This window comes from Petromyzon marinus, chromosome 65, assembly GCF_048934315.1.
Source record: "Petromyzon marinus isolate PM22_M1 ecotype Great Lakes invasive population chromosome 65, UKy_Petmar_22M1.pri1.0, whole genome shotgun sequence".
NCBI lineage: Eukaryota > Metazoa > Chordata > Hyperoartia > Petromyzontiformes > Petromyzontidae > Petromyzon > Petromyzon marinus.
Genome location: NC_133731.1, coordinates 889,854 through 1,034,032, shown reverse-complemented (window position 1 = coordinate 1,034,032; position 144,179 = coordinate 889,854). Strand labels below are relative to the sequence as shown.

The window sequence follows — 144,179 nt, the reverse complement described above, 5'->3', positions numbered from 1 at the left end:
GTATAATAGTGTATAGTAGTGTATAGTAGTGTATAGCGTAGTGTATAGTAGTGTATAGTAGTGTATAGCGTAGTGTGTTGTGTAGTGTATAGTGTATTGAAAAGTGTAGTGTATAGTAATGTAGTGTTGAGTAGTGTAATAGTAGTGTAGTGTGTAATGTATAGTGTATTGCATAATGTAGTGTATAGTAGTGTATTGTAGTGTAGTGTATAGGGTAGTGTATAGTGTAGTGCATAATGTAGTGTATAGTAGTGTAGTGTATAGTAGTGTATAGTAGTGTATTGTATAGTGTAGTGTATAGTGTAGTGTATAGTGTAGTGCATAATGTAGTGTATAGTGTAGTGTATAGTGTAGTGTATAGTGTAGTGTATCGTGTAGTGAATAGTAGTGTATAGTGTAGTGTATAGTGTAGTGTATAGTGTAGTGTATGGTCGTGTATATTGTAGTGTATAGAAGTGTATAGTGTAGTGTATAGTAGTGTATCGTGTAGTGTATGGTAGTGTATAGTGTAGTGTATAGTGTAGTGTATAGTAGTGTATAGTGTAGTGTACAGTGTAGTGTATGTTAGTGTATAGTGTAGTGTATCGTGTAGTGTATAGTAGTGTATAGTGTAGTGTATAGTGTAGTGAAAAGTGTAGTCCAGTGGTTCTTAACCTGGCGTGCACGCTGTACTGGTGTAGTGTATAGTGTAGTGTATGGTCGTGTATATTGTAGTGTATAGAAGTCTACAGTGTAGTGTATAATAGTGTATAGTAGTGTATAGTAGTGTATAGTGTAGTGTGTTGTGTAGTGTATAGTCTTTTGAAAAGTGTAGTGTATAGTAGTGTAGTGTTGAGTAGTGTATAGTAGTGTAGTGTGTAATGTATAGTGTATAGTGTATTGCATAATGTAGTGTATAGTAGTGTATAGTAGTGTAGTGTATAGTGTAGTGTATAGTGTAGTGCATAATGTAGTGTATAGTAGTGTAGTGTATAGTAGTGTATTGTATAGTTTAGTGTGTAGTGTATAATGTAGTGTATAGTGTAGTGCATAATGTAGTGTATAGTGTAGTGTATAGTGTAGCGTATAGTGTAGTGTATCGTGTAGTGTATCGTGTAGTGAATAGTAGTGTATAGTGTAGTGTATAGTGTAGTGTATAGTGTAGTGTATCGTGTAGTGAATAGTAGTGTATAGTGTAGTGTATAGTGTAGTGTATAGTGTAGTGCATAATGTAGTGTATAGTAGTGTAGTGTATAGTAGTGTATAGTAGTGTATTGTATAGTGTAGTGTGTAGTGTATAGTGTAGTGTATAGTGTAGTGCATAATGTAGTGTATAGTGTAGTGTATAGTGTAGTGCATAGTGTAGTGTGTAGTAGTGTATAGTGTAGTGTATAGTGTAGTGTTTGGTATTGTATAGTGTAGTGTATGGTCGTGTATATTGTAGTGTATAGTGTAGTGTATAGTGTAGTGTATAGTGTAGTGTATCGTGTAGTGAATAGTAGTGTATAGTGTAGTGTATAGTGTAGTGTATAGTGTAGTGTATGGTCGTGTATATTGTAGTGTATAGAAGTGTATAGTGTAGTGTATAGTAGTGTATCGTGTAGTGTATGGTAGTGTATAGTGTAGTGTATAGTGTAGTGTATAGTAGTGTATAGTGTAGTGTACAGTGTAGTGTATGTTAGTGTATAGTGTAGTGTATCGTGTAGTGTATAGTAGTGTATAGTGTAGTGTATAGTGTAGTGAAAAGTGTAGTCCAGTGGTTCTTAACCTGGCGTGCACGCTGTACTGGTGTAGTGTATAGTGTAGTGTATGGTCGTGTATATTGTAGTGTATAGAAGTCTACAGTGTAGTGTATAATAGTGTATAGTAGTGTATAGTAGTGTATAGTGTAGTGTGTTGTGTAGTGTATAGTCTTTTGAAAAGTGTAGTGTATAGTAGTGTAGTGTTGAGTAGTGTATAGTAGTGTAGTGTGTAATGTATAGTGTATAGTGTATTGCATAATGTAGTGTATAGTAGTGTAGTGTATAGTGTAGTGTATAGTGTAGTGCATAATGTAGTGTATAGTAGTGTAGTGTATAGTAGTGTATTGTATAGTTTAGTGTGTAGTGTATAATGTAGTGTATAGTGTAGTGCATAATGTAGTGTATAGTGTAGTGTATAGTGTAGCGTATAGTGTAGTGTATCGTGTAGTGTATCGTGTAGTGAATAGTAGTGTATAGTGTAGTGTATAGTGTAGTGTATAGTGTAGTGTATCGTGTAGTGAATAGTAGTGTATAGTGTAGTGTATAGTGTAGTGTATAGTGTAGTGCATAATGTAGTGTATAGTAGTGTAGTGTATAGTAGTGTATAGTAGTGTATTGTATAGTGTAGTGTGTAGTGTATAGTGTAGTGTATAGTGTAGTGCATAATGTAGTGTATAGTGTAGTGTATAGTGTAGTGCATAGTGTAGTGTGTAGTAGTGTATAGTGTAGTGTATAGTGTAGTGTATAGTGTAGTGTATCGTGTAGTGAATAGTAGTGTATAGTGTAGTGTATAGTGTAGTGTATAGTGTAGTGCATAATGTAGTGTATAGTAGTGTAGTGTATAGTAGTGTATAGTAGTGTATTGTATAGTGTAGTGTGTAGTGTATAGTGTAGTGTATAGTGTAGTGCATAATGTAGTGTATAGTGTAGTGTATAGTGTAGTGCATAGTGTAGTGTGTAGTAGTGTATAGTGTAGTGTATAGTGTAGTGTTTGGTATTGTATAGTGTAGTGTATGGTAGTGTATAGTGTAGTGTATAGTATAGTGTATAGTAGTGTATAGTAGTGTATAGTGTAGTGTATGGTAGTGTATAGTGTAGTGTATAGTGTAGTGTATAGTGTAGTATATGGTGTAGTGTATGGTAGTGTATAGTGTAGTGTATAGTGTAGTGTATAGTAGTGTATAGTGTAGTGTATAGTGTAGTGTATAGTAGTGTTTAGTGTAGTGTATAGTAGTGTATAGTAGTGTATAGTGTAGTGTACGGTCGTGTATATTGTAGTGTATAGAAGTGTATAGTGTAGTGTATAGTAGTGTATCGTGTAGTGAATGGTAGTGTATAGTGTAGTGTATAGTAGTGTATAGTGTAGTGTATGGTAGTGTATAGTGTAGTGTATAGTGTAGTGTATAGTAGTGTATAGTGTAGTGCATAGTGTAGTGAAAAGTGTAGTGCAGTGGTTCTTAACCTGGCGTGCACGCTGTGCTGGTGTAGTCTATAGTGTAGTGTATGGTCGTGTATATTGTAGTGTATAGAAGTCTACAGTGTAGTATATAATAGTGTATAGTAGTGTATAGCGTAGTGTATAGTAGTGTATAGTAGTGTATAGTGTAGTGTGTTGTGTAGTGTATAGTGTATTGAAAAGTGTAGTGTATAGTAATGTAGTGTTGAGTAGTGTAATAGTAGTGTAGTGTGTAATGTATAGTGTATTGCATAATGTAGTGTATAGTAGTGTATAGTAGTGTAGTGTATAGGGTAGTGTATAGTGTAGTGCATAATGTAGTGTATAGTAGTGTAGTGTATAGATTTGTATAGTAGTGTATTGTATAGTGTAGTGTGTAGTGTATAGTGTAGTGTATAGTGTAGTGCATAATGTAGTGTATAGTGTAGTGTATAGTGTAGTGTATAGTGTAGTGTATCGTGTAGTGAATAGTAGTGTATAGTGTAGTGTATAGTGTAGTGTATAGTGTAGTGTATGGTCGTGTATATTGTAGTGTAAAGAAGTGTATAGTGTAGTGTATAGTAGTGTATCGTGTAGTGTATAGTGTAGTGTATAGTAGTGTATAGTAGTGTATAGTGTAGTGTAAAGTGTAGTGTATGTTAGTGTATAGTGTAGTGTATCGTGTAGTGTATAGTAGTGTATAGTGTAGTGTATAGTGTAGTGAAAAGTGTAGTGCAGTGGTTCTTAACCTGGCGTGCACGCTGTACTGGTGTAGTGTATAGTGTAGTGTATGGTCGTATATATTGTAGTGGATAGAAGTGTATAGTGTAGTGTATAATAGTGTATAGTAGTGTATAGTAGTGTATAGCGTAGTGTATAGTAGTGTATAGTAGTGTATAGTGTAGTGTGTTGTGTAGTGTATAGTAGTTTATAGTGTAGTGTATAGTAGTGTATAGTGTAGTGTATTGTGTTGTGTATAATAATGTATAGTATAGTGTGTCGTGTATTATATAGTGGAATGTATAGTATAGTGTATCGTGTAGTGTATGGTGTAGTGTATAGTGTAGTGTATAGTGTAGTGTATAGTAGTGTCTGGTGCAGTGTATAGTGTATAGTATAGTGTATAGTGTAGTGTATAGTAGTGTATAGTGTAGTGTATAGTCGTTTATAGTGTAGTGTATAGTAATGTAGTGTATTATCTATGCTGACTATCACCATCACCATTCTCTATGATGACCACCATCATCATCTATGGTGGCTATCACCATCACCATCATCTATGGTGGCTATCACCATCATCATCATCTATGCTGACTATCACCATCACCATTCTCTATGATGACCACCATCATCATCTATGGTGGCTATCACCATCACCATCATCTATGGTGGCTATCATCATCATCATCTATGCTGGCTATCACCATCATCTATGTTGACTATCACCACCATCATCATCTACGCTGGCTATCACCACCATCATCATCTATGATGACCACCATCATCATCTATAATGACCACCATCACCATCATCTATGATGACCACTATCATCATCTATGCTGACTATTACCATCACCATCATCTATGGTGGCTATCACCACCATCATCATCTATGATGACCACCATCACCAGTATCTATGCTGGCTATCACCATCATCATCTATGCTATCACCACCATCATCATCTATGATGCCCACCATCACCATTATCTATGCTGGCTATCACCATCATCATCATCTATGATGCCCACCATCACCATTATCTATGCTGGCTATCACCATCATCATCTATGCTATCACCACCATCATCATCTATGATGACCACCATCACCCTTATCTATGCTGGCTATCACCACCATCATCATCTATGCTATCACCACCATCATCATCTATGATGACCACCATCACCATTATCTATGCTGGCTATCACCACCATCATCATCTATGATGACCACCATCACCATTATCTATGCTGGCTATCACCACCATCATCATCTGTGCTATCACCACCATCATCATCTATGATGACCACCATCACCATTATCTATGCTGGCTATCACCACCATCATCATCTGTGCTATCACCACCATCATCATCTATGATGACCACCATCACCATTATCTATGCTGGCTATCACCACCATCATCATCTATGCTATCACCACCATCATCATCTATGATGACCACCATCACCATTATCTATGCTGGCTATCACCACCATCATCATCTATGATGACCACCATCACCATTATCTATGCTGGCTATCACCACCATCATCATCTGTGCTATCACCACCATCATCATCTATGATGACCACCATCACCATTATCTATGCTGGCTATCACCACCATCATCATCTATGCTATCACCACCATCATCATCTATGATGACCACCATCACCATTATCTATGCTGGCTATCACCACCATCATCATCTATGATGACCACCATCACCATTATCTATGCTGGCTATCACCACCATCATCATCTGTGCTATCACCACCATCATCATCTATGATGACCACCATCACCATTATCTATGCTGGCTATCACCACCATCATCATCTATGCTATCACCACCATCATCATCTATGATGACCACCATCACCATTATCTATGCTGGCTATCACCACCATCATCATCTATGATGACCACCATCACCATTATCTATGCTGGCTATCACCACCATCATCATCTGTGCTATCACCACCATCATCATCTATGATGACCACCATCACCATTATCTATGCTGGCTATCACCACCATCATCATCTATGCTATCACCACCATCATCATCTATGATGACCACCATCACCATTATCTATGCTGGCTATCACCACCATCATCATCTATGATGACCACCATCACCATTATCTATGCTGGCTATCACCACCATCATCATCTGTGCTATCACCACCATCATCATCTATGATGACCACCATCACCATTATCTATGCTGGCTATCACCACCATCATCATCTATGCTATCACCACCATCATCATCTATGATGACCACCATCACCATTATCTATGCTGGCTATCACCACCATCATCATCTATGATGACCACCATCACCATTATCTATTCTGGCTATCACCACCATCATCATCTGTGCTATCACCACCATCATCATCTATGATGACCACCATCACCATTATCTATGCTGGCTATCACCACCATCATCTATGATGACCACCATCACCATCATCTATGTTGACTATCACCACCACTATCACCCCCCCCCCCCCCACTTACACTCCCGCACCATCCCCACTTGCGTGCACTTGTGGAGTCTGCAGGCCTGGCACCTGCGGCGCCTGTACAGATCCATCTCGCACCGTCCGCCAGACGTGCACGCGGACGCGGCTCTCGTCGTCACACTCCGTCTGAAGAACCCTGGGAGTGGAGATGCTGGTGGTGGTTGGCTGAGCGGTAGTGAGAGTGGTGATTGTTTCTGTGGTGGTGGTTGGCTGAGCGGTAGTGAGAGTGGTGATTGTTTCTGTGGTGGTGGTTGGCTGAGCGGTAGTGAGAGTGGTGATTGTCTCAGATGTTAAAGACTCCACACTTCACTCTGCCACGTCTACAGAACTCTGGGAGTGGAGATGCTGGTGGTGGTTGGCTGAGCGGTAGTGAGAGTGGTGATTGTTGCTGTGGTGGTGGTTGGCTGAGCGGTGATGAGAGTGGTGATTGTTTCTGTGGTGGTGGTTGGCTGAGCGGTAGTGAGAGTGGTGATTGTTTCTGTGGTGGTGGTTGGCTGAGCGGTAGTGAGAGTGGTGATTGTTTCTGTGGTGGTGGTGGTTGGCTGAGCGGTAGTGAGAGTGGTGATTGTTTCTGTGGTGGTGGTTGGCTGAGCGGTAGTGAGAGTGGTGATTGTCTCAGATGTTAAATACTCCACACTTCACTCTGCCACGTCTACAGAACTCTGGGAGTGGAGATGCTGGTGGTGGTTGGCTGAGCGGTAGTGAGAGTGGTGATTGTCTCAGATGTTAAATACTCTACACTGCACTCTGCCACGTCTACAGAACTCTGGGAGTGGAGGTGGTGGTGGTGGTTGGCTGAGCGGTAGTGAGAGTGGTGATTGTCTCAGATGTTAAAGACTCCACACTTCACTCTGCCACGTCTACAGAACTCTGGGAGTGGAGGTGGTGGTTGGCTGAGCGGTAGTGAGAGTGGTGATTGTTTCTGTGGTGGTGGTTGGCTGAGCGGTAGTGAGAGTGGTGATTGTTTCTGTGGTGGTGGTTGGCTGAGCGGTAGTGAGAGTGGTGATTGTCTCAGATGTTAAAGACTCCACACTGCACTCTGCCACGTCTACAGAACTCTGGGAGTGGAGATGCTGGTGGTGGTTGGCTGAGCGGTAGTGAGAGTGGTGATTGTCTCAGATGTTAAATACTCCACACTTCACTCTGCCACGTCTACAGAACTCTGGGAGTGGAGGTGGTGGTTGGCTGAGCGGTAGTGAGAGTGGTGATTGTCTCAGATGTTAAAGACTCCACACTTCACTCTGCCACGTCTACAGAACTCTGGGAGTGGAGGTGGTGGTTGGCTGAGCGGTAGTGAGAGTGGTGATTGTTTCTGTGGTGGTGGTTGGCTGAGCGGTAGTGAGAGTGGTGATTGTTTCTGTGGTGGTGGTTGGCTGAGCGGTAGTGAGAGTGGTGATTGTCTCAGATGTTAAAGACTCCACACTGCACTCTGCCACGTCTACAGAACTCTGGGAGTGGAGATGCTGGTGGTGGTTGGCTGAGCGGTAGTGAGAGTGGTGATTGTCTCAGATGTTAAATACTCCACACTTCACTCTGCCACGTCTACAGAACTCTGGGAGTGGAGGTGGTGGTTGGCTGAGCGGTAGTGAGAGTGGTGATTGTCTCAGATGTTAAATACTCCGCACTGCACTCTGTCACGTCTACAGAATCCTGGGAGTGGTGGTGGTGCTGGTTGGCTGAGCGGTAGTGAGAGTGGTGATTGTCTCAGATGTTAAATACTCTACACTGCACTCTGCCACGTCTACAGAACTCTGGGAGTGGTGGTGGTGGTGGTTGGCTGAGCGGTAGTGAGAGTGGTGATTGTTTCTGTGGTGGTGGTTGGCTGAGCGGTAGTGAGAGTGGTGATTGTCTCAGATGTTAAATACTCCACACTTCACTCTGCCACGTCTACAGAACTCTGGGAGTGGAGGTGGTGGTTGGCTGAGCGGTAGTGAGAGTGGTGATTGTTTCTGTGGTGGTGGTTGGCTGAGCGGTAGTGAGAGTGGTGATTGTCTCAGATGTTAAATACTCCGCACTGCACTCTGCCACGTCTACAGAACTCTGGGAGTGAAGGTGGTGGTGGTTGGCTGAGCGGTAGTGAGAGTGGTGATTGTCTCAGATGTTAAATACTCCACACTTCACTCTGCCACGTCTACAGAACTCTGGGAGTGAAGGTGGTGGTGGTTGGCTGAGCGGTAGTGAGAGTGGTGATTGTCTCAGATGTTAAATACTCCACACTTCACTCTGCCACGTCTACAGAACTCTGGGAGTGAAGGTGGTGGTGGTTGGCTGAGCGGTAGTGAGAGTGGTGATTGTCTCAGATGTTAAATACTCCACACTTCACTCTGCCACGTCTACAGAACTCTGGGAGTGAAGGTGGTGGTGGTTGGCTGAGCGGTAGTGAGAGTGGTGATTGTCTCAGATGTTAAATACTCCACACTTCACTCTGCCACGTCTACAGAACTCTGGGAGTGAAGGTGGTGGTGGTTGGCTGAGCGGTAGTGAGAGTGGTGATTGTCTCAGATGTTAAATACTCCACACTTCACTCTGCCACGTCTACAGAACTCTGGGAGTGAAGGTGGTGGTGGTTGGCTGAGCGGTAGTGAGAGTGGTGATTGTCTCAGATGTTAAATACTCCACACTTCACTCTGCCACGTCTACAGAACTCTGGGAGTGAAGGTGGTGGTGGTTGGCTGAGCGGTAGTGAGAGTGGTGATTGTCTCAGATGTTAAATACTCCACACTTCACTCTGCCACGTCTACAGAACTCTGGGAGTGAAGGTGGTGGTGGTTGGCTGAGCGGTAGTGAGAGTGGTGATTGTCTCAGATGTTAAATACTCCACACTTCACTCTGCCACGTCTACAGAACTCTGGGAGTGAAGGTGGTGGTGGTTGGCTGAGCGGTAGTGAGAGTGGTGATTGTCTCAGATGTTAAATACTCCACACTTCACTCTGCCACGTCTACAGAACTCTGGGAGTGAAGGTGGTGGTGGTTGGCTGAGCGGTAGTGAGAGTGGTGATTGTCTCAGATGTTAAATACTCCACACTTCACTCTGCCACGTCTACAGAACTCTGGGAGTGGGAGTGGAGGTGGTGGTGGTGGTGGTTGGTTGGCTGAGCGGTAATGAGAGTGGTGATTGTTTCTGTGGTGGTTGTTGGCTGAGCTGTAGTGAGAGTGGTGATTGTTTCTGTGGTGGTGGTTGGCTGAGCGGTAGTGAGAGTGGTGATTGTCTCAGATGTTAAATACTCCACACTTCACTCTGCCACGTCTACAGAACTCTGGGAGTGAAGGTGGTGGTGGTTGGCTGAGCGGTAGTGAGAGTGGTGATTGTCTCAGATGTTAAATACTCCACACTTCACTCTGCCACGTCTACAGAACTCTGGGAGTGAAGGTGGTGGTGGTTGGCTGAGCGGTAGTGAGAGTGGTGATTGTCTCAGATGTTAAATACTCCACACTTCACTCTGCCACGTCTACAGAACTCTGGGAGTGGAGGTGGTGGTGGTGGTGGTTGGTTGGCTGAGCGGTAATGAGAGTGGTGATTGTTTCTGTGGTGGTGGTGGTTGGCTGAGCGGTAGTGAGAGTGGTGATTGTTTCTGTGGTGGTGGTTGGCTGAGCGGTAGTGAGAGTGGTGATTGTTTCTGTGGTGGTGGTTGGCTGAGCGGTAGTGAGAGTGGTGATTGTCTCAGATGTTAAAGACTCCACACTTCACTCTGCCACGTCTACAGAACTCTGGGAGTGGAGGTGGTGGTGGTGGTGGTTGGTTGGCTGAGCGGTAATGAGAGTGGTGATTGTTTCTGTGGTGGTTGTTGGCTGAGCGGTAGTGAGAGTGGTGATTGTTTCTGTGGTGGTGGTTGGCTGAGCGGTAGTGAGAGTGGTGATTGTTTCTGTGGTGGTGGTGGTTGGCTGAGCGGTAGTGAGAGTGGTGATTGTTTCTGTGGTGGTGGTTGGCTGAGCGGTAGTGAGAGTGGTGATTGTCTCAGATGTTAAAGACTCCACACTTCACTCTGCCACGTCTACAGAACTCTGGGAGTGGAGGTGGTGGTGGTGGTGGTTGGTTGGCTGAGCGGTAATGAGAGTGGTGATTGTTTCTGTGGTGGTTGTTGGCTGAGCGGTAGTGAGAGTGGTGATTGTTTCTGTGGTGGTGGTTGGCTGAGCGGTAGTGAGAGTGGTGATTGTTTCTGTGGTGGTGGTGGTTGGCTGAGCGGTAGTGAGAGTGGTGATTGTTTCTGTGGTGGTGGTTGGCTGAGCGGTAGTGAGAGTGGTGATTGTTTCTGTGGTGGTGGTTGGCTGAGCGGTAGTGAGAGTGGTGATTGTTTCTGTGGTGGTGGTTGGCTGAGCGGTAGTGAGAGTGGTGATTGTTTCTGTGGTGGTGGTTGGCTGAGCGGTAGTGAGAGTGGTGATTGTTTCTGATGTTAAAGACTCCACACTTCACTCTGCCACGTCTACAGAACTCTGGGAGTGGAGATGCTGGTGGTGGTTGGCTGAGCGGTAGTGAGAGTGGTGATTGTTTCTGTGGTGGTGGTTGGCTGAGCGGTAGTGAGAGTGGTAATTGTTTCTGTGGTGGTGGTGGTTGGCTGAGCGGTAGTGAGAGTGGTGATTGTTTCTGTGGTGGTGGTTGGCTGAGCGGTAGTGAGAGTGGTGATTGTCTCTGTTGTTAAAGACTCCACACTTCACTCTGCCACGTCTACAGAACTCTGGGAGTGGAGATGCTGGTGGTGGTTGGCTGAGCGGTAGTGAGAGTGGTGATTGTTTCTGTGGTGGTGGTTGGCTGAGCGGTAGTGAGAGTGGTGATTGTCTCAGATGTTAAAGACTCCACACTTCACTCTGCCACGTCTACAGAACTCTGGGAGTGGAGGTGGTGGTGGTGGTTGGTTGGCTGAGCGGTAATGAGAGTGGTGATTGTTTCTGTGGTGGTTGTTGGCTGAGCGGTAGTGAGAGTGGTGATTGTTTCTGTGGTGGTGGTTGGCTGAGCGGTAGTGAGAGTGGTGATTGTTTCTGTGGTGGTGGTGGTTGGCTGAGCGGTAGTGAGAGTGGTGATTGTTTCTGTGGTGGTGGTTGGCTGAGCGGTAGTGAGAGTGGTGATTGTTTCTGTGGTGGTGGTTGGCTGAGCGGTAGTGAGAGTGGTGATTGTTTCTGTGGTGGTGGTTGGCTGAGCGGTAGTGAGAGTGGTGATTGTTTCTGTGGTGGTGGTTGGCTGAGCGGTAGTGAGAGTGGTGATTGTTTCTGTGGTGGTGGTTGGCTGAGTGGTAGTGAGAGTGGTGATTGTCTCTGATGTTAAAGACTCCACACTTCACTCTGCCACGTCTACAGAATCCTGGGAGTGGTGGTGGTGGTGGTTGGCTGAGCGGTAGTGAGAGTGGTAATTGTTTCTGTGGTGATGATGGTTGGCTGAGCGGTAGTGAGAGTGGTGATTGTTTCTGTGGTGGTGGTTGGCTGAGCGGTAGTGAGAGTGGTGATTGTCTCAGATGTTAAAGACTCCACACTTCACTCTGCCACGTCTACAGAACTCTGGGAGTGGAGGTGGTGGTGGTGGTTGGCTGAGCGGTAGTGAGAGTGGTGATTGTTTCTGTGGTGGTGGTTGGCTGAGCGGTAGTGAGAGTGGTGATTGTTTCTGTGGTGGTGGTGGTTGGCTGAGCGGTAGTGAGAGTGGTGATTGTCTCAGATGTTAAAGACTCCACACTGCACTCTGTCACGTCTACAGAATCCTGGGAGTGGTGGTGGTGGTGGTGGTTGGCTGAGCGGTAGTGAGAGTGGTGATTGTTTCTGTTGTTAAAGACTCTACACTGCACTCTGTCACGTCTACAGAATCCTGGGAGTGGAGGTGGTGGTGGTGGTGGTTGGCTGAGCGGTAGTGAGAGTAGTGATTGTTTCTGTGGTGGTTGGCTGAGCGGTAGTGAGAGTGGTGATTGTTTCTGTGGTGGTGGTTGGCTGAGCGGTAGTGAGAGTGGTGATTGTTTCTGCGGTGGTGGTGGTTGGTTGAGCGGTAGTGAGAGTGGTGATTGTTTCTGTGGTGGTGGTGGTTGGCTGAGCGGTAGTGAGAGTGGTGATTGTTTCTGTGGTGGTGGTTGGCTGAGCGGTAGTGAGAGTGGTGATTGTCTCTGTTGTTAAAGACTCCACACTTCACTCTGCCACGTCTACAGAACTCTGGGAGTGGAGGTGGTGGTGGTGGTGGTTGGTTGGCTGAGCGGTAATGAGAGTGGTGATTGTTTCTGTGGTGGTTGGCTGAGCGGTAGTGAGAGTGGTGATTGTTTCTGTGGTGGTGGTTGGCTGAGCGGTAGTAAGAGTGGTGATTGTTTCTGTGGTGGTGGTTGGCTGAGCGGTAGTGAGAGTGGTGATTGTTTCTGTGGTGGTGGTTGGCTGAGCGGTAGTGAGAGTGGTGATTGTTGCTGTGGTGGTGGTTGGCTGAGCGGTAGTGAGAGTGGTGATTGTTTCTGTGGTGGTGGTTGGCTGAGCGGTAGTGAGAGTGGTGATTGTTTCTGTGGTGGTGGTTGGCTGAGCGGTAGTGAGAGTGGTGATTGTTTCTGTGGTGGTGGTTGGCTGAGCAGTAGTGAGAGTGGTGATTGTTTCTGTGGTGATGGTTGGCTGAGCGGTAGTTAGAGTGGTGATTGTTTCTGTTGTTAAAGACTCCACACATCACTCTGTCACGTCTACAGAACTCTGGGAGTGATGGTGGTGGTGGTTGGCTGAGCGGTAGTGAGAGTGGTGATTGTTTCTGTTCATCTTCTTTGGTTCTTTCGGTAAAGTCACGTAGAATGAGAATAAAATAATAAATTGATAAAATAACACAATAAAATTCTCACGACGTTTCGGCCACAACATAGGTGGCCTTCATCAGGTGAAGGGACGAGACTGTCTGGAGGACAGCGCTGGAGCGAACAAAGCCAAACTCAGACCGCGACCTTTAAGCTGTGTGAGAAGAAACAGAGCGCCTTGACAAAGGAATTAGCATAGAATTTAGCATTGAAATAGCTGAGTGATTAGCTTGTGACTGGTCACAGAAATGGCTATGTTAAAGTCAGAGCATATACATTCACAGAGGCACCTAGTTCAAATCAAACAGGATAATTTAGCATTGAAATAGCTGAGTGATTAGCTTGTGACTGGTCACAGAAATGGCTATGTTAAAGTCAAAACCTACACATCTGAGCTATTAACAGTAACTGGGTATACACTACACTATATAATGAATACTACATAGTAAACCAATAAAAAACTAAAATATAAATTACCTCAATGTTATCAATAAACTTTATATATTCTCCAATCAGCTAAGCTACCAACAATAAATCGTTATTTATCACAATGCTATATGGCGAAAAAATGGGTGGATTCTTACCCTCAGCTTTAGCACCACGGATAGCTACAGGCCCCGTTCAGATGGACGAGTTCGTCCATGGTCGGAACAGAGGAGGAGGAGAGAGACAGCTGCGAGGCGCTGTTATACTCCATGTTGCAAACCATACCATTAACCGTGGTGTGAGAGGTATTTAGAGTCAATGCCAGCGAAAGAGCTGCGGTCTGAAGGTCATCGTAAAATACAATTAATTAAGAACGGAAATGGTTTAAAACATCTTTCCAATGGTTACTAAGCTAAAATCCATCTTCTCGGTTGAAATTGTCTCTGTGCTTGTATATGTGAATGGCCTCATGAACGAATCTCTCATGGTAACCGGTTGGTTTGCAAAGAACCTCTGTCTTGGAGAAGTCAATGTCATGTGAGCCCACTGAATTATAACAGTGATCTGCCACGGCAGAGGAGTTCGTTCTACCGTGTTTCAAGTCTGCTTTATGTTCGCGGATGCGGTCCGAGATATGTCGTTTGGTTTCTCCAATGTAGCTACTACCACAGAGGCACTTTAGTTTGTAAACGCCCGGGTACTGTATGTCTGGAACAGCATCTTTTACAGATGGAACCAGATCACGGATTTTACGTACTGTGTTGAATCAGACCTGGATCTTGTGCTTATTCAGGATTTTGGAGATCTTATTGTTGGTAGCTTAGCTGATTGGAGAATATATAGAGTTTATTGATAACATTGAGGTAATTTATATTTTAGTTTTTTATTGGTTTACTATATAGTATTCATTTTATAGTGTAGTGTATATCCAGTTACTGTTAATAGCTCAGATGTGTAGGCTTTGACTTTAACATAGCCATTTCTGTGACCAGTCACAAGCTAATCCCTCAGTTATTTCAATGCTAAATTATCCTGTTTGATTTGTACTAGGTGCCTCTGTAGATGTGTAGGCTTTGACTTTAACATAACTATTTCTATGACCAGTCACAAGCTAATCCCTCAGTTATTTCAATGCTAAATTATCCTGTTAGATTTGTACTAGGTGCCTCTGTGGATGTGTATGCTTTGACTTTAACATAACTATTTCTGTGACCAGTCACAAGTAAATCACTCAGCTATTTCAATGCTAAATTCTATGCTAATTCCTTTGTCAAGGGGTGCCTCTGTGGATGTGTAGGCTTTGACTTTAACATAGCTATTTGTGTGACCAGTCACAAGCTAATCCCTCAGTTATTTCAATGCTAAATTCTCCTGTTTGATGTGTACTAGGTGCCTCTGTGGATGTGTAGGCTTTGACTTTAACAATTAAATGCTAATTTTTATGCTAATTCCTTTGTCAAGGCGCTCTGTTTCTTCTCACACAGCTTAAAGGTAGCGGTCTGAGCTTGGCTGTGTTCGCTCCAGCGCTGTCCTCCAGACAGTCTCGTCCCTTCACCTGATGAAGGCCGCTTGTGTTCTGGCCGAAACGTCGTGAGAATTTTATTGTGTTATTTTATTTTATCAATTTATTATTTTATTCTCATTCTACGTGGTGGTGACTTTACCGAAATAACCAAAGAAGATTAATCCTTGCAGTCACGAAAGCTTTAAATCGAAATTGTTTCTGTTGTTAAAGACTCCGCACTGCACACTGCCACGTCTACAGAACACTGGGGGCGGTGGCGATGGTGGCGGGGGAGCGGTGGCGCAGCGGTTAGCGTCGCTCCACTTTCCCTACCCTTGCAACCTTCGCAGGTGAGGGCGTTGTAGTGGTGCCCGGAGGCCCGGTCACCGCACACGAGGCCAAGACCTCCCTCGTGGGGACCCACAGCTCGCTGCTGGGTCGCACTGCGTGAGCCCCGTGGCCAATCCCCTGCTGACCCAGACACGTGTCCCTCCGTGGGGCACGTGCTTGATCCCTGCCCCCAGGGCACGTGCTTGATCCCTGCCCCCAGGGCACGGTGCTTGATCCCTGCCCCCAGGGCACGGTGCTTGATCCCTGCCCCCAGGGCACGGTGGTTGATTCCTGCCCCCAGGGCACGGTGGTTGATTCCTGCCCCCAGGGCACGTGCTTGATTCCTGCCCCCAGGGCACGTGCTTGATCCCTGCCCCCAGGGCACGTGCTTGATCCCTGCCCCCAGGGCACGGTGCTTGATCCCTGCCCCCAGGGCACGGTGCTTGATCCCTGCCCCCAGGGCACGGTGCTTGATCCCTGCCCCCAGGGCACGGTGCTTGATCCCTGCCCCCAGGGCACGGTGCTTGATCCCTGCCCCCAGGGCACGGTGCTTGATCCCTGCCCCCAGGGCACGGTGGTTGATTCCTGCCCCCAGGGCACGGTGGTTGATTCCTGCCCCCAGGGCACGGTGCTTGATTCCTGCCCCCAGGGCACGGTGCTTGATCCCTGCCCCCAGGGCACGGTGGTTGATCCCTGCCCCCAGGGCACGGTGCTTGATCCCTGCCCCCAGGGCACGGTGCTTGATCCCTGCCCCCGGTGCTGATGATCCTGTTGGTGATTGTCTTGTTGATGTTGGTGCTGCTGCTGATGATGATGATGGAAATTGAGAAGATGATGATGATGATGAAGCTGATGTGTATAATGGTGTGGCTCTTTCAGCTCCTGCTGCTGCTGATGACGATGCTGACGATGCTGATGAATAAACTGGTGTGGATGATAGTGCGGGTGATTTATAATTGTGCCCATGCTGCTGTTGATGGTACGGCTGATGATGATGATGACGGCGATGATGATGATTGCGTTGCTGATACTGCTGCTGCTGCGGCTGCTGATGATGATGATGTGAGGATGGTGGCGGAGAGAGAGATGTATTGAGGGAAAGGTCATGCATGTCGTGGTGTTTTTGAAGAATTAAGACATTCTCCGATACTGCCTCTGTAAGACAAGTGGACAAAGGTCCCCCGTGTAGCCTCAACAGACTGTTGGGGCAAGTGCTGTTAAGCGAGCAGCACCACCTATGAAGGCCGGCACCACGCCCAACCGCCTTTGTCTCCCCAGTGGCGATGTTCACTACACACCGCACCAGGTACTCACTTGAGGCGGAGTCGACCTAGGGGAGGCCCAGGACCGGTTCAGATAATCGCCACTGGCATCGGTGGCCGTGAGCGGGAATCGAACTGGGGTCGCCGGGTTCGTAGCGAGGCGTAGCGCTAACCGCGGCACCACCGCTCCCCAAACAAGTCAACACGACGCCAGACGCGCACGTAATTGAGTCTCGCGGTGGCTGAGATGTTAACTACCTCGCCTGGTATACAGGAGGTCGTGGGTTCGATCCCAGACCCTGACGATGCCTGCTGCTGTATATTTGGAGTCTGTGTGTCTCTCTCTCTCTCATCATCATCACGGTGGTTTGGAGATGTTAACTACCTCGCCTGGTATACAGGAGGTCGTGGGTTCGATCCCGACGCTGACGATGCCTGCTGCTGTATATTTGGAGATTTGCGTGTCTCTCTCTCATCATCACGGTGGCTAGGAGATGTTAACTACCTCGCCTGGTATACAGGAGGTCGTGGGTTCGATCCCAGACCCTGACGATGTCTGCTGCTGTATATGTAGAGTCTGCTTGTGTATCTCTCTCTCATCATCACGGTGGCTAGGAGATGTTAACTACCTCGCCTGGTATGCAGGAGCCGTGGGTTCGATCCCAGACCTTGACGATGTCTGCTGCTGTTGCTGTATATTTGGAGTTTGCTTGTGTGTGTGTGTCTCTCTCTCTCTCATCATAATCACAGTAGCTATGAGATGTTAACTACCTCACCTGGTATACAGGAGGTCGTGGGTTGGATCCCGACCCTGACGATGCCTGCGGCTGTATATTTGGAGTCTGTGTCTCTCTCTCTCTCTCCTCGTGGTCGCGTGGATTTTGTCTTTGGGTCCTCCGGGTTATTTCCCCCTCCACATTTAGAACCAACAACACCACGCGTTTACAGTTATTTGGCTACCACTATGAATGTCTCACACGACGACGACGATGATGACCCCACTTGGTTGAGCTGTCATTTGTGATGTAGCCAGGTCGCTTCTGAAAACGAGCGACGTGGCTCCATAGCGGACATGCAGCTGTGTGAAATAAAACGTCGCGTTTCATACTCTGTGGTTCTTTCGGTAAAGTAACGTAGATTAGAAAAAAATAAAATAAAACAAAAAATAATACATCGCCACGTTTCGTATCGCAACACGAGCGGTAGTCACCAGGCGGAATTCTTTTTTGTTTGTGTTGCGATATCGAAACGTCGTGATTTTATTTGTTTTATTTTTCTAATCTACGTGATGACTTTACCTAAAGAACCACAGGGTGCGGATCCCTGCAGTCACTAAAGCTTCAAATCAAGAGCGTCTAGTAAAGTCACGTGGTAGGAAAATAAATTAAATAACTGGTTAATCATCATGATTGATGATGATTATAATCATGATGATGATAATTGTAATGATGATACCAATAATGATTGATGATGATGATGACAATAAATGATGAGTGATGAATTTTGATTTAAAGCTTTCGCGGCTGCAGTAATTCATATTCTTAACTCTTTCGGTAAAGTCACGTTGAAGAAAAACAATAAAATAATAAAAAATATATATTATTGTTTTATATATCTTTTATTCTTTTATTGTCTCCCCTCAACGTGACTTTACCGAAACAGCTAAGAATATGATGCGCGGTGATTATGATGATGATGATGACGAGTGATGCTCATGGCAAGGAGAAGCGACCACGTGTTGTAACAACGAGGATTGTAAACTCCGACCTACCAGCTGCAGACCGACGCAGCGAGCCAGCGAGGAGTCAAAGTGCGAACAAACGCAGCAGGAGTGCTGATACCACACGGATGCGCCCACTCAAATCGGAGAACTTCGCTGCCATTCACTCCCACGTACAGCCAATATATTGGTATCAAATAGATTTGTAAAGAATTAAAGCTTTCGTGACTGCTTAAAATTACTCATTTGTTTTTTTCGGTAAAGTCACGTAAAGTCCCTGTCCGTCTTTCCTCCCTCCATGCCTCTTGGTGGACTTGTATATGTATTTCTACTGACCGTGTACCTCGTATTTGTCATTCTATCTATGCTGGTATGTGCAATCCAAAGGTTGAACACGAAACTTAACACTCTTCTGAAATTCGTGGTCCGCCAGGAAGTGTCTAACTGTGTTGTTGGCCTGACTGGATGTGCTTCACATAATGTTTTTCAGGTTTGTTCAATTCTCGTCTCTCATCTTGTTGTTGTATTTACCTTCGTGATTTGTTCTTGACACCTGATGAAGGTCGCTTGCGTTGTGATCGAAACGTCGTGATTGTTTTTTGTATTAATATAATTTTATTGTATTTCTACATACGTGACTTAACCGAAAAAAAACAATGAGGAAATAGATTTCTGTGTATTTGATTGTGGTTATGGTTGTACTTTATAAATTTCTGCCATTGCATACACTGAAACAATAAAAGGCTAAAATAAACCAAAACAGAGCAATGTTAATACAATAACACTATTAGTGATTTTTTATATTTTAGGCAGTAAAATTAGTTTTCAAATTTAGATTTTTTTCTGGGGGGGGGGGGGGGGGGGGTGGGACCCCCACAACCCCTGGAAGATTTGGTCCCCCCCAATGTTCACTCCATCATGGCTACGGCCTTGCCTTGAACAGACTGTTGGGGCAAGTACTGTTAGCGATCATCTATAAAGGCCGGCCACGGCCTTTGCTGCGCACTGCTGCGCACTCCGCCGCCGTTTGTGTATTTGCGAACCTCGCGACTTTTTATTTTTACACGATTTACTTTTACATAGAACCGGGAGAGTTTCTGCAGAAACCGACGAGACCCACACGCGTGCGGGGTGTGTGGGCGACGCCTCCTCGGGGTCAAACACGGGGTCAAACACGGGGTCAAACACGGGGTCAAACACGGGGTCAAACACGGGGTCAAACACGGGGTCAAGCCACGTCCGGCAGGGTCTTCTGGAGAAGCCGGTTCTTGTTGTTGCCACCCCCCACACACAACCAGCGGCAACGTGAACGAGTCGCGGGCGTGGGGGGCGACTTCACCCGCGGCTCTCTCCGGCCTAGAGACGGGACGGGCGGGGTCGTTGGGCTGTAGAGGGGACGGTGGGCTGGAGGCCGAGAGGTCATTGCCCCGCCCTCTGCGGGTGTGGCCACTGTAGCGGCACGGTGGCTTGTAGATGTTGACTACCTCGCCCGGTATGCAGGAGGTCCTGCAGTCCAAGCTAAATAGACCCTGACGATGCCTGCCGCTCTTTATTTGGAACGTGCGCGTCTCTCCTTCTCTCTCAATCATCACGGTGGCTAGGAGATGTTAACTACCTCGCCTGGTACGCAGGCGGTCGTGGGTTCGATCCCAACACAGACGATGCCTGCTGCTGTATATTTGGAGTGAGCGTGCCTCTCATCTCTCCCCGTGGATTTTCCTCCGGGTCCTCCGGTTTTTCACCCCATCCACATGACGATGATGATGATTAGCCCACTTGGTTGAGCTATCATTTGAGAAAGCCAGGTCGCTTTTGCAAAAAAGCTGTATAGCTTAGTGGAGCCTTACTTCGTTGTTATTTTTGTTTAATTGTGGATCATACAAACTCCACTCACTGTGTAGAACAGAGGGAGATCATACAAACTTCACTCACTCGCTCTGTAGAACAGGGGGAGATCATACAAACTCCACTCACTCACTCTGTAGAACAGGGGGAGATCATACAAACTCCACTCACTCACTAGAACAGGGGGATATCATACAAACTCCACTCACTCAGTAGAACAGGGGGATATCATACAAACTCCACTCACTCAGTAGAACAGGGGGATATCATACAAACTCCACTCACTCATTAGAACAGGGGGATATCATACAAACTCCACTCACTCAGTAGAACAGGGGGATATCATACAAACTCCACTCACTCAGTAGAACAGGGGGAGATCTTACAAACTCCACTCACTCAGTAGAACAGGGGGAGATCATACAAACTCCACTCACTAGAACAGGGGGAGATCATACAAACTCCACCTCACTCTCACCATAGAACAGGGGGAGATCATACAAACTCCACCTCACTCACTGTAGAACAGGGGGAGATCATACAAACTCCACTCATATTCTTAGCTCTTTCGGTAAAGCCACGTTGAAGGGAAACAATAAATATATAAAACAATAAAAATTCACGACGTTTCGACCATAACACAAATGGTCGTCATCATCAGGTGTGTCAGTTTGCATAAATTTATTTATTTTTAAACGGTGTATTTATTTAAAAAACGTTAGCGCCACGCGCAGCGATTTGGCAGTTTATTTAGAAGGACGAGTCCATCTATGTTCTGAAAAGAGGAGGGGGGGGGGGGAGACAAAATTTAATGTATGCTGTCTGAAAGCCACTGTAAGCGTGAACAATCAATTAAGACCTGAAATGGTTTATCAAATCTTTCCAATGATTGCTAAGCCAGAATCCATCTTCTCGGTTGAAATTGTCTCTGTGCTTGTATATGTGGATAGCCTCATGAACGAATCTCTCATGGTAGCCAGATGGCTTACAAAGAACCTGTCTTGGAAAAGTCAATGTCATGTGAGTCTACTGAATTATAACAATGATCTGCCACGGCCGAGGTGTTGGTCCTACCGTGTTTAAGGTCTGCTTTGTGTTCACGAATGCGGTCCGAGACATGGCATTTGGTTTCTCCAATGTAACTACTACCCCAGATTTAAAGCTTTCGTGACTGCTAGGATCCATACTCTTTGGTTCTATTGGGTAAAGTCACGTAGGTGAAAATAAAATAACAAAAAAACAAAAAACACTGTAGAACCTACGTGACTTTACCCAATAGAACCAAAGAGTATACTACCACAGAGGCAACTTAGTTTGTGGACATTGTTGCCGTCAATGATAAGTGTGATTTGTAGAGTGTCTTGTCTAACTGATCTAGTTCGGTGCATATTAGTCTGATTTTCTCTGAGATAAGAGCTAAGCTAGTTTTGAAAATAATTCGTTTCGCATTAGAAGAAGTTACAGCAGCAGAGGTCAGTGTAAATGTGATTGGTATTACCCCAGTCGCGGCATCTCTTCAGAAAAGGTGAGAGACTCGATCAGCTGAGCCTTCTTATCCCGGAGTTTGTTGAAGGATCTTAAAGTTATGTGGAAACGCTCCCCGTAGGGAATATGTAGACAATATGACTGCCTCTTCAGCTGCTGCTATGTCGACCAAATGTAAGGACAACCTGATTTCCAAATTTAACCTCCTCAACAAAAGACCGGACCCACACACCAAAAAGTTAGACGTTAACAAAGTCCTAATTAATCGCAGTAACAGTTCTATTTCCGATGGTCTGAAATCCGTTTTAGCTAAAGGTCTAAACTTTGCAGTCACACCTAAACACATACCAGTTAATGATATAATTGCCCAAGTAGACGTTGCTCTCAGGGGCCTGGGTCACATCGCTGCAGACGTAGCAAGATCTGAAATCGCTGCAACCCTCAAAAACGCTAAGATGCCAGTTAGCAACCTCAGCAAAGATGAGCGTTTTGAATTATATAAATTAAAAAAGAGGGATGATATTGTAGTCCTCTCAGCTGACAAGGGCAATGCTACTGTCATCATGGATAAAATAGAATACAACAATAAAATTAAAGAATTACTCGACGATGGTAGTTATACAAAAATAAAAAGAGATCCCACCAACAGCCTCATCACACAAACCTACAAAATAATTTCTGATTCAACCGCATTAATTGATCAATCTAAACAGTTTTCGTTGAAACCTTCTGCTGCCAGGCCACCAAGATTATACGGCTTATCAAAAATATATAAAGTAGATACACCTCTTCGTCCCATCGTCTCTACTATCAGCTCCCCCACCTACAAACTGGCTCGTTTTTTGTCTGAAATCCTGCGTCCTTTCACTGGAAAAACCACCTGCGGTACAAAATTCTACTCACCTGGTATCGACAATCAATCAAGGGTATTTCCCTGTCCCCAGACGACCTGCTTGTCAGTTTTGACGTAGTTTCCTTATTCACCAAGGTTCCTGTACCTGACACCATCGCAATCATTGAAGACTTGGTTCATCAAGGACTAAACACTGCGGTACCTCTCCTAGTGAGACACTGTTTAACCAACACATACTTCACTTGGAATGGAACTTTCTACAAACAAACTGAGGGCACCCCAATGGGCTCCCCCCTATCTCCGGTTATAGCTAACATTTTCATGGAGAAATTTGAGACCGACGCTATCCAGACTGCCACTCTGCGCCCAACCTTATGGAAGAGGTACGTGGATGACACTTTTGTCATCTGGCCACATGGCCGGCCAGCTCGAGACCAATTCTTCGACCACATCAATTCCATACACCCAGCCATCAGATTTACCATGGAAGTCGAAAAAGATGGCACGGTACCTTTTTTGGATGTCCCAATTAAAAAGAGACCTGATGGTTCAATGAGCCACTCTGTCTATAGGAAAGCTACCAATACACATAGGCAGTGAAGTCAAGCACGTACACCAAGCTCTTAAGGCTAATGGTTACTCCGACTATACAATCCGCAAAGCTATCACTCAAACCATGAAGAAGGACCCTCTTGAGGAGCCTTTCAAAACCACCACTTTACCCTACATTGCGGGGATCACAAAAAAGATCTCCAAAATCTTAAATAAACACAAGATCCAGGTCCGTTTCAACACATTACATAAAATTCGTGATCTGGTTCCGTCTGCAAAAGATGTGATTCCGGACACAGTACTCTGGTGTCTACAAAATAAGTTGCCTCTGTGGTAGTAGTTACATTGGAGAAACCAAACGCCATGTCTCGGACCGCATCCGTGAACATAAAGCAGACCTTAAACACGGTAGGACCAACACCTCGGCCGTGGCAGATCATTGTTATAATTCAGTAGGCACACATGACATTGACTTTTCCAAGACAGAGGTTCTTTGTAAGCCATCTGGCTACCATGAGAGATTCGTTGATGAGGCTATCCACATATACAAGCACAGAGACAATTTCAACCGAGAAGATGGATTCTGGCTTAGCAATCATTGGAAAGATTTGATAAACCATTTCAGGTCTTAATTGATTGTTCACGCTTACAGTGGCTTTCAGACAGTATACATTAATTTTTCGTCTCCCCCTCCTCTTTTCAGAACATAGATGGACTAGTCCTTGTAAATAAACTGCCAAATCGCTGCGCGTGGCGCTGACGTTTAAATAAATACACCGTTGAAAAATACATTTATGCAAACCGACACACCTGATGACGACCGTTTATGTTATGGTCGAAACGTCGTGAGAATTTTTATTGTTTTATATTTTATTATTTTATTGTTTCCCTTAAACGTGACTACCGAAAGAGCTAAGACTATGAATTACTGCAGTCACGAAAGCTTTAAATCAAAATTTAAACTCCACTCACTCAGTCGAACAGGGGGAGATCAAACAAACTCCACTCACTCACTCTGTAGAACAGGGGGAGATCATACAAACTCCACTCACTCACTCTGTAGGACAGTGGGAGATCATACAAACTCCACTCACTCACTCTGTAGAACAGGGGGAGATCATACAAACTCCACTCACTCACTCTGTAGGACAGGGGGAGATCATACAAACTCCACTCACTCACTCTGTAGGACAGGGGGAGATCATACAAACTCCACTCACTCACTCTGTAGGACAGGGGGAGATCATACAAACTCCACTCACTCACTCTGTAGGACAGGGGGAGATCATACAAACTCCACTCACTCACTCTGTAGGACAGGGGGAGATCATACAAACTCCACTCACTCACTCTGTAGGACAGGGGGAGATCATACAAACTCCACTCACTCTCACTCAGTAGAACAGGGGGAGATCATACAAACTCCCCTCACTCATTCTGTAGGACAGGGGAAGATCATACAAACTCCACTCACTCAATAGAACAGGGGAAGATCATACAAACTCCACTCACTCACTCTGTAGAACAGGGGGAGATCACACAAACTCCACTCACTCGCTCTGTAGAACAGGGGGCGATCATACAAACTCCACTCACTCAGTAGAACATAGGGAGATCACACAAACTCCACTCACTCACTCTGTAGAACGTAGGGAGATCATACAAACTCCACTCACTCTGTAGAACAGGGGGAGATCATACAAACTCCATGCAGAAAGTGTGCCCTAGTCAGGGTATCGAACCCTGGCCGGAAATTATGGACGCACATTATATTTTAAATTGGAGCAAAATACTTGTTTTAATTATTATTACTACATCATTAGTATTTAGAACTTTTTTTCTCTCAATGTATACACGACACAAAGGTTTTTCAAAACGTGTCCCCAATACTCAGCAGTGGCTGCAGAGATTCAAAAAAGGTGCTCTCCGTTACAAGGCCGGCATCTGTCCGTCCCTGGCATCTGTACGCCATCCCAGTCGTGAAATGCGTCCGTGAACAAGACAATCCCCACTTGGGCACCAAGAAATTCAGTCGCTTGGGAGCTGGACACTTCACCATATACAATCGTGGACAACAACAACAACAACCGCCGTTCGTCACCAAGTGGCGGTGACGTCACCACGACGCTCGTGCCAGGCTAGGTGCACGTTGAGGCCACGCGAAGTGACGAACGACGCCCGCTGGCAGGAGGTCACGGGGCAGACCCAGCAGGTGGCACGGGTCGACTAACCGAGATGACAGACGACTGGCCGATGCACCACCTGTGCCCCCCTACGGTAACAACTTGCCGTGCATTAGCAACCCGGACAATAACAAACACACGCACACATTGATAATGTACATCGGAGCACCTGCGGGCATTACAAATGTCCACGTGCAGAGCTGAACACACCACATACGGTGACAAAATCTTCTCCTCCCCCACGTAGCCAACGCAGCCACTGTCGGGGCCAAGTTGCCGTGAGCGAGCACCGCTCACCTCCACAGGCCGCTGGGGGTAAGTGCTGTTGGTGAGCAGCGCCGATCAAGGCCAGATCCGCTCGCTCGCTCGTGCATGGCTATCACCACCACCACCACCACACCTGGGTCTCGCCGGTGCAGGTGTTTCATTGACGCTGCAGCCGGGGGAGGAAGAGGGGGGGAAATGATTTTATGGCTGAGCCGACCTACGGGAGGGCCGGACCTGGGGGATAAGATTTTTCCTTCCACGGGTTTGGCAGTGCCTTTGCAGCGCCCGGGGGTGAAAAAAAAAAGTTTAATATTTTTTTAAAAACCCTTTTGTGCACCAGCTACTCAAACCATTTCACCAGGTAAGGCCCCACTCTGCGACCAGCTGCCATCACAAATGAAGCGGGATTATCATCATCATCATCACGTGGAAATGTATAGCAGCGGCCAAATATTCTTAAACGCGTGGCGATGTTGATGCTGAATGTGGGAGGGGGAAAAAAACCGGAGAGCCCGAAGGGAACAAAAAAACAAATCCACGTGACCAAGGGGAGAGGGAGACAAACTCCAAAGACACACACACAAACTCCAAAGACACACACAAACTCCAAAGACACACACACAAACTCCAAAGACACACACACAAACTCCAAAGACACACACACAAACTCCAAAGACACGCGCACACTCCAAATACACGCGCACACTCCAAATACACACGCACACTCCAAAGACACACACACAAACTCCAAAGACACACACACACAAACTCCAAAGACACACACACAAACTCCAAAGACACACACACAAACTCCAAAGACACACACACAAACTCCAAAGACACACGCACACTCCAAATACACACACACACAAACTCCAAATACACACACACAAACTCCAAAGACACAGCGGGTGTCAGGGTCGGGATCGAACCCACGCGCACCTGCATCATGGTCAGGCGAAGTCGTCAACGTCGCCTCGCCACCCTGATGGCCCCCCCCCCCCCCTCCCCCCACACACACACAGAGAGCCCCCCTTATGTTTAAACTTAGCCCCCCGCCCCCCCCCCCCACGTAGGGGAAAGTCCAGCGATCGTGAACACGGAGGCAGCAGCGACTGCTGGCGCCGTGCACACGTCAGAGACAAAGATCCCCCGTGTAGCCTTAACAAGAGCGGGGGGCAAGTGCCTGTCGTGGCGAGCTAGCGGCGCCTACGGAGGCCGGCGCCGTGGAACACGCCCGGCCGCCTCCGTCACCCCCGGTGGCGACGCTTACACGTCGCGCCACGGGACTCATTCGAGGCCGAGCCGACCCAGGGGAGGCACAGCACCGGACCGGGTAACCGTCGCCGGCGTTGGCCGGGAGCGGGAATGGAACTCGGGGCCGCCGGGTTGGTGGCACAGCGGCACCGACCTCTCGACTCGTCAGAGGCGACTGGCACGACGCACCACCACCACCACGTTGCTCCTGCCTACGACGCACCACCAACACCTCGCCATCGCGCAAACACAACGCACAACTCAGACGCCACTTACACACACCACTGACGAATCACAATCTCATCCCACCAGCAGAGATGGTGGGGGGGGGGGTGTGGGGGGCACCACGACCCCCCCCCCCCGATCGTCATTATTATTTGTTGATGAGTAGAGGGGTACGCTCACCCACACCGCCACGCTCCCTGCCCAGCCGCCCGTCGTAGTCATCACCACCATCACCACCACCACCACCACCACAACCAAAACCACCACCACCACCACCACAACCACCACCGCCACCACCACAACCACCACCACCACCGCCACCACCGCCACCTTCACCGTCGTCATCCCGCCGCTTGCCGGGCCGGCGCATCGCGGCGCAGGCGGACGCCAGCGCCCGGCAGGCCCGGCCGCGGGCGCTGGGCCGGTGGTGGCTGGGGTCCAGCACGTTGGTGGAGCGCCGCTCCGCGTTGTAGAGCCACTCCTCGTACGGGCACGGCGGGAAGGTCGGCAGGCCCCAGCCGCGGCGCGCCTGGAACAGCGTGCCGGCCAGGGCCAGGGAGGCCCACACGCTCACCAGCACGTAGTCTGGGGGGGGCGGCAGGCACGGAGCCGGCCAGCTCGTCACGGGAGACCCGGGTCCTTCCACAACACGGAGCGCGGCGACAACCGCGCGGGAGCCAACGTGGCGTCCGGCCGGCCCGAGTCCCCCCCTGGCCGGCGGCGGCGGCGTTGGCCTCACCGTTGGTCTGGAAGGGCGCCGCGTTGTAGACCCGCGTGTAGTCTTTGAGGGCCGCGCGCCGCACCGTGTTGAGCAGCAGGTAGGGCAGCGAGGAGCGCACGAACACGGCGCAGGCCAGCACCACGGCGTAGCCGCCCAGCACGGCGCACGCCACCACGCTCAGCTACGCACGGGCGCCGGCAGGGGGGGGTAGAGGGGCACAAACACCGTGGCACATGGTGGCTCGTGAATCCGGCGTACAGGCAGAGGAGAGGGAGCCCAGAGAGAGAGAGCCCAGATCCCAAAAACACAGAGCCTCCAGACTTTAACCTTTAAAATATATACACTTTTTTTTTAATGGCTTATAAGAAGCGTCAATGGCAACAAGCGGTGGCAGTAGACACGTCCACGACAACACAAAGGTGTTCACGTCACGTGTGACCGGGCATCATCTGAGAGATGGGGGGTGTGGGAGCGCGAATTAAAAACCCGCGCAGCCAAGCGAATTATTGACAATTGGGCACAGGGCGTCCTGGGCACCCCCACCCCCCACCGGTATGACGGAGTACACAGCACTGTCCTCTGGACAGCCTGGTCCCTTCACCTGATGAAGGCCGCTTGTGTTGTGGCCGAAACGTCGTGAGATTTTTTTTTACTTTTTTTTTTTTTTAACGTGACTTTTACCGAATAGAACCGAAAGAGTTGGGATCCTTGCAGTCACGAAAGCTTCAAAATCTAGAAGAGTACGCGTGCCCAAGCCTTTAGCCGTGCTTTCACGAGGACCTTCAAAAAGCACTGCCAGTGCCCCACGGCCAAGCCCATCGCCTTCCAATCTCCGCTGCCTCGCTTTGTACACCGCCATCGCTGCCCTTGGGCACAGCCACGCCACGGGTATTGCCGTTGTGATCGATGCTGCAGACGCCGCACATCCAACAAGGCCCATCCTCCTCATGACCGAGCCGACTCCAGGTGGAGTTTCGCGGTGTTTCTGTCTTGGCTTGGGGTGCAGTTAAAACGTCCCCCTGCCTGCGGTTGTTCGTGCGTTGAGCGCACTAGAACATGCCAAAGTGTCGTTGTCAAGAAAAGTTTCCTGGTCGGGCTTTTGCTTCGGTGCCTACACCATTAAAACAAACTCGGAATTTGGTGTTCTTCATCTAAAAAAAAAAAAATCAACCGAAGCTAGGAGACCCCCTTCACAATCTCCATAATAAAAAAGCATTACTAAATACATTTTTTAAAAAAACACGCTTTAATTAAAACGTACCGTGCTAGTAATGGAAGGACTCCACGACTCGAGGAAGTGGGCCCCGAAGCTTGCCACAACGCAAGGGGACCGTGGCGATTTACAGCCAACGCGAATTGATCGTGGACAATTAGACCCAAGCAGAAACATAACATTTACAAAATAATGTTTAAAAATATAGATTTTTTTTATATTTAACGATAGAATATAGTATTGTCATCAGTATGACACAAGTATACCAAGTTTGCAGTCGATATCACATTGGGAAGTGGGTTAAAATCGAGTTACAAGATTTGAGGATACAACAACAACAACAGACAGCGAGTTAAATAAAAGCGTAAAAAAAGGGAACTCTAGCATGCACCGTGCTCCGAACAGGATTACCTCTCCGGCAGTGCGATCGTCAGGGTGGCCGCCGAGAGAGTCTACCTCACTTGGCACCTAGGGGAGTCCCTGAGAGAGAGTCTACCCCACTTGGCACCTAGGGGAGTCCCTGAGAGAGAGTCTACCCCACTTGGCACCTAGGGGAGTCCCTGTGAGAGAGTCTACCCCACTTGGCACCTAGGGGAGTCCCTGAGAGAGAGTCTACCCCACTTGGCACCTAGGGGAGTCCCTGAGAGAGAGTCTACCCCACTTGGCACCTAGGGGAGTCCCTGAGAGAGAGTCTACCCCACTTGGCACCTAGGGGAGTCCCTGAGAGAGAGTCTACCCCACTTGGCACCTAGGGGAGTCCCTGAGAGAGAGTCTACCCCACTTGGCACCTAGGGGAGTCCCTGAGAGAGAGTCTACCCCACTTGGCACCTAGGGGAGTCCCTGAGAGAGAGTCTACCCCACTTGGCACCTAGGGGAGTCCCTGAGAGAGAGTCTACCTCACTTGGCACCTAGGGGAGTGCCTGAGAGAGAGTCTACCTCACTTGGCACCTAGGGGAGTCCCTGAGAGAGAGTCTACCCCACTTGGCACCTAGGGGAGTCCCTGAGAGAGAGTCTACCCCACTTGGCACCTAGGGGAGTCCCTGAGAGAGAGTCTACCTCACTTGGCACCTAGGGGAGTGCCTGAGAGAGAGTCTACCTCACTTGGCACCTAGGGGAGTCCCTGTGAGAGAGTCTACCCCACTTGGCACCTAGGGGAGTCCCTGAGAGAGAGTCTACCCCACTTGGCACCTAGGGGAGTCCCTGAGAGAGAGTCTACCCCACTTGGCACCTAGGGGAGTCAGCTGAGAGAGAGTCGACCCCACTTGGCACCTAGGGGAGTCCCTGAGAGAGAGTCTACCCCACTTGGCACCTAGGGGAGTCACCTGAGAGAGAGTCTACCCCACTTGGCACCTAGGGGAGTCCCTGAGAGAGAGTCTACCCCACTTGGCACCTAGGGGAGTCCCTGAGAGAGAGTCTACCACACTTGGCACCTAGGGGAGTCCCTGAGAGAGAGTCTACCCCACTTGGCACCTAGGGGAGTCCCTGAGAGAGAGTCTACCCCACTTGGCACCTAGGGGAGTCCGCCGAGATTCGTTTCTTGGGTTGCAGCACAAAATCCGCTTTGTCCTTTCCAAGAGAACAAAGAGCTTGCATCTGTGCCTTTGGCTACTTGGGTGCCCCATTACTCTGGCAAGGCCAGCAGTCAGTCCATATAGCTGGGTAGGGTATTTAAGCACCACTAATTAGTTTTACTGCAGGGTTCAACACCTCTTGTTACAGCTTCTGTGCCGTAGCCTTCAAAACGGGAGCACTCCTTCCCTGTCGAAGCGAGACCTCAATGAACCCCATTTGAGCGGGGAAGGTTTCCTCAACTCTAACCTTGTGCTTCCCTAAGGTAGGGCTTGAGGAAGCCTTCGATTTTGTGGGGAAGGGGGGGGGGGAGGAGGCACTGCTCATGGGCATCTTTCGCGAGTGAGAAACTCCTCATCTCGCGCACTGCATCCTCCACTGTCAGTCCTCCACATCCGAGTGATAGGAGCTGTTTGTGATTTCCAGGAGCTCCAGGATTGTCAGCCGAGGAATCTTCCTCGTCCACCCTCGGCGCACCGACACGTTCGGATTTCCCCTCGTCGACATTTCCCTTGCCACGTGTGGCTCCTTCTATCGCCACGCCCTGCTGTTGCTGCTGAGCGGCAGCAGGGTGCTTAGGGGCAGCGGCAGCGGCGTCGTGCCCCTTGGCAGCGCGACCACCACCACCACCACCACCACGGTGAAAGCGTCGTGTGTCGGCAGCGTGTTGTTGCCGGCTGCCGGGCCCTTTCTGCGGCCTCGGCGGCTCTTCCCCTTTCATGCTTCGGGGCAGTTCCGCCGGGTGTGGCCGACACCGCCACAAGCAAAGCAGCGATTCAAGGTCGGCCGCCACGTGCACCGCGTCGCCGTGTCCGTCCGCGGCGTATTGGAGGTCTAAATTAGCGTCTCCGTCGCCGAGTATATAACGAAGGCTTGGCGCCGAAAAGAGAGGATATGCTGCAGCGTCTAGCCGTCGCCCCCTCAACGGTAGCACGATCATCATTCCAGGAGAGACTACCGCGTACCACAACGTTTCAGATCACGTTCTAGATCAGAGTTGTTGAGGAAAGGGTGGGGGGGCATTGGAGAGGACGATCTTGACTGCAGGGGAGGTCGAAAGGTGTGCACGGCACAAAGTTCCCCCCCTTGATGTCAATCCCCGCCTCGACAATGTGCACCACCATATCCCTCTTTAGCCACCAACACGACCCACTCCGCGGTTCACGCTCGCCAGCCCCACCGCGCTCGCCAGCGGCGGTAGCAAACACCCCCCCCCCCCTCCACCCCGCACCGATCTCCGCTGGAGGAAAAGCAAGCGAAGCCGTTCCTCCGAGCGAGAGACTCGTAATGTGCAATCATGAACAGTACGGACAAGTGGTCAGAAAAGTAAAAAAAAGTTTCACTTGAAAAGGAGAGACGAGGAAAGAAAGAAGCATCAAGAGAACAGAAAGAATTAAGGAGGTGCTGTGAGAGAAGGAGTGGAAACGAGAGGACCCAGCCTGCCAAACCAAGGAGGCCTGCAGCGTGGTGGCGAGTGCCGTTGGGACAAAGCAAACACCAGAAAAGCAGAAATAGAAAACGCCACGTGCAGTAACAAAATACTTACCCCTCCTCCTCTTTGGTTCTTTCGGTAAAGTCACACGACCTTCCCGAAAGAACCAAAGATTATAAAACACTCACGGTTTTGGGAAGGAGACTTTTGACACAATACGATTCCGAGGATGAAGGAAAGGAGAGAAAATAGTCCACCACCACAGGCGAGTTTACTCTCGCTCTTAGGCGAGGTTTAGGATGTGGAAAAACGCAGGCCCCTGTGCATAGAGAGAGAGAGAGAGGAAGAGAGAGAGAGCCGAGGAGAGAACGACAGAGAGAGAGAGCGCGCTCGGGCACGGCAGCAAGCTAACACGAGGGAGCGACAGACACCGGGAGAGGCCACTCAACTATGGGGGTGGGAAGACACGGATAGGGGGCGGTGCGGAACGACGACGACAACGGCGGGGAGTTTCACGGCTTGTGTGCCACGTTCTCGCCACGCTCACGGGGGGAGGGGGGAGTGCGTGGCTCTCACCACGAAGGGACACAGCAGCAGCATGATGGGGACAAAGAGCGTGCCACAGGTGAAGCACATCCAGAAGTTGACGTCACTTTGGAAGAGTCGGAGATCACCTGCAAGGAGAGAGAGAGGGAGAGAGGGTCAGGGGGGGAATGTGCTCCAGGGTTTACCCCCCCTCCCCCTCCCCACATTCTCTTGGAAGGGGTCTTCAGTGGAGACCGCAGGCCCAAGATCCAGTCTTCTAGGAGCAGAGTAAACCCCCTACCACCACCACCACTATATCCTCATGATAAACACCACCATATTCACAGCGACCACCATTTGCCATATCATAACCATCGACCCACAATTACCATATCCTCACATCACCGCAACCAACATTGGCACCATCATTAAATGGCACCACCACCTATTCCACCACCACAATAAATTACACATTCCTAACAACAAGTGGTTGGTCGGGGGGAGGGGGGTGGTTGGTGGTGGCGGTGTCGGTGTGAGGTCGACGAGGTTGGTGGTGGTGTCGGTGTGAGGTCGATGAGGTTGGTGGTGGCGTCGGTGTGAGGTCGACGAGGTTGGTGGCGATTCAAGATTTGAAGCTTTCGTGACTGCAAGGATCCACACTCTTTGGTTCTAGTCGGTAAAGTCACGTAGTAGGTAAAAAAACAAAAATCACGACGTTTCACGATATAATTTACTCCGATACCAAGGTTCTTTGCAAACCCACGGGTTTTTAGCAGAGATTTGTTCACGAGGCAATTCAGATCTACAAACACAGACACAATTTCAACCGAGAAGAGGGTTTCAAATTAAGCAACTATTGGAAAGATGTTCTAAATGGAACCAAACATTAAACTAATTTCAATGGTACAGTATATTTTTCAAGTAGTGGTACCCCAAACTTTCGCAGCTCTTAAATACCCTTTTCACACCATCAATAGGTAAACTCCCCCTCCCCCCCGTGCCAACCGGCAAGTCCACCCGCATGTACACCACCTCTATGCTAAGTCGGCCAATCAAATGCTAATTTTTATGCTAATTCCTTTGTCAAGGCACCTTGTTTCCTCGCACACAGCTTAAAGGTCGCGGTCTGAGCGTGGCCGTGCTTCACTCCAGCGCTGTCCTCGAGACAGCCTGGTCCCTTCACCTGATGAAGGCCGCTTGTGTTGTAGCCGAAACGTCGTGATTTTTGTTGTTTCATTTTTTACCTACGTGACTTTACCCAATAGAACCAAAGAGTTGGTGGTGGTGTCGGTGTGAGGTCGATGAGGTTGGTGGTGTCGGTGAAGGTCGATGTGGTTGGTGGTGGTGTCAGTGTGATGTCAATGTGGATGGTGGTGGTGTGTGGTCGATGAGGTTGGTGGTGGTGTCGGCGTGAGGTCGATGAGGTTGGTGGTGGTGTCGGCGTGTGGTCGATGAGGTTGGTGGTGGTGGTGGTGTGAGGTCGATGAGGTTGGTGGTGGTGTCGGCGTGAGGTCGATGAGGTTGGTGGTGGTATCGGTGCGTGGTTGATGAGGTTGGTGGTGGTGTCGGCGTGTGGTCGATGAGGTTGGTGGTGGTGGTGGTGTGAGGTCGATGAGGTTGGTGGTGGTGTCGGCGTGAGGTCGATGAGGTTGGTGGTGGTATCGGTGCGTGGTCGATGAGGTTGGTGGTGGTGTCGGCGGTGTCCTCACCGAGTGGGGAGAAGAAGGCGGCGGAGGCGAGTAGGAATCCGAGGAGAGTGCCGCTGGCGAGCACGCACACCGTGCACAAGCCCAGACGCCACCACAGCGCCAGCAGCAGCAGCCCGGCCACCACTCCCGCAGAGCACGAGATGGCCACACGCGCTGGGGACGGGGGAAGCCAGCGGCGCCGTCACCGTCACGGGTCGCCAGCGCACGGCCACACAAAACGGCGTCCACGCGCGCCCGTCCACGCGTCTCACCGGCGTCGCCGAGGTCTGCCGTGGTGTGGACGCTCGTGTGGATGGCCGTGTGCACGGTGACGCGCGTCACCACCACGTACACCGCAAGGCAGCCCAGCGAGAAACCGTCCAGGAACACCTCTGCAGCAGCAGCAGCAGCAGCAGCAACAACCGGCTACATTATTGCAACTCGCTGCTCTAACGGGACGTCTGGCAAATACAAACAAAAAACATCAGCAAGCTGCAGCGTGTGCACAACATTCTGTGGCCACGCGTCGGGGATCAAACCCACGACCTCCTGCATACCAGGCAAGGGAGATAACATCGCCTAGCCACAGCAGCGACTCGCTACCGGTCGGCGAACGACTTCGTTGCGAGGTCGTCGCACTCAACATCACGCGCACAGAGTGGGGCTTGGCCACAAATGAACCACGCGAGACCTCGCTGCCGATCTCATCGTCAGCACGGAGCGTTAAAAACCATCGTGACGTGGGACTCCGGCCATCCCCGCGGCAGCGGCAGCGGCTGGCCATCAAAAAGAAATGGTGGTCACCGCATCGCGCGCTTTCGGATGCACTCCTGCAGCCGTGTGCAGCGCTCTTCCTTCCGAAATCAAAAAGCCACTGGGAGAGCTGCGATGCACCTTTAAAAAAAAAAATCTACATTTTTGTTTAAACTCGTAACTTCAGGAAATGCTTTTTGTGTTTCGCTCCTCTTCCTTTCTCCCCGCACCTCCGATTGGCACGGTCGGCTACGTACGGTGCGAAAGAAGTTCAACGTACGTACACGCGCAACACCACCATCGTCAATCGGCCTACTAATACCACGAGGATGCCGTTTAAAAAATCGCAACTCAAAGTTCCCCCCCCCACCAAACTCACCTTTGCCAGGCACGAGCACCTGGGCCCAACGGGAGGAGGAAGGGGACTTACGCGTTTTGAAGAACCGATGTCCGAAAAAGCTCATGAAGAGTCCCACGAGGCCGGCCAGTACCATGAGGACCTTGTAATAAGTCTTGCCTGCAACACAGAGACAAAGATCCCCCGTGTAGCCTTTAACACACTGTTGGGGCAAGTGCTGTCAGCGAGTAGCAGCGCCTACGAAGGCCGGAACGGCGCACGAGGGGGCGGTGTGGCCCAGCACCACGCCCGGCCGCCTTTGTCTCCCCCAGTGGCGACGTTTTTAAACACCGAATCATTTGAAGCCGAGTCGACCCTGGGGGAGGTCCCCCAGGACCAAAATTGATCCTCGGGAGTCCGCCGGGTTGGTAGCGCTGCTCCCGCGACCGCTACATCGCAGCCCAGTGGGGGAGAAAAACGCACTTCACTTTCTCTTCGATTTATTTCTCTTCTTCTTCTCCTTGCACACGTCTTTGCCCATGCGGTCCTCGTACTTGCAAAGAAGTTCAAACGCAAACACACCGAGGCCAAGCCAGCCGAGAGGGCTGCAGGCGGCGAGCACGCGGGGAGCGAGAGACTCCAGCAGCGGCGACGGCGAGCGGGCGGGCGACAGTGCAGATGACGGTTCACGAGGACGACGACGACAATGATGATGTCTGCGGGAATCACGAGGACGATGACGACGACAATGATGATGTCTACGGGAATCACGGCGACGACAATGATGATGTCTGCAGGAATCACGAGGACGATGACGACGACAATGATGATGTCTGCAGGAATCACGAGGACGATGACGACGACAATGATGATGTCTACGGGAATCACGGCGACGACAATGGCGGTGACAATGACTGCGACGACAATGGCGATGACAATGGCGGCGACAATGGCGACGACAATGACTGCGGCGACAATGGCGACGACAATGACTGCGGCGACAATGGCGACGACAATGACTGCGGCGACAATGGCGACGACAATGACTGCGGCGACAATGGCGACGACAATGACTGCGGCGACAATGGCGACGACAATGACTGCGGCGACAATGGCGACGACGACAATGGCGGAGACGCACCGAGGTGGTAGCAGCCGTCGCTGTGCGCCGAGAAGCTGCAGGCATAGGTGGCGGCCGGCACGTAGGCGGCGCTGGTGTTGCGCCGGGGGTCGCGCACCACCACACAGTACACCACACCCTGGCCCGGGTACGACGTCTGCACCAGGCGCGGCTTCTCCGACGAGCTCAGCGTCCGCATCTGGGGGGGGAGGGAACGAGGGACGGGTCGTGGAAGCGTTTTCGGAACCTCCTCTCGGGAGGTCGGAGTCAAGGTGGGGTTGGGTGGATTAAAATAAATAAAAAATAAAACTTCCATCATCTCGGGAGAACAGCCCACAGACAGAAGTGGACATTCACAGAACCGCTTCTGGGGAAGATCCTTTTACAAAGGTGACGTCCTGGGTCCAAACAAAACACACAACGTTGGGGAGGGGGGGGGGGAGGGGCGGAGGTTCTCATGCCTAGCCATGCCAGTGGGTCTTGGCCTAGCGAGCGGTGACCTAGCGTCCCGTGGACTCACAAGAGGGGAGGCGATGTTGAATAATCCTTGCCAGGACCTTTCCTGGCACACCGAGGGATGAGATGCCCCTGTAGTTGTTACAGTCTGTGCGGTCCCCCTTCTTAAAGAGGGGGACCACCAGGGCATCCTTCCAAACCTGCGAGACCCGTCCAGTGGTCCAGACTCTTGTTACGATGTCATATAGGGCAGTCTGTGCACAAGCGCCACCCTCCCTCGGCATTTCGCTTGGGGGTTAATCTCTGCCCGGTGGCTTTCCTGGTCTCAAACTATGGATCGCCTTCGGTGTAGAGCTTCTTTCGCACAGTACGTAGCCAGCCGTGTTAAATCGGAAGGCGCGGGGGAAGGACATAAAACACAAAAAAAGCCGTCAAATATTTGAGTTTGCCGATCAGAAGGGAAGAGCGTTCCAGACGGCCGCCAGAAGCATCGGGATTAAACTCTGCCATGCCCTGCCACCCGTGGATTAATATTTTTTCTTAAAAGACGAACGTCGCATGCTGGGTTAAAATAAAAAGTATAATTATATCGTGCAGGGTGCCAACCACTGTGCCACACACACCCCCATCAAAATAAAACTTGTACGCGTTCCCTGGAGGGAGGGGAGGGTGTGGCGAATGAGGGGCAAATTCCAGTTGCTTAAAATATAAAAACCATTTCAATGGGCTTCTCGAACAAAAACAACAAATGGGATACGTGTCCATCGGCGTGTGCAAGGGGGAGCGGAGCTGAAGCGGTTAGCACGCCACGCCACGAACCTGCAGGGGCAGAGTTCGATTCCCGCTCACGGACAACACCAGTGACGATTATCCGAACCGGTCCTTGGGGCCTCCGCTAGGTCGACTCGGCCTCAAATGACTACCTGGTGCGGTGCATAAAAACATCGCCACTGGGGAGACAAAGGCGCCCGGGGGGCCTGTTGCTGGCCACCCACCCCCTCGTGCGCAATCCCGGCCTTCATTTAGGCGCTCGCCAACAGCGCTTGCCACCAGCAGTCCGGTAAGGCTACACGGGGGATCTTCGTCCGTGTTGTTGGAGCGCGCTCGTAGGGGTTTCAGCAAGCGGCACGCAAAGTGCTCGCCGCAACTCGGCAACTGGGACGGACCACCACAAAAGGAAAGCCATTCATCACCACGAATAGACCTCCTCCCGCCTCGGCGAATCACCACGGCGCCCCGGGGGAAGAGGCGCCGACACGAGGCGGCGGCGGCGGCGGCATCTTCAAGGCCCTCCAGGCCAGCTGGACCGGCACCAAGAGAGCGGAGCTCCCAAGGACCCGGAATGGGCACGGCAAGGTGGTGGGAACGTAGCGAGGGAGAACTGGGCAGACGCAACCGACTAGTGCGAGAGAGAGAGACACCGAGAGTGAGGGAGAGAGACACCGAGAGTCAAGAGAGAGACCGAGAGTCAAGAGAGAGAAGTAGAGAGACACCGAGTGATTCAGAGACTGAGACTGATAGAGACACCAAGAGACAAAAGAGAGAGAGACACCGAGAGATCCAGAGAGCGAGGGAGAGAGACACCGACAGTCAAGAGAGAGAGACCGAGACACCGAGTGATCCAGAGATCGAGGGAGACCGAGACACCGAGAGATCCAGAGAGCGAGGGAGAGAGACACCGAGAGTCAGAGAGAGAGACACCGAGTGATTCAGAGCAAGGGAGAGAGACACCGAGAGTCAAGAGAGAGACACCAAGACACCAAGTGATTCAGAGAGCGAGGGAGAGAGACATCGAGAGTCAAGAGAGAGAGAGACCGAGACACCGAGTGATCCAGAGAGCAAGGGAGAGAGACACCGAGAGTCAAGAGAGAGAGAGAGAGACCCAGAGACCGAGACTGATAGAGACACCGAGAGTCAAGAGAGAGAGCGAGACTGATAGAGACGGAGAGAGGGTCGAGGGGTCCAGAGATCTAGAGATCGACGACTCGCACTTCCCCAAAGGGGAAAAGGTCGAAATGAGTTCCCAGTCAAAGCTGGAGGAGTAGGGGATATCCACAGCCATTCAATTGAAAAAAAAGGCTTTACCATATCTTCTTCCAGCAATAATACAGAAGGATGTTAACCCCTTTCCTGTTCCGATGACGTACGTACACACACACGTACGTCATGACGTTTTTATTCCGGTTCCGTTCCGATGACGCACACACACGTCATCGGAACGAAACCGCCAGGAAAAAAAAAAACTCAAAACAAAGCAACTTCTATAAATCGGTATCAATTCTCCCACAAGGCCTTGCGTGCGTGCGGTGCCGTTCGCGTGGCAGTTTTTGGCGACGGCTATCGCAGACTGGCGGCGGTCGTGCCGCTAACGTCCTCTGCGGTGTGCGGGTGCACGTCTTAAATTAAACAGCGGCGCCAATACTACCACCACCACGGCTCTCGCGCACGCGTTCCGAGATTCAGCAGCACCTACGAAGGCCGCCTTTGTCTCCCCCAGTAGCAATGTTCACTACACACCGCACCAGGTACTCATTTGGAGGCCGAGTCGACCTACACCAGGCCCATGACCGGTTCGTGATAAAAATCGTCACTGGTGTTGGCCACGAGCGGGAATTGAACACGTGTCGTTCGGCTCATAGCGCAGCTACACTACCGCTCCCCACTACACACACACACCCCTCGGTAAGTGCTCAACTAGTAACTAAATCGTCACATTTTGCTTACGTGACAAACTTTTGTTTAAAATCGGCTGCGTGTTGGGTGGTGGTGGCGGCGGGCTTGGCGACAAACCGGTTCATATTTACGCGATCTCTAACCCACAAACAAACCCTCTTATTCATGGACGATATTATTAATCTCAACGTTCATCCTACAAAGTCCCATCACAAGGGAGAAACACAAGCAGAATTTACATTACGAGACCTCATTTGCCTGTAGCAAGATACTGCAAACATGATCCCTTGTTTAAAGGTGTCAGTTTTGGTGCCAGATAAAAAGGGTAAAAACCTATTACTATATCTTGCTACTGGCAAAGGAGGTCTCATAATGTAAATGCTTACCGAGCACTAAATACTCTGATAGTGCGCTGTTTTTGAGTTGTACGCCTTTTGGCGTCATCTGGTCCAACACCAGTGGAGACTAAGGGCTCTAAGAAAAGCCGTCTCGGGTGTGGACCAATCAATTTCAAGGACAGTGCCAATATCATTATCAGAGTTGTATCTTCATGTTTGCATTTTAACTGCTTGTGTTGTGGTTATTGCAAACATGATCCCTTGTATAAAAGGTGTCAGTTTTGGTGGCAGATAAAAGGGTAAAAACCTATTACTACAAGCAGAATTTGTTGTTGTTGCCCGTATTGAAACGGCTGTATGCCGTATGGACCTAAAAACTCAATTTCCCTGCACAAGAATAAGGGGCAAATCGTATGGCTCGACCGGTATGGATATACAACTACTACTACTACCGGCGCATTACAAAATACACAAATCCCACCCCCCGTGTAGCCTTAACAGACTGTTGGGGCAAGTGCCGATAGCGAGTAGCAGCACCTGAACTAGCGCACGCATATTCATTCGTACACGCACCGATACAATCCGTCGGACTCGTTCAACGCAAAGACAAAGGTCCCCCATATAGCCTTTAAAAACACACTGTTGGGGCAAGCGCTGTTCGCGAGCAACACCTATGAAGGCGAGAACGGCACACGAGGGGGTGGGTGGCCAGCACCATGCCCAGCCGTCTTTCTCCCCAGTGGCGATGTTTATTACACACCGCACCAGGTGCTCATTTGAGTAGGCCGAATCGAACTAGGGGAGGGCCCAGGACCGGTTCAGCTAATCGTCACCGATGTTGGCCGCGAGCGGGAATCGAACTCGGGCGGTCAGGTTCGTGGCGCGGCGCGCCAACTGCTACACCGCCGCTCCCCCCTTACACACACACACGCGCACACACACACACACACACACGTGCACATGTACGTACCTTGGAGCCGAACGCCTCGCAGCCGCTGGCACTGGACAAGCGACGCAGGGCGCTCAGAAGGGAGTCCACCCCCAGGTCGCCCTCGTCGAGGAAGGTCTGGTAGACGTCGTACTCCAGGCGCCAGCGAGACTCGGGGCCCTTGTCCTGGTCGCAGGCTGGTGGCACAGAACCCCTGCGGACGACGGAAAGAAGCAGGCACACGCCGGCAGGCTATTCCGGCGTGCGTACACACGCGTAAGTACACGCGCGTACGTACAACCACCGCCATTCGCCGCGAAGTGGCGGTGACGTCACCTGTGCCAGGCCACGTGAAGTGTTGAACGCCCGCTGGCAGGAGGTCACAGGCCAGACCCAGGTGCCTTGGGTCGAATCATTGAGATGAGTTGCCGATGCACCATCTGTGCCCCCTACTGTGCCAACTTGCTTTGCTTTAGCCACCCGGCGCTCCGCTCGTTGGTGCGAGTGTCGCTCCTCCACCCTCAAGTCTTGTTGGAGGGAGACTGCCTCCAACTGCCCAGTAGCAGCGTCCTTCACAAGCCTCCTCCACAGAGGCCGATCTTGACACCGGTGGTACCAGTCATCGGCAAGTCCACTCAGCTCCACATCCTCTTGTACCACATCACTCCATCTCTTCTCTAGCCCGTGCCATGCCCGTTTAGCCCCCTCTATCCGGCCAAACAAAAGCTATTTAGGCATGCGGTGGCTGGGCATGTGGGCGACATGACCCAGCCAACGCAGGAGGAGCTCACCGATGGGACCTTGCCCAGATCTTTCAAGGATGTGAGCTCCTCACACAATTCAGCCTGGTTAAACCCAGGATGGATCGTAGGCAGGCCAGCCTACATGTTTCTAACTGGCGAAGATGTTCTATTGAGGGGGGGGGGGGTCCACTTTTTGCAAGCGTAGAGAAGGGAGGGCATCACTGTGGCTGATAAGACCTGAAGATTCGTGTGGAGCGACAGACTAGGTAGCTTCTACAGTGTTACGAAACCGATGAAAAGATAATGCCGCTCGACTGATACAGAGCGAGACCTCTGCTGTCAAACCGGAGCCAGTCATGAGCACACTGCCCAGGAATGGAAAACTCAATAACTGCCCCATCACCAATTGGGAGTTGTGAGGGTGGAGTGTCCGATGGTACAAAATACCCAGGCAGGTGCTTAGTTTTGGTGGGGTCTATGGTAAGGCCCCACCTCTTAGTGGCATGCTCCAGGTTCAGCAGCAGCGCCTCCAACTCCTCCTGAGTGAGCAGCAATCACCAGGTCATCGGCATACGTAAGATGGTTGAACAATAGGGAGCCATCCCTTGATCGCACCCGGGAATCGATCAGCCTCCCATTGTATCTGTACCAGATGGAAATTCCTCCGGTACAGCCATTGAAGGCTTCACAAACTACATGGTAAAAATAGATGTTAAATAATGTGGGAGCCAGAAGATCTCTGGTCGCAGCCCAAGGTGTACAGGAAATGGCTCTGACTCCCGGCCACCTAGTTAGACCCGGGCCCGCTCACCATCATAAAGGCCCTTAATGACCGTGAGCACAGATTCAGGGGCTCTGAGCATGAAAAACAACCCAGAGCTCAGGCCTACTGATGGTATCATAGGCCTTGACCAGGTCAATAAAGCAGAGCTGCAGGTCTTGTTGGAATTCCGTACACCTCTGCTGCAACAGACGTACAGAAAATATGGCATCTCAAGGACCGCCCTTTCCTGAAACCGCATTGGGGCTCCGCAAACCTTTCCTCAGCGTGCCTAGCAAGGCAATGTTGAATAATCCTTGCCAGGACCTTTCCTGGCACACCAAGGGATGAGATGCCCCTTAAGTTGTTGGTCTGTGCGGTCCCCTTCTCAAAGAGGGCGACCACCAGGGCATCCTTCCAATCCTGCGGAACCCGTCCAGTGGTCCACACTGTTGGTATGATGTCATATAGGGCAGTCTGTGCACAAACGCTACTCCATCAGCATTTCGCTTGGGAGTTGATCTCTGCCCGGTGCCTTTCCTGGTCTCAAACTCTGGATCACCTTCAGTACTTCCTCAACAGATGGCACCTCAGCCAGCCACTCACAGGGGGTGACTTCTTCCAATATTTGGAGGCATGGCAGCCTCAGCAGGGTCATCACCCACTTTGTCCCATGATGTTTTCCATGCCAAGGGATTTCTCTCCCCCAGGACCTCACATAAATGCTCAGAGAATCTGCATACCGGTTCCTGGGGGTCAGAAATTGGATCGTCGTTCTTTCCCCTAATCATGGTAATAGGTGTACGTACACACGCGCGCACACACACACACACAAATGTACATCGGTCGTCATCGCAATGGAAAATGGGTCTGGATCTTTTTGTCAGAAACTCTGGAGCGGTGCAAAAAGCCACAGAAGAAGATGAAGCAGACGTAACAGAACTACTTCTGGAGATAAAAATGTTAAGCGGACCTCTGGGTCTATACAGTAGAGTAGGGGCAGCGCTTTCACATCACCCCCCCGCAATCATTGAGAACCGACGGTTACACCACCGTCTGTACGTTCAGCTTACTTTGCTCCCACCGTACGTAGCCAACCGTGCTAAAATCGGGAGGGTGCAGGGGAGTAGGGAAGGACAAACAAACTAAAACACCAAAACAGGCGTCATAAAAGAAACGCGTTTGTCAACGTAGGCGAGGATTTAAGAGTGCGGCACAGCGCCCAGCGGCGTTCCAGACGGCCGCGGAAGCGAATCTGAGAGCGCCGCGGGACGATGCGGTCACCACCGTCTTTGTTCGACGGCCAGCTGCAATCCGCTGCTGCTAGGATGACGACCGGAGTTTGCGCGCTGATGGTTTACGCTCGTTGACGAGGAGGTATTGTGGTTAAACTACCTCGCCCATCGAGACAAAAACAGAAAGCCACATTTTGGAGGAAACAACCTAAAATATAAATACATTAAAAAATGGGGGGGGGGGGGGATGACCGACCGTGGGTACCCTAGGTTGGCCGGAGCAAATTCCAGCACCGTCTCGTAGAGGTTGTAGCTCAGACGGAGGTTGGGGTCCACCTCCATGTCGTACTCCAGGTTACAGCCTCCCGGCACAGGGTCTGGTAGGAATGAGCGGAGAGAGAGCGGAGCGGAGCGGAGAGAGCGGAGTGGAATGGAGCGCAGCGGAGAGAGCGGAAAAACATGGATCCGATGTATCAAGTCGTAACCGGATGTGGACTCTTTATTATTAAAACTAATTACTACACACCATGCCTAAAAACAATGAACAACTGGCCGAAAAGTTCCATTGCCAATCCCATCAGCCGCAAATATATTCAAATGTTGACACGGGCCCCTCCTCCCGAGTTCACGTCAACCTCAAAATTAATCTGCCGAAGCGGCGCTCATCGCTGCGTCGGCCACCGCGGGGGCGGCTGGCGGGCACGAACAGAAAGTCGTTGTAAAGAACGCAAAGAAACGAGTTTCCCAACCTAAAACGACGATTTCAATGCGCAGCAGCACAGCCACCAACGGCGTCCTAATACAACGGAAGGCAAGTGCATTCCAGACGGCCGCAGAAGCAGCGCATCTGCTGGCGTGCGGTGCGGTAACCACCGTCCTTGTTCCATCTACTGCTGGATGAAGATCGATGCGGTGGCGACGTCTCTACCATGCGTGCGTTCTCTAATCCGCGTGCTGCTCCGTCTCTCAGCGTAATCGCCATCGCCGTGCACAGACCCAGTGGGCTTACTGACATGGGAAGGTAGCAGCGTTGCAGACGGCCGCGGAAGCGGCGCCATCTGAAAGCGCCGCGCGATGTGGTGACCGTTTGTCCAATGACCGGTCATTTGTGTAGTGTAGTACGGTATTGCGTAGTATAGCAGTGTGCAGTGTGGAGAGCATGGTAGTTGCGTAGGCCACCGCAAGAGCCACTGGCATACACAGACGAACCGCGATTTAACCAACTATTAAAACACGGATCACAAAAAAAAACACATTTAAAAATAAACATATACCACACACACACACTATTGAAACGGAAGCATTTAAAGTTATTTTCACTTCAAATCTTAACATTCAAGGGTAGACTGAGTTCTGTGGATAATTTGTGGTCCTTCCCCAGCACCTCCGATTAGCACGTTGGCTACGTACCGTGCGAAGAAAGTTCAACACACAAAGACAAACATCCCCCGTATAGCCTTAACAGACTGTTGGGGGCAAGTGCTGTTAGCGAGCAGCTACCGACGAAGGCCGGCACTGTGGCACACGAGGGGGCGGGTGGCCAGCACCACGCCCACCCGCCATTGTCTCCCACGTGGCGATGTTTACACGCCGCACCAGGTACTCATTTGAGAAAGCCCAGTCGACCTAGGGGAGGGCCCAGGGCCGGTTCAGATAATCGTCACTGGCGTCGATGGCCGCGAGCGAGAATCGAACTCCGTTAGCCGGGTTCGTAGCGCTCAACGCCACACCACCGCTCCCCACTACATACACACACGACATACAAGAAGTGGCGCAGTGCTTAGCCACACACGCCGTGTGTGTGTGTGCGTGTGCCTCACCACTGGCTGAATAGGCCAGTGCCAGAAGGCTGGCTGTAGCGTTGGCTTGGGTCCCCGTGTACATGTACCACAGCAGTCGGCTGTCCCTGGGATGAAGTGGAAACAGCAGCCCTGCGTCCGTGCCAGTGTACGAGTTTCCTCTCCCGAGGGCCTGACACACGCACACACACGTTGCACGCACAAACATTATTCCGCACACGCACACGGAAAATCTTACATCCCGATTAGCAGGTACACAAAAATGGGACCTTTTTTTTGCCAGTATCAAAGTATGAAAAAAATATTCATAGGTTTTTACCCTTTGCTGGCAATAAAATAGGAGAGGCGTTAAGATATCCCAACACCAAATAGATACCTTCTGCAAAGAATCAAGTTGATGCATTAAATAAAACACACAATCTCCGACCCCCAGGAACAGGTTTGCCGAACATTTCTGCGAGGTCCTGGGGAGGGGAAATCCCTCGGCCTGCAAAACATCATGGGACAGTGGGGATGACCCTGCTGAGGCTGCCGTGCCTCCAAATATTGCAAGAAGTCCTAGATTTAAAGCTTTCTTGACTGCTAGGATCCACACTCTTTGGTTCTATTGGGTAAAGTCACGTAGGTGAAAATAAAATAACAAAAAATCACGACGTGATTTTTGTTGTGGCCGAAACGTCGTGATTTTTTGTCATTTTATTTTCACCTACGTGACTTTACCCAATAGAACCAAAGAGTATTGCAAGAAGTCACCCTCTGTGAGTGGCTGGCTGAGGTGCCATCTTTTGAGGAAGTACTGAAGGCGATCCGGAGTCTGAGACCAGGAAAGCCAGCGGGCAGAGATGATCTCCCAAGCGAAATGCTGAGGGAGGGTGGCGTTTGTGCACAGACTGCCCTATATGACATCATAACAACAGTCTGGACCACTGGACGGGTTCCGCAGGATTGGAAGGATGCCCTGGTGGTCCCCCTCTTTAAGAAGGGAGACTGCACAGACTGCAACAACTACAGGGGCATCTCACTCCTCAGTGTGCCGGGAAATAATCCTTGCCAGGACAATCAACATCGCCTTGCCAGGCATGCTGAGGAGAGGCTTGCGGAACCCCAACGTGGTTTCATGGGCGATCCTGCACAGATGCCATATTTTATGTCTATCTGCTACAGCAGGTATAGGGAATTCCAACAAGACCTACATCTCTAATTCATTGACCTGGTTAAGGATAATGATACCATCAGTAAGCCTGGACTCTGAGTTGTTTTTTGTACTTTCGGAGTCCCTGACTGTCTGCTCAAGGTCATTAAGCACCTTCATGATGGTGAGCGGGCCTGGATAAAACTACGTGGCCAGGAATCCGAGCCATTCCCTGTTCACCTTGGTGTGCAACAGGGATGTCCTCTGGCTCCCACATTACATTTATTTCGACCACGTAGTTCGTGAAGCCTTCGATGGCTGTACCGGAGGAATTTCCATCTGGTATAGATACAATGGGAGGCTGATCGATGCCCGGGTGTGGTCAAGGGATGGCTCCCTATTGGTCAACCATGTTATGTATATGCCGATGATTTGGCGATTGCTGCTCACTCAGAGGAGTTGGAGGCGCTGCTGCTGAACCTGGAGCTTGTCACTAAGAGGTGGGGCCTTACCATCAGCCCCACCAAAACTAAGCACCTGCTTGGGTATTTTGTACCATCGGACACTCCACCCCCACAACTCCCAATCGGTAATGGGGCCGTTGTGGAGTGGAGAGTTTCCCTATACCTGGGCAGTATGCTCATGACCTGCTCCAGTTTGACAGCAGAGGTCTCACTCCAAATAAGTGGAGCAGCATTATGTTTTCATCGGTTGCGTAACGCTGTGTGGAAGTTACCAGGTCTGTCGCTCCGCACTAAGCTTCAGGTCTTCTCGCTTGCAAAACGTGGACCCCCCCTAATTGTACATCTTTGCCAGTTAGAAACATTTAGGCTGGGCTGCATACGATCCATCCTGGGTTTAACCCGGCTGGATTGTGAGGAGCTCACAAATCCTTGAAAGATCTGGACATCGGTGAGCTCCTCCGGCAGGCAAGGCTGCGTTGGCTGGGTCATGTAGCTCGCATGCCCAGCCACCGCATGCCAAAACAGTTGTTGTTCGTATTCTTGGGTCTTTTGGTAAAGTCACGTAGATAGGTTCAAAGAAATAACAAACTACGATGTTTCGATCACAACAAGCGGTCGTCATCGGGAAGGAAAAAAAAGGCTCTAGTTTTGTTATTTTTTGTTATTTTCTTTGAACCCATCTACGTGACTTTACCAAAAGACCCAAGAATATGAATTCCTGCAGTCGCGAAAGCTTTAAGTCAAGATTTAGCTTTTGTTCGGCCGGATAAAGGGGGCTATTCGACCTAGAGAAGAGATGGAGTGATGTGGTACAAGAGGATGTGGAGCTGAGTGGACTTGCCGATGACTGGTACCAGCGGTGTCAAGATCGGCCTCTGTGGAGGAGGCTCGTGAAGGATGCTACTGGGCAGTTGGAGGCAGTCGCCCTCCAACAACAACGGAGGGCGGAGGAGCGACGCTCACAACAACGAGCGGAGCGCCGGGTGGCTAAAGCACAGCAGGTTGGCACAGTAGGGGGCACAGGTGGTGCATCAGCCAGTCATCTCAGTCAGTCGACCCGTGGCACCTGGGTCTGCCCCGTGACCTCCTGCCGGCAGGCATTCGATAATTCAGGTGGCCTCAACGTGCACATAGCCTGGCACAAGTGCCGCATCAGTGTGGGGAGCGGTAGTGTAGCGTTTAGCACGTGGTTCTTCTAATCTGGCGACCCGAGGTTCGGTTCCGGCTTTCGCGGCCAACACCGGTGACGATTACCTTACCCGGACCTGGGCCTCCCCTAGGTCGACTCGGCCTCAAATGAGTACCTTGATACGGTGTGCGTGTAAAATCAATCAGCCACTGGGGAGACAAAAGTGGGCGGGCGTGGTGCTGGCCCACCCACCCACCCACTCGCGTGCCGTTCCGGCCTTCACTGGGTATTGCTACTCGCTAAAAGCACTTGCCCCAACAGTCTGTTACAGGCTACACGGGAGGGGTATCCGAGTCGTTTTGTGGGTGGGGCAAAGTGTGGGTGTGCTCCCACAGCTTCCAGGACGCGGGTTTCCGGTTGTGGAAGAGCAGAGGCTCCTCCTTAGCGGAGGCCGGTTTTTTTTGTGTCGTTTACAGAATGCGAGCCCCCCCGATAACCACAGCCCGTGTCACGCGGCTTGCGCGCAAACCGAGAAGCCGAGCCAGCCGTATGTAGGGGTAGGACGGTGGGGGATCACAGGGGAGGAAAACCTGGGGTAGGTGGGGCGGGGGAATGGGGGAGAGGGGATAAAGAATAACTATTAAACTCCAGGGTCACGCACCTCTCAGAATTTTTTTTCTTTAAATCCGCAAAACCACAAAATCAGAACGCCCACAAACCCAAAGTCGGCGGTTTTCGTTTACGCCCCCCGGGCCGTTCCGTTTACCCTGGAGAAGGCGACGGTAACGGCGCCGTCGCCCCGCTCGTGTGCCTGGAAGGTGACGAAGCTCGCCGAGTTGGGCAGCGCCTCCACAGACAGCACCAGCGTCTCGTTGGTGGAGAGTCGCTCCACGCGGTTCACTCCCAGACGCAGCTCCATCCTCACGTCTGGGGACAACGCCATTTAAAAAACAACAAAAACTACAACCGATTTTTTTTTGGTTCACTCCGGGAAGGTCGGGCCCGCGTCAAGGAGACCGGCTCTGCCGAGATTCAGTGCGAAAGAAGCTCGTACGTACCACACGGCACGTACAAATGGTCATGCAACTGACACCATGCATCACGTAGTAAACCCATAGACCCATATAGATGCATAGAAATCCATAGCGATACATGGCGACCCACAGAAATGCATTAGAGACAGCCACGCTGGTGCGATTGTGGCCATGCAATCCGCACTACGGACCATGTTATAAACCTATAAGGGAGACGCAGAGATACAGCGGAACTCGTAGATACATAGAGATGCATTAAAAGACACGCCACAGCACTAGCATGGTGGCCATGCAACCCAATCATGGCACCATATCGTAAACCCAGAGACCCATCGCAATACGTAGACCCACAGATGCATGAAAACAAGCCACAGCAGTGCGAGTGGCCATGCAACTCAAATTATGGACCATGCAGCAAACCCATAGGAGGCACATAGTGATACATCGGGACTCACGGATACAGAGAGACATCGGGACTCACGGATACAGAGAGACAGAGACCCACAACGATGCATTAGACAGAGACCACACTAGTGCGATTGTGGACATGCAACCCACACTATGAACAACATAGTTAGCACAACTGCAGTAGTCTGCACTCCTTCAATGTAGGTAGACGAACAACAAACCGACAAACTCTCTCTCTCTCGCTTTCTAGGCCACGACACAAGACCCAACATAAAAAACCCGGGACAGTCATCTCTGCTTGACGTCCTGTTGACCAATGCCCCTCACAATTTCCCCACTTACTGGTGTTCTGGGTAATAACCTTAGCGATCACTCCTTCACATTGGGGGTGAGATCGTCAGCCAGACCCAAAGCACTCCCCAGGATCGGTTGTTCAGCACTCCATGAGACACTTCGACATACATGGATTTACGAATGATGTGCTTCACTCCGATAGACAAGGTCTGCCATACCCCCAACCTGACTACGGCTTGGGACACCTTTTCGGCAAATTCTTAACAAACATGTTCCATTGGTTAGATTTAAAATTCAAGGCAACCGTCCACCATGGTTTGATCCTTTGATTACCAAGCTCATGAAAACGAGGGACAAGGCTTGGGCATGTGCTCAGAAAAGTAATTTGGTCAATGACTGGCTAGAGTACAGGATTCTGAGGATTGGATGCGTCAAGAAAAATACGGCATGCAAAAAAAATGTTTTACTTTTCCTACACTCTCCTGGAATCACGTGGTAACGCCAGGATATTCTGGAAAAAGGTAAAATGTATTTAAAAAAGGCACCCAACACAGATAATCTTCCAGTTGCACTTAACCTAAATAGGGACTATTTTTCAGAGCCTCAAAAAAATAGTTGATAATTTGAACCTTATTTTTTCTGAAGCTGGTGACCTTTATAATAATATATTGGGAGTAAACCCTGCTAATGCAATTTCTGACATCCCTGTACAAACATTAAACGAATTTAGTTTCCAGCCTATCCACGAAAATGTTCTGAAACATTAGTCCTACCTCAAAGGGTCCTACTCTTCTGGAGCAGATAGTATTCCTATCTTTGATCCGCTAACTGTTGGTCACCTAATATACAAACCTATAGGCCATATTTTCAACCTGTCTATCAATGAAGCATCGGTATCTCTAGAATAGAAACAATCCTATGTTCGTTCACTTCATTAAAAGGGAGCCCTAAAAATGATCCAAATAACTACTGACCAATCTCAATTTTGTCCCCGTTTGTTAAACTTATTGAAAAATTATTGAACTACCAAATTAGCAGTTTCCCGTCTGACAATAACCTCTTACATCGAAACCAATCTGGGTTCCGACAAAAATACAGCACCACATCTGCTGCACTTGACTCTCTAAAATCACATTTACAGTCGCATGGATAATAAGCAGTACTGCACCAGTCTTTTTCTTGACTTGTCCAAAGCCTTTGATAGTCGACCAAAACATCCTGCTTTGTAAGCCAAGTTGCCTCCGTTTCTCCAAACACGCAGTTGAATGGTTAAAAATGTACCTCTCTTCGCGCACCAAAACTGTATTCATAGATGGTTGGAGGTCAATATAAGAAAATAGGGGTTCCACAGGGTTCCATCCTTGGCCACCTCTTGTTCTCTGTTCATGTCAATGACTTGGGCACCGACTTGGATAATTCCAGGGTAAATCTGTTTGCAGATGACAATATTGATTACTGCTGGCCGCTCTGGATGATGTGATTACTAAGTGTCAGTGCGATTTCAACAAAGTACAACATCAGCTCGTGGCTCTTAAAACTAGTCCCGAATGCCTCCAAATCCAAGGTGGCATGCTTCTCACCAGGACTAAAGCAGGAAATGTTTTCTCCAATTACATCCTCAAATAATTATCTAAGAGAGCAAGTCAAGATCTATAAGTATCTTGGGGTCATCTTTGATTCAAAACTAAATTTTCAAGATCACATTGATTCTATTAGTAAAAAGACAAAATAAAAAATTGGTTTCCTGTATCGACACAAGCACTGCTTCCCCACAATGTTCCGTTTTGAATTGATAAAAGCTACCATACTTCCTGTACTTGATTACTGTGACATCTGTATGTACAAAGGGAAATTTGTGAATGTGTGCCTGTTCCAAATGTTTAGCATACTTCCCAACATGTAACAAACTTGAAATTTGTCATGTGGGTAGCTTCCAGACTGTACACAATGCAAAAAGCATAAAAATAGACTTCTGTCTTTTTGGGGGGGGGGGGGGGGGCGCAATAATAGATGCATTTTTCACGGCAAGCGAGCGGTGACGTCACATCTGTGATGTCACCCGCATGCGGCAGCGTCACGCAGTGTGCCTGCTGACGTCACGCATCCCCCCCCTCCTCCCCACCATCTGCGTAGGCCGTGTATTAATCCAAGACAAGAATCCAAGTCTGGGGCGAGTCCGGGTACTAAAGCTCGTTGTATATAAATCAGCCTCCAGTACTGTACTGAAGAAGCCTGACCCAATTCATCATTCGGCTTTAAGATTTGCATTTAACTGCCCATAAAGGACCCACCACTGCACTCTACACATTGGGTCAACCTTACCATCTCTTAATGATCGACGGCTTGTGCATCAGATCTTATTTATTCACGATGAATTCACAAAAAAAATCAGCAGACTACCTGCTGGATCTCCTCCTCACTGTTGTGTCGAAGAACAAATGTAACCCAAAGGTCCTCGCTCATTTACCAGCTTCACATTCCTTATTGCCGTACAAATACTGGCGGAAGGGTCTGGAATGCTATCGCCGATAAACCGAAAGTTGGATCGCTACCTACGAATATCTGCACTCAAAACTGCTCGAAAAGCTGTGCACCCGCAGCTGCGACTGCTATTGCCGAGTGGCCTGTAAAGTATGATTTTTAAGTTTTTAATCATCGTGTGCTGATCCAAAAAGATGCATTGATATAGTACGATACTACTACTGCTGATATTTGTGCTGTTATGGAGTAACTCGTGCTAGTGGCTATAGCTACAAAGTGGGGTTTTTTTGTACATGTTATGTATATCGTTTATTGTTACATTTTAAAAATCACAATTCCTATGGTTAAACCATGTTTGTTTGTTGAAGTACTGAGTTAGCCTGATAACTTTAATCTAAATTATCTTTTGGTAATTTATTTTTACTTAAATCCCATTGGGATTTTTGCACACAGCCTTGTTAGACGGTGTTTTTTTTTCTGGAAGATTTTGCTGGTTTTCCCCGGATGTTTCTGTTGTGCGTCATCATTTTAAGATCTTGTGTGTTCATGCTTTTGTTTGTCGCGATTGCACCCGAATCAAGAGCCACATGGCTCACAGGGCTGTACCTAATAAATAAACTTGAAACTACAATTGTAAATGTTGTAGTGGGTTAACTCTCCAACACACAACCGGTTAGTGCTGAACGAGTACACTACACACTACACTACAATTGTAAATGTTGTAGTGGTTAGTGATGCACTAGTAAAGAATTGGCCACGTTTTGTTTACGTGACAAACCCCTTACTGATTGACTGTCGGGTGGTTGCGGGCTTAACGACACCACATTTATATTTTTGCGATTTAACCCAACAAAAAAAACCTCTTACGTTCCTTTTGCTCTACACCAGGTGTTGGCGAGGTGCAGAATGTGCACATCAGGCAAACCAGTAGCACCCACCAATAAACAAATATGTTAACTATACTCTTTGGTTCTATTGGGTAAAGTCACGTAGGTGAAAATAAAATAACAAAATCACGACGTTTCGGCCACAACACAAGCGGCCTTCATCAGGTGAAGGGACGAGACTGTCTGGAGGACAGCACTGGAGTGAGGGAAGCCACGCTTAGATCACGACCTTTAAGCTGTGTGAGAAGAAAAACACCAAGCGCTTAAAGGTCGTGATCCAAGCGTGGCTTCTCCCACTCCAGCGCTGTCCTCCAGACAGTCTCGTCCCTTCACCTGATGAAGGCCGCTTGTGTTGTGGCCGAAACGTCGTGATTTTTTGTTATTTTATTTTCACCTACGTGACTTTACCCAATAGAACCAGAGAGTATGGATCCTAGCAGTCACGAAAGCTTTAAATCTAGAAATATGTTAACTCTTATCCGTAAGGTTGTTTTGGGGGGGGGGGTTATATCGCGTCAATACGAGTGCCGTTAAACTATTAAATTCGTCGCGAAAACCTACCTGTGTTGAACAAATGTTAACTCGTCAGACAGTAGGTAGCAGCAGCTTCAGTTTAGAAACATGACAATGATATTATTTAAGATTATTTTGCTGCTATGCATTTCATATCCGTCGGCCCATACGGTTCACCCCGCATTCTTGTACAGGGGAAACTGAATTTTCAGGTCCATACGGCGTACAGCCGTTTCAATACTGGAACATTTATTTAGATTACATATTTGTGTTTGTCCTTTGTGACGGGACTTTGTAGGATGAACGTTGAGATTTATAAGGGCACGGGGTGACCAATAAGGTCTGAAATAAGGTAGGGCACTGATAAGGGGTTGACCCAAGGCCGTAATTAAAATAAATATTTGGGGGGGGGGGGGGGTCACATCCCCCCCAATATATTGCTATAAATAGATTTCTGTTAATATGATTGTGGTTATGGTTGTACTTTAGTAATCCCCAATCTCTGCCATTACATACAATGAAACAAGAAAAAACAGAGCAATGTAAATACAATAACACTATTAGACATTATTGTAAAAAAAAAAGTCCATCCGAAGTTTTAGTGAATTTTTCAAATTTTTTGCCAGGAAATGAGTTTAATTTAGATTTTTTTCTGGGGGGGGGGGGGGGGGGGGGTTGGGAGGGGTACCCCCCCAGACCCCCTGGAAGATTTGGTCCCCCTCAGTGTTGACTGCACAGCCTTGGGTTGGCCAGGTATAATATGTCCACACCACAATGATGATGATAATAAGCCATACTTTTCTAGATTTAAAGCTTTCGTGACTGCTAGGATCCATACCTCTTTGGTTCTATTGGGTAAAGTCACGTAGGTAAAAAATAAAATAACAAAAATCACGACGTTTCGGCCACAACACAAGCGGCCTTCATCAGGTGAAGGGACGAGACTGTCTGGAGGACAGCGCTGGAGTGAAAAAAGCCACGCTTAGATCACGACCTTTAAGCCATACTTTGTCGAGGTGACCATTTGTCATGTTCAGGTGGCTTCTGAAAAAAAATCAGTTGAATGCTTCGGTGGGCTTTGCCTGCTAAGATACACAAAAAGAGTTTCGTTTTGTGTATTTTTTTTAAAGCGACTTGTTCACCTTCATTTGAGCAAATCTGCGCACTGTGTATTGTTGTCGTAACGTTCTTACTCCGTGCCCCCACCCCCACCCCTTACTGAACATCAGTGAATGAAGAGCTTTGTAGCTCATCGGATTCCTCATGCAGTATTAAAAATTCTGATGACGATTGAGATAACACCACAACCCACCACCACAACAACTACCACAACTCCAACCACAACCACCACTTTAACCGCCATTCGCAAGTGGCGGTGACGTCACCACGACGCCCGTGCCAGGCTAGGTGCACGTCGAGGCCACGCGAGGTGTCGAACGCACGCCGGCAGGAGGTCACGGGGCAGACCCAGCAGGTGCCACGGGTCGACCGACCGATGCACCACCTGTGCCCACCCCTCCCCTACTGTGCCAACTCGTTGCGCTTTATCCACCCGGCGCTCCGCTCGTTGTTGTGAGCAGCGTGGCTCCTCCCCGCCTTCCGTTGTTGCTGGAGCTGGCGACTGCCTCACAACTGCAGCAGCAGCAGCGGCGTCCTTCACGAGCCTCCACCACCGTCAACTACAACCACCACCGTCAACTACAACCACCACCGTCAACTACAACCACCACCGTCAACTACAACCACCACCGTCAACTACAACCACCACCGTCAACTACAACCACCACCGTCAACCACAACCACCACCGTCAACCACAACCACCGCCGTCAACCTCAACCACCGCCGTCAACCACAACCACCGCCGTCAACCACAACCACCGCCGTCAACCACAACCACCGCCGTCAACCACAACCACCACCGTCAACCACAACCACCGCCGTCAACCACAACCACCGCCGTCAACCACAACCACCACCGTCGACCACAACCACCACCGTCGACCACAACCACCACCGTCAACCACAACCACCACCGTCGACCACAACCACCACCGTCAACCACAACCACCGCCGTCAACCACAACCACCGCCGTCAACCACAACCACCGCCGTCAACCACAACCACCGCCGTCAACCACAACCACCGCCGTCAACCACAACCACCGCCGTCAACCACAACCACCGCCGTCAACCACAACCACCACCGTCGACCACAACCACCACCGTCGACCACAACCACCACCGTCAACCACAACCACCGCCGTCAACCACAACCACCGCCGTCAACCACAACCACCACCGTCAACCACAACCACCACCGTCAACTACAACCACCACCGTCAACCACAACCACCACCGTCAACCACAACCACCACCGTCAACCACAACCACCGCCGTCAACCACAACCACCGCCGTCAACCACAACCACCGCCGTCAACCACAACCACCGCCGTCAACCACAACCACCGCCGTCAACCACAACCACCACCGTCAACCACAACCACCGCCGTCGACCACAACCACCGCCGTCGACCACAACCACCGCCGTCGACCACAACCACCGCCGTCAACCACAACCACCACCGCCAACCACAACCACCACCGTCAACCACAACCACCACAACCACACCACCGTCAACCACAACCACCACCGTCAACCACGCGCGCAGCAATCCACAACAAACCTGAGCGGACATCGTCGTCAGCCGTGTGAGGCGACTGTGACCCCGAGGCCAAGTGAAGGATGGCCGAGAGGCTCAGCAGCAGCAGCAGCGAGCCCCACATGGTAGCCGGCAGGCGACCCGGCAGCGGGGACACAGCAGCAGCAGGCGGAGGAGGAAAGCGACGGCGACAGCGCGTGACGGACGCCAAATGTGGCAATGCGCGCAGGCGGTGTTTATATTGCGGAACTCCTGATGCGAGATAAGGACCCCCCCCTACACCCACCACGCGCCGCCCCTCTCCAGCGCTTCCGGCCCCCACCCCCCCATAGCCATCGGCTCCCCTGCACCTCTTCCGCCCCCACCCCCAGTCCATCGGTTTCCCCCCCCGCACCCCCTTCCGGCCCACCCCCCTTCCGGCCCCCCCTTCCGGCCCCCCCAGGCTCTCCTCACTCGCCATTGCCAATTCCGCCCCCCCGACGCCGCCACCACTTATTATAATATTTTGCTGAATTTTATTTGTAGGCGGATGGCCAATTTACACCGCGGCCTCAATAAGGGAAAACATAATAATAGAGAGTAACAAAATAATAAAACTATATATAATACAATTATATAATCCAATTATATAATCATAATTATATAATCATAATTATATAACACAAACGAAATATTCTTCCCCCCTCGACCGTTTCCGGCCCCTCCCTCACGCCCCCACCCCCGCCTTTCCCCCTCGACTTTTTCCGGCCCCCTCCCTCACATCTCTCGCCCACCCCTACCTCTAAACCCCCCCCCTCTTCCACCCCCTTCCTCCCACTGTCGCGGCTATGCCCTTATATGGCAACTCAACCAACGACTCCGGATATGACGTACATCCGCCCTCCGCTCGTGCGCACGTGCAGCTCTGCGTCACGTGACAACAACAATAACACTCGGAGGGGCCACGTGGTTAATTAGCCACGTGGTTAATTCGCCACGTGCGCTACAATCAATCACAATGACTTCATCATCGGCCGTGATTAATCGGCTTACTTTTTATACCGCGGAGCAAAAATTTTGCAAAGTTAAATGCAGAACGAATTTTTATTCAATGGGGTTTTTTTTGGTATTATTTGTTCAAGGCTTAGAAGGCAGTTTAATGACAAATCAGTGTTTGGGTCTCTGTGTGAGTCGGTCTGTCTCTAAGTGGGTCTGTAGGTCTTTGTGTGAGTCCACGGGGTCTCTGTGTGAATCTGTGGGTCTCTGTGTGGGTCTATGGGTCCTCTGTATGAGTCTATGGGTCCCTGTGTGGGTCTATGGGTCTTTGTGTGGGTCTATAGGTCCTCTGCGTGAGTCTATGGAGTATCTGTGAGTCTATGGGTCTCTGTGTGAGTCTATTGGACCCTGTGTGGGTCTATGGGTCATTTGTGTGAGCCTATTGGTCAATGGGGTCTCTATGTGAATCTATCAATCTCTGTGGGTCTATGGATCCTCTGTGTGAGTCTATGGCTGTGTGAGTCTATGGGTCTCTGTGTGAGTCCGTGGGTCTCTGTGTGAGTCTGTGGGTCACTGTGTGAGACTACAGGTCTCTGTGTGAGTGTATGGGTCTCTGTGTGGGTCTGTGGGTCTCTGTGTGAGTCTACGAGTCTCTGTAGATCTCTGTGTGAGTCTATGGATCTTTATATGAGTCATTGGTGACCGGGTTTAGACCATCAACTGGCTACACTTGACCGAGTTTCATCACAACTCGTTTATTCATTGTTTTTTTCGGTAAACTCACGTATGTAGACGTGACTTTTTACCGAAAAAAACAATGAGTAATTTTATGCAGTCACGAAAGTTTTAATTCTTTATCACAACTCATTTCTTTAGAACTTCTTGTGTTTAGTTTGTTCTCCCCCTCTCCCCTCCCGCCACTAACCTCCTATTGACGCGGTTTGCTACGTGATGACGAATTGGGGGATGTTGACGTTGATGGTGGTGGTGATGGTGGTGATGTTGATGATGCGTCCGTCTGGAACGCTCTCCCGATATTAGAAAGCCACTGGGAGCTATGTACTTTCAAATCGCCATGTAGATTGACAAACTCATTTATTTAGAACTGCTTGTTGTTGTGTTTATTTTGTTGTCTTTGGCTATCACCAAAAATAGCCTCAGCGAAGTGGCTTATCATAATGTGGAAAGTTATCACAGCCAAATACACTAAGCGCCCTTGGGGAGAGAAAGAGACACGTAAACTCCAAATGTACAGTAGGCATCGACAGGGTCGGGATCGAACCCACGATCTCCTGTATACCAGGCGAGGTAGTAAACATATCCTATCCACGGTGATGGTGAGAGAGATTTACTCAAAACTCCAAATATACAGCTGGTGTTTGGGTCGGAATCGAACCCACGAGCTCCTGTATACCTGGCGAGGTCGTTAACATCTCATAGCCACCGTGATGGTGAGAGAGAGCCACGCAGACTCCAAATATACAGCAGGCGTTTGGGTCGGAATCGAACCCATGGCCTCCTGTATACCAGGTGAGGTTGTTAACATCTCCTAGCCACAGTGATGGTGAGAGAGAGATACTCAAAACTCCAAATATGCAGCAGGCGTTTGGGTCGGAATTCAACCCACGACCTTCTAATACCAGGCGAGGTCGTTAACATCTTCTAGCCACTGTAATTGTGAGAGAGAGAGACACTCAAAACTCCAAATATACAGCAGCAGGCGTTTGGGTCAGAATCGAACCCACTACCTCCTGTATACCAGGCGAGGTAGTTAACATCTCATAACCACCGTGGTGATGATGAAACAGAGAGACACGCAAACTCCAAATGTACAGCAGGCGTCAGGGTCTGGATCGAACCCACAACATCCTCCATACCAGGCGAGGTAGTTAACATCTCCTAGCCACCGTGGCGACATATTGGCGTTTTATTCGTGTGTGTGTGTGCGGTCATTCAGGTTGGATGAGGTTAATGGCACAGGGATACCCGAACCGATCTTAGATCGACTCACCCACTCACCCATAAAATCTTAGCTCGACTCACCCATAAAATCTTGGCTCGACTTAACCAGAAAATCTTAACTCGACTCACCCATAAAATCTTAGCTCTACTCAGCCATAAAATCTTAGCCCGACTCAACCATAAAATCTTAGCTCGACTCAGCCATAAAATCTTAGCTCGACTCACCCATAAAATCTTCGCTCGACTCACCCATAAAATCTTGGCTCGACTTAACCAGAAAATCTTAACTCGACTCACCCATAAAATCTTAGCTCTACTCAGCCATAAAATGTTAGCCCGACTCAACCATAGAATCTTAGCTCGACTCAGCCATAAAATCTTAGCTCGACTCACCCATAAAATCTTAGCTCTACTCAGCCATAAAATCTTAGCCCGACTCAACCATAAAATCTTAGCTCGACTCAACCATAAAATCTTAGCTTGACTCAGCCATAAAATCTTAGCTCGACTCAACCATAAAATCTTAGCTCGACTCAACCATAAAATCTTAGCTTGACTCAACCATAAAATCTTAGCTCGCCTCAGCCATAAAATCTTAGCTCGACTCAACCATGAAATCTTAACTCGACGCAACCATAAAATCTTAGCTCGACTTAACCATAAAATATTAGCTCGACTCAACCATACAATCTTAGCTTGACTCAACCATAAAATTTTGGCTCGACTCAACCATAAAATCTTAGCTCGACTCAGCCATAAAATCTTAGCTCGACTCAGCCATAAAATCTTAGCTCGACTCAGCCATAAAATCTTAGCTCGACTCAGCCATAAAATCTTAGCTCGACCCAACCATAAAATCTTAGCTCGGCTCAGTCATAAAATCCTAGGTAGACTCAGCCATGAAATGAGGTGCGATGCGTACATTACCATCACGTGGCCAATATTATTGGCGACTTCGTGAAATGTTGACGGGCATCCCCCTAAGGTCACCTCGGCCGAAAAGTGAGAATCTGCTCACAGAGTTTCAAAATATCAGCGCTTGCAGTGCTGACCAACCTACCCGCCCACCCACTCGCGTGTACTGCGTTGGCTTTAATAGGAGCTCACTAACAGCAGCATCCGCTCCTCAACGTTCTGTCTGTCTGTGGAAGGGGCCGTCCATAAATGACGTCACGCACCTGGGGGGGGGGGTCAGACATTTGTGACGATGTGTGACGATGGGGGGGGGTTGAGAAATGTGACGTCACATTAAAATGCGCAACTTTAAATAAATATAGACAACACCTTCTAATTATATTATTGGTTCTTTCGGTAAAGTTACTTAGAAGGGAAACAATAAAACATGGTAGGACCAACACCTCGGCCGTGGCAGATCACTGTTATAATTCAGTAGGCTGACATGACATTGACTTCTCCAAGACAGAGGTTCTTTGCAAGCAATCTGGCTACCATGAGAGATTCGTTCATGAGGCTATCCACATATACAAACACAGAGACAATTTCAACCGAGAAGATGGATTCTGGCTTAGCAATCATTGGAAGGATTTGATAAACCATTTCGGGTCTTAATTGATTGTTCACGCTTACGGTGGCTTTCAGACCGCATCCATTATTTTCGTCTCCCCCCTCCTCTTTTCCGAACATAGATGGACTCGTCCATCTGAACAAACTGTCAAATCGCTCTCCGTGGTGCTAACGTTAAAAATAACCGACACTTTTTTCAAATTTTCTTGCTGTGGTTTTCACACCTGATGATGATTGCTTGTGTTGCAGTCGAAACGTCGTGAGAACGTTATTGTTTTATTTTTATAATTTTATTGTTTCCCTTCTACGTGGTGGTGACTTTACCGAAAGAACCAAGAATATGAATCCCTGCAGTCACGAAAGCTTTAAATCAAAACGTTCTACTTAATTAAATAAACTTTTTAATAAATGTTTTCTCCTACGACATCAGAGTGCAGCGCCACATTAAATACGCACTACAATGACAATAGTTTAAAGCGATTAGAAGCATGTTTTCTATATTTTTTTGGGGGGGGGGCAGAGCTTTGTGACGTCATTTTGAGGGGGGTCTGACATTTTGTGACGCCGTGTGACGAAGGGGGGGGTCAAAAATCGTCCACAATCGCGTGACGTCATTTATGGACGGTCCCGAAGGCGACAAACACTCTGTACGTTCAAATTCTTTCGGCAGTACCGTGCGTAGGCCAACCCCCATACCTGTCAACCCCTCATCAGTGCCCTACCTTATCACAGCAGGCCAATTCAGCCCTCACTGGTCACCGTTCATCTTACAAAATCCCATCGCAAGGGACAGACACGCGAATAAATGATCTCAGTAAATGTTCTCGCCCGCGTTGAAACGGCAGCGCGCCGTACGGACCTGAAAACTCAAAACTCCCTGCACGTGTTGATGCAGTTGTGGGGGTCGTCGGCCCCCGGGATCTCTCCTGCCTGCGACCCTGCCCGCGTAGTACCGACGCCCCCAGACTCTCCACTAGTGTGGGAGCTGCCGCCGCTGCGCTCCTCACAGGGCGGGGAAGGGTCGCCGTGCTCCTGTTCCCCTCCCTGGGCTGTCCCCCCCCGAGTCCGGGTTTCCTGCCGGTAAGGCATCACTCTCGACCGCCCTGAGACCCGCTAGCGCTTCGCCGGCACTCGGACGCGACGCTCCCCACCTGCGCAGTCCCACGCACCAATCACACGCGGGTAACAGGGGGTTAGAGGTCGGAGGGCAAGCGACGTCACTCGTACCCACGCCGCCGATTGGGGGGATTGTATTAAATGGATTTAAAGGGGCTACGCGATGGGCACGCGTGCCGGATGGGTATCCGCTCGCAACGTGGGAGTCCACAGCCGAGGGTTTTTAGCGCACACACCCCACGCGGCGCCGCTCCACACACGCGGCGACCACCGCTAACAGCGAGCGCACCCAAGCTTCCACTCTCCTCCCACACACCCGCAAAAACCACACCCGTCCGTTATTGGATCGCTGACGATTTATTCCACCGGGTCAGCGAGCCCTTATTTAACCGAGTCAGTCGGGATCAGCGGGGCAGGACCAATCTATCTCTCGATAGTCGGCACTATACTCTACCTATCCTTCTCCACTTAACCCTCTCAGGTTTTTTTAAGCTAAGACCCAACTCCCTCTTTCTCTCCCACTCTTACTCACGGTTCGTCGCTACTGTCGGCTGGTCCTCGCGGCACGTCGATACGTCCCACGGACGTTCGGGTGGCTGGACTGGGGAGTTGACGGGCCTGGGGTTGACTCCAGCAGCCAGAGCGCTCTTGCCCTCGCCCTGACCCGCTTTATTCTTTCTACATCAAAGGGGCTACCTGGTGCCGACTCGCTGGCCAATCAGCTCGCTGGGATCCCTCGCCGATCGGTAGGCCCATCTGTATCCCAGCATGCCCCGGGCCGTTGCTTTCAGCGACGTCCGCATCTACATTTACCTGCTCAGCGGCCATCCAACCGGAGGGCGACCCTGCTTTCCCGCCGCTCGTGGCTCCGCCCTCCCCCCTACCTGCCCTGCCGACCCGTGTGCGTGAGGTTCGTACTAACCGCGGTGGCGGGGCAGCCCCGCCGTGAACACGTCACTTCCACTCAAGTCACGGCGCCACGGTGTGTGTTAGCGTCGGAGGAGACCGTCCAATTCCCTGGCCGCAGGAAACCGTGAAGATTATCCCTTTACGAGGGCTTCTGGGTGAAAACCTGTCAGCCAGGGTGTCTCCCCACGCGCTCTAATTGTGGGGGGAATGCGTGCGTGTGTGTTCCGGTGGGGGGGGGGGGGGGTGGTGAGGTGGAAGCAATGTCGGCCTCGCTGCTCGGGGGCGGCGAGATCGCAGGTGGGCCACCCGCCGATCGGCTCCGTGGCGGCGGCATCACACAGTCTTCATTTGAAGCCTTCGAGGCTGCTGGAATCCATACCCTTTGGTTCTATAAGGTAAAGTCACGTGGCTGGAAAATGAAATGAATCACGACGTTTCGGGTGCAACACAACACAATCGTCCCATCAGCAGGTGGGAAAGCATGGGCGCTTGTGTTGTGTTGAGCCCCGAAACGTCGTGATTAATTTTATTTTGTTTTATACCGACGTGACTTTACCGAAAGAAGCTAAGAGTATGGGATTATGCGACTCCGGTTATAATGGGATCGGAGCTGCGAGCAGGGGGAGACTACAAACGAAACACAACAACAACGTATTCTTAACTCTTTCGGTAAAGTCACGTTGAAGGGAAACAATGAAATAATAAAATATATATAAAACAATAAAAATTATCACGACGTTTCGACCGTTTGTGTTATGGTCGAAACGTCGTGAGAATTTTTATTGTTTTATATATATTTTATTATTTTATTGTTTCCCTTCAACGTGACTTTACCGAAAGAGCTAAGAATATGAATTACTGCAGTCACGAAAGCTTTAAAACAACAACAACAAGCAAGCAGCAGCAGCAAGTTTTACTTTTCAGCTTTGGCGAGTTACTGGGCGGTGGTTATCAGTGGCAAAGCAAACACCAACAACCAGTCCGGTGTGTGTGGTGTGTGTGTGTGTGGTGTGTGTGGTGTGTGTGTGTGTGGTGTGTGTGGTGTGTGGTGTGTGTGCGGTGTGTGTGCGGTGTGTGTGTGTGGTGTGTGTGCGGTGTGTGTGTGGTGTGGTGTGTAGTGTGGTGTGTAGTGTGGTGTGGTGTGTAGTGTAGTGTGTAGTGTGTAGTGTGGTGTGGTGTGTAGTGTGGTGTGTAGTGTGGTGTGTAGTGTGGTGTGTAGTGTGGTGTGGTGTGTAGTGTGGTGTGTAGTGGTGTGTAGTGTGGTGTGTAGTGTGGTGTGGTGTGTAGTGTGGTGTGTAGTGTGGTGGTGTGTAGTGTGGTGTGTGTGGTGGTGTGGTGTGTAGTGGTGTGTAGTGTGGTGTGTAGTGTGGTGTGTAGTGTGGTGTGGTGTGTAGTGTGGTGTGTGTGGTGGTGTGGTGTGTAGTGTGGTGTGGTATGTTGTGTGGTGTGTAGTGTGGTGTGGTATGTTGTGTGGTGTGTGCGTGCGGTGTGTGTGTGGTGCGTCACCGCTTTTAGCTTCCGCGATGGTGACACAAAACGCGTAATTGGAGGTGATTATCTGGGGGGGTGGTGTGTGGGATGAATGAGGGAACGCGCCACGCCCCGTGGACACTTAACGGGGACTCGAGTTAAGCACTCGGCACGAGCCTCGCGATGAGCGAACTGGGTGGAGGGGAGGGGGAAGTTTCGGCGTCTATCATCAGCCGAGCAGGACGAGGAGGAGGAGGATAATGGGCGTGAGAAACGTGCCCCGCTAATTTTGCCTTCGAGGCACGCGGGTCTATGCCCCTGACCAGGGGCGGAGAGGTTCGACTCCCGGCTCTGGTGCAGCAGCAGCATCATCATCATCACAACCCCATTGTCATCGAGTATCAGCTGCTGCTGCTGCTGCCACGGGCTGTGTGCAGTGGATGCGGTTTAAGGAGGAGGTTGTTGCCCCAGAAGCTTCGCAGAAGATCTCAACCCGGGGGATCTTCTGCGTAGCCGGAGGTGTTTTATTTGGGCTGCGGTGCCCTAGGGGATGTTAACCACCTCGCCTGGTATACAGGAGGTCTGTGTCTCTCTCTCATCATCACCATCATCACGGTGGCTATGAGATGTTAACTACCTCGCCTGGTATACAGGAGGTCTGTGTCTCTCTCTCTCATCATCATCATCATCATCACGGTAGCTAGGAGATGTTAACTACCTCGCCTGGTATACAGGAGGTCTGTGTCTCTCTCTCTCATCATCATCATCATCACGGTGGCTATGAGATGTTAACCACCTCGCCTGGTATACAGGAGGTCTGTGTCTCATCATCATCATCATCACGGTGGCTATGAGATGTTAACTACCTCGCCTGGTATACAGGAGGTCTGTGTCTCTCTCTCATCATCATCACGGTAGCTAGGAGATGTTAACTACCTCGCCTGGTATACAGGAGGTCTGTGTCTCTCTCTCTCATCATCATCATCATCACGGTAGCTAGGAGATGTTAACTACCTCGCCTGGTATACAGGAGGTCTGTGTCTCATCATCATCATCACGGTGGCTATGAGATGTTAACCACCTCGCCTGGTATACAGGAGGTCTGTGTCTCATCATCATCATCATCACGGTGGCTATGAGATGTTAACTACCTCGCCTGGTATACAGGAGGTCTGTGTCTCATCATCACCATCATCACGGTGGCTATGAGATGTTAACCACCTCGCCTGGTATACAGGAGGTCTGTGTCTCATCATCATCATCATCACGGTGGCTATGAGATGTTAACTACCTCGCCTGGTATACAGGAGGTCTGTGTCTCATCATCACCATCATCACGGTGGCTATGAGATGTTAACTACCTCGCCTGGTATACAGGAGGTCTGTGTCTCTCTCTCATCATCATCACGGTGGCTATGAGATGTTAACTTCCTCGCCTGGTATACAGGAGGTCTGTGTCTCATCATCATCATCATCACGGTGGCTATGAGATGTTAACCACCTCGCCTGGTATACAGGAGGTCGTGGGTTCGATCCCCACCCTGACGATGCCTGCTGCTGCTGTATATTTGGAGTTTGTGTTTCTCTCTCCCCGTGGTCACTGCGTGGATTTTGTCTCCGGGTCTTCCTCCCGTTTTCCCCTCCACATTTTGAATCGCCATCGCCACGCGTTTCGAGTTATTTTGCCCGCTGCTCGAAAATGTCCACGTGACGATGACGACGATGACGACGACGATGACGACGATGACGACGATGACGACGACGATGATGACGATGATTACAACGATGATGACGACGATGATGACGACGATGATGACGACGATGATGACGATGATGACGACGACGATGACGACGATGATGATGACGATGACGATGACGACGACAATGACGACGATGACGACGACGATGACGACGATGACGACGATGACGACGATGACGACGACGATGACGACGACGATGACGACGAAAATGACGATGATGACGACGACAATGACGACGATGATGACGACGATGACGGCGATGATGACGATTATGACGACAATGACGACGACGACGATGATGACGATTGTCCCACTGGGTTGAGCTGCTATTGTGAAGTGTGATAGCCAGGTTCCCCTTTTGAAACAGAGCTACTCAACTCAGTGGGGGAGCCTTAGACCTTGTAAAATATATATTTTTAAAAAGATGGTTGTAGATTAGTTTGTGACTTCTTGTGTACTCCGTTTGGCTTTCCAATCATCGTCATCATCATCATCAGGCTTGAAGTATCGAGTCCAGAGGCTCTCGACAGATGCCCTGTACTCTTTAACGCTTAGTAGTAATAATAGTAGGAGGATTTCGCGACCAATATCATCCATAATAGAGGGTTTATTTTTGGGGTAAGCGGCCGTCCAATAATGACGTCACGCACCTGGGGGGGGGGGGGGGTTGTCAGACATTTGTGACGATGGGGGGGGGGGGGGTGGTTTGAGTAATGTGACGTCACGTAAAAATACGTAACTTTAAATAAATATAGACAACACGTTCTACTTAAATTTTGATTTAAAGCTTTCGTGACTGCAGGGATTCATATTCTTGGTTCTTTCGGTAAAGTCACCACCACGTAGAAGGGAAACAATAAAATAGCAAAAAATATATAAAACAATAAAATTCTCACGACGTTTCGACTGCAACACAAGAAGCAATCATCATCAGGTATGAAAACCACTGCAAGAAAATTTGAAAAAAGTGGCGGTGTTTTTTTAACGTTAGCACCACGGAGAGCGATTTGACAGTTTATTCAGATGGACGAGTCCATCTATGTTCGGAAAAGAGGAGGGGGGAGACGAAAATAATGGATGTGGTCTGAAAGCCACCGTAAGCGTGAACAATCAATTAAGACCTGAAATGGTTTATCAAATCCTTCCAATGATTGCTAAGCCAGAATCCATCTTCTCGGTTGAAATTGTCTCTGTGTGTGTTTATGTGGATAGCCTCATGAACGAATCTCTCATGGTAGCCAGATGGCTTGCAAAGAACCTCTGTCTTGGAGACGTCAATGTCATGTGAGCCTACTGAATTATAACAGTGATCTGCCACGGCCGAGGTGTTGGTCCTACCATGTTTCAGGTCTGTGTTGCAGTCGAAACGTCGTGAGAATTTTATTGTTTGATATTTTTATTATTTTATTGTTTCCCTTCTACGTGACTTTACTGAAAGAACCAAGGATATGTGTTAAGATGTTAAAAAACACCAAACTGAAACCTTTAACAGGGAATCATGTCTGCGTTGACCACAATACTTGTGGTCAAAATGCAAAAAAAACACACACTGATAACATGATGATGCATTGTCTTTGAAACCGATTGGTCCACACCAGAGACGGCTTTCTTTTGAGCCTCGTCTCAAACGGTGTTAGATCAGAGGACGCCAAAAGGCGTCACACAGCACAAAGACAACGCCACTATCAGAGTAATCAGAGCTCGGGGTTGAGCATCTACATCATGTGACCTCCTTTGCCAGTAACAACATATGAGAATAGGTTTTCCCCATTTATCTGGCGACAAAACAGCCGTGTTAAGTTGTTAGAACACCAAACTGAAACCTTTAACAAGGAAGCGTCTCTTGCATTGACCACAATACTTGTGGTGTAGTATACAAGTTCACACAATACTTGTGGTGTAGTATACTAGTTCACACAATACTTGTGGTGTAGTATACTAGTTCACACAATACTTGTGGTGTAGTATACTAGTTCACACAATACTTGTGGTGTAGTATACTAGTTCACACAATACTTGTGGTGTAGTATACTAGTTCACACAATACTTGTGGTGTAGTATACTAGTTCACACAATACTTGTGGTGTAGTATACTAGTTCACACAATACTTGTGGTGTAGTATACTAGTTCACACAATACTTGTGGTGTAGTATACTAGTTCACACAATACTTGTGGTGTAGTATACTAGTTCACACAATACTTGTGGTGTAGTATACTAGTTCACACAATACTTGTGGTGTAGTATACTAGTTCACACAATAATTGTGGTGTAGTATACAAGTTCACACAATACTTGTGGTCAACATGCCAACAAACAAAAACTCATTCTCATATTTTGGTACTGGCAAAGGAGGTCCCATGATTTACAATCATAGTTTAGTGTATAGTGTAGTGTATAGTGTAGTGTATAGTGTAGTGTATAGTGTAGTGTATAGTAGTGTATAGTGTAGTGTGTGGTGTAGTGTGTAGTGTAGTGTGTAGTGTAGTGTATAGTGTAGTGTATAGTAGTGTAGTGTATAGTGTAGTGTATAGTGTAGTGTATAGTGTAGTGTATAGTGTATAGTAGTGTATTGTATAGTGTAGTGTATAGTGTAGTGTATAGTAGTGTAGTGTATAGTAGTGTATTGTATAGTGTAGTGTGTATAGTGTAGTGTATAGTGTAGTGTAGTGTATGGTGTAGTGTATAGTGTAGTGTATAGTGTATATTGTAGTGTATAGTGTCGTGTATAGTGTAGTGTATAGTGTAGTGTATAGTCGTGTATAGTGTAGTGTATAGTGTAGTATATAGTGTAGTGCATAGTGTAATGTATAGTAGTGTATAGTGTAATGTATAGTGTAGTGTTTAGTGTAGTATATAGTGTAGTGTATAGAGTCGTGTATAGTGTATAGTGTAGTGTACTAGTTCAGCACTAACAGGTTGTGTGTTGGAGAGTAAACCCACTACAACATTTGCAATTATAGTGTAGTGTATAGTGTAGTGTATAGTGTAGTGTATAGTGAAGTGTATAGTGTAGTGTATAGTGTAGTGTATAGTGTAGTGTATAGTGTAGTGTATAATGTAGTGTATAGTGTAGTGTATAATGTAGTGTATAGTGTGTAGTGTATAGTGTAGTGTACTAGCACAGCACTAACCAGTTGTGTGTTGGAGAGTAAACCCTCTACGGCATTTACAAATCGAGTATTGTGGGTTTATTCTCCACCCACACACCACCGTGATGGTGGTGGTGGGTGGTGGTGGTTGGTGGTGGGTGGGTGGTGGTGGGTGGGTGGTGGTGGGTGGTTGGTGGTGGTGGGTGGTGGTTGGTGGTGGTGGGTGGTGGGTGGTGGTGGGTGGTGGTTGGTGGTGGTGGGTGGTGGGTGTGTGGTTGAACGATACATTCATGTTTACGCGATCTCACCAAAACAAAACCTATATTATGTGCCCTGTACTCGTGATGGATTACTCCACGGCTGGGGCGTGATTTTTTTTTCTCTAATCCGTTCGGCCATCGGATTCATAGCAGCAGTCTCTAAACACGTGGTGACGTCGGGGGACGCGTAGGAGGACCCGGAGAGAAAGATCCACGTGATCACGGGGTCAGAGAGACACGTGATAAAACTCACGTCTCGAGATTGACAAACTCATTGCTCCAGAACTGCTTGTTATTGTGTGCTGTCCGTTGTCCTTCCCACACCGCGCCTCCGATGAGCTCGCTTGGGCTGCGTACCGTGCGGAAGAAGTTCAACATACGTACATTCGTACGAGTATGGGTCTCTATGGGTGTTTGTGGGTCTCTATGGGTCTTTGTGGGTCTCTATGGGTCGTTGTGGGTCTCTGGGTCGTTGTGGGTCTCTGTGGGTCTCTGTGTGTAGTTATTGTTGTGTTTAGTTTGTAGCCATTCCCCCGCACCTCCGATTAGCACGGTTGGACACGTAGGGAGCCAAGGATATTCAACATACACACAAACTACCATACACTACACTATGCACACTTCTATACGTTCAACACACGTGCATACAGAGAGACCCACAGACACCCAGGCCCATAGAGACCCGCAGCTTTTAGCACGGTTGGCTACGTACGGCGCCGAAAGAAGTTTAACAAACATAACTCAGTGCGCTAAGCACCGCGCCACCGCTCCACCCAACTTATTAACATCCCGATAGACGATGCCAAAATGAGCATTTGCAAACACCGGCATCGGGAGTCGAACGCGTACGCTTCGTCAGAGGCGCGCACGTGCTGACCACTGGCCTGTTTTATTGTTATATTATAAATATAATATTTTTCCGATAATTACGGTAGGTCTGCTGACCCAGCAAAGTCTCACCGAGTCTCACGGCTTCTTGGGCACGAGGGTCGACGCTTGCTGCTGCTGCTGTTGCTGGGTGAACGCCAAAATTGAATAATTATCAGTGACTAAAGTTTGTAGTAATTACTGAAGTTTGTAATAATTAGCAGTGACTAAAGTTTGTAATAATTATCAGTGACTAAAGTTTGTAATAATTATCAGTGACTAAAGTTTGTAATACAAACTCCACTCACTCTGTAGAACAGGGGGAGATCATACAAACTCCACTCACTCTGTATGACAGGGGGAGATCACACAAACTCCACTCACTCACTCTGTAGAACAGTGGGAGCTCACACAAACTCCACTCACTCTGTGGAACAGGGGGAGATCATACAAACTCCACTCACTCTGTGGAACAGGGGGAGATCATACAAACTCCACTCACTTACTCGCTCTGTGGAACAGGGGGAGATCATACAAACTCCACTCACTCTGTGGAACAGGGGGAGATCATACAAACTCCACTCACTTACTCACTCTGTGGAACAGGGGGAGATCATACAAACTCCACTCACTCTGTAGAACAGGGGGAGATCATACAAACTCCACTCACTCTGTAGGACAGGGTGAGATCAGACAAACTCCACTCACTCTGTAGAACAGGGGGAGATCATACAAACTCCACTCACTCTATAGGACAGGGGGAGATCATACAAACTCCACTCACTCAGTAGAACAGGGGGAGATCATACAAACTCCACTCACTCTGTATAACAGGGGGAGATAATACAAACTCAACTCACTCTGTAGACCAGGGGGAGATCACACAAACTCCACTCACTTTGTAGAACAGGGGAGATCATACAAACTCAACTCACTCTGTATGACAGGGGGAGATCATCCAAACTCCACTCACTCTGTATGACAGGGGGAGATCATACAAACTCCACTCACTCTGTATGACAGGGGGAGATCATACAAACTCCACTCACTCTGTAGGACAGGGGGAGATCATACAAACTCCACTCACTCTGTAGGACAGGGGGAGATCATACAAACTCCACTCACTCTGTATGACAGGGGGAGATCATACAAATTCCACTCACTCTGTAGGACAGGGGGAGATCATACAAACTCCACTCACTCTGTATGACAGGGGGAGATCATACAAACTCCACTCACTCTGTATGACAGGGGGAGATCATACAAACTCCATTCACTCTGTATGACAGGGGGAGATCATACAAACTCCACTCACTCTGTATGACAGGGGGAGATCATACAAACTCCACTCACTCTGTAGGACAGGGGGAGATCATACAAACTCCACTCACTCTGTATGACAGGGGGAGATCACACAAACTCCACTCACTCTGTAGGACAGGGGGAGATCATACAAACTCCACTCACTCTGTATGACAGGGGGAGATCATACAAACTCCACTCACTCTGTATGACAGGGGGAGATCATACAAACTCCACTCACTCTGTATGACAGGGGGAGATCATACAAACTCCACTCACTCTGTATGACAGGGGGAGATCATACAAACTCCACTCACTCTGTATGACAGGGGGAGATCATACAAACTCCACTCACTCTGTATGACAGGGGGAGATCACACAAACTCCACTCACTCTGTAGGACAGGGGGAGATCATACAAACTCCACTCACTCTGTAGAACAGGGGGAGATCATACAAACTCCACTCACTCTGTAGGACAGGGGGAGATCATACAAACTCCACTCACTCACTCTGCAGAACGGGGGGAGATCACACAAACTCCACTCACTCTGTAGACCAGGGGGAGATCATACAAACTCAACTCTGTAGGACAGGGGGAGATCATACAAACTCCACTCACTCTGTATGACAGGGGGAGATCATACAAACTCAACTCTGTAGGACAGGGGGAGATCATACAAACTCAACTCACTCTGTATGACAGGGGGGAGATCATACAAACTCCACTCACTCACTCTGTATGACAGGGGGAGATCATACAAACTCAACTCTGTAGGACAGGGGGAGATCATACAAACTCCTCTCACTCTGTATGACAGGGGGAGATCATACAAACTCAACTCTGTATGACAGGGGGAGATCATACAAACTCCACTCACTCTGTATGACAGGGGGAGATCATACAAACTCAACTCTGTAGGACAGGGGGAGATCATACAAACTCAACTCACTCTGTATGACAGGGGGGAGATCATACAAACTCCACTCACTCACTCTGTATGACAGGGGGAGATCATACAAACTCAACTCACTCTGTATGACAGGGGGAGATCATACAAACTCAACTCTGTATGACAGGGGGAAATCATACAAACTCCACTCACTCAGTCTGCAGAACGGGGAGAGAACGGACAATCAATCACCCGAGTCGCGAATCGAACCCAGGATCCCCCTTTGTTCCTTCCTGATTCGCCGCTCGACACAGGACGATGACGGGCGTGCGCCTCCCACACTGCCATCCCAAATTCCGCTCATCGCCTTCTGCGAGGTGACCAACTCGGGGCACGCCTCGCGGCCTTTAGGGGCCACAATTATGAAGGCGGCGGCGGCGGTGGGCATGTCCGCGAGCTGCCTCCCATCCTCTAATTGCCGGTAATTTCACGGCGTCCTTGGGAGCATTATCGGTCACGTCCCAGTTGCATATCCCCAGCCGGGTTAATGAGGTGGGTGGGAGGGTCGCTTTTATAAGGCCGCGCTGCACCGTGCTTGGCAAGTTTGGGGGATTTCTTTCGTGCTCTTCTTGAAACCACGGGGCAGGCGTCTGCCGACTGACGTGCTGCTGCTGCTTCTGCTGATGTGCTGCTGATGTGCTGCTGATGTGCTGCTGATTGTATTTTTGTTTTTGAATCTCTTTACCGCGAGTCGACTCGACGGCCTCTGTAATCATGGCCAGGTGAGTGGTTTTGGGTTTTGTGTTTATATATACATAACCGTAGGCGTTATATGTTACCAAAATAAATAGTTGATTTGTCAGTCTTCGCATTGTTAGCGATGCTGTTGTGAGTACGTACACGTGGATTCGCAAATACTGTGTGTATATATATATACACCTAAAATTGTAGACGCACAGAAGTGTTAATGGACAGACAGACGCTGTCTCTGATGGGATCTCGAGGCAATGATAGACATTGTAGGGAGATAAGCCACGCGGTTTAGACGGTGAGAACAGCATCAGAGAAAGAGCGCACACTCTCTTGCTCTTGTGTGTGTCCACTACGAACCCGGCGACCCGAGTTCGATTCCCGCTCACGGCCACCAACACCATCAGTGACGATTATCTTAATCGATCCTGGGCCTCCCCTAGGTCCACTCAGCCTCAAATGAGTACCTGGTGCGCTGTGTAAACATCGCGACTAGGGAGACAAATTCGGCCGGGCGTGGTGCTGGCCACCCACTCCCTCGTGTGCCGTGCCGGCCTTCATAGGTGCTCGCTAACAGCACTTGCCCCAACAGTCTACTCGAGCCTATACGGGGGAGCTTTGTCTTTGCAGCAAATCGGGCTTCGTAGGTGCTGCTTCTCGCTCAGAGTACTTGCCCCAACAGTCTGTGAAGGCTGTATGGGGGTTCTTTGTCTGGACCTTCATAGCTGCTGCTACTCGCTCAGAGCACTTGCCCCAACAGTTTGTGAAGGCTGTATGGGGGTTCTTTGTCTGGACCTTCATAGCTGCTGCTACTCGCTCACAGCACTTGCCCCAACAGTTTGTGAAGGCTGTATGGGGGTTCTTTGTCTGGACCTTCATAGCTGCTGCTACTCGCTCACAGCACTTGCCCCAACAGTCTGTGAAGACTGTATGGGGGTTCTTTGTCTGGACCTTCATAGCTGCTGCTACTCGCTCAGAGCACTTGCCCCAACAGTCTGTGAAGGCTGTATGGGGGTTCTTTGTCTGGACCTTCATAGCTGCTGCTACTCGCTCAGAGCACTTGCCCCAACAGTTTGTGAAGGCTGTATGGGGGTTCTTTGTCTGGACCTTCATAGCTGCTGCTACTCGCTCACAGCACTTGCCCCAACAGTCTGTGAAGGCTGTATGGGGGTTCTTTGTCTGGACCTTCATAGCTGCTGCTACTCGCTCAGAGCACTTGCCCCAACAGTCTGTGAAGACTGTATGGGGGTTCTTTGTCTGGACCTTCATAGCTGCTGCTACTCGCTCAAAGCACTTGCCCCAACAGTCTGTGAAGGCTGTATGGGGGTTCTTTGTCTGGACCTTCATAGCTGCTGCTACTCGCTCAGAGCACTTGCCCCAACAGTTTGTGAAGGCTGTATGGGGGTTCTTTGTCTGGACCTTCATAGCTGCTGCTACTCGCTCACAGCACTTGCCCCAACAGTCTGTGAAGGCTGTATGGGGGTTCTTTGTCTGGACCTTCATAGCTGCTGCTACTCGCTCAGAGCACTTGCCCCAACAGTCTGTGAAGGCTGTATGGGGGTTCTTTGTCTGGACCTTCATAGCTGCTGCTACTCGCTCAGAGCACTTGCCCCAACAGTTTGTGAAGGCTGTATGGGGGTTCTTTGTCTGGAACTTCATAGCTGCTGCTACTCGCTCACAGCACTTGCCCCAACAGTCTGTGAAGGCTGTATGGGAGTTCTTTGTCTGGACCTTCATAGCTGCTGCTACTCGCTCAGAGCACTTGCCCCAACAGTTTGTGAAGGCTGTATGGGGGTTCTTTGTCTGGACCTTCATAGCTGCTGCTACTCGCTCACAGCACTTGCCCCAACAGTCTGTGAAGGCTGTATGGGGGTTCTTTGTCTGGACCTTCATTGCTGCTGCTACTCGCTCAGAGCACTTGCCCCAACAGTCTCTGAAGGCTGTATGGGGGTTCTTTGTCTGGACCTTCATAGCTGCTGCTACTCGCTCAGAGCACTTGCCCCAACAGTTTGTGAAGGCTGTATGGGGGTTCTTTGTCTGGACCTTCATAGCTGCTGCTACTCGCTCACAGCACTTGCCCCAACAGTCTGTGAAGGCTGTATGGGGGTTCTTTGTCTGGACCTTCATAGCTGCTGCTACTCGCTCAGAGCACTTACCCCAACAGTCTGTGAAGGCTGTATGGGGGTTATTTGTCTGGACCTTCATAGCTGCTGCTGCTCGCTAACAGCACTTGCCCCAACAGTCTGTGAAGGCTGTATGGGGGTTCTTTGTCTGGACCTTCATAGCTGCTGCTACTCGCTCACAGCACTTGCCCCAACAGTTTGTGAAGGCTGTATGGGGGTTCTTTGTCTGGACCTTCATAGCTGCTGCTACTCGCTCACAGCACTTGCCCCAACAGTCTGTGAAGGCTATACCGGGGTTGGGGGTATCTTTGTCGTGTGTGTGTCCGCAGCTATTCGGACAGGAGCGAGCTGTCCGTGGTGCTGAATGAACTTTGGCGAGCCGACATCAATCGGCTCACCCCGTGCACCGATTACTCCATCTGCCTGCAGGTAAAACACCCGGGGCCTTTCAACATCACCGCGAGAGAGCTGCCTGGCTATTAAAATTAAATTATAAATTGTACAAATTAAAATACAATAAAAAACACGTATTTTTCATTTCCCCAGGTGTAAGGCCCCCTACTGAGCTACTGCGTGGTTCGATCCCGACTCTGACGATGCCTGCTGCTGTATATTTGGAGTTTGCGTCTCTCTCGCATCATCATCACGGTGGCTAGGAGATGTTAACTACCTCGCCTGGTACGCAGGAGGTCGTGGGTTCGATCCCGACTCTGACATCTGCTGCTGTATATTTGGAGTTTGCGTCTCTCTCGCATCATCATCATCACGGTGGCTAGGAGATGTTAACTACCTCGCCTGGTACGCAGGAGGTCGTGGGTTCGATCCCGACTCTGACACCTGCTGCTGCTACTGCTGTATATTTGGAGTTTGCGTGTCTCTTTCCCCGTGGTCGCGTGGATATTTATCCGGGTCCTCCGGTGTTATTATCCACGTTTAGAATCAACATCACGCGCTTAGAGTATTTAGCTACTGCTGTGAATTCCCACGCGATGGTGAACCACTCCGTTGGGAACTCATTTTAGTTGCGCAGGTGGCTTCTGAAAGAGAGCGGCGTAGGTCACTGGGCCTTACCTGCTCAAGTAAAACATTGCAACATGATTATCGCGTGGATCCCAATCACAGCCAGATACTGTCGACGCGTGGTGATTCTTCGTGAGAATCAGAATATAACATTTTCCTGGAGAAAATCCAATGAGCTCTTAAGCTATTTTTCCCAAATGCCCAATATTATTCTAAATGTAGGGCGGGGGGGAGGGGACGCGGATGACCCGGAGACAAATCCACGCGACCACAGGGAGAGAGAGACACCGCAAAACACAAATATACAGCAGCATCAGCAGGCATCGTCAGGGTAGGGATCGAACCCACGACCTCCTGCACACCAGGTGAGGTAGTTAACATTTCGCTACCATGATGGTGAGAGAGAGAGAGACGTAGACTCCAAATATACAGCAGCAGCAGGCATCGTCAGGGTCAGGGTTGAAGCCACCACGATCTCCTGCACACCAGGTGAGGTAGTTAACATTTCGCTACCATGATGATGATAATGATGATGAGAGAGAGAGAGACAACGACACGCAAACTACAAACACGCAACGGGCGTCGTCAGGGTCGAGGACCGGACTTACGGACCTCCTGCGTGGCAGGCGAGGGAGTTCACATCTCAGAAGCCACCTCGGCAAATGTGCCAAGAGGCTACGCGGGATGCGGTGGGGGTGGTGGAGGGGGCCTCTGAATCTTTCGTGTCTTTTGGAGCAGGCCGAGGCCAGCCCACGTGGACACACGGACGAGGCTCCCAAGCGACTCTTCCACTTCGTGGACGAGAAGAAGCTGAAGGGAATGAAGACCTACTCGAGTACGCGGTTACCCACACTTTACCCCACCACCACCACCACAGCGTGCGCGGCACGGCAATTATTGCTGCTGCCGCTCCTGGGGACAGAATTCAGTAGTTGTCGTAGGAGGAGGGGGCTTTCAACGGCCGATAGTATCCATAATAAGAGGCTTTACGCGTTTTGGTTCTTGCGGTAAAGTCACGGAGGTAGAAATAAGATAAATATTTTAAAATGAAATAATATTTTAAAATGAAATAAATATTTTAAAATGAAATAAATATTTTAAAATAAAATAAATATTTTATTTTATAGCTACGTGACGACTTTGCCGACAGAACCAAAGAGTATGGATCCATGCAGTCACGAAAACTTCAAATCAAGAGGTTTATATATTTATGCACGATCTAACCCAACAGACTTGTATTATGGATGATATTTGGTCGCGAAAGCCTCTTACTGTATGTGTTAGATGAGAGGTTTGGTGGGGGGGGTAGAGATCACGTGGATATAAATGTGGTGTCGTTAAATCCGCCACCACCTGACGACAGAGCCTATCAGTAAGGGGTTTGTCACGTAAACAAAACTTGGCCAAGTCGTTACTAGTACAGCACTAACCACTACAACATTTATGATTATAGTGTAGTGTATAGTATAGTGTATAGTGTAGTGTATAGTGTAGTATACTGTAGTGTATAGTGTAGTGTATAGTGTATTATATAGTGTAGTGTATAGTGTAGTGAATAGTGTAGTATACTGTAGTGTATAGTGTAGTGTATAGTGTAGTGTATGGTAGTGTATAGTGTAGTGTATAGTAGTGTATAGTGTAGTGTATAGTAGTGTATAGTGTAGTGTATAGTGTAGTGTATAGTAGTGTATAGTGTAGTGTATAGTAGTGTATAGTGTAGTGTATAGTGTAGTGTAGTGTATAGTGTAGTGTATAGTGTAGTGTATAGTAGTGCATAGTGTAGTGTATAGTGTAGTGTATAGTAGTGTATAGTAGTGCATAGTGTAGTGTATAGTAGTGTATAGTGTTGTGTATAGTGTAGTGTATAGTACAGCACTAACCACTACAACATTTACGATTATAGTGTAGTGTATAGTATAGTGTATAGTGTAGTGTATAGTGTAGTATACTGTAGTGTATAGTGTAGTGTATAGTGTAGTGTATAATAGTGTAGTGTATAGTAGTGTATAGTGTAGTGTATAGTGTAGTGTATAGTGTAGTGTATAGTGTAGTGTATAGTAGTTTATAGTGTAGTGTATAGTGTAGTGTATAGTGTAGTGTATAGTGTAGTATACTGTAGTGTATACTGTAGTGTATAGTGTAGTATACTAGGTCAGCACTAACCGGTTGTGTGTTGGAGAGTAAACCCAATACAATTAGAGTAGCCTTGACGTTTCGCCGGTAATTACAACAACAGCAACCACAACAACAACCACAACAACCACAACAACCACAACAACCACAACAACAACCACAACAACCACAACAACCACAACAACAACCACAACAACCACAACAACCACAACCACAACAACCACAACAACCACAACAACAACACCCACAACAACCACAACAACAACAACAACCACAACACCCACAACAACAACAACCACAACAACAACAACCACAACAACAACAACCACAACAACAACCACAACAACAACCACAACAACCACAACAACCACAACACCCACAACAACCACAACAACCACAACAACCACAACAACAACCAGCAGCATCATCAGATGACCGCCACAGCGTTGTGGAGACATCCTCCCTCCTCCTCCCGTTTCGGTCTGAAACAGAGCGGAGGGATACATGTGAGCCAATCTGGTGCGAAGACCAGTGGTGTGTAGGGGGGGTTAATGTACTAATATACATTACAATGAATAATCAATAACCGGTGGGGTAGATTCACAGTTAATCAACATACATCACGTGGTTAATGTACTAATATACATTACAATTAATAATCAATAACCGGTGGGATAGATTCACAGTTAATCAACATACATCACGTGGATAATGTACTAATATACATTACAATGAATAATCAATAACCGGTGGGGTAGATTCACAGTTAATCAACATACATCACGTGGATAATGTACTAATATACATTACAATTAATAATCAATAACCGGTGGGATAGATTCACAGTTAATCAACATACATCACGTGGTTAATGTACTAATATACATTACAATGAATAATCAATAACCGGTGGGGTAGATTCACAGTTAATCAACATACATCACGTGGTTAATGTATTAATATACATTACAATGAATAATCAATAACCGGTGGGGTAGATTCACAGTTAATCAACATACATCACGTGGTTAATGTACTAATATACATTACAATGAATAATCAATAACCGGTGGGGTAGATTCACAGTTAATCAACATACATCACGTGGTTAATGTACTAATATACATTACAATTAATAATCAATAACCGGTGGGGTAGATTCACAGTTAATCAACATACATCACGTGGTTAATGTATTAATATACATTACAATGAATAATCAATAACCGGTGGGGTAGATTCACAGTTAATCAACATACATCACGTGGTTAATGTACTAAAATACATTACAATGAATAATCAATAACCGGTGGGGTAGATTCACAGTTAATCAACATACATCACGTGGATAATGTACTAATATACATTACAATGAATAATCAATAACCGGTGGGGTAGATTCACAGTTAATCAACATACATCACATGGCTAATGTATTAATATACATTACAATGAATAATCAATAACCGGTGGGGTAGATTCACAGTTAATCAACATACATCACGTCGCTAATGCAGTAATAAAAATTACAATGAATAATCAATAACCGGTGGGGTTAATTCACAGTTAATCGACATACACCACGTGGTTAATGCAGAATTCGGATTCCGATTAATAACTGGCATATTTTTTGTTTACATTTTTAAATTATTAATTGTATTCTTTTGTTTCGATTTAAAGCTTTCGTGACTGCAGGGATTCATAAATAAAATAAAATGTATGTTTTATTATTTCATTATTTCCCTTCTACGTGACTTTACCGAAAGAACCAAGAATATGTATTATTTTGGTTGCATGGTTAGGGCCCACTTAATTGCCATGGCATTTTTGTCGTGAGAATATGTTATTTAAAATATATATATAATTAAAACAATCTCTTAAAAACTCTCCACCCGGACGAGTGAGCGTGAAATCAACGTAATAATTATTACAAATTTAAACGTGGAAAAGCGAACGATTCAATCTCTCATCTGCTAAGGGGCGCAGTGTCACGAGAAAGGCAAAAAAAATCTGAGCCACAATATTTCTTTGGGCTGCAGGAGCAATCCGATGAGCTATGAAGCTCTTTAACTCGCATATGTCCAGTAAGGGGGCCACGGGGTAAGAACGTTAGAACAACAAGAAGCACAGCACACAAACACGGCAGGTGAACACATCACCCAGACACAGACAAATACAGCGCTGAACCATCCCCATCCTTACCAGGGAAAGCCCCACCGAAGTATTCACTTATTTTTTCAGAAGCTACCTGGCCGCCACACAATGAGAACGCGATAAAGTTACCCATCATTTGGACATTTATAGCAGCACAATGATCAAAATAATCTCCATGCGTGTTACTAAATGTGGAGAGGACAAAACCGGAGGAGCCGGGGAAAAAAAAACCCGCGACCTTGGGGAGAGAAAGAGAGAGAGACGCAGCCTCCAAATATAGAGCAGCAGCAGCAGGCATCGTCAGGGTCGGGATCGAACCCACGACCTACTGTACACCAGGCGAGGTGGTTAACATCTCCTAGCCACCGTGATGATGATGAGAGAGAGAGAGACGCAGACTCCAAATATACAGCAGCAGCAGGCATCGTCAGGGTCGGGATCGAACCCACGACCTCCTGCATACCAAGCGAGGTAGATTAATGAATAAGAGAGACTTTTTAAACCGATATGCTTGTTTTATCATGGGACCTTTTTTCTGAAAGTATCCAAATTTAATGAAAATAAGCATAGGTGTTTACCCTTTCTGTCAATAAAGCAGGTGTTGTATTAAACATCATGGAAAGAGATTACACATTTTATCTGGGAATAAAGTCAACATTGACAGCACACAGTACTTGAGGTGAACATGCAAACAGACATGCTCTGATAATCATACCAGTGTCCGCATTGTCTTAGAAACTAGTGGAGTGTTGTAGATGTTTGTCGTGTCTTGGATGGCCTGGCCCTGGAGGGCCAGGACTTCTAGAGTGTATTCATCATTCGGAGGCCAGCCTACGTTTCAATATAACAATATCATAATTATATTCTTGGTTCATTCGGTAAAGTCACGTAGAAGGGAAACAATAAAACACGGTAGACCAACACCTCGGCCGTGGCAGATCACTGTTATAATTCAGTAGGCTCACATGACATTGACGTCTCCAAGACAGAGGTTCTTTGAAAGCCATCTGGCTACCATGAGAGATTCGTTCATGGGGCTATCCACATATACAAACACAGAGACAATTTCAACAGAGAAGATGGATTCTGGCTTAGCAATCATTGGAATGATTTGATAAACCATTTCGAGTCTTAATTGATTGTTCACACTTACGCTGGCTTTCAGACCGCATCCATTATTTTCGTCTCCCCCCTCTTCTTTTCCGAACATAGATGGACTCGTCCATCTGAACAAACTGTCAAATCGCTCTCCGTGGTGCTAACGTTAAAAAAACGCCACTTTTTTCTAAATTTCTTGCTGTGATTTTCACATCTGATGATGATTGCTTGTGTTGCAGTCGAAACAGCGTGATAATTTTATTGTTTTATATTTTTATTATTTTATTGTTTCCCTTCTACGTGACTTTACCGAAAGAACCAATCATATGAATCCCTGCAGTCACGAAAGCTTTAGATCAAAATTTAACCGCCTCTACGGGGAGGGTTTCCACATAACTTTGAGATCCTTCAACAAACTCCGGGATAAGAAGGCTCAGCCGATCGAGTCTCTCACCTTTCTGAAGAGATGCCGCGACTCTGGGGTAAAACCAATCGCATTTACACTGACCTCTGCTGCTGCAACTTCTTCTGATGTGAAACGAATTCTTTCCAGGACTAGCTTAGCTCTTATCTCAGAGAAAATCAGACTAATATGCACCGAACTAGATCAGTTAGACAAGACACTCTACAAATCACACTTATCATTGATGGCAACAATGTCCTCATCGGATTGGGAACATGTAGACAATATGACTGTCTCTTCAGCTGCCACTATGTCGACCAAATGTAAGGACATCCTGATTTCCAAATTTAACCTCCTCTTCAACAAAAGACCAGACCCACACCAAAAAGTTAGACGTTAACAAAGTCGTAATTAATCGCAGTAACAGTTCTATTTCCGATGGTCTGAAATCCGTTTTAGCTAAAGGGCTAAACTTTGCAGTCACACCTAAACACATACCAGTTAATGATATCATTGCCCAAGTAGACGTGGCTCTCAAAGGCCTGGGTCACATCGCTGCAGACGTAGGAAGATCTGAAATCGCTGCAACCCTCAAAAACGCTAAGATGGCAGCTAGCAACTTCAGCAAAGATGAGCGTTTTGAATTATATAAATTTAAAAAAGAGGGATGACATTGTCATCCTCTCAGCCGACAAGGGCAATGCCACTGTCATCATGGATAAAATAGAATATAACAACAAAATTCTAGAATTACTCAACAATGGCAGCTATACAAAAATAAAAAGAGATCCCACCAACACCCTCGTCATACATACCAACAAAATCATTTCTGATTCAACCGCATTAATAGATCAAACCAAACAGTTATCGTTGAAACCTTCTGCTACCAGGCCACCAAGATTATATGGCTTATTATTTTCGTCTCCCCCCTCCTCTTTCCCGAACATAGATGGACTCGTCCATCTGAATAAACTGCCAAATCGCTCTCCGTAGTGCTAACGTTAAAAAAACGCCACTTTTTTAAAATTTTCTTGCTGTGGTTTTCACACCTGATGATGATTGCTTGTGTTGCAGTCGAAACGTCGTGAGAATTTTATTGTTTTATATTTTTTTTATTGTTTCTCTTCTACGTGGTGACTTAACCGAAAGAACCAAGAATATGAATCCCTACAGTCACGAAAACTTTAAATTAAAATTTAATATCATAATTATTATATTGGATTCCTTTCTAATAATATAATTAGAAAAACAAAAAGTTCTATAATTATTATCATGAGTGAAGAGAGCGAGAAAGACGTATTTCTATAATAATGAAAGATGCCTGTCTCACTCAATTCATAATAATAATTACGTAACATTAAAAAAATAACAATTATGAAACTTATAACAATTATAATTACGTTTAAAATCTTGAGTTATTTTCATTATTATAGTTATTATAATATTTATCATTATAATAATTATAATGAAGGCAAAAATGGGGATCTTTGTGTGTGTGAGAGCCATTTTAAACATTATTATTATAACAATTAGTTATACAGTAATTATTACGTAACTATAAGTATAATAATATAATCAATGTTATATTAGTTTATATTTATTAGAATTATAATAATATAATCGAATAATATTATAATGATATCATTAAAATACTCTAACGATGAAGACTATAATGTGGGGCTGGGGATCTGTGTGTGTGTGTGTGAGAAAGTTGTTACACAATATAATTGTATCATTATTATAATACTAATGATGAAGACTACAACGCGAGTCTGGGGATCTGTGTGTGTCTGTGTGTGTGTGAGAAAGTTGTGTTACACAATATAATTGTATCATTATTATAATACTAATGATGAAGACTATAACGCGAGTCTGGGGATCTGTGTGTGTCTGTGTGTGTGAGAAAGTTGTGTTATACAATATAATTGTATCATTATTATAATACTAATGATGAAGGCTATAACGCGAGTCTGGGGATCTGTGTGTGTGTGTGAGAAAGTTGTGTTACACAATATAATTATATCATTATTATAATGCTAATGATGAAGGCTATAACGCGAGTCTGGGGATCTGTGTGTGTGTGTGAGAAAGTTGTGTTACACAATATAATTATATCATTATTATAATGCTAATGATGAAGGCTATAACGCGAGTCTGGGGATCTGTGTGTGTGTGTGAGAAAGTTGTGTTACACAATATAATTATATCATTATTATAATGCTAATGATGAAGGCTATAACGCGAGTCTGGGGATCTGTGTGTGTGTGTGAGAAAGTTGTGTTACACAATATAATTATATCATTATTATAATACTAATGATGAAGGCTATAACGCGAGTCTGGGGATCTGTGTGTGTGTGTGAGAAAGTTGTGTTACACAATATAATTGTATCATTATTATAATACTAATGATGAAGACTATAACGCGAGTCTGGGGATCTGTGTGTGTGTGTGTGTGAGAAAGTTGTGTTACACAATATAATTATATCATTATTATAATGCTAATGATGAAGGCTATAACGCGAGTCTGGGGATCTGTGTGTGTGTGTGAGAAAGTTGTGTTACACAATATAATTGTCTGTGTGTCGCAGGCTTCATGGCAATGCTGGACAACTACGAGGCTGGCGTGGGGACTCCGGAATGTCTGAGCGCAGAAGAGTTGAAGGAAATTGACGACTTCCTTGACGCCGTGATGGAGACCCAAGTCGTGAAGGTGACAACCCCCGCCTGGGTGTCGTGGTGCCGGTGGTGGTGTTGGTGTTGGCGGTGGGCAACTCCCCACTTGTCCACCCCCTCTCGCGATGTCTGCAACTGCACGTTGAACTTTTTTTCGCACCATCGTCCGTGGTCCAACCGCGCTGATCGCAGGTGTGGAGGAGAGAGACGAGAAACGAAACACAGCAACAACAACAACAACGACAACACGCAGCAGTTCTAAACAAATGAGTTTGTCAATGTAGACGATTGTTTAAAGGTTGTAGCACAGCCCCCAGTATATTTCTTCTAGCATCGAATGAAAGAGGCCCACAGAGACCCACAGAGACCCACAGAGACACGCAGAAGCCTATAGATTTCCATAGAGAACCATACTCATCTGTACGTTGAACTTCTTACACACCGTACGTAGCCAAGCGCGCTAATCAAATGTGCTGGGAGGGAAGGACAACAAACTAAGCACAACAACAACAACAAGCAGTTCTCCATAATAGAGGTGCTTTGGGTTAGATCACGTAAATATCTAAATGTTGTGTCGTTAAACCCGCCACCACCCGACACAGCCAACTAGTAAGGGTTGTCACGTAAACAGAACGTGGCCAATTCCTCACTAGTACAGCACTAGCGCGTAGTGTAGTATATAGTGTAGTGTATGGTGTATTGTATAGTGTAGTGTATAGTGTTGTAGTGTATAGTGTAGTGTACTAGTACAGCACTAGTGTATAGTGTAGTGTATAGTAGTGTAGTGTATAGTAGTGTAGTGTATAGTGTTGTAGTGTATAGTGTAGTATACTAGTACATCACTAGTGTATAGTGTAGTGTATAGTGTAGTATACTAGTATAGCACTAGTGTAGTGTATAGTGTAGTATACTAGTACAGCACTCGTGTGTAGTGTAGTGTATAGTAGTGTAGTGTAGTATACTAGTACAGCACTAGTGTATAGTGTAGTGTATAGTAGCATAGTTTATAGTGTAGTGTATAGTATAGTGTAGTGTACTAGTACAGCACTAGTGTATAGTGTAGTGTATAGTAGTGTAGTGTATAGTGTAGTGTATAGTGTAGTGTACTAGTACAGCACTAGTGTATAGTGTAGTGTATAATAGTGTAGTGTATAGTGTAGTGTATAGTGTAGTATACTAGTACAGCACTAGTGTATAGTGTATAGTATAGTGTAGTGTACTAGTACAGCACTAATGTATAGTGAAGTGTATAGTGTAGTGTATAGTGTAGTAGTGTTGTGTAGAGTGTAGTGTATAGTGTAGTAGTGTAGTGTATAGTGTAGTGTATAGTGTTGTAGTGTATAGTGTAGTATACTAGTACAGCACACCGGTGTGTTGGAGAGTGAAGCTACAACCTTTACAAACTGAGTACGACGTTTCGCCAGTAATTACAACCAGCTTCATCAGGCGACAGCCAGATCTGTCCCTTACTAGTTGGCTGTGTCGGGTGGTGGCGGGTTTAACGACACATTTTCATATTTATGCGATCTAACTCTAAGAACCTCTGTTATAGATGATATTGGTCGCGAAAGCCGACGTGTTAAGCAGCAGTTCCAAACAAATGAGTTTGTCAATCTCGACGATAATTGTAAAATTGTAGCAAAGCTACCAGTGGGCTTCCTAGTGTCGGAAGGGAAGAACGTTCCAGACGGGCGGTATCAACACCACCATCACCACCATCAATGTCAACATCCCCGACTTCCTCATCGTTTACATGTCTGGGTGTGTACACGTCTCTGTGTGTACATGTCTGTGTATACACATGTGTGTGTACACGTCTCTGTGTGTACATGTCTCTGTGTACACATGTGTGTACACGTGTGTGTGTACACGTCTCCGTGTGTACACGTGTGTGTACACGTCTCTGTGTGTACACGTCTCTGTGTGTACATGTCTGTGTATACACATGTGTGTGTGTACACGTCTCTGTGTGTACACGTCTCTGTGTGTACACGTGTGTACACGTCTCTATGTGTACACGTCTCTGTGTGTACACGTGTGTGTATACACATGTGTGTGTACACGTCTCTGTGTGTACATGTCTGTGTATACACATGTGTGTGTGTACACGTCTCTGTGTGTACACGTCTCTGTGTGTACACGTGTGTGTATACACATGTGTGTGTACACGTCTCTGTGTGTACATGTCTGTGTATACACATGTGTGTACACGTCTCTGTGTGTACACGTGTGTGTACATGTCTGTGTATACACATGTGTGTGTACATGTCTCTGTGTGTACATGTCTGTGTGTACACGTCTCTGTGTGTACATGTCTGTGTGTGTTATGTGTGTGGAGCGGTGGTGTAGCGGTTAGCTCTACGCTGCGTTACAAACCCGGCCACCCGGGTTCGATTCCCGCTCACGACCACCACCGGTGACGATTATCTGAACCGGTCCTGGGCTTCCCCTAGGTCGACTCAGCCTCAAATGAGTACCTGGTGCGGTGTATAAAAACATCGCCTCTGGGGAGACAAAGGCGGCCGGGCGTGGTGCTGACCACCCACCCCCTCGTGTGCCGTTCCGGCCTTCATAGTTGCTCGCTAACATCACTTTCCCCAACAGTCTGTTAAGGCTATACGGTAGATATTTGTATTATTTACATCCGTGGGTGGGTTTGTATGTATGTGGGGAAGAAATGTGATCTGATCGCCAACCGCCAGATTTGCTGAGCATTTCTGTGAGGTCCTGGGGGAGGGAAAATCCCTCAGCCAGGAAAACGTGGCACAGAGTGAGGATGACCCTGCTGAGGCTGCGGTGCCTCAAATATTGAAAGAAGTAGTGGCTTGTGAGTGGCTGGCCGAGGTGCCATCTGTTGAGGAAGTACTTAAGGCGATCCAGAGTCTAAGACCAGAAAAAGCGCGAGGCAGAGATGATCTCGCAAGCGAATTGCTGAGGGATGGTGCTGTTTCTGCGCAGACTGCCCTATACGACATCATAATAACAGTCTGGACCACTGGACGTGTTCCGCAGGGTTGGAAGAATACCCTGGTGGTCCCTCTCTTTAAGAAGGGGGACCGCACAGACTGTAACAACTACAGCGGCATCTCCATCCTCAGTGTGCCGGGAAAGGTCCAGGCATGGATCACACTGCGTAACTATTTTTTTTTTGGTTCCTGGATAGTAAGTGTTATTTCCTAATTGCTTATGCCTCAAAAGTACATAAAATGGCTATTATTCCCCACAAATATTGCTTCTGTGACCAGGCAATTGATTTTTTGAAATGTACCTATTTTCCAAAACATTCCGAATAGATTCAGTGCTGAGTAAACTTGGAGTAACTTCTAGAACATTCTAGAACTTTCCAGTAATATAAATAGTAGTATAAATACAGGGGCCTTAAGCCCACCAGTTCATTTTAGTTCCAGTTGCCTAAGTGGATACATATCTGCATTTTTCTGAGATGGCATCAAGAGGCTGCAAGCATCAGGCAGACGCATTTTACTCTGTCTGTGGCCAATTTATCAAGACAAGAGTGACAAAGTACTCTGTGGAAGCATCTGCTAAGATGTGTGAGGCCTACAAGGCATATTTCGGTGTGTCTGTCGGGGATCAAGACAAACCCTGGGCACCTCATTTCACCTGCGAGCAATGCAGCAAAAACTCTGGAAGGTAAGATGGACAATTGTTGCTCGGAATTTTGTTATGAAATTTGTAAAAAAAAATGTCAAAAAAATGAAATCAATTCATTTTAAAATGTGTTTGAAAAAATATATATATCATATATGAAAAATGTTGTGAGAATCTCTTACACCTTAGTCATGGGTGAAATAAATTTATTTTTTAGAATGGTACAGAGGGGAAAAGAGAGCCATGAAGTTCGCTATCCCAAGAACATGGCGGGAACTCACCGACTACTCAAGCAACTGCTACTTCTGCATGGTGGACCCTTCCAAACGTCGGACTGGCAAGAATGCATCTGCCATCACGTATCCGGACCTTCCTTCATCCATCACCCCAGTGCCACACTGCCATGAGCTCCCCGTACCCACTCCACCGGAGAGAGAGCAGCCGTCTTTAGAAGAGAGCAGCAAGTCAGAGAGCGGGGAAGACGTTGTAGATCCAGATGACAATTTCAGAGGTGGAGCTGAGCAGAGAAACCCATACTACCCCAACCAAAAATACCTCAACGACTTTATCGGAGATCTTGGTCTCACTAAGTCCAATGCCGAGTTTTTGACGTCTCGACTCAAGCATTGGAACTTGTTGCAAGCCGCAGATCAGAGGAAGCGTCACCAACCTTTTTGCAGCTTCTTCGCCCGTCAAGATGGGCCTCTGCTTCTGCCACAATGTGACCAGTCTGCTCGAGGCAATCGGAATCGCCTGTAACCAGAATGAGTGGCGCCTCTTCATTGACAGCTCATCCAGGAGCCTCAAAGCCGTGCTGCTCCATAATGGTAACAAGTGCCCGTCTCTTCCCCTGGCTCACTCGGTGCACCTCAAAGAGGATTACAACAGCATCAAGACCTTGCTGGACACGTTGAAGTATGATGAGTACGGCTGGGAGGTCATCGGGGAGTTCAAAATGGTGGCATTCCTGATGGGTCTCTAAGGCGGGTTTACCAAGTTTCCCTGCTATCTTTGCCTTTGGGACAGCAGGGACACCAAGTCGCACTACCACAGGTGGGACTGGCCACAGCGGACCGAGTTCTCGGTGGGGAGGAACAACACTGGTGGATCCCCGGAAGGTGCCACCACTGCACATCAAATTGGGCCTCATGAAACAATTTGTCAGAGCTGTAGATAAGGAGTCGGCAGCCTTTAAGTACCTTCAAGACTTCTTCCCTAAGCTGTCTGAGGCAATGGTCAAAGCCGGTGTCTTCGTCGGAGCACAGACAAAGAAGATCCTGGAGTGCAATTAATTCCCCAAGAAGCTCACTAGTAAGGAGAAAGCGGCTTGGGACAGCTTTGTCGCAGTGGTTCGTGGCTTCCTGGGCAATCTCAAGGTCGAAAACTATGTGGAACTGGTTGAGGCTCTGGTGAAGAACTACGGCACAATGGGCTGTAGGATGTCCCTCAAAGTCCACATCCTTGATGCTCATCTTGATAAATTCAAGGAGAACATGGAAGCGTACTCGGAGGAGCAAGGCGAGCGCTTCCACCACGATATACTGGACTTGGAACGCCGCTACCAAGGACAGTATAACGAGAACGTGATGGGAGACTACATTTGGGGGCTGATTCGTGAAAGTGATTTACAGTATAATCGTAAATCTTGAAAAACTACTCACTTCTAAATCTTTTGTAGTCATTAGCATGCCAATCTTCCTCTTTTGGCGCAGCTGTTGTGCGTGCGTGCGGCGGCGGGACTCCTTATCATCTCTGACCCCGCCTACTTACCCTTGGGTGACACCCACCTCAAACCTGTATATAGCCTCTTGTTGCAGCTGCTCTTTCCTGTTCAGCAGTTCTACTGCTGTATCTTTCTACCTGATGATGATTGCTCGTGTTGCGATCGAAACGTCGTGTTTTTATTATTTATTTATTTATACCCACGTGACTTTACCGAAAGAACCAAAGAGTATAAATACATGTTACTGTTGCTTCATATGTTATTGTTTTTTTTTACTTTGTGTGAATGAGAAGAGACAAATTCGCCCGTTTACTCATTGAAAATAGCTACATTTCTAAATATCACTGTCCTGGTCACAAAAGCAAAGTTTGTGGGGAATAAGCGCCATTTTCTATACTATTTAGGCATAAGAAATTATGAAATAACACTTACTACCCAGGAACAAAAATTGTGTTGCATAGTGTTATTCAGCATCGCCTTGCCAGGCATGTTCAGGAGAGGCTTGCGGAGCCCCAATGTGGCTTCAGGCCAGGGCGGTCCTGAACATATGCTATATTCTCTGTCTGTCTGCTATAGCAGAGGTGTAGGGAATTCCAACAAGACCTACATCTCTGCTTTATTGACCTGGTCAAGGCCTATGATACCATCAGTAGGCCTGGGCTTTGGATTGTTCTTATTTAACATATTTTTCGACCACATAGTTTGATAATCGTTTCATGGCTATACCGGAGAAATGTACATCTGGTACAGATACAATGGGAAGCTGATTGATGCACTGGTGCGGTCAAGGGATGGCTCCCTATTGGTCAACCACGTTATGTATGCTGATGATCTGGGGATTGCTGCTCACTCAGAGGAGGAGTTGGGGGCGTTGCTGCTGAACCTGGAGTGTGTCACTGAGAGGTGGGGCCTTACCATCAGTCCCTCCAAAACTAGTTTTTTGTCATCAAATACTCAATTTCCTCAACTTCCCATTGGTGGGGCAGTTGTGGAGCGAGTGAAGAGTTTTCCACGTCTGGGCAGTGTACTCATGACCAGCTCTGGTTTGACAGCAGAGATCTCACTCTGAATCATTCCAGCGGCATTCTATTTTCATCGCCTGCCTAACGCTGTATGGAAGGTTCCAGGTCTGTCGCTCCACACGAATCTTCGGGTCTTCTCGGTCACTATCATGCCCTCTCTTCTCTATGCTTGCGAAACGTGGACCCCCCCAAACTTAACATCTTCGCCAGTTACAAACATTCAGGCTGGCCTGCCTACAGATCTATCCTGGGTTTAACCAGGCTGGGCTGTGTGAGGAGCTCACAAATCCTCAAAAGATCTGGACACAGTCCCATCGGTGTGCTCCTCTGGCATCCACGGCTGCATTGGCTGGGTGACGTAGCCCGCATGCCCATCCACCGCATGCCCAGCCATCGCATGCCCAAGCAGCTTTTGTTTGGCCGGATAGAGGGGGTTAAATGGGCACAGCACGGGCTGGATAAGGGATAGAATGATGAGGTGCGATAGGACATGGACTTGCTGAATGGACTTGCCAATAACTGGTACCAGCGGTGCCAAGATCGGCCTCCAGCAACAACGAAGGGCAGAGGAGCGACGCTCACAACAACAAGTTGGCATAGTAGGGGGCACAGGTGAGCCCTCTGCCAGTCTTATCGGTCAGTCACCCTATGGCAGCACCGGGGTCTGTCCCGTGACCTCCTGCCAGCGGGGGTTCGACACTTCACGTGGCCTTAACGTGCGCATGGCCTGGCACAAGCGCCGTGATGATGTCATCGCAACTTAGTGGCAAATGGCGGTTGTTGTTGTTGTTGTTCTGTGTCACAAATAGGTACTCGCTAACAGCACTTGCCCCAACACAGTTTGTCGAAGGCTATACCGGGGGATCTTTGTCTGTGTCCTTTGTCACAGATCGCACACAAGTATCTCGTCTCAAAGGGCTGTTCCTCACCCGACACGGACGCCTTCAAGAAGCAGTTATTCCAGATCTGGTTCGAGCTCTACAGCAGGAGCGATAAAACCGAGTGAGTTGCCCAAATCGTAAAGCACAACATGCATTTGTGGGTCCTCGACTTACGAACACACTTCGTGCCCCCCAAGGAGGCCCGTTCGTAAGTCGAGCCGTTCGTAAGTAGAGCCGTTCGTAAGTCGAGCCGTTCATAACTCAAGCCGTCCGTAAGTAGAGCCGTTCGTAACTCGAGCTGTTCGTAAGTCGAGCCATTCGTAAGTCGGAACATAACCGACGCACTGCGTTTAAATGCCCATGTGGTGAGTGTTGTCAAAATGTGTTTACGGTTCAACAACAGACAACAAAAAAGCCATTATTACACTCATCGCTAAGAAGAATCGTTGTATACATTTGCAACGGCAACAGTAACAGCGGCAACAGCAATAGTGGCAGCATCACAAACAGCAGTAGCATCAACAGCAATAGCAACAGCATCACCAAGAGCAGCATAATCAACAGTAGCATCATCAATAGCATCATCAACAGCAGCAGCATCATCATCAGCAGCAATATCAACAACAGCATCATCATCAGCAGCAGTAGCAGCAACAGCAGCAATAGCAACAACAGCATCATCAGCAGCAGTAGCAACAACAACAGCACCAGTAGCAGCAGCATCATCAGCAGCAGTAGCAACAACAGCAGCAGCATCATCAGCAGCAACAACAGCAACAACAGCATCATCAGCAGCAATAGCAACAACAGCAGCAGCATCATTAGTAGCAGCAGCATCATCAGCAGCAGTAGCAGCAGCATCATCAGCAGCAGTAGCAGCAGCATCATCAGCAGCAGCAGCAGTAGCAGGAACAGCAGCAATAGCAACAACAGCATCATCAACAGCAGCAGTAGCAACAACAGCAGCAGCAGTAGCAGCAGCATCATCAGCATCATCACCATCAGCACCACCACCACCAGCAGCACCACCATCAGCACCACCACCATCAGCACCACCAGCACCACCACCACCATCACCACCACCACCAGCACCACCACCACCACCATCACCACCAGCACCACCACCACCACCATCAGCACCAGCACCAGCAGCAGCGCCAGTGAGATGAATTAGCGGTGGGTCCGAGTTGAATCGTCGTCGGCTCTGCGGCGCCCCCAGGCCGGACTCGTGCGGCTTCGAGCACGTGTTCGTGGGCGAGACGCGTCGCCGTGACGTCACAGGCTTCCACAACTGGCTGCAGTTCTACCTGCAGGAGAAGCGTGGCGCTGTCGACTACCACGGTTACGTCTCCAAGCGCAAGCGCTGCGCAAAGGTGAACGCCGCAACAACCACAACGGCAACAACAACAATCACAACCACAACAACAATCACAACAACAATCACAACAACAATCACGACAACAATCACGACAACAATCACAACAACAATCACAACAACCACAACAACAATCACAAGAACCACAGCAATCGCAGCAAGAACCACAACAATCACAAGAACCACAACAACCACAACGACCAACTATCACGACAGCAACAATCACAACAACAACCACAACAACAATTACAACAACAATCACAGCAACAATCACAACAACAACCACAACAACAATCACAACAACAACCACAACAATCACAACAACTACAACAACAACCACAACAACAATCACAACAACAACCACAACAACAATCACAACAACAACCACAACAACAATCACAACAACAACCACAACAACAATCACAACAACAATCACAGCAAGAACCACAACAACAATCACAACAACAACCACAACAACAACCACAACAACAATCACAACAACCACAACAACAATCACAACAACAACCACAACAACAATCACAACAACAATCACAGCAAGAACCACAACAACAATCACAACAACAACCACAACAACAACCACAATCACAACAACCACAACAACCACAACAACCAACAATCACAATAATCACGACAGCAACAATCACGACAGCAACAATCACAACAACAACCACAACAAGAACCACAACGACCAACAATCACAACAATCATAATTAACAACAATCACAACAACAATCACAACAACAACCACAAGAACCACAACAACCACAACGACCAACAATCACAACAATCACGACAGCAACAATCACAACAACAACCACAACAACAATCACAGCAAGAACCACAACAACCACAACGACCAACAATCACAACAATCACGACAGCAACAATCACAACAACAATCGCAACAACAACCACAACAACCATCACGACAGCAACAATCACAACAACAATCGCAACAACAACCACAACAACCAGCAACCACAACAATCATAACAACAATCACAACAACAATCACACCAACCAACAACCACAACAATCACAACAACCACAACAACAACCACCACAACAACCACAACAACAATCACCACAACAACCACAACAATCCCCTGACCCTGACAACGCCTGCTGCTCTATATTTGGAGTCTCTCTCTCCCCGTGGTGGTCGCGTGGATGTGGCCGCTGCTATAAATTTCCCACGCGGCGATGATGATGTTGGTGATGATGATGGTGGTGATGATGATGATGGTGGTGATGGTGGTGGTGATGATGGTGGTGGTGATGATGGTGATGATGGTGGTGGTGATGGTGGTGGTGATGGTGGTGGTGATGATGGTGGTGGTGGTGATGATGATGGTGGTGGTGATGATGGTGGTGGTGATGGTGCTGGTTATGGTGGTGGTGATGATGGTGGTGGTGGTGATGATGGTGGTGATGATGGTGGTGATGGTGGTGGTGGTGATGATGGTGGTGGTGATGATGGTGGTGGTGATGGTGGTGGTGATGGTGGTGATGATGATGGTGGTGGTGATGATGGTGGTGGTGATGGTGCTGGTGATGGTGGTGGTGATGATGGTGGTGGTGATGATGGTGGTGGTGGTGATGGTGGTGGTGGTGGTGATGATGGTGGTGGTGATGATGGTGGTGGTGGTGATGGTGGTGGTGATGGTGGTGGTGGTGATGGTGGTGATAAGCCACTCACTTCGTTAAGAGCCATCACTCCCTCCCTCCCTCCCTCCCTCCCTCCCTCCCTCCCTCCCTCCCTCCCTCCCTCCCTCCCTCCCTCCCTCCCTCCCTCCCTCCCTCCCTCCCTCCCTCCCTCCCTCCCTCCCTCCCTCCCTCCCTCCCTCCCTCCCTCCCTCCCTCCCTCCCTCCCTCCCTCCCTCCCTCCCTCCCTCCCAGCCCGACGAGGAGGACCAGCTGATCGCGGTGCAGTTCACCTGGAAGGGCCTCGTCAAGCCGATCGGCGGCTCCTTCATCGGCACCAGCCCCGAGTTCGAGCTGGCGCTCTACACCATCTGCTTCCTGCTGTGCGAGGGCCACTCCACCACCACGCCAGTCGACATCGACGTCTACCACTGCCACGTGATCGTGCACCGCAAGGGGCCGCACGTCGCCACGGCCTACCCGGTCCTGCTCGAGATCAACCGCGAGCCCTTCGAACTGGGACGGGCGGCCGACGACGACTTCGGTGTCGGCGTCGGCGGCTCCGGCGGCGGCTCCGGCGGCGGCTCCGGCGGCGGCCCCGGCGGCCCCCCGCCCGACGCCTCCGTCACGCTGCGGCGCGAGGCCGGGGGTGACGGCGACGGCGGCCGCGGGCCTTCGCCTGACCCCGGGCGCTTGCCCGGTGCCGGTGAGAACGCGGCGGAGGGCGGCGCCGACGGCGCCGACGGCGCCGGCCTCCGCGTCGAGGTGCTGCCCCCAACGCCGCGGGGTTCCTGCTGCTCTGGCTGCTGCCCCGACGAGACGCCCGAACATAGCTCGAGGCCCAAAGTCGTCGGGGTGGCGGTGGGGGAGGAGCCGGGATCCTGCTGCTGTCCCGCCCCCTCCTCCCCCTGCTGCTGCTCCTCCTGCCGACACCGACACGGAGGTCACGCCGGAGGTCACGCCGGAGGTCACGCCGGAGGTCACGCCGGGGAGCATCGCGGCTGTCTGCCGGCCGTGACGGCCTGCCGCGGACGGGCCGCGACGCCGCTCGACGGCCCGGGCGTCCGCGGGTGGTGGCAGCGGCACCACCACCACCACCACCACGACGACGACGACGAGCGCTGCCGCGTCGGAGAGTTTCACGGCCGCGGATGCCTCGGCTGCCGCCACCACCGACAATCCCGGCACCGCCACGACGAATGCCCCACGTGGAATGAGCGCTCGTTCCCGCTGCCGTCCCATTCCACGGCGGCGGCGGCGGCAGCCCCGTGCTGTCCCGCCGACGCCGCGGGCGCCGCCGCGGCAGCGCCGCTGGCGGCGTGCTCCAGCGGTGACGAAGCAAAACCCGACGACCACGACCAGCGCCCGGACGGCGGCGTCGTGTCGACGATCTGCGGCAGCATCCTGCCACTCGCGCCCAACTACCTGACGCACCCCACCGCCGGCGCCGGCGCGGCCACCGTGACCGCCGCGGCCACCGCGACCGCCGCGGCCGCCCCCTTAGATCTGTACGAGGCCCTGGGCCTCAACAAAGTGGCGCGGGGCGCGCAGGGCCCGCGACCGGCGCCCGCCGACTTGCCCTCCTACAAAACGGCGTCGGACGACGGTGGGACCCTGGGGCGCCACTGCGCGCGGGCCACGGGCTACGCTGGCAATCGCCGGACGTCGGCCGGAGCGATGCCGCTGCAAGCGCCGAAGGCTCATCCGGCCCACGTCGGCGCTTCGAGGGGTCTCGGAGTGTCCGGGTTCCACTACGCCAGACCGGCGTATTTCGCAAACGCCGGCTGCGGCGGCAGGGAAGGCCTAGCCTACGGTCGACGGCAGTCAGTGGGCTGGTGCGGTGCCGGAGTTGGTCACCCACAGCTGGGTTGGTCCCAGGGAGGGTGGATCGGGTACCGGCACGGGCACCTAGGGTCGAGCCTGGGTCTACGTCAGGGGTCGGGACTTGCCCATGTGGGGTTGGGGTCGGGGCATACCCATGTAGAATCAGGCCACGGCCAACTTGGGTCCGGCCACGCCTATCTAGGGTCAGGCCACGGCCAACTTGGGTCTGGCCATGCCTATCTAGGGTCAGGCCACAGCCAACTTGGGTCAGGCTATGCCTATCTAGGGTCAGGCCACACCCAGCTTGGATCAACCAAACCCCATGTAGGGTCAGGTCACGCCCATGTAGGGTCAGGCCACGCCCATGTAGGATCAGGCCATGCCCAACTTGGGTCAGGCCACGCCCAACTTGGGTCAGGCCACACCCATGTAGGGTCAGGCCACGCCCAACTTGGGTCAGGCCACGCCCATGTAGGGTCAGGCAAAACCGATGTAGGACCAGGCCACGCCCAACTTGGGTCAGGCCACAACCAATTTGGGTCAGGCCACGCCCATGTAGGGTCAGCCAAAGCCCATGTAGGGTCAGGTCACGCCCACATAGGATCAGGTCACACTCACGCAGGATCAGGCCACGCCCACGTAGGGTTAGGCCATGCCTATAAAGAGTCAGGCCATGCCCATCTTGGGTCAGCCAAAGCCCATGTAGGATCAGGCCACGCCCACGTAGGGTCAGGCCACGCCCATGTAGGATCATGCCACGCCCAAGTTGGGTCAGGCCACACCCAACTTGGGTCAGGCCACGCCTATAAAGAGTCAGGCCATGCCCAACTTGGGTCAGGCCATGCCCATGTAGGATCAGCCAAAGCCCATGTAGGGTCAGGCCACGCCCACATAGGATCAGGTCACACCCACGCAGGGTCAGGTCACACCCACGTAGGATTAGGCCACGCCCATGTAGCGTCAGGCCACGCCCATGTAAATGTGGACCATGCGCACATTAAATCGGACCATGCCTACAAGGAACTGGGAAAGCTGACACAGTTAAGCTATGTCCGGTTAGGATCGGGCCTTGTCGACTTAGGATCAGGCCATGCCCACAAGGTGTCTGGTCGTTCGACTGAATGGGGATCAGGCCACGCCTACACTGGGTTAGGCCACGCCCAAACTGGGTCAGGTCACGCTCACGTGGGGTTAGGTCATGCTCACAAGGGACTAAGCCACGCCCACAAGGGTTGAGATCATTCCCACATTGGGCGAGGCCACTCCCGCGCTGGGTCAGGCAACGCCCACACTGGGTTAGGCCACGCCCACTCAGAGTTAGGCCACGCCCACACAGGGCACTACCAATCGTCCCACGAGCTGTATACTCACCGGCAAAAGTAGCTCCAGAACTCCTTTTAACTAAACAGCAATTCGATAAAAAAAATGTAAACCTCCGATTAAAGGATTCGTGATCTAACTGAGGATTTATTACCGACGGTCATTGATTGTCCACAACAACAAAAATGATGCTCGTTGTAATTACTGGCGAAATCTCGTACTCAGATTGTAAATGTTGTGGATTTACTCTCCAATACACCGGTGGTGCTGGACTCGAATTGGCACGTTCTGTTTACGTGACAAGCCTTAACTAATTTGCCTGTGTCGTGTGGTGGCGGGTTTCATGGCACATTTATATTTACACGATCTAACCCAACAACAACAATAAAACAACCTCTATTGTGAACAGGAATGTAGCAAGGTGCCTTTGTATCACTCACTCCGGGCATCGCACACAGACGGTGATGCGATGTTTGCCGATGGCACGGTCTCAGTCATGTTGACCACATTTTACAGATTTTTAAACTCCTTTCCGGCAAGAGTACATGAGGTGATATTCAAACAGACACATGCAAGGCATCATCATCATCGATAAATATATATTTTTTAGATTTGAAGCTTTCGTGACTGCAAGGATCCATACTCCTTTGGTTCTATTCGGTAAAGTCACGTAGGTAAAAAAATAAAACAACAAAAATCACGACGTTTCGGCCACAACACAAGTGGCCTTCTTCAGGTGAAGGAACAGAACTGTCGGGACGACAGAGCTTCATTTCCATTTTTTTCTGGCAACAAAACAGTTCATTGAAGCTCTGTTGTCCCGACAGTTCTGTTCCTTCACCTGAAGAAGACTACTTGTGTTGTGGCCGAAACGTCGTGATTTTTGTTGTTTTATTTTCTACCTACGTGACTTTACCGAATAGAACCAAAGAGCATATATATTTTTGTTTCAATACATCCTATGTTGATGAAAAAAAAATCCGATAGGCTTTACCCTACATCATGAGACCTCCTTCGCCAGTACCAAAATATGATCATAGGTTTTATTTTCCCCTTTTTTCTGTCAACAAAACAGCCGTGCTAAGACGTTAAAACACCAAACCGAAACCTTTTTACAAGGAATCATGTCTGCATTAACCACCTGTTTTGTTGACAATGCAGACAAAAAAACAAACTCTTGAAAGAGTTTCAAGGACAATGCAGATATTATCAGAGTTTAACATCTTAACACAGCTGTTTGGTTGCCAGAAAAAATGGAGAAAAAAAAACTCATTCTCTTCATTGTAAATGTCGTAGTGGGTTCACTCTCCAACACACAACCGCTGGAGTGCTGAACTACGAAACAATTGGCACGTTTTGTTCACGTGACACAGACCTTATTCATTGTCTGTGTCGCGTGGTGGCGCGTTTTTAGCGACACATATATTTAGGCGATCTTACCCCAAAATAAACCCTCTATTATGGATTATATTGGTCGCGAAATCCTCCTACTATTATTACTACTAAGCGTTAAAGAGTACAAGGCATCTGTCGAGAGCCTCTCGACTCGATACTTCAAGCCTGATGATGATGACGATGATTGGATAGCGAAACGGAGTACACAAGAAGTCACAAACTAAACAAAAAACATATTTTTAAAAATATATATTTTACAAGGTCTAAGGCTCCCCAACTGAGTTGTGTAGCTCTGTTTCAGAAGGGGAGCCTGGCTATCACACGTCACAATAGCAACTCAACCCAGTGGGATAATCGTCATCATCATCGTCATCATCGTCATCATCGTCATCATCGTCGTCGTCATCGTCGTCATCATCGTCGTCATCATTGTCATCATCGTCGTCGTCATCGTCGTCATCATCGTCGTCATCGTCGTCATCGTCACGTGGACATTTTCGAGCAGCGGGCAAAATAACTCGAAACGCGTGGTGATGGCGATTCAAAATGTGGAGGGGAAAACGGGAGGAAGACCCGGAGACAAAATCCACGCAGTGACCACGGGGAGAGAGAAACACAAACTCCAAATATACAGCAGCAGCAGCAGCAGGCATCGTCAGGGTGGGGATCGAACCCACGACCTCCTGTACACCAGGCGAGGTAGTTAACATCTCCTAGTCACCGTGATGATGATGAGAGAGACACAGACCTCCTGTATACCAGGCGAGGTGGTTAACATCTCATAGCCACCGTGATGATGATGATGATGAGAGAGAAACACGCAAAATCCAAATATACAGCAGCAGCAGGCATCGTCAGGGTGGGGATCGAACCCACGACCTCCTGTACACCAGGCAAGGTGGTTAACATCTCATAGCCACCGTGATGATGATGAGAGACACACAAACTCCAAATATACAGCAGTAGCAGCAGGCATCGTCAGGACGGGGATCGAACCCACGACCTCCTGTATACCAGGCGAGGTGGTTAACATCTCCTAGGGCACCGTGATGATGATGATAATAGAGAGACACACAAACTCCAAATATACAGTGAGAGAAAAAAGTATTTGACCCCCTGCTGATTTTGTACGTTTGCCCATTGACAAAGAAATGATCAGTCTATAATTTTAAAGGTAGGTTTATTAAGTGAGAGACAGAATAACAACAAAATCCAGAAAAACGCATGTAAAAATGTTATAAATTGATTTGCATTTTAATGAGGGAAATAAGTATTTGACCCCTCTGCAAAACATGACTTAATACTTGGTGGCAAAACCCTTGTTGGCAATCACAGAGGTCAGACGTTTCTTGTAGTTGGCCACCAAGTTTGCACACATCTCAGGAGGGATTTTGTCCCACTCCTCTTTGCAGATCTTCTCCAAGTCATTAAGGTTTCGAGGCTGACGTTTGGCAACTCGAACCTTCAGCTCCCTCCACAGATTTTCTATGGGATTAAGGTCTGGAGACTGGCTAGGCCACTCAAGGACCTTAATGTGCTTCTTCTTGAGCCACTCCTTTGTTGCCTTGGCCGTGTGTTTTAGGTCATTGTCATGCTGGAATACCCATCCACGACCCATTTTCAATGCCCTGGCTGAGGGGAGGTTCTCACCCAAGATTTGACGGTACATGGCCCCGTCCATCGTCCCTTTGATGCGGTGAAATTTTCCTGTCCCCTTAGCAGAAAAACACCCCCAAAACATAATGTTTCCACCTCCATGTTTGACGGTGGGGATGGTGTTCTTGGGGTCATAGGCAGCATTCCTCCTCCTCCAAACACGGCGAGTTGAGTTGATGCCAAAGAGCTCCATTTTGGTCTCATCTGACCACAACACTTTCACCCAGTTGTTCTCTGAATCATTTAGATGTTCATTGGCAAACTTTAGACGGGCATGTATATGTGCTTTCTTGAGTAAGGGGACCTTGCGGGCGCTGCAGGATTTCAGTCCTTCACGGTGTAGTGTGTTACTAATTGTTTTCTTAGTGACTATGGTCCCAGCTGCCTTGAGATCATTGACAATATCCTCCAGTGTAGTTCTGGGCTGATTCCTCACCGTTCACATGATCATTGCAACTCCACAAGGTGAGCTCTTGCATGGAGCCCCAGGCCGAGGGAGATTGACAGTTCTTTTGTGTTTCTTCCATTTGCGAATAATCGCACCAACTGTTGTCACCTTCTCACCAAGCTGCTTGGCAATGGTCTTGTAGCCCATTCCAGCCTTGTGTAGGTCTACAATCTTGTCCCTGACTTCCTTGGAGAGCTCTTTGGTCTTGGCCATGGTGGAGAGTTTGGAATATGATTGATTGCTTCTGTGGACAGGTGTCTTTTATACAGGTAACAAGCTGAGATTAGGAGCACTCCCTTTAAGAGTGTGCTCCTAATCTCAGCTCTTTACCTGTATAAAAGACATCTGGGAGCCTGAAATCTGATTGAGAGGGGGTCAAATACTTATTTCCCTCATTAAAATGCAAATCAACTTATAACATTTTTGACACGCGTTTTTCTGGATTTTGTTGTTGTTATTCTGTCTCACTGTTCAAATAAACCTACCATTAAAATTATAGACTGATCATTTCTTTGTCAGTGGGCAAACGTACAAAATAAGCAGGGGATTAAATACTTTTTTCCCTCACTGTGCTACAGGCATCGTCAAGGTGGGGATCGAACCCACGACCTCCTGTATACCAGGCGAGGTGATTAACATCTCCTAGGACACTGTGATGATGATGATGAGAGAGAGACACAGACCTCCTGTATACCAGGCAAGGTAGTTAACATCTCCTAGGTACCGTGATGATGATGATGATGAGAGACACAGACCTCCTGTATACCAGGCGAGGTGGTTAACATCTCCTAGCTACCGTGATGATGATGAGAGAGACACAGACCTCCTGTATTCCAGGCGAGGTGGTTAACATCTCATAGGGCACCGTGATGATGTTGATGAGACACAGACCTCCTGTATACCAGGCGAGGTGGTTAACATCTCCTAGCTACCGTGATGGTGATGATGAGAGAGAGACACAGACCTCCTGTATACCAGGCGAGGTGGTTAACATCTCCTAGCTACCGTGATAATGATGATGATGATGAGAGATACAGACCTCGTGTATACCAGGCGAGGTGGTTAACATCTCCTAGGGCACCGTGATGATGAGAGAGACACAGACCTCCTGTATACCAGGTGAGGTGGTTAACATCTCCTAGCTACCGTGATGATGATGAGAGACACAGACCTCCTGTATACCAGGCGAGGTGGTTAACATCTCCTAGCTACCGTGATGATGATGATGAGAGAGAGAGACACAGACCTCCTGTATACCAGGCGAGGTGGTTAACATCTCCTAGGGCACCGCAGCCCAAATAAAACACCTCCGGCTACGCAGAAGATCCCCCGGGTTGAGATCTTCTGCGAAGCTTCTGGGGCAACAACCTCCTCCTTAAACCGCATCCACTGCACACAGCCCGTGGCAGCAGCAGCAGCTGATACTCGATGACAATGGGGTTGATGATGCTGATGATGATGCTGCTGCTGCTGCTGAACCAGAGCCGGGAGTCGAACCCCTCCACCCCTGGTGAGGGGCATAGACCCGCGTGCCTCGAACGCAAAATTGTTTCAAGGACAATGCATATATTATCAGTGTTTAACATCTTAACACAGCTGTTTTGTTGGCAGTAAAAAGGGGGAAAAACCTATTATCAGGCTTTACCCTGTCTGGAAATAAAATAGGAGTGGGTGTTAAGATGTTCAAACACCAAATAGACACACCGATTGCAAGGCCTCATCAAGTCTGCATGAACCAGACATCATCGTGCTTGTGATGAAGCATGCAAGCAAGCACTGCGTTGATAGTGTTGTACGGACTGTCTCTGAAACTGCTTGGCCTACACCAGAGATAGAAGCCTAAAAGGCGAACAGCACAACGACAATGCCACACGTATCAGAGCATTCATAACTCGGGGTGAGCAGCTATAACATGGGATACCTGTTTGCCAGTATCAAAGTATGAATAATAAGAATAGGTTTTACCCTGCAGAAAATGTATCTACTTGGTGTTTGAACATCGTAACACCACCTGTTGTATTTACAGAAAGGCCAAAATCGATGTTTACGTTCAATACTTTTGATAGTGGCCTCAAAAAATGTATCCCACGACCTAGCTGCAGTGCCGACTGCGGTGTATTGGATGACTTGGCCCGGCTACGTAACCCCACGCTCATCATCGCTCCGGTTGGCTCATCGCGAGGCCCGCGACGGCTGTTGAACTTCTCCATGGCCTCGTCGCACCAAGCGGTGTTAGACCGAACAGCAGTGACAAGAGGGGGACAAACAGCAGGCAGACAATGCTAAGCGTCGAGGCCATTCATAGCTCGGCGTGGTCATCTTCTGCATGCAGTACCGGCAAAACAAAAGCGAATGGTCCGATAGATTTGTCGAGAGCAGGTCCCTTGGGTTAACGATATGTTATTTGGTTCCACGATAAACCATTGCGAATTTTTTTTTAAGTTATCGTTCGTCGAATGTAGGATAAAGCACATTAAAGGAGATTGATTTATTGCAAGACGATCAGAAGTTGACCTTTTTCATCCCAAAACCATCGTTTATAATATTTGAAACACGCCATTTTAACAAATAAAGGTGATAAGAACGTTTTAAGGCGTTAATATTCGTAGAAACGTGGATAGATGATGAATAAATGGAGCAAAAGGTGCATGAACAAAGCATGATATAAGAAAAGATGGGTGGCTTAAAGGGCTGATGGAGAAGTTTGGGGTGGGAGATAATGAATGTGATTGTTGAACTTTATTGCTTTTCTCACTGTCTTGTCGTTCTTCACATTCATTTCAGGGGCCATCGTTAACGATCTTACTTACATTTAAAGCTTTCGTGACTGCAAGGATTCATCTTCTTTGGTTCTTTCGGTAAAGTCACCACCACGTAGAATGAGAATAAAATAATAAATTAATAAAATAACGCAATCAAATTCTCACGACGTTTCGGCCACAACACAAGTGGCCTTCTTCAGGTAAAAGGAGCAGACCATGTCGGCCGAAACGTCGTGAGAATTTTATTGTGTTATTTTATTAATTTATTATTTTATTCTCATTCTACGTGGTGACTTTACCGAAAGAACCAAAGAAGATCTTACTTCACTTTTAAGTACAAAAATCCCCTCCACCACCGAGTATTCAAGAGAGCTGTTTGCGTAAGCAACGCGCGCCACCGGACCAACCAAACGCACAACGCTCTTGAAAGGGGTCGCGCGTCTCCGATTGGCCGAAATTGGCGGCGCCGCGTGATATTGTCAAACATCGTCGTTTCAAATCGAAACGTCTATCTGTTTAGGAGCAACAATGGGGAGGCGGGAAGGGTGGGGCCCTGTGGGTGGGCGGATCGCTAATCGAGATTTCGTTCATCGATGGCGTCATAAACCGAGAGACCCGTGTACTTCATTCCACCCATTCCTCCGCTCCTGCATCCATTCGCTTTCGGTCACGGCACAGAAGTCGCTCATTCTCCGCCGCCGCCGCCGCTGCCATGGTTATCACGGTCGGGCTACGTATGGCGCAAAAGAAGTTCAGCGCACTCGTTCAACATTTTTTTTTTCTTCCGGCCAAGCCGTCGAACACAGGCGGCGGTCACCGCATCATCATCGCGCGGCGCTTTCAGATGCGAAATACACTACACTATATACTACACTACACACTACACTACACACTACACTACACACTACACTACACACTATACACTACACTACACACTATACACTACACTATACTACACTACACACTACACTACACTATACACTACACTACACACTACACTATATACTACACTACACACTACACTATACACTACACTATATACTACAATACACACTACACTACACTACACACTACACTACATACTACACTATATACTACACTATATACTACACTACAGTATACTACACTACGTACTATGCTATACACTACACTATATACTACAATACACACTACACTACACACTACACTACACACTACACTACACACTACACTATACTACACTATACTACACTACACTATAACACACTACACTATACACTACACTATATACTACACTACACACTACACTACACTATACACTACACTATACTACACTACATACTACACTATACTATATACTACACTATACACTACACTATATACACTATACTACACTACATACTACACTACACACTATACACTACACTATACACTATACTACATTATACACTACACTATATACTACACTATATACTACACTATATACACTACACTATACACTACACTATACTACATTATACACTACACTATACACTACACTATATACTACACTATATACTACACTATACTAAACACTACGCTATACACTTCACTGTACACAATACTATTCACTTTTCACTACATTATGCACTACACTGCTATACACTTTTGGTTAACCATCGAACAAAGACGGTGGTTACCGCATCATCATCGCGCGGTGCTTTCAGATGCGCTGCTTCTGCGGCCGTCTGGAACGCTCTTCCCTTCCGATATGCGGAAGCCGCTGGGAGCTGTGATGCCACTTTTAAATAGTAATCAAACTAATTTCTTTAGAGCTGCCTCTTGTTGTTGTTGTCTGGTGTGTTGTCCTTCCCCCGCCCGCAGCTCTGATGAGCGCGGCTGGTTATGTATGGTGCGAAAGCAGTTAAACATACGTGCATACAACATGCATACAACATGCATACAACATACATACAACATACATACAACATACATGGTCTGGAACTCCCCTCTTACCGCCATCCGATCTGCTCAGATCTCAGAAGCCATGCAGGATTTGACCCTGGATCGCACTTGGACGGGCAACAACTGTAAACGTTACGTCAATGGCTGCGGCACTATCCATTGTTGTACTCTACTTCTATGCCACAAAGACACAGATTTCGCCCTATAGCCTCAACAGACTTGGGGCAAGTGCTGTTAGCGAGTAGCAGCACCTACGTAGGCTGGCGCTGTGGCACACGAGGGCGTGGGTGGCCAGCAACCACGCCCGGCCGCCTTTGTCTCCCTAGTTTACTACACACCGCTACCAGGTACTCATTTGAGGCTGAGTCGACCTAGGGGAGGCCCAGAACCCGATTCAGACCATCGCGGCGGCCGTGAGCGGGAATCGAACTCGGCTCCGCCGGGTTCGCAGTGCATCAGCGCGCCCACCATTCAACTACACTTCTACGCCACTCATTTGAGCCGCACTAGCCAGCATCGTGTAGGGATAGTTGAACAGCACCCCTAGACGACAGAGTCGTGGCTAGGGCTGTTGCCGATGGGAAATCTGCCGATAAAAGAGCTTCGTTATAGCTTGTCGGACTCCTCCGGTGTCAACAAACATTCTGATACTCAATGGTGTCTCAAACAAGTAGAATTATTCATAGGCGCGTGGGCACAAATGCACGACAATGCCATTTGCCGGTACGGTCGTTTTCAACGGAGGGCAAAGTTAAGTTGGTGAGAAAGGCAAATTGGTAGTGAGGTGCCTACCCCGTCCATCTCGCGTGCCGTGTGGGTGTTGGCGCAGGGACTTTGTGACGCCGAGTGTACAGCTCAGGGCCAACATCAGCCCCGGTAGGGCGACAGCCTGAACACACGGTGCCCTAGGCCGTCACCGCTGACCAGAGTGGTGAAGTATGGTCAAGCAAACCTTCTACTCCACCCCCCCAGGAGGGGGGGGGGGTTCAGTTTACCATGGGTATCCAGTTCACCATGAAAGTCCAGTTTACCATGGAACTCTAGTTTACCATGGTAGTCCAGTTCACCATGGGAGTCCAGTTTACCATGAGTATCCAGTTCACATGGCAGTCCAGTTCACCATGGTAGTCCAGTTCACCATGGGAGTCCAGTTTACCATGAGTATCCGGTTCACCATGAAAGTCCAGTTTACCATGGAACTCTAGTTTATCATGGTAGTCCAGTTCAACATGGGAGTCCAGTTTACCATGAGTATCCAGTTCACCATGGCAGTCCAGTTCACCATGGGACTCTAGTTTACCATGGGAGTCCAGTTCACCACGGTAGTCCAGTTAACCATGCAAATATATTTTACCATGGGAGTCCAGTTCACCATGGGAGGCACCGCATGCGCCTTCTTCAAGTGACTGCTTCGTGACCCGACTCATTCACCACTGCCGCTATCTCTGTCTCGTAGTCACCACCACACGACGCACAGCCGCTCGTTTGGAGTTGTTGCTGTTGTTTGGAACCGACTCCCATGTGTCTCGTCTCTCCCTCCGTCATTTTGGTTCCGCGACCCCCGCCCGGATGACCGACGCGGATCGGACAGCGGGGGGCTGGTCAGCGCGAACCGGTGGAACACGCGTGTACTTTCAAACTGCTCTGGAATCAGAGTTGCGCCGCTAATAAAACAAACACGAGTACCAAATAGTTCTCCATCCCCCCTTCAAAATGAAGAACGTTTTTGGCCGACTTTGTGTTGCACGAATAGCGTGCCACGTCTCGCGCGACTGCCCCGTGTTTAAAACGCGTTCAACTTGGTGGCTCAAAGGCAGCTCACAGGAGCGGGGAGCACAGGACCGTCATCTCAGTCAACGCATAACGCCCGGTCCACTGTGGGCTGGGAGATGTTAACAACCTCTCCCGGTTTACAGGAGGTCGTGGGTTTGATCCCGACCCTGACGCCTGTCTGCATATTTGGACTTTGCGTGTCTCTCTCTTACTCTCTCCGTGGTCGCGTGGATTTTTCTCCGGGACCTCCGGTTTTTAAACGCCACACGACTGTAGGCCCACTTTGTTGAGCTGATATCGTTCGTGATAGCCGGGGTCAATTCTGAAAACAGAGCGACATAGCTCAGTGGGGCCTTACCCTGGTAAAACTAAAACAAAGTCTCCTTGTCCATCCAGTTATCTCTTCGAAGCAGCAAGCCATTCACACTTTCGCGTGGCCTCAAAAGTGCACCTAGCCTGGCACGACGTCCTCGCCGCCGCCGCTTTAAGTGAGGCCGCGTGGTTTGAATGCGAGCCAGTCGCGTCGCGTCGACGAAACGTGATTTCGTGGCCGAAGATCGGCAGGGTGCGTTTGGCACGATAAACAAACACGTTCAACTTGAAAGACTCCATTGAGATAACGTTATAGGTCCGTAGTCAGCGTAACTATAACTATGGGTCTGTTAAGAATGTATTTATTTCTTCCTACACAAATTCGCAGGTTCGGAATTACGACTCCCTGCCAGCCCGGGACTCCACGACCTTGGGCCCGCGTCACCCATTGTGCCTCCTCATGACATCACAAATTGCATCACAGTGGATTTCCCTATGACATCATCATCATCGTCCTGCCCAATGACTCGAGCCCGTGTCACCTATTGTGCCTCCTCATGACATCACAAATTGCATCACAATTAGTGTCCCGATGACATCTTCATCACCATCATCCTGCCCAATGACTGTGCTTTCTCATGCCATCAAAGACTACATCACAATAGGTTTCCTTATGACATCATCACCATCATCATCATTGTCCTGACGAATGACTCAGGCCCACATCACCCATTGTGCTTCCTCATGACATCACAAATGACATCACAATTGGTGTCCTCATGACATCATCATCGTCCTCACAATTATGTTGAGTTGATAATGCTTCAATGATTAAAGGTGGAGGAGATATCCCCTCCTCCATAAGTTGATTCCAAAACCCTGGCCCATAAAAAAATACCACTTTAGGCAATGGTTTGTTACGCAAAGATGTTTTCTGTTAATCATCTATATTGAACACCAGTTTCTTTACAACTGCTTTTTGTTGCCTTTCCCCCACACCTCCGATTAGTATGATGTACCGGTGCTGCTTTTGTGTGCTATCCGCTCCCTCTATTCCCGGAGAGAGAGAGAGCTGCTTCCGTATTCCTGGTGTTACATCAAAAGTTGTTCGCTGTGGTTGCTGGACTCCGCCAAGGGTGCGTCTTGTCTCCACTTCCGTTGGTGATTTTCATGGACAGGCTATCAAGGCGCAGCCGAGGTATGGAGAGTATCCAGTATGGGGGTTTCGAGGTGGCATTGCCGTTGTCCTTTTCGCCTCGGCAGTCTGCCATCCCCGGCGTGCACTTGAACGCTTCGATGCCGAGTGTGAAGCGGCCGGGATGAGGGTCAGCACCTCCAGATCGGAGGTCATGGATTACTCCCGGGAGACGGTGGAGTGTGCTCTCCAGGTGAGGGGGGAACAGCTGCCCTTAGTGGAGGAGTTGAAGTACCTCGGGGGCCCCTTTCCTTAGTGACGCCAGGCGGGAGCGGGAGTTCGGCCCGTCGGATCGCTGAGGCGTCTGCAGTGTTGCGGGCGCCGCACCGTTCCGTGGCGGTGAAGTGGAAGCCGAGTTCTCGAGCAGAGCTCGCGGTTTAAAGGGCGATCTACGTTCCCACCCTCACCTATGGTGATGAGCTTTGGGTAATGACCGAAAGGATGAGATCGCGGGGACAATGGGCCGAAATGAGGTTTCTCCGCAGGGTTGCCGGGCTCACGCTCTGTGATAGCGCGAGTACTCTTTGGTTCGAAAGAACCAAAAGAGTATGGATCCTTGCAGTCACGAAAACTTCAAATCTAGAATAGAGTGAGTAGCTCGGTAATCCGTGAGAGCCTCAGAGTCGAGCCGCTGCTCCTCCGGATCAAGAGAAGCCAGTTGAGGTGGTTTGGGCACCCGGTGAGGATGCCTCCTGGTAGGCTCCCCCTGGAACTCTACCCGGCAGCACGTCCCACTGGGCGAAGATCCCAGGGCCGGCCCAGGACACGCTGGTGGGACGATGTCGCTTGGCTGGCCTGGGAACGCCTGGAAATTCTCCAGGAAGAGCTAGAGCCTGTTTATAGTAGTGTAGTGTATAGTAGTGTATAGTGTAGTGTATAGTCGTGAAAAGTGTAGTGTATAGTCGTGTAGTGCCGGAGTCTGTCGCCAGGGAAAGGGAGGTCGGGACTGCCCTACTCAACATGCTGCTGCTTCGACCCTCACCTGGACAAGCAGACTGAGAAACAAACAAACTTTCTAACAAAGGCAATACACCCACCCCCACTTTCGTCCTCTTTTGGCGAGGCCTAAACAGGAAGTGTGGGGGGGTGAGGATAAAAAGAGGGCGTGGTCTAGACAGGAAGAAGGTGGGGCCTAAAGAGGAAGTGGAGGGGTTGAGTAAAATAAGGGGCAAGCCCATACAAAAGGGGGGGGTGTGGTCTAAACAGGAAGGAGGTGGGGCCTGAAGAGGAAGGGCCGATGCATGTGCAGTGTCCTCCTCGGTGTGGGTGTCGTGCGCACACTCAGTCGCAGACGAGGCAGTTGCAGGAGGCACCTTCTCTCTATTTCCGTTACACCAACCCCGGCCTCCGTTCTCGGCCACGTTGCTGTACAGCCCAGCCTAGACGTGACCCTGACCGCGTTGCACCGACGGCGTCGACCGAGACAGCCAACCGCTGTCCGGCCGCGCAAATTTGGGGCGAGGGCGGCAGCGGCGAAGGCGGCGAAGGCGGCGAAGGCGACGAGACGAGACGAGACGAGTCCGCTCCCAGAACCGGCGGCCCGGAGCTCCCCGCTCTCCGCTGCTTTTATTCTACTCGGCGCGGCCTGGCTCCGCGCTGGCCGCGCCTCCCTTCTCGATCCCACGAGCGGGTCCCAGGGGCCTCCCGATGAGGCCTTCCGTGACCCTTGCCCCAGCTCCTCCGCCCTGCCGGCGCACACGGCCGTGTCCGTGCTCGGCGGCGCGAGTGCGCTGAACTGTCCACCGCGGTTGCCGCTGCTGGACAGCAGCCGGCGCTGTGTCACTACACGTGTACCAAATAATGCCTGACGAGCAAGTGCCAAGTAAGCGACATTCAATAACAACAGGAGGCCAACAGCAACAACAACAACAAACAACAGCAAAGGCCACCGCTCTAAAGAAAAAAGTGATGGCGACTCTTCAGACCTTTTTTGGTTTTCAAACCCAATCCTGGGTACAGAGGAGCGCTTCAAGCGTCACTAAAGCTGTCGACTCAAGCGAAGTGCAGACACAAAATCAAATAAGTGCAACGGCAGCGAAACATTTACCATGCCGCAGACGCCTCCACAGGCCTTGGTGGCTAGGAGATGTGAACTAACTTGCCTGGTACGCAGGAGGTCGTTGGTTTCATCCCGACCCTGACCCCTGCTGTATATTTGGAGTTTGCGTGTCTCTCTTTCCCTCGTACCCACGTGATCGCGTGGATTTTTCTCCGGATCCTCCAATTTTTTCCCTCCACATTTAGAATCAACGTCACGCGTTTTACAGGATTTGGCTGCTGCTGCTGCTGCTGCTCATTTCCCACATGGTGACGATGATTAGCCACTTCGTTGAGTTGCTATCATTTGTGATAGCCAGGTCGCTTCTGATAAAAGAGTTACATAGCTCAGAAGCGCATTGACCTCGTAAAATGGTAAAATAAATAGATCTTTCTCATCATAAAAACCGCTTGTGATGGACTACGCCCCAGAGAATAAGTCGCTGAAAGACGGAGATTGTTCCAGAGCCATCCGCATTCAATCGAAGGCACGAAGGCGCCATTACGGGTTGGGCAGGTCGATGATGATGGGTGGGTTGACGGGTTCGTAGTTCACGTTGCAAGTGGACGCGTTCACGAACAAAGTTCGCCCATCGGTCATGATCCCGTAACCTGCACACGCGCGCAAAGGCAAAGGATCACCCCCCGTTAGTAGCAAAAAGCAGCACCTGAAGGTTGGCACTGCACGTGAGGGGGGTGGGTGGCCAGCACTACGGCCAACCGCCTTTGTCTCCCCAGTGGCGATATTTACTACTCACTGCACCAGGTACTCTCATTTGAGGCTAAGTCGACCCGGGGGGAGGCCCAGGACCAGATAAAATAATCGTCACCAATGTTGGCCATGAGCAGGAATTGAACTTGGGTCACGGGGTTTGTAGCAGGTGCATTAGACTGCTACACTACCGGTCCCCACACGCACACACCGATACACACACACACATCGATATACACACACACACCGATACACACACATACCGATACACATACACACACACCGATACATACACACACCGATACACATACACACACCGATACACACACACACACCGATATGCACACACACACCGATACACACACACACACCGATACATACACACACACCGATACACACACACACACCGATACACACAACAACAACAACAACCGCCATTCGCCACTAAGTGGCGGTGACGTCACCACGACGATTGTACCAGGCTATGTGCACCATGAGGCCATGTGAAGTGTCGAACGCCCGCTGGCAGGAGGTCACTGGGCAGACCCAGGTGCCACGGGTCGACTGACTGAGATGACTGGCTGATGCACCACCTGTGCCCCCTACTGTGCCAACCTGCTGTGCTTTAGCCACCCGGCGCTCCGCTCGTTATTGTGAGCGTCGCTCCTCCGCCCTCCTTTGTTGTTGGAGGGCGACTGCCTCCAACTGCCCAGTAGCATCCTTCACGAGCCTCCTCCACAGAGGCCGATCTTGACACCGCTGGTACCAGTCATCGGCAAGTCCACTCAGCTCCACGTCCTCCTGTACCACATCACTCCATCTCTTCTCTAGCCCGTGCCGCGCCCGCTTAGCCCCCTCAATCCGGCCAAACAAAAGCTGTTTCGGCATGCGGTGGCTGGGCATGCGGGCTACATGACCCAGCCATCGCAGCCTTGCCTGCCGGAGGAGCTCACCGATGGGACCCTGCCCAGATCTTTCAAGGATTTGTGAGCTCCTCACACAATCCAGTCTGGTTAAACCCAGGATGGATCGTAGGCAGGCCAGCCTAAATGTTTCTAACCGGCGAAGATGTTCCATTAGGGGGGTCCACGTTTCGCAAGCGTAGAGAAGGGAGGGAATGACCGTGGCCGAGAAGACCTGAAGCTTAGTGCGGAGCGACAGACCAGGTAGCTTCCACACAGCGTTACGCAACCGATGAAAAGATATTGCCGCTCGACTGATTCGGAGTGAGACCTCTGCTGTTAAACTGGAGCCAGTCATAAGCACACTGCCCAGGTATGGGAAACTCTCCACTCTCTCCACAACTGCCCCATCACCGATTGGGAGTTGTGGGGGTGGAGTGTCCGATGGTACAAAATACCCAGGCAGGTGCTTAGTTTTGGTGGGGCTGATGGTAAGGCCCCACCTCTTAGTGGCACGCTCCAGTCTCAGCAGCAGCGTCTCCAACTCCTCCTCTGACTGAGCAGCTATTACCAAATCATCAGCATACATAACGTGGTTGAGCAATAGGGAGCCATCCCTTGACCGCACCCGGGCATCGATTAGCCTCCCATTATATCTGTACCATATGGAGATTCCCCCGGTACAGCTATTGAAGGCTTCACGAACTACGTGGTCAAAATAGATGTTAAATAATGTGGGAGCCAGAGGACATCCCTGTCACACCCCAAGGTGTACAGGGAATGGCTCTGACTCCCGGCCACGTAGTTTTACCCGGGCCCGCTCACCATCATGAAAGTCCTTAATGATCGTGAGCAGAGGGTCAGGTACTCCAAAAGCACGAAGAACGACCCAGAGCCCAGGCCTACTGATGGTATCATAGGCCTTGACCAGGTCAATAAAGCAGGGATGTAGGTCTTGTTGGAATTCCCTACACCTCTGCTGTAGCAGACGGACAGAAAATATGGCATCTGTGCAGGACCGCCCTTTCCTGAAACCGCATTGGGGCTCCGCAAGCCTCTCCTCAGCGTGCCTGGCAAGGCGATGCTGAATAATCCTTGCCAGGACCTTTCCCGGCACACTGAGGAGTGAGATGCCCCTGTAGTTGTTACAGTCTGTGCGGTCCCCCTTCTTAAAAAGGGGGACCACCAGGGCATCCTTCCAATCCTGCGGAACCCGTCCAGTGGTCCAGACTGTTGTTATGATGTCATATAGGGCAGTCTGTGCACAAACGCCACCCTCCCTCAGCATTTCGCTTGGGAGATCATCTCTGCCCGCTGCCTTTCCTGGTCTCAGACTCCGGATCGCCTTCAATACTTCCTCAGCAGATGGCACCTCAGCCAGCCACTCACAGGGGGTGACTTCTTCCAATATTTGAGGCACCGCAGCCTCAGCAGGGTCATCCTCACTTTGTGCCACGATGTTTTCCTGGCTGAGAGATTTTCCCTCCCCCAGGACCTCACAGAAATGCTCAGCAAATCTGCGAACCTGTTCCTGGGGGTCGGAGATTGGATCACCGTTTTTCCCCTAATGATGGTAATAGGTGTGGCGCTGCAGGTTACTTTTTGATGGAGTTAAATAGAGATTTGTGATCACGGGCCAGTGAGGCAGACTCCATCTCCTCAGCAACCCGCGACCACCACCCATCCTTGCAGCGCCTCACGGCTCTCCGAACCTCCGAGCGAAGGCTGCGGTAAGCCTCCTCATTCTCTGACGTGGGATTCTGTAGCCGATGACAGTGGGCCTGTCGCTTTTTCTCAACCATCCTGAACACCTCCTCTGTCAGCCAGGGTCTCTGGGGAGGTCTGGACCGCGTACCCAAAGCAGCCATTGCAGCTGCATGAGTCACAGTCCTAAACCTCGCCCATTTACCCTCGACATCAGGAGGAGTCGGGGACGATGCCAATCCCAGCCGCAAGCGATGATGAAATTCTCGCTTGCAACTTTCATAAGATAACTGAGACCAGGCCACTTTATGTTGGAATGGGGTCCTGGGTGTACACCCACCACCGGAGTGGAAGAATGGCAGGCGCATCTTACAGATGACTAGTCGATGGTCAGAGGGCAGATCAGCTCCACGGTAGGTCCTGGTGTCAAGGACATGGGCTCGCATTCGCTGGTCCGTCACTATGTAGTCCAGCAGATGTTCTTGCTTGGACCCGGCATGCATCCATGATGTTGTGTGGATGCGCCGATGCCGAACAGCGTGTTGGTAATTACAAGCCCATGGGCTGCACAAAAATCTAGCAGCCTCCTACCGTTGTTATTGAGCTGATCTGGCCCATGCCCTCCAATCACTCCAGACCAGGTGCCAGTATCATGACCAACTCGGGCATTGAAGTCACCCAACATGATGACTCTATCCCGAGGGGCCACTTTAGCCAGCACCTGTGACAGGAGGTCATAGAAGGCATCTGACTCATCGGCTTTGCCTGCATCCCTCCACGGATGTTCATCTTCGGTGGGGGCATAAGTAACCACGACCACCATTCCTCGCCTCCGGTTGATGGGAAGGCGAGCCCAAAGTAGCCTGGGGCTTACAGCTTCCCACACCTCACCACCACGCTCCCACGCCCCCTTCATTCTTTTGTTCAAAAGAAGACCCACACCCTGTTGTTTGGCAGTCTGCTGCCCCGAGTAGAGGACTGTCCACCCCTCATGGTGGCAGGAGCCAGAGCCGGTCCACCGGACCTCCTGAATGCCGCATAGATCCAGGCGGTACCGGTCCAGCTCCCGACAGAGGAGTGGCAGCCTCTCCTCTGCAGTGAGCGTTCGAACATTCCACGTGGCCACCCGTAGTGGCTTTTCGTTGTTTCTGGAGTAGCCCCGAGGGTAGGTATTCAATCTCCTAGCTTGTGCCTCCGGCACAAGCTTATTAGTTACATATTTCAGTTTAATTCGTGGTTTCGTGGTAATTAATTGAAGGTGGAGGAGTTACCAGCCCCTCGCACCCGTCCAGAGCCCCCGTTTAGCCCCTGTGGTGGACACATATGCCATGAGGGGAGGAGCCAATCAAAATTGGATCTCCCCCCACAGCACTGTCCACGACAGAGTTGCCCGTCCGGCACCGCGAGCAGGTAGGGGGTTGTTTTGCCGGACACACACCGATACACACACACACACACCGATACACACACACACACACCGATACACACAAACACCGATACATACACACACACACACCGATACATACATACACACACACACACACACCGATACATACACACACACCGATACACACACACACCGATACATACACACACACACCGATACACACACACACACCGATACACACACCGATACACACACACACACTGATACATACACACACACACACACCGATACACACACACACCGATACACACACACACCGATACACACACACACACCGATACACACACACACACCGATACACACACACACCGATACACACACACACACCGACACACACACACACACCGACACACACACACACACACACCGATACACACACACACACACCGACACACACACACACACCGACACACACACACACACACACCGATACACACACACACCGATACACACACACACACCGATACACACACACACACCGATACACACACACACACACCGATACACACACCGATACACACACACACCGATACACACACACCGATACACACACACACACCGATACACACACACACACCGATACACACACACACCGATACACACACACACCGATACATACACACACACCGATACACACACACACACCGATACACACACACACCGATACACACACACACACCGATACACACACACACCGATACACACACACACCGATACACACACACACACACCGATACACACACACACACCGATACACACACACACCGATACACACACACACCGACACACACACACACTGACACACACACACACCGACACACACACACACTGACACACACACACACCGACACACACACACACACACCGACACACACACACACACACCGATACACACACACACCGACACACACACACACACACACCGACACACACACACACACACCGACACACACACACACACACACCGATACACACACACACCGATACACACACACACACCGATACACACACACACACCGACACACACACACACACCGACACACACACACACCGATACATACACACACACACACACACCGACACACACACACACACCGATACATACACACACACACACACCGACACACACACACACACCGACACACACACACACACCGACACACACACACACACCGATACACACACACACACACCGATACACACACACACACCGATACACACACACACCGATACACACACACACCGACACACACACACACCGACACACACACACACTGACACACACACACACCGACACACACACACACACACCGATACACACACACACCGACACACACACACACACACACCGACACACACACACACACACCGACACACACACACACACACACCGATACACACACACACCGATACACACACACACACCGATACACACACACACACCGACACACACACACACACCGACACACACACACACCGATACATACACACACACACACACACCGACACACACACACACACCGATACATACACACACACACACACCGACACACACACACACACCGACACACACACACACCGACACACACCCGTCGCGCGTAGCTGCCGACGAAGCGGGGCAGTAAGTGGGCTCCCTCCCCCCCCACCGCGACCTCCCCTGACCTTCGTGGATGTGCCCGAAGGAGTGCAGCCGCGGCTTCACCCGCCGGCGGACGCTGCTCATCAGCTCGACGCAGCCAGCGCGCAACTCGGCGTGGCCTTTGATGCGGTCGCCGGCGCCGAGCGGTGGGCCGTGCGTGAGCAGCACGTCCACGCCTGCAGGGACCTGCTGCCATTTCTCCAGCAGACGCTCGCCCCTGGGCAACGTGAAGGCCCAGTTGCAGAACTCGGGCTGCCTGGGGGGTGGTGGTGGTAGTGGTGGTGGTAGTGGTGGTGGTTGTGGTGGTGGTGGTAGTGGTGGTGGTGGTAGTGGTGGTGGTGGTAGTGGTGGTGGTAGTAGTGGTGGTGGTAGTGGTGGTAGTGGTGGTGGTGGTAGTGGTGGTGGTAGTGGTGGTGGTGGTAGTGGTGGTAGTGGTGGTGGTGGTAGTGGTGGTGGTAGTGGTGGTAGTGGTGGTAGTAGTGGTGGTGGTGGTGGTAGTAGTGGTAGTGGTGGTAGTGGTGGTAGTAGTGGTGGTGGTGGTGGTGGTAGTGGTGGCGGTGGTAGTGGTGGTAGTGGTGGTGGTAGTGGTGGTGGTAGTGGTGGTGGTAGTGGTGGTAGTGGTGGTGGTGGTTATAGTGGTGGTAGTGGTGGTTATAGTGGTAGTGGTGGTGGTAGTGGTGGTTATAGTGGTAGTGGTGGTGGTAGCGGTGGTGGTGGTGGTATAGCAAGGAGAGTTTTTATTATTAACCCTCCCCCCATCCACCGCCCTACCAGGATATGTTTCATATGTACGTGGGTAGCTATGTGTGTACGCACGTCTAAAGTGGTGTAGTGTATCGTGAAGTGTATAGTGTAGTGTATAGTGCAGTGTTCAGTTTAGTGTATTGTCTAGTGTATATAGTGTAGTTTATAGTGTAAAGTAGTGTATAGCGTAGTGTATAGTAGTATATAGCGTAGTGTATAGTAGTGTATAGTGTAGTGTACAGTAGTGTGTAGTAGTGTATAGTGTATAGTGTAGTGTATAGTGTAGTGTATAGTAGTGTATAGTAGTGTATAGTGTAGTGTATAGTAGTTTATAGTGTAGTGTATAGTGTATAGTAGTGTATAGTGTAGTGTATAGTAGTTTATAGTGTAGTGTATAGTGTATAGTAGTGTATAGTGTAGTGTATAGTAGTGTATAGTAGTGTAGTGTAGTGTATAGTGCAGTATAGTGTAGTGTAGTATAGTGTATAGTAGTGTATAGTGTAGTGTATAGTGTAGTGTATAGTAGTGTATAGTATAGTGTATTGTAGTGTATAGTAGTGTGTAGTAGTGTATAGTAGTGTATATTGTAGTGTATAGTAGTGTATAGTAGTGTATAGTGTAGTGTAAAGTGTAGTGTATAGTGTAGTGTATAGTGTAGTGTATAGTAGTGTATAGTGTAGTGTATAGTGTAGTGTATAGTGTAGTGTATAGTAGTGTATAGTGTAGTGTATAGTAGTTTATAGTGTAGTGTATAGTGTATAGTAGTGTATAGTGTAGTGTATAGTAGTGTATAGTAGTGTATAGTGTAGTGTAGTGTATAGTGCAGTGTAGTGTATAGTGTAGTGTATAGTGTAGTGTATAGTGTAGTGTATAGTGTAGTGTATAGTGTAGTGTATAGTAGTGTATAGTGTAGTGTATAGTGTAGTGTATAGTGTAGTGTATAGTGTAGTGTATAGTAGTGTATAGTGTAGTGTATAGTAGTGTATAGTGTAGTGTATAGTAGTGTATAGTGTAGTGTATAGTAGTGTATAGTGTAGTGTATAGTGTAGTGTATAGTGTAGTGTATAGTAGTGTATAGTGTAGTGTATAGTAGTGTATAGTGTAGTGTATAGTGTAGTGTATAGTCTAGTGTATAGTGTAGTGTATAGTGTAGTGTATAGTAGTGTATAGTAGTGTATAGTGTAGTGTATAGTGTAGTGTATAGTGTAGTGTATAGTGTAGTGTATAGTGTAGTGTATAGTAGTGTATAGTGTAATGTATAGTAGTGTATAGTAGTGTATAGTGTAGTGTATAGTAGTGTATAGTGTAGTGTATAGTAGTGTAGTGTATAGTAGTGTATAGTGTAGTGTATAGTAGTGTATATCGCATCTGAACCGTGCGATGCCGGTGACCGTCTTTGCTCGACGGCCACCCAAGATCCACTGCTGCCACCGCTGCGAAGACGACCACCGGAGCTCGCGACACGACCCGGGTTTTACACTCCTCACCCTCCGGCGCACGAAGGCGGCAGTAAACAACAACAACAACAACCACGACAACCACGACAACCACAACCACCACCACCACCACGACGACAGCAAACGAGACTGACCATGGGGAGCCGTAGATGCGGAATCCGAGGACCTCCGTCTCGCCGTCCTGGAGGTAGACGCCGTTGGTGAGCAGCGAGCGGACGTGCCGGGGGATGGTGACGTCGGCACGCCCCGCCGTTGCCGGGATCCCGAAGTACCTCCAAGGGTCGTCCAGGCTCGCCACGAAGTCCGCGTCGAAGCTCAGCTCGTGATTGCCGGCGATCACCACCTTGTGCTGGCAGGGTTGGCGGCCTGTGGGGAGCGGTGGTGCAGCGGTTAGCGCTGCGCTGCGCCATGAACCCGGCGACCCGGGTTCGATTCCCGCTCACGGCCAACACCGGTGACAATTATCTGAACCGGTCCTGGGCCTAACCTAAATCGACTCGGCCTCAAGTGAGTACCTGGTGCGGTGTTTAAACATTGCCACTAGGGAGACAAAGGCGGTCGGGCGTGGTGCTGGCCACCCACCCCCTCGTGTGCCGTTCCGGCCTTCATAGGTGCTCGCTAACAGCGCTTGCCCCTACAGTCTGTTAAGGCTATACGGGGGATCTTTGTCTGTTCTGTTTTCAGCACGGGATGCCTTTTTTGTTTTGCCAGCATCAAAGAATGAAAAGTAAGAATATCTTTATTTTACCCTTTCTGGCACTGAAACAGGAGTTGTGTTAAGATGTTCAAACACTAAATAGGCACACCTTGTGCAAGGCACCAGGCACTGCATTAACCACACACAGTGAACATGCAAACACACATGGCTCTGATCATACTTGGGGCATTGTCGTTGAAAAAAAAACCTATAAAGCAGGCTTTACCGTGTCTGGAAATAAAATAGGAGTGGGTGTTAAGATGTTCAAACACCAAATAGACACACCGATTGCAAGGCCTCATCAATTCTGCATGAACCACACATCATCATGCTTGTGATGAAGCATGCAAGCAAGCACTGCATTAGGTGAAGGGACCAGACTGTCTAGAGGACAGCGCTGGAGTGAACACAGCCAAGCTCAGACCGCGACCTTTAAGCTGTGTGAGAGGAATTAAGGTGCCTTGACAAAGGAATTAGCATAAAAATTAGCATTTAATTGGCGGACTTAGCATGATGAACGGTGTAGAGGGGGTGAACATGTGCAGGCCGGCGAGGGGGGGAGGGGGAGTTTACAGATTGATGGCTGTGTTCACTCCAGCGCTGTCCTCGAGACAGTCTGGTCCCTTCACCTGATGAAGGCCGCTTGTGTTGTGGCCGAAACGTCGTGATTTTTGTTGTTTTATTTTTTACCTACGTGACTTTACCTAATAGAACCAAAGAGTATGGATCCTTGCAGTCACGAAAGCTTCAAATCTAGAAAAGCACTGCGTTGATAGTGTTGTACGCTTTGTCTCTGAAACTGTTTGGCCTACACCAGAGATAGAAGCCTAAAAGGCGAACAGCACGAAGACAATGCCACATGTATCAGAGCATTAATAGCTCGGGTTGAGCAGCTACATCGTGGGATAACTTTTTGCCAGTATCAACGTTTGAAAAATACGAATCGGTTTGACCCTTTCTGGCAATACAACAGTTGTGTTAAGATGTTAAAACACCAAACTGAAACCTTTTACGAGGAATCGTGTCTACATTAACCACAATGCTTGTGGTCAGAATGCAAAGAAAAAACGTCCTCTGATAATATGATGCATTGTCTTTGAAACTGATTGGTCAACACCAGAGACGGCTTTCTTTTGAGCCTCGTCTCAAAGCGGTGTTAGATCAGAGGACGCCGAAAGGCGTACAGCCTTTTTGAGACTGGCAAAAAGGCCCCACCAAATGAGCACCTTTTGCGAGGAATCACGCGACTGCATTAACCACACACGTCTACTTGTGGTGAACAAGCCAACAAACATAGTTCTGATTACATCATATATGTGCATTGTCCTGGAAACTGATTGGCTTATAATCAGTTTCAAACAGTTTCAAAAGCAATGCATATTCTTATCAGAGCATGGAATGTTTGCGTGTTCACCACAAGTACCAGTGTGTGTATATAAATCAAAATTTACCAGTGTGTGGTCATTGCAGTTGCTTGATTCCTCGCAAAAGGTTAAATCTATTTGGAGTCTGAACATCTTAAAACACCTCCTGTTTAAAAGTGCCAGGAAGGATAAAACACCGATCCTTATTCGTTATGTTGAGTTTTTTGTTCACAAAAGTAATTAATGAACAAGACGATTCAGTCCACAATAGAGGTTTTCGTTGGAGTTTGACCGCGTAATAGACAGCGTAGAAACAGGAGGAACTGGAGAGAGAGACGCAAACTTCAAATATACAGCAAGCATCGGAGTCGGGATAGAGCCCACGACCTCCTGTATACCTGGCGAGGTAGTTAACATCTCCTAGCCACCGTGACACCCCTGTGTAGGGTTACGGTGACGTATTAATAACTTAATTTCATACGTCATGCGAATTGCATCCCACAACGCCGTACATTCATTATGTATGAGAGCCAAATGCTGCAAAGCAAATGAAAACCAGAATATTAAAATGAGTAGACAACTTTAGAAATGGCACAAAATACAAAGTTCCCCCGTACAGCCTGTAACAGACTGTAGGGGCAAGTGCTGTTAGCGAGTAGCACCTATGAAGGCTGGAACGGCACAACGATAGCGGGTGGGTGGCCAGCACCACGGCCGACCGCCTTTTTGTCTCCCCAGTGGCGATGTTTTTACTCACCAAACCAGGTACTCATTTGAGACTGAGTCGACCAAGGGGAGGCCCTAGACCGATTAAGGTAATCGTCACTGATGTTGGCCGTGAGCGGGAATTGAACTGGGGTCGCTGGGTTTGTAGCGCAGCGTAGCGATAACCGCTATGCCACTACTGCTGACCAAACACAACAACAACAACCGCCATACGCCATTAAGTGGCGGAGACATCACCACGACACTTGTGCCAGGCCATGTGCACCTTGAGGCCACGTGAAGTGTCGAACGCCCGCTCGCAGGAGGTCACGGGGCAGACCCAGGTGCCACAGGTCGACTGACTGAGATGACTGGCTGATGCACTGCCTGTGCCTTCTACTGTGCCAACCTGCTGTGCTTTAGCCACCCGGCGCTCCGCTCGTTGTTCTGAGCGTCGCTCCTCCGCCCTCCATTGTTGCTGGAGGGCGACTGCCTCCAACTGCCCAGGAGCATCCTTCACGAGCCTCCACCACAGAGGCCGATCATGACACCGCTGGTACCAGTCATCGGCAAGTCCACTCAGCTCCACGTCCTCCTGTACCACATCACTCCATCTCTTCTCTAGCCCCTACCGCGCCCGTTTAGCCCCCTCGATCCGGCCGGACAAAAGCTGTTTCGGCATGCGGTGGCTGGGCATGCGGGCTACATGACCCAGCCAACGCAGCCTCGCCTGCCGGAGGAGCTCACCGATGGGACTTTGTCCAGATCTTTCAAGGATTTGTGAGCTCCTCACACAATCCAGCCTGGTTAAATGCACGTACACACACGTAAACACAAATACACACAAGTACACACACACGGGTACACACAGGTACACACAGGTACACATACACACACAGGTACACACACGTATACACACACACACACACAGACACACAGGTACACACACACACACAGGTACACACAGGTACACACACACACAGGTACACACACACGTACACACACACAAAGATCCCCCGTATAGCCTTAGCAGACTGTTGGGGCAAGTGCTGTTAGCGAGCACCTATGAAGGCCGGCACGGCACACGAGGGGGTTGGTGGCCAGCACCACGCCCGACCGCCTTTGTCTCCCCAGTGGCGATATTTACTACACACCGCACCAGGTACTCATTTGAGGCTGAGTCGACCTAGGGGAGGCCCGGGACCGGTTCAGATAATCGTCGCCGGCGTTGACCGCGAGCGGCAATCGAACCCGGGTTGCCGGGTTCGTAGCGCAGCGTAGCGCTGACCGCTGCACCACCGCTCACCACGTGCACACGCGCAACACACACAGCTCCACACACACACAGCTCCACACACACACAGCTCCACACACACACAGCTCCACACACACACAGCTCCACACACACACAGCTCCACACACACACAGCTCCACACACACACAGCTCCACACACACACAGCTCCACACACACATAGCTCCACACACACACAGCTCCACACACACACAGCTCCACACACACACAGCTCCAAACACACACAGCTCCACACACGCGCAACACACACAGCTCCACACACACACAGCTCCACACACACACAGCTCCACACACACACAGCTCCACACACACACAGCTCCACACACACACAGCTCCACACACAGCTCCACACACACACAGACAGACGCGCACAAGCGTACAGACACGCACCGAGCCAGTCGTTGAAGGCGGACACCTCGAGGGGCAGCCCGATGCGGGTGAAGTCACCGGTGTGCAGGAGGACATCCCCCGGTGGCACCCGGAGGCAATCGGTGAGCGAGTGCGTGTCCGACACGCACACGAAGCGCGTGTGGCCCTCCGGCCTCGGTGTCGCGTGCGGCGTCGGCGCCACCCTGGGGGCCAACGGAGGGCAGAGACGAGCGCACGGTAGGCGGGAGGAGCTTCCGCGCGGTCGGAGATCACAAACGATGCTAGAAACTATTTTTACACGCTTTTGATGAACTCACTCTGTCTGCTGTTGTTGTTGTTGCATCCTCAAATCTTGTAACACAATTTTAACCCGCTTCCCAATGTGGTATCGGCTGAAAACTTGGTATACTTATGTCATACTGATGACAATACTACATTCTATCATAAAAACATTAAAAAAATCTATATTTTTAAACATTATTTCGTATATGTTATGTTTCTGCTTGGGTCTAATTGTCCACGCTCAACTGACGTTGGCTGTAATTGGCCCACGGTCCCCTTACGTTGTGGCGAGCTTCGGGGCCCACTTCCTGGAGTCGTGGAGTTCTGACATTACTAGCACGGCACATTTCACGGAAGCGTGTTTTTAACAAAGTATTTTTAAATATTACTTATCTACTACCAGGTAAGAAGGGCCCCCCCCCAACAGAGCGACTACGCGGCTCCTTTTGCAGAAGCGGCCCCCCACGAATGACAACAGCTCAACGAGGTGGTCGCTTTTCGTCGCCGCCGCCGCCGCGTGCAAAGCAAGCAGCCGAACAACTTCTGGGAAGACATCACTGGACGGACAAGGACACGCTTGCTTGTTTGTTTTTACCAGGGTAAGGCCCCCCCCCCCCCCCCCCCACCGAGCTATACAGCTCTTTCTCAGAAGTAAACCGGCTCATCCCACACCTCCGATGGGCACGGTTGGCGACGTGCGGCGCGAAACAAGTTCACCGTACGTACGCGCGTGCGTGCGCCGTGTGGAAATGTACAGCGAGCGGCCACAATAACTCGTGAAGGCGTGGCGAAGCCGATTCTAAACCTGGCGGTGGAAAAACCCGGGAGGACCCGGAGTAAAATCCGCGCGACCACAGGGAGAGAGAGGCGCCGCAAACTCTCGGTCCGGACAGGCGACCGGACACGCGTTTGTTCGTATCCCTGAACGTTCGTAAGTCGAATGTTCCTAAGTAGAGGAGGCGTACGTAGAGGATCGGAGAGGTAAGAAGAAACGCAACTTAGAAAGGCACCCGAGCGGCCGACATGGCTTTGCAGGCGCTCAAGGAGAACGGAACGAGCGACGGAAGAGATCCAGACTTAGTCGATGAGTGAAGATGGCTAGAAACAGCAAGCGAAGCAGTTACACGACAGGAGCTCACAGCACGAGAGAGCTAAACGAATCACCCCAAGCGCGTAATACAATTATAGTAGAACCTCGGTGATCGAACGCACCAGAACTTGAACAAATCGGTGTTCTAACGATATCTCCGAACATTCCTTGCCCCGGAAACCGAGCGAAATACGGAGGTCGAACGGGCAATCGCGACTTGAAAGAACCTGTACACTCATAATAAAGGTTTTTGGGTTAGATCGCGTTTATTTATAAATGTGTCGTAACCCTTCACCACCCGACACGGCCAATCAGCAAAAAAGTGTCACGTTGACAAAAGACAATTAGTTCACTACTTTAGCCCACCGGTGTGTTGAAGAGTGAATCCACATTTACAGTTTGAGTACGACGTTTCGCTGGTAATTACATCCAGCATCATCGGGCAATTCGCCAGAATGGTAAATTGCCAGAACGCTGGTAATTACATCCAGCATTCTGGCGAATTGCCCGATGATGCTGGATGTAATTACCAGCCAAACGCCGTACTCAAACTGTAAATATTGTGGATTCACTCTTCAACACACCGGTGGGCTAAAGTAGTGAATTAATTGTCTTTTTCATATTCTTAGCTCTTTCGGTAAAGTCACGTTGAAGGGAAACAATAAAATAATAAAATATATATAAAACAATAAAAATTCTCACGACGTTTCGACCATAACACAAACGGTCGTCATCAGGTGTGTCGGTTTGCATAAATGTATTTATTTTAAAACGGCGGCATTTATTTATTTAAAAAAAAAAACACGTCAGCGCCACGCGCAGCGATTTGACAGTGTGTTTAGAAGTACTAGTCCATCTATGTTCTGAAAAGAGGAGGGGGGAGACAAAAAATTAATGTATGCCGTCTGAAAGCCACCGTAAGCGTGAACAATCAATTAAGAGCTGAAATGGTTTATCAAATCCTTCCAATGATTGCTAAGCCAGAATCCATCTTCTCGGTTGAAATTGTCTCTGTGCTTGTGTATGTGGATAGCCTCATGAACGAATCTCTCATGGTAGCCAGATGGCTTGCAGAGAACCTCTGTCTTGGAGAAGTCAATGTCATGTGAGCCTACTGAATTATAACAATGATCTGCCACGGCCGAGTTGTTGGTTGCTGATTGGCCGTGTCGGGTGGTGGAGGGTTACGACACATTTATAAATAACGCGATCTAACCCAAAAACCTTCATTATGAATAATATTGGTCGCGAAAGCCTACGTGTTAAACAGAACCTGTACACGGCTGAGACACGTATGGCCAGCAGCGTGCATGACGCTTGCCCAAGGGGACTCCCCTTCCAAACAATAACACCACCACCACCTACCACCACCACCACCTACAGTGAGGGAAAAAAAGTATTTGATCCCCTGCTGATTTTGTACGTTTGCCCACTGACAAATAAATGATCAGTCTATAATTTTAATGGCATGTTTATTTGAACAGTGAGAGACAGAATAACAACAACAAAATCCAGAAAATCGCATGTCAAGAATGTTATAAATTGATTTGCATTTTAATGAGGGAAATAATAACATGACTTAGTACTTGGTGGCAAAACCCTTGTTGGCAATCACAGAGGTCAGACGTTTCTTGTAGTTGGCCACCAGGTTTGCACACATCTCAGGCGGGATTTTGTCCCACTCCTCTTTGCAGATCTTCTCCAAGTCATTAAGCTTTCGAGGCTGACGTTTGGCAACTCGAACCTTCAGCTCCCTCCACAGATTTTCTTTGGGATTAAGGTCTGGAGACTGGCTAGGCCACTCCAGGACCTTAATGTGCTTCTTCTTGAGCCACTCCTTTGTTGCCTTGGCCGTGTGTTTTGAGTCATTGTCATGTTGGAATACCCATCCACGACCCATTTTCAATGCCCTGGCTGAGGGGAGGTTCTCACCCAAAATTTGACGGTACATGGCCCCGTCCATCGTCCCTTTGGTGCGGTGAAGTTGTCCTGTCCCCTTAGCAGAAAAACACCCCCAAAACATAATGTTTCCACCTCCATGTTTGACGGTGGGGATGGTGTTCTTGGGGTCATTGGCAGCATTCCACTTCCTTCAAACACGGCGAGTTGAGTTGATGCCAAAGAGCTCCATTTTGGTCTCATCTGACCACAACACTTTCACCCAGTTCTCCTCTGAATCATTCAGATGTTCATTGGCAAACTTCAGACGGGCATGTATATATGTGCTTGCTTGAGCAGGGGGACCTTGCGGGCGCTGCAGGATTTCAGTCCTTCACGGCGTAGTGTGTTACCAATTGTTTTCTTGGTGACTATGGTCCCAGCTGCCTTGAGATCATTGACAAGATCCTCCCGTGTAGTTCTGGGCTTATTACTCACCGTTCTCATGATCATTGCAACTCAACGAGGTGAGATCTTGCATGGAGCCCCAGGCTAAGGGAGTTTCACAGTTCTTTTGTGTTTCTTCCATTTGCGAATAATCGCACCAACTGTTGTCACCTTCTCGCCAAGCTGCTTGGCAATGGTCTTGTAGCCCATTCCAGCCTTGTGTAGGTCTACAATCTTGTCCCTGACATCCTTGGAGAGCTCTTTGGTCTTGGCCATGGTGGAGAGTTAGGAATCTGATTGATTGATTGCTTCTGTGGACAGGTGTCTTTGATACAGGTAACAAGCTGAGATTAGGAGCACTCCTTTTAAGAGTGTGCTCCTAGTCTCAGCTCGTTACCTGTATAAAAGACACCTGGGAGCCAGTAATCTTTCTGATTGAGAGGGGGTCAAATACTTATTTCCCTCATTACAATGCAAATCAATTTAAAACATTTTTGACATGCGTTTTTCCGGATTTTGTTGTTGTTATTCTGTCTCTCACTGTTCAAATAAACCTACCATTAAATGATAGACTGATCATTTCTTTGTCAGTGGGCAAACGTACACAATCAGCAGGGGATCAAATACTTTTTTCCCTCACTCTACCACCACCACCTACCACCACCACCACCACCTACCACCTCCTCCTCACCACCTTCCACTTAAGCCATCAACTCTCCTTACTACAGGCAAAGTGAAGTTCAATGCTCATTCATTTCATGTATTCCATATATTTATTTAATTTATTCCATTTATTTATTGTGTTTCTTGTTTTTTGTACGATTCTATGCACGTAATTACTGTAAACTTCGTGTAAAAATGCTTTATAATGAGAGATGTCTTGTGTCTGGAACCAATTGATGTCATTTACATTCATTCGTATGCGGGAAATTAAATTCGGTGTTCGAACAAATCAGTGTTCGAATGGCCTTCTGGAACGAATTAAGTTTCCATCTCCGGGGTATCAATGTAAAACGAAACCATCCCGTACGATGCGTCTCACGAGCTTAGCAGCGCGTGAGCAACGTTGCACGCCGGGGACGTTTCAGGTTTTTTGTGTGTTTATTTTCGAAGGTGCCACTCACTACGGGCGCACAAAAGTGGCTTGGCCACGAGTGAGCCGTGCGACACCTCGCTGCTCATCTCGTCAGCAAGGAGCCTTAAACCATCGTCACGCGCAAATCCTCCGGTCGTCATCCTTGCAGCAGCAGTAAGCGGCGGCGGCGGCGGCGGCAGCGGTGGCTTTAGGCTCAGCCATCGAACTAAGACGGTCACCGCCATCGCGCGCTTTCAGATGCTGTATATACTACATTATACACTACACCACTACACACTACACTATACACTACATTATACACTACACTATACACTACACTATACACTACATTATACACTACATTATACACTACACCACTACACACTACACTATACACTACACTATACACGACACTATACACTACACTATACACTACACTATACACTACACTATACACTATACACTACACTATACACTACACTATACACCACACTACTATACACTACATTATACACTACACTTTACACTACACTGCTATACACTACACTATACACTACACTATACACTACACTATACACTACACTACTATACACTACACTATACACTACACAATATACACTATACAATACACTATACACTACACTACACACTATACACGACACTATACACTACACTATACACTACACTATACACTGCACTATACACTGCACTATACACTACACTATACACTACACGATTATACACTACACCACTACACTATACACTACGCTATACACTACATGATTATACACTACACCACTACACTATACACTACACCACTACACTATACACTACACTATACACTACACACTTCACTATACACTACACCACTACACTATACACTACACGATTATACACTACACCACTACACTATACACTACACGATAATACACTACACTCCACTGTACGCTACACTACATTATACACTACACTAGTACACTATACATTACATTATATACTAAACTATACACTACACCACTATACACTACACGACTATACACTACACTACATTACACTACACTACATTACACTACACTATACACTACATGACACTATACACTACACAACTATACACTACACATTACACTACACTAAACACTACATGACACTATACACAACACAACACACTACACATTACATTACACTATTCACTACACATTACACTACACTATACACTACATTACATTCCACTATACACCACACCACCACGCCACTACGCACGACATTTGACCGCGCCAAACCGTACACGCGCAGGCAGGAGCGGCCCCTTGCTCCGTCCGCACCGTGATGCACCCGGTAAGCCGCGGACGGGTTCCAACTCAGCGCATCGACCGTGACGTCCTCGTCGTCCGGACCTCGCCCCTCGTCCGACCGCCACAGGGCGCCCGAGATGCCGCCCTGCAAGGCGGGAGAGGAGGGGGGCGACAGTTGTGGGGGAGCGAGGGCGAGGCGGTGAGACCCTGGGGCTCGTTGTCGTCCACGTTGCCGGCTGTCCAACTTGGCGGTTCAAGCGGAACCTCGAGCGCGGCGAGTCGAATGGTCTCCGCAAGGTCACCGATGACTCACGTGGAGAATCGGAGACATAGAGACTCACATAGAGACATACAGACTCACATAGAGACCGACAGACTCACGTAGAGACCTACAGACTCACGTAGAGACCTAAAGACTCACATAGAGACCTACAGACTCATATAGAGACCTACAGACTCACATAGATCCCTACAGACTGACATAGACACCTACAGACTCACGTAGAGACCTACAGACTTACGTAGAGACCTACAGACTTACGTAGAGACCTACAGACTCACAGAGACCTACAGACTCACGTAGAGACCTACAGACGCACATAGAGACCTACAGACTAACATAGAGACCTACAGACTCAAATAGAGACCTACAGACTCACATAGAGACCTACAGACTCACATAGAGACCTAGAGACTCACGTAGAGAACTAGAGACTCAAATAGAGACCTACAGACTCACGTAGAGACCTATAGACTCACGTAGAGACCTACAGACACACGTAGAGATCTACAGACTTACGTAGAGACCTACAGACTCACATAGAGACCTACAGACTCACATAGAGACCTATAGACTCACGTAGAGACCTACAGACTCACGTAGAGACCTACAGACTCACAGAGACCTACAGACTCACGTAGAGACCTACAGACTCACATAGAGACCCATAGACTCACATAGAGACCTATAGACTCACAGAGAGACCTAGAGACTCACGTAGAGACCTACAGACTCACGTAGAGACCTATAGACTCACGGAGAGACCTACAGACATATGTAGAGACCTATAGACTCACGTATAGACCTACAGACTCACGTAGAGACCTATAGACTCACAGAGACCTACAGACTCACAGAGACCCATAGACTCACATAGAGACCTACAGACTCACGTAGAGACCTATAGACTCACATCGAGACCTATAGACTCACATAGAGACCAATAGACTCACAAAGAGACCTATAGACTCACATGAGAACTATAGACTCACATAGAGACCTAAAGACTCACATAGAGACCTACAGCCTCACAGAGACCCACAGACTCACGTAGAGACCTATAGACTCACGTAGAGACCTATAGACTCACGTAGAGACCTACAGACTCACGTAGAGACCCATAGACTCACGTAGAGACCTAAAGACTCACATAGAGACCTACAGACTCATATAGAGACCTACAGACTCACGTAGAGACCTAAAGACTCACATAGAGACCTACAGACTCATATAGAGACCTACAGACTCACATAGAGACCTACAGACTCACGTAGAGACCTACAGACTCACATAGATCCCTACAGACTGACATAGACACCTACAGACTCACGTAGAGACCTACAGACTTACGTAAAGACCTACAGACTTACGTAGAGACCTACAGACTCACAGAGACCTACAGACTCACGTAGAGACCTACAGACGCACATAGAGACCTACAGACTAACATAAAGACCTACAGACTCAAATAGAGACCTACAGACTCACATAGAGACCTACAGACTCACATAGAGACCTAGAGACTCACGTAGAGAACTAGAGACTCAAATAGAGACCTACAGACTTACGTAGAGACCTACAGACACACGTAGAGACCTACAGACTCACAGAGACCCATAGACTCACATAGAGACCTACAGACTCAAATAGAGACCTACAGACTCACATAGAGACCTACAGACTCAAATAGAGACCTACAGACTCACATAGAGACCTACAGACTCACATAGAGACCTATAGACTCACGTAGAGACCTACAGACTCACGTAGAGACCTACAGACTCACAGAGACCTACAGACTCACGTAGAGACCTACAGACTCACATAGAGACCCATAGACTCACATAGAGACCTATAGACTCACAGAGAGACCTAGAGACTCACGTAGAGACCTACAGACTCACGTAGAGACCTATAGACTCACGGAGAGACCTACAGACATATGTAGAGACCTATAGACTCACGTATAGACCTACAGACTCACGTAGAGACCTATAGACTCACGTAGAGACCTATAGACTCACAGAGACCTACAGACTCACAGAGACCCATAGACTCACATAGAGACCTACAGACTCACGTAGAGACCTATAGACTCACATCGAGACCTATAGACTCACATAGAGACCAATAGACTCACAAAGAGACCTATAGACTCACATGAGAACTATAGACTCACATAGAGACCTAAAGACTCACATAGAGACCTACAGCCTCACAGAGACCCACAGACTCACGTAGAGACCTATAGACTCACGTAGAGACCTATAGACTCACGTAGAGACCTACAGACTCACGTAGAGACCCATAGACTCACGTAGAGACCTAAAGACTCACATAGAGACCTACAGACTCATATAGAGACCTACAGACTCACGTAGAGACCTAAAGACTCACATAGAGACCTACAGACTCATATAGAGACCTACAGACTCACATAGAGACCTACAGACTCACGTAGAGACCTACAGACTCACATAGATCCCTACAGACTGATATAGACACCTACAGACTCACGTAGAGACCTACAGACTTACGTAAAGACCTACAGACTTACGTAGAGACCTACAGACTCACAGAGACCTACAGACTCACGTAGAGACCTACAGACGCACATAGAGACCTACAGACTAACATAAAGACCTACAGACTCAAATAGAGACCTACAGACTCACATAGAGACCTACAGACTCACATAGAGACCTAGAGACTCACGTAGAGAACTAGAGACTCAAATAGAGACCTACAGACTTACGTAGAGACCTACAGACACACGTAGAGACCTACAGACTCACAGAGACCCATAGACTCACATAGAGACCTACAGACTCAAATAGAGACCTACAGACTCACATAGAGACCTACAGACTCAAATAGAGACCTACAGACTCACATAGAGACCTACAGACTCACATAGAGACCTAGAGACTCACGTAGAGAACTAGAGACTCAAATAGAGACCTACAGACTCACGTAGAGACCTATAGACTCACGTAGAGACCTACAGACACACGTAGAGACCTACAGACTTACGTAGAGACCTACAGACTCACCTAGAGACCTAAAGACTCACATAGAGACCTATAGACTCACGTAGAGATCTATAGACTCACGTAGAGACCTACAGACTCACGTAGAGACCTACAGACTCACAGAGACCTACAGACTCACGTAGAGACCTACAGACTCACATAGAGACCCATAGACTCACATAGAGACCTATAGACTCACAGAGAGACCTAGAGACTCACGTAGAGACCTACAGACTCACGTAGAGACCTATAGACTCACGGAGAGACCTACAGACATATGTAGAGACCTATAGACTCACGTATAGACCTACAGACTCACGTAGAGACCTATAGACTCACGTAGAGACCTATAGACTCACGTAGAGACCTATAGACTCACAGAGACCTACAGACTCACAGAGACCCATAGACTCACATAGAGACCTACAGACTCACGTAGAGACCTATAGACTCACATCGAGACCTATAGACTCACATAGAGACCAATAGACTCACAAAGAGACCTATAGACTCACATGAGAACTATAGACTCACATAGAGACCTAAAGACTCACATAGAGACCTACAGCCTCACAGAGACCCACAGACTCACGTAGAGACCTATAGACTCACGTAGAGACCTATAGACTCACGTAGAGACCTACAGACTCACGTAGAGACCCATAGACTCACATAGAGACCTACAGACTCACATAGAGACCAATAGACTCAGATAGAGACCTATAGACTCACATAGAGACCTATAGACTCACATAGAGACCTAAAGACTCACATAGAGACCTATAGACTCACATAGAGATCTACAGACTCACGTAGAGACCTACAGACTCACGTAGAGACCTACAGACTCACATAGAGACCTATAGACTCACGTAGAGACCTAGAGACTCACGTAGAGACCCATAGACTCACATAGAGACCTACAGACTCACATAGAGACCTACAGACTCACATAGAGACCTACAGACTCATAGAGACCTACAGACTCACATAGAGACCTACAGACTCACATAGAGACCTACAGACTCACATAGAGACCTACAGACTCACAGAGACCCATAGACTCACATAGGGACCTATAGACTCACATAGAGACCAACATACTCACGTAGAGACCTATAGACTCACATAGAGACCCACAGCCTCACATCGAGACCTATAGACTCACATAGAGACCTACAGACTCACATAGAGACCTATAGACTCACATAGAGACCCACAGACTCACATAGAGACCTATAGACTCACATAGAGACCTACAGACTCACATAGAGACCCACAGACTCACATAGAGACCTACAGACTCACATAGAGACCTATAGACTCACATAGAGACCCATAGACTCACATAGAGACCCACAGACTTACATAGAGACCTATAGACTCACATAGAGACCTATAGACTCACATAGAGACCTATAAACTCACAGAGACCTACAGACTCACATAGAGACCTACAGACTCACATAGAGACATACAGACTCACAGAGACCTACAGACTCACATAGAGACCTACAGACTGACAGAGACCTACAGACTCACATAGAGACCAATAGACTCACATAGAGACCTATATACTCACATAGAGACCTATAGACTCACAGAGACCTACAGACTCACATAGAGACCTACAGACTCACAGAGACCTATAGACTCACATAGAGAACTACAGACTCACGAAGAGACCTACAGACTCACATAGAGACCTAGAGACTCACAGAGACCTGTAGACTCACATAGAGACCTACAGACTCACATAGAGACCTATAGACTCACAGAGACCTACAGACTCACAGAGACCCACAGACTCACGTAGAGACCTATAGACTCACGTAGAGACCTATAGACTCACGTAGAGACCTACAGACTCACACAGAGACCTACATAGTCACATAGAGACCTATAGACTCACATATAGACCTATAGACTCACATATATACCCATAGACTCACATAGAGACCTACAGACTCACATAGAGACCTATAGACTCACATAGAGACCTATAGACTCACAGTTTAGTGGTGAGTGTACTAGTGGTGAATGTAGCGGTGAGTGTAGTAGTGGTAAATGTAGTGGTGAGTGTAGTAGTGATGAGTGTACAGTGGTCAGTGTAGTGGTGTGTACTAGTGGTGAGTGTGCAAGTGGTGAGTGTAGTGGTGAGTGTAGTGGTGAGTGTACTGGTGGTGAGTGTAGTGGTGGTGAGTGTAGTGGTGAGTGTAGTGGTGTGTGTACCAGTGGTGAGTGTACCAGTGGTGAGTGTACCAGTGGTGAGTGTACTAGTGGTGAGTGTAGTGGTGAGTGTAGTGGTGAGTGTGCTAGTGGTGAGTGTACTAGTGGTGAGTGTACTGGTGGTGAGTGTAGTGGTGAGTGTACTGGTGGTGAGTGTAATGGTGAGTGTACTAGTGGGGAGTGTACTAGTGATGAGTGTACTAGTGGTGAGTGTACTGGTGGTGAGTGTACTAGTGTTGAGTGTACGAGTGGTGAGTGTAGTGGTGAGTGTGCTAGTGGTGAGTGTAGTGGTGAGTGTAGTGGTGAGTGTAGTGGTGAGTGTACTAGCGGTGAGTGTAGTGATGAGTGTACTAGTGGTGAGTGTAGTGGTGAGTGTACTAGTGGTAAGTGTAGTAGTGGTGAGTGTAGTGGTGAGTGTAGTGATGAGTGTACTAGTGGTGAGTGTAGTGGTGAGTGTGCTAGTGGTGAGTGTACTAGTGGTGAGTGTACTAGTGGTGAGTGTAGTGGTGAGTGTGCTAGTGGTGGGTGTACTAGTGGTGAGTGTAGTGGCGAGTGTAGTAGTGGTGAGTGTACTAGTGGTGAGTGTAGTAGTGGTGAGTGTACTAGTGGTGAGTGTACTAGTGTTGAGTGTAGTGGTGAGTGTACTAGTGGTGAATGTACTAGTGGTGAGTGTAGTGGTGAGTGTACTAGTGTTGAGTATACTAGTGGTGAGTGTGCTAGTGATGAGTGTGCTAGTGGTGAGTGTAGTGGTGAGTGTGCTAGTGGTGAGTGTACTAGTGGTGAGTGTACTAGTGATGAGTGTTGTGGTGAGTGTACTATGGGTGAGTGTACTAGTGGTGAGTGTAGTGGTGAGTGTACTGGTGGCGAGTGTAATGGTGAGTGTACTAGTGGTGAGTGTTGTGGTGAGTGTTGTGGTTAGTGTACTAGGGGTGAGTGTACTAGTGGTGAGTGTAGTGGTGAGTGAAGTGGTGAGTGTACTGGTGGTGAGTGTAATGGTGAGTGTACTAGTGGTGAGTGTACTAGTGATGAGTGTAGTGGTGAGTGTACTAGTGGTGAGTGTAGTGGTGAGTGTACTAGTGGTGAGTGTAGTGGTGAGTGTACTAGTGGTGAGTGTAGTAGTGGTGAGTGTACTAGTGGTGAGTGTACTAGTGGTGAATGTAGTGGTGGGTGTACTAGTGGTGGGTGTAGTAGTGGTGAGTGTAGTAGTGGTGAGTGTAGTGGTGAGTGTACTCTTGGTGAGTGTACTAGTGGTGTGTGTAGTGGTGAGTGTACTAGTGGTGAGTGTAGTAGTGGTGAGTGTGCTAGTGGTGAGTGTACTCGTGGGGTGTGTAGTGGTGAGTGTACTAGTGGTGAGTGTACTAGTGGTGTGTGTAGTGGTGAGTGTACTAGTGGTGAGTGTACTAGTGGTGAGTGTACTAGTGGTGAGTGCAGTGGTGAGTGTAGTGGTGAGTGTAGTGGTGGGTGTGCTAGTGGTGACTGCACTAGTGGTGAGTGTACTAATGGTGAGTGTACTAGTGGTGAGTGTAGTGGTGAGTGTACGAGTGGTGAGTGTAGTGGTGAGTGTACTAGTGGTGAGTGTACTAGTGATGAGTGTAGTGGTGAGTGGAGTGATGAGTGTACTAGTGGTGAGTGTAGTGGTGAGTGTAGTAGTGGTGAGTGTACTAGTGGTGAGTGTACTAGTGGTTAGTGCAGTGGTGAGTGTAGTGGTGAGTGTAGTGGTGGGTGTGCTAGTGGTGACTGCACTAGTGGTGAGTGTACTAATGGTGAGTGTACGAGTGGTGAGTGTAGTGGTGAGTGTACTAGTGGTGAGTGTACTAGTGATGAGTGTAGTGGTGAGTGGAGTGATGAGTGTACTAGTGGTGAGTGTAGTGGTGAGTGTAGTAGTGGTGAGTGTACTAGTGGTGAGTGTACTAGTGGTGAGTGCAGTGGTGAGTGTAGTGGTGAGTGTAGTGGTGGGTGTGCTAGTGGTGACTGCACTAGTGGTGAGTGTACTAATGGTGAGTGTACGAGTGGTGAGTGTAGTGGTGAGTGTACTAGTGGTGAGTGTACTAGTGGTGAGTGTAGTGGTGAGTGTACTAGCGGTGAGTGTAGTGGTGAGTATTCTAGTGGTGTGTGTAGTGGTGAGTGTACTAGTGGTGAGTGTAGTGGTGAGTGCACTAATGGTGAGTGTAGTGGTGAGTGTACTAGTGGTGTGTGTAGTGGTGAGTGTACTAGTGGTGAGTGTACTAGTGGTGAGTGTAATGGTGAGTGTGCTAGTGGTGAGTGTAGTGGTGAGTATAGTGGTGAGTGTACTAGTGGTGAGTGTAGTGGTGAGTGTACTAGTGGTGAGTGTAGTTTTGAGTGTACTAGTGGTGAGTGTAGTGGTGAGTATAGTGGTGAGTGTACTAGTGGTGAGTGTGCTAGTGGTGAGTGTACTAGTGGTGAGTGTGCTAGTGGTGAGTGTAGTGGTGAGTGTAGTAGTGGTGAGTGTACTAGTGGTGAGTGTAGTGGTGAGTGTACTAGTGGTGAGTGTACTAGTGGTGAGTGTAGTGGTGAGTGTACTAGTGGTGAGTGTACTAGTGGTGAGTGTAGTGGTGAGTGTACTAGTGGTGAGTGTACTAGTGGTGAGTTTAGTGGTGAGTGTACTAGTGTTGAGTGTACTAGTGGTGTGTGTACTAGTGGTGAGTGTAGTGGTGAGTGTAGTAGTGGTGAGTGTAGTGGTGAGTGTAGTAGTGGTGAGTGTAGTAGTGAGTGTACTAGTGGTGAGTGTAGTAGTGGTGAGTGTACTAGTGGTGAGTGTGCTCGTGGTGAGTGTACTAGTGGTGAGTGTAGTGGTGAGTGCGCTAGTGGTGAGTGTAATGGTGAGTGTACTAGTGGTGAGTGTACTAGTGGTGAGTGTACTAGTGGTGAGTGTAATAATGAGTGTTCTAGTGGTGAGTGTACTAGTGGTGAGTGTACTAGTGGTGAGTGTTCTAGTGGTGAGTGTACTAGTGGTGAGTGTACTAGTGGTGAGTGTAGTGGTGAATGTACTAGTGGTGAGTGTACTAGTGGTGAGTGTACTAGTGGTGAGTGTGCTCGTGGTGAGTGTACTAGTGGTGAGTGTAGTGGTGAGTGCGCTAGTGGTGAGTGTAATGGTGAGTGTACTAGTGGTGAGTGTACTAGTGGCGAGTGTAATAATGAGTGTACTAGTGGTGAGTGTACTAGTGGTGAGTGTTCTAGTGGTGAGTGTACTAGTGGTGAGTGTAGTGGTGAGTGTACTAGTGGTGAGTGTACTAGTGATGAGTGTAGTGGTGAGTGGAGTGATGAGTGTACTAGTGGTGAGTGTAGTGGTGAGTGTAGTAGTGGTGAGTGTACGAGTGGTGAGTGTAGTGGTGAGTGTACTAGTGGTGAGTGTACTAGTGATGAGTGTAGTGGTGAGTGGAGTGATGAGTGTACTAGTGGTGAGTGTAGTGGTGAGTGTAGTAGTGGTGAGTGTACTAGTGGTGAGTGTAGTGGTGAGTGTACTAGTGGTGAGTGTACTAGTGGTGAGTGTAGTGGTGAGTGTACTAGCGGTGAGTGTAGTGGTGAGTGTTCTAGTGGTGTGTGTAGTGGTGAGTGTACTAGTGGTGAGTGTAGTGGTGAGTGCACTAATGGTGAGTGTAGTGGTGAGTGTACTAGTGGTGTGTGTAGTGGTGAGTGTACTAGTGGTGAGTGTACTAGTGGTGAGTGTGCTAGTGGTGAGTGTAGTGGTGAGTGTAGTGGTGAGTGTACTAGTGGTGAGTGTAGTTTTGAGTGTACTAGTGGTGAGTATAGTGGTGAGTGTACTAGTGGTGAGTGTGCTAGTGGTGAGTGTACTAGTGGTGAGTGTGCTAGTGGTGAGTGTAGTGGTGAGTGTAGTAGTGGTGAGTGTACTAGTGGTGAGTGTAGTGGTGAGTGTACTAGTGGTTAGTGTACTAGTGGTGAGTGTAGTGGTGAGTGTACTAGTGGTGAGTGTACTAGTGGTGAGTGTAGTGGTGAGTGTACTAGTGGTGAGTGTAGTGGTGAGTGTACTAGTGTTGAGTGTACTAGTGGTGTGTGTACTAGTGGTGAGTGTAGTGGTGAGTGTAGTAGTGGTGAGTGTAGTGGTGAGTGTAGTAGTGGTGAGTGTAGTAGTGGTGAGTGTAGTGGTGAGTGTACTAGTGGTGAGTGTAGTGGTGAATGTACTAGTGGTGAGTGTACTAGTGGTGAGTGTACTAGTGGTGAGTGTAGTGGTGAGTGCGCTAGTGGTGAGTGTAATGGTGAGTGTACTAGTGGTGAGTGTACTAGTGGTGAGTGTAATAGTGAGTGTTCTAGTGGTGAGTGTACTAGTGGTGAGTGTACTAGTGGTGAGTGTTCTAGTGGTGAGTGTACTAGTGGTGAGTGTACTAGTGAGTGAGTGTACTAGTGGTGAGTGTAGTGGTCAGTGTGCTAGTGGTGAGTGTAGTAGTGAGTGTACTAGTGGTGAGTGTACTAGTGGTGAGTGTGCTAGTGTTGAGTGTACTAGTGGTGAGTGTACTAGTGGTGAGTGTACTAGTGGTGGTGAGTGTTCTAGTGGTGAGTGTACTAGTGGTGAGTGTACTAGTGGTGAGTGTAGTGGTGGTGAGTGTTCTAGTGGTGAGTGTACTAGTGGTGAGTGTACTAGTGGTGAGTGTAGTGGTGAGTGTACTAGTGGTGAGTGTAGTGGTGAGTGTACTAGTGGTGAGTGTAGTGGTGAGTGTACTAGTGGTGAGTGTAGTGGTGAGTGTACTAGTGGTGAGTGTACTAGTGGTGAGTGTAGTGGTGAGTGTGCTAGTGGTGAGTGTACTAGTGGTGAGTGTGCTAGTGGTGAGTGTACTAGTGGTGAGTGTAGTGGTGAGTGTACTAGTGGTGAGTGTAGTGGTGAGTGTACTAGTGGTGAGTGTACTAGTGGTGAGTGTGCTAGTGGTGAGTGTGTTAGTGGTGAGTGTGCTAGTGGTGAGTGTACTAGTGGTGAGTGTACTAGTGGTGAGTGTAGTGGTGAGTGTGCTAGTGGTGAGTGTACTAGTGGTGAGTGTAGTGGTGAGTGCGCTAGTGGTGAGTGTAATGGTGAGTGTACTAGTGGTGAGTGTACTAGTGGTGAGTGTAATAGTGAGTGTTCTAGTGGTGAGTGTACTAGTGGTGAGTGTACTAGTGGTGAGTGTTCTAGTGGTGAGTGTACTAGTGGTGAGTGTACTAGTGAGTGAGTGTACTAGTGGTGAGTGTAGTGGTCAGTGTGCTAGTGGTGAGTGTAGTAGTGAGTGTACTAGTGGTGAGTGTACTAGTGGTGAGTGTGCTAGTGTTGAGTGTACTAGTGGTGAGTGTACTAGTGGTGAGTGTACTAGTGGTGGTGAGTGTTCTAGTGGTGAGTGTACTAGTGGTGAGTGTACTAGTGGTGAGTGTAGTGGTGGTGAGTGTTCTAGTGGTGAGTGTACTAGTGGTGAGTGTACTAGTGGTGAGTGTAGTGGTGAGTGTAGTGGTGAGTGTACTAGTGGTGAGTGTAGTGGTGAGTGTACTAGTGGTGAGTGTAGTGGTGAGTGTACTAGTGGTGAGTGTAGTGGTGAGTGTACTAGTGGTGAGTGTACTAGTGGTGAGTGTAGTGGTGAGTGTGCTAGTGGTGAGTGTACTAGTGGTGAGTGTGCTAGTGGTGAGTGTACTAGTGGTGAGTGTAGTGGTGAGTGTACTAGTGGTGAGTGTAGTGGTGAGTGTACTAGTGGTGAGTGTACTAGTGGTGAGTGTGCTAGTGGTGAGTGTGTTAGTGGTGAGTGTGCTAGTGGTGAGTGTACTAGTGGTGAGTGTACTAGTGGTGAGTGTAGTGGTGAGTGTGCTAGTGGTGAGTGTACTAGTGGTGAGTGTGTGACGAGACGTAGACCACTTTAATCGCAGCTCACCATCACAGCGGGGGTCTTGTTGATGTTGTTGATGCTGTTTTTGCTGTTGTTGTTGATGTTGTTGTTGATGCTGTTGATGTTGTTTAGGATGTTGCTGGTGACTTCCTCATTGTCGCCAGGAAACTGGCGATGTCGCCTTGCTGCTGCTGCTACCGGTGGTGATGTTTAAAGGAGTTCGACATCACTACCGGGGGCGGGGGGAGGGGCGGGCGGGGGGGGGCGGGGGGGGATGGGGCGGGGGCGGGGGGGGAGGGGCGGGGGGGGATGGGGCGGGGGCGGGGGGGAGGGGCGGGGAGGGAAGGGGCGGGGGGGGCGGGGGGTGAGAAGGAGCGGGGGGAAGGGGTGGGAGGGAAGGGCGGGGGGAGAAGGGCGGAGGAGGACGGGGGGAGGGAAGGGCGGGGGGGGAGGGTGGGGGGGAAGGGCGGGGTTGGGGGGGAGAAGGGTGGGGGTGAGAGAAGGGCGGGTGGGGGTGAGAAGGGTGGGGGGGGAGAAGGGTGGGGGTGGGGGGGAGAAGGGTGGGGGGAGAAGGGTGGGGGGGAGAAGGGTGGGGGGGGGTGAGAAGGGTGGTGGGGGGGGTGAGAAGGGTGGTGGGTTGGTGGGGGGGTGGTGGGTTGGTGGGGGGGTGGTGGGTTGGTGGGGGGGTGGTGGGTTGGTGGGGGGGTGGTGGGTTGGTGGGGGGGTGGTGGGTTGGTGGGGGGTGGTGGGTTGGTGGGGGGGTGGTGAGTCGCCCTTCAGCATCAACAGCGGAGGGCGGAGAGGAGCGATGCTCACAACAACGAACGGAGCGCCGGGCGGATAAAACGCAGCAAAGACGGCACAGTATTGACCAGCTAAGCTGCTAAGGTAACTACAATACCCTTTGTTATACCCTTTGTTATACCCTTTGTTAATATCCACCGCTTGGGAAAGATTTCTGCACCGTGCCAATTCGTTTTACAGGACGAGAGACGTTTATTGACGCATTCACAAACATCGTCTCGCCACCCCTGGCATGATGAAGAAGTGGTCAGCAACTCCTTCCTCTGTTAGCTAGGAGATGTTAACTACCTCTCCTGGTATACAGGAGCTCGTGCGTTCGATCCCGACCATGACGATGTCTCCTGCTGTATATGTGGAGTCTGCGTCTCTCTCTCTCATCATCACGGTGGCTATGAGATGTTAACTACCTCGCCTGGTGTACAGGAGGTCGTGGGTTAGATCCCGACCCTGATGCATGCCGCAGCTGCTGTATATTTGGAGTCCGAGTCTCTGTCTCTCTCCCCGTGGTCGCGTGGATTTTTTTCCGCGTTTTCCCTTCCACGTTGAGAATAAACATCCACGCGTTTGAAGTTTTTGGCTGCTGCTGCTGCCGTAGATTTCCACGTGATGATGGCGATGATGGTAATCACACTTCGTAGCGTTGCTACCGTTGCCTCTGCATCCGCTACATGAGTAGCCGCAGGGGAAGATGATGATGATGGTGGTGGTGGTGATGATGGTGGTGGTGGTGATGGTGGTGGTGATGGTGGTGGTGATGATGGTGGTGGTGATGATGGTTGTGATGGTGATGATGGTGGTGATGGTGGTGGTGATGATGGTGGTGGTGATGATGGTGGTGGTGATGATGGTTGTGATGGTGATGGTGGTGGTGATGATGGTGGTGATGATGTTGGTGGTGATGATGATGATGGTGGTGATGGTGATGATGATGGTGGTGGTGCTGATGGTTGTGATGGTGATGATGGTGGTGATGGTGGTGGTGATGATGGTTGTGATGGTGATGATGGTGGTGGTGGTGATGATGATGGTGGTGATGATGGTGGTGGTGGTGGTGATGATGATGGTGGTGGTGATGATGATGGTGGTGGTGGTGATGATGATGGTGGTGATGATGATGGTGGTGGTGATGATGGTTGTGATGGTGATGA

General features: G+C 48.9%; 3 protein-coding genes across 4 annotated transcripts; 1 reads left to right on the top strand and 2 right to left on the bottom strand.

The window, feature by feature from the left end:
* Positions 1 to 26,617: 26,617 nt before the first annotated feature.
* On the bottom strand, positions 26,618 to 56,548 carry LOC116956388 (transmembrane 7 superfamily member 3-like). The gene is made up of 12 exons (XM_076054233.1): positions 56,373 to 56,548; positions 48,836 to 48,996; positions 45,366 to 45,516; positions 43,802 to 43,922; positions 40,850 to 41,021; positions 36,434 to 36,611; positions 35,386 to 35,472; positions 34,475 to 34,594; positions 34,224 to 34,376; positions 32,566 to 32,663; positions 27,794 to 27,956; positions 26,618 to 27,639 (listed from the first exon to the last, which is right to left on the bottom strand). The coding sequence occupies exons 1-12, from the start codon at positions 56,470 to 56,472 to the stop codon at positions 27,203 to 27,205; spliced, it is 1,941 nt and encodes a 646-aa protein (XP_075910348.1). The 5' UTR covers positions 56,473 to 56,548; the 3' UTR covers positions 26,618 to 27,202.
* Positions 56,549 to 73,251: 16,703 nt separating this feature from the next.
* On the top strand, positions 73,252 to 98,658 carry LOC116956514 (uncharacterized). The gene is made up of 7 exons (XM_032978194.2): positions 73,252 to 73,259; positions 75,680 to 75,779; positions 77,109 to 77,205; positions 84,749 to 84,870; positions 92,077 to 92,189; positions 93,288 to 93,441; positions 95,364 to 98,658. The coding sequence occupies exons 1-7, from the start codon at positions 73,252 to 73,254 to the stop codon at positions 98,166 to 98,168; spliced, it is 3,399 nt and encodes a 1,132-aa protein (XP_032834085.2). The 3' UTR covers positions 98,169 to 98,658.
* Positions 98,659 to 103,562: 4,904 nt separating this feature from the next.
* LOC116956495 (metallophosphoesterase MPPED2-like) lies at positions 103,563 to 142,467 on the bottom strand. 2 transcript variants are annotated; one of them, XM_032978165.2, is made up of 6 exons: positions 142,273 to 142,467; positions 130,864 to 131,015; positions 124,828 to 125,009; positions 120,493 to 120,724; positions 118,181 to 118,413; positions 103,563 to 112,365 (listed from the first exon to the last, which is right to left on the bottom strand). In XM_032978165.2, exons 1-6 carry the CDS (start codon positions 142,273 to 142,275, stop codon positions 112,256 to 112,258), a joined length of 912 nt encoding a protein of 303 aa, XP_032834056.2. In that variant the 5' UTR covers positions 142,276 to 142,467; the 3' UTR covers positions 103,563 to 112,255. The 2 variants fall into 2 exon arrangements, with proteins under 2 accessions (XP_032834056.2, XP_075910347.1); XM_076054232.1 differs by lacking the exon at positions 118,181 to 118,413.
* Between the last annotated feature and the right edge of the window lie 1,712 nt (positions 142,468 to 144,179).

What these genes read in the sequence shown, in the direction of transcription:
- LOC116956388 (XM_076054233.1), bottom strand. Translation starts at nt 56,472, where the DNA reads ATGTGGGGCTCGCTGCTGCTGCTGCTGAGCCTCTCGGCCATCCTTCAC. An exon ending in ACTGGCCTATTCAGCCAGTG is followed by an intron (nt 43,923 to 45,365) that starts GTGAGGCACACG and finishes CATTCCTACCAG; the next exon opens with ACCCTGTGCCGGGAGGCTGT. An exon ending in GGCGCCCTTCCAGACCAACG is followed by an intron (nt 27,640 to 27,793) that starts GTGAGGCCAACG and finishes CGCCCCCCCCAG; the next exon opens with ACTACGTGCTGGTGAGCGTG.
- LOC116956514 (XM_032978194.2), top strand. An exon ending in ATTACTCCATCTGCCTGCAG is followed by an intron (nt 75,780 to 77,108) that starts GTAAAACACCCG and finishes CTTTTGGAGCAG; the next exon opens with GCCGAGGCCAGCCCACGTGG. An exon ending in TGGAGACCCAAGTCGTGAAG is followed by an intron (nt 84,871 to 92,076) that starts GTGACAACCCCC and finishes CCTTTGTCACAG; the next exon opens with ATCGCACACAAGTATCTCGT.
- LOC116956495 (XM_032978165.2), bottom strand. An exon ending in GGCCGCTCCTGCCTGCGCGT is followed by an intron (nt 125,010 to 130,863) that starts GTACGGTTTGGC and finishes GTTGGCCCCCAG; the next exon opens with GGTGGCGCCGACGCCGCACG. An exon ending in CTTCGGGCACATCCACGAAG is followed by an intron (nt 112,366 to 118,180) that starts GTCAGGGGAGGT and finishes GCGCGTGTGCAG; the next exon opens with GTTACGGGATCATGACCGAT.